The following is a 143,788-nucleotide window of genomic DNA, read 5'->3' on the forward strand; positions in this document are numbered from 1 at the left end:
ACCCCAGATCCAGCACAGCTTTCTTGGGATATTGTGAGCAACTCATTTAGGCCCTGAGACTCCCAAGATTTTCATTACAGCTGGCTGGAAATTTTTAAATGAAGATCTTTGGAACAAAATATGTCCCTTTTCACTAAACTATTTTGTGAGAAAACAATCAGAAGAGGGGTAGCAGTGTGTTTTGAAATTATTTCTCTTGCGTCCATCACCAAGCACATGCATTCATGGGATGCTTCCCCTTCAGCTGTTGTACGCAAGAGCTAAACAACATTTTGCTCTGCTGAACAAGCTGTGAAGACGGGAACACGTGCACTGCTGAGTTGCCCTGGGGTCTTCCAGGCATTACTGCAGCTGGGTGTTACTGCCTTTTTTCCCTTTTTTTCCTTTTTTTTCCTAGTGTCTGGAATCACTTGTCTGAGCCCTGTGCCTAGGAGCAGCACAGCCGGCACCAGCGTTGTGCCGCACACCGGCTTGCACGTCCACAAGTGTGCAGAGGAGAGCTCTTCTGGTTCAAGGAGATCTTCTCCTTCACCCCAGGCTGAAGGACTGCCCAGACAAGGGCTCCCTCACCCCAGAGCACACAAGGAGCTGCTCTCACTGCTAGCAGGGAGGGTGGCCGAGCACAGCTCTCCCTGCACCCACTAGCAGCCATCACGGCTGCTGCGCATCAGCCGGCGTGCGGGGGGAAGGCACCGAACCCATCCCGGCCTCCCCACCGACAGCTGTGCACCCCCAGGCTTTTAAAAATTGCAGTGAGGGCTTACCTGAGCAAACAAAACCAAACTAAACAACCCACCTCTGTGCACATCTGGAGTTTAATGACACATGTGGCTCAGTGAAAATATGCAGGGGCAGGTGAGGGCGAGGGAGGGGAGACACAGAGCACAAACGCATGTGCTGGGGTGCAGGTCTTGCTGCCTCTGAGACCCCACTCCTACACCTGAAATGCTGCAGCACTTTTACTCCAGGATGCCACTGATTCTGCCTTGCTCATGTGTCCACTGTAGGGAAGAAAGCTGCAGTGCTTCTGGGTGGCATCATCTTGCAAATAGTCTAAGCATGCCCTGCTGAGACACTTATTGTGGAGCAAAATCAGAAACTGCGAATGCACTGCTTCCTTAGACAAAAGAAAATGTAACAATGCAGAAAAAATACTATCAATCCATCCCTAGTGCTTCTTCACTGCACTGCCTGTCTGAGTGACCCCATCCAGGGACAGCACTGAGCCTGCTGGGGGTACTTGGCAGTCGCTGGTAAAAAAAAAAAAAAAAAAAGCTGAATATTCTGCACTTGTCCCCAGAGGAGCTGGTGACTTGGCCAAAGGCAGGCAGGGAAGCTGGGGTGGGAGCAGGGAGCTGTGGCTGGCCAGCCTCTCCCCAGCACTGCAGTGGAGCAGAGGCCTGGGGCTTAGAAGGGATTTCTGGTTTTAATTCTATCCACCTCCATGGTGACATTGGCCTTTCTACAACCTGAAACAGAAGATGCTAAATGGCTGCTTTTAAGCTCATAAATCCATCCCTGTCTGAACACCTCACCTTTCCTTCTTTGGGAGCAAGTCCCTTCTAACGCCTGCCAGAAGCTGCTGGTTTGAAATCCCCCATGGCAGCAGAAGCTGTTGCCACCCCTGAAACAGCCCAGGTCCTGCCAAGCAACGAGGTGCTGTGCAAACCAGGTGGGTGCTGTGAGATGGGCACCCACCAGTGCTTCTTGGGCTTTACAGCCCCCTCATCTGCTCAGGATGTCCCGCCTGCCTGGCCAGGACTGCAGCCAGGGCAGCTGGGAAATGAAATCCTTCCTAAAGCCTGAGGAAGATGATTCACCTTGTACCACAGAAACCAGTATCAGCAGTAGCAAAAATCAAAAGAAAACAATGTAGGTAAATGTTACCTGAGGATTTGAATGCTGTCAGCTCTACAGCCTGAAAGAGGGGAGAACATCTGTTAGCAGAAGGTACAGATCTGAGTACTCTGCTGCTGGTAACCCCCCTGGGCTGCTCCCTGGGGCCATGCAGGGCTCCCCCAGCACCCACCTGCCCCTCTGCACTCTCCCCCCTGTGACCCATGGCACAGTGGGGAACCAGAGCCCTCATCCCAATCCCTGAGGAATGGGCACCCGGCAGTGCCCCCAGACACCACTGCACCCCTCACAGTGCCTGTGGGTCACCCTGCTCCCCTCTGAGACCCCCAGGCCTCTGGGGGGTATGGAAGGAGAAGAGAGAACTTTCTCCCCCCAAGCTGTGGTGGAAAGAGCACACACGAACCTGCACCTTGAGCTTAAGTGATGCTCAAAGCTCTGTGAGGTGTGAAATTCCTGCTTTCAGCCCAACAGCAATAAATATTACCAAACAACCTTTTAAAAAGCTGAAACACAAAGAACATCTCATCTGTGTTTGTATCTTTACTCGCTCAGTGTTTTGTCATTTTAAGTGTTTTCAAATGTTTTTAAGTAGCATCTCCTCTTCATCCAAACTATTGAGCAGCTGCCAGCGACATCCTTAATTCAGGGCTCCTCCAGTGAGTGCCATGACTCATTCAGCCAGGGAGCAGGAAAACCAGCACTGACTTATCTAACCAAAGAGCTCAAAGGCAGCACACACCCAGGGGGGGGGGCAACACCCAGCACAGCCACACCGACCACCTCTCTTGAGTGGAAATTCCCCACAGCCAGCTCGGCACTGCAGGGATCAGTCATGGAACCCCAGGAGCTGCACAGTCAAAACACCCACCAGCATGGGCTCCTGCACTGGCAGCAGCCTCACCTTCTGAAGGTGTTACAAAGGAAGCAAACTAATTAAAAATGCAATGTTTAAGCAGCAAAGATACACCAAAATCCTCGGTGACCCTCACATGGAGGAAAGCGCTTTTGGTCTTTGCCTGCTAGGAAACACCATGGCCTTGGCATTTAGGAGATGTGCTGCCTCCTGATGCTTCCTGCCTGGGGAATCTCAGGCCCCTGGGTTAATCCCTTTGGCCCACTCTCTGGTCTGGTGCCAGGAGCTTAGCCCTGGTCCCAGCTTACAGAGCCAGCACCTACCTGGCTGAGAAAAGTATCGCCTGGGAAGAGATCCCCTGGCTGGTGCTCAGCAGGAGGGGGAATGGCATTAACCACAGTATAAATCATGAGAGATGAAAATATGGATTTTATTGAGCGGCTTGAAAATGATATGCCAGCTATAGAAGTATTATCTATTGGATAAATAAGAGCTGTCTATGTGACACAGGTTTTCAAAGGATAAATATTAGAGAGGGAGAGAGATACTTCAGTGAGGGACTCATATTAAAGTAGTGTCGGATTTTATTCTGAGGAAATTACAGCACTTGTGTGTCAAGTGCACAAGGACTGATGATCATTTCAATAGTAGGAGATGGAAGTGTTACCAGAGTAGTAAAATTTAAATTGTTCTCTGCCATAGGCCCTACCTTACTGAGCTCTGCATCATGCTCCTGCAGGCAGCACAACCCAGCCTGTGCTCCCTGGAAGGATGCAGCTTGCTCACCATAGGGATTGTGAGTCCCTGTAGAGAGACATTGTCAACCAGGTGCCTTGAGTTGCCAAAGAGTGGGTGTGAGTCCACCTGTGCCTGATTAGGACAGGCCCCTATTGGGCATGAGCAAGACCAGGGGGCCAATAAAGGTGGGACACACACCCACAAAAGGCACCTCAGCTCACTCTGGTGTGAGGTGTGGAGAGGCCAGCAGCTCGTTGAGCCTCTGGAGCAAGAAAGGCTCTTCCTGCTACACTTCTACCCTGGAAGTGCTGTGTGGTGGCTGGAGTCCTGGAAGAGACCAGCAGCTCGTCGAGCTTCAGGAGCAAGAATGGCTCCTCCTGCTACAAGTCCCTGCTGCTGTTTCCATTTGCTGACCCTGCCTGGCCCCTTACCAACAATCAGCAACTTCTGTTACACCCTGGGACAGAGGGGATCAGTGCTGCCCTCAGTCCGTGCACAACAGGTCCAAGCCAGGCAGCTTCTGGGACTTGATCAAGATGAAGCATTGAAGTTATGCCAGAGCTGGTGACATGACCAGGTATCCCCAAGTTCCAGCCCCTCACTGGAACTGTTCCTACATAACTGCTACGCTGGACACGGATGGAGGTGGAAGAGTATCAGAAGACACTACATACCGGTCTCTCAGGTGACATGATTGATGAAATCCCCATGGGAATTTTGGCTCCAAAACTTCCTAGGGGGAGAAGGACCACAATGAGTTTGGAGACTAGAGAGTAGAAATATTCATGCTTTAGCAAGAACTCTGACCTTTGTGTCCCCTAAATATCTTAAGAGAATGCAATGCTGTGTGACACGGTGATGAGACCCCATGCCTGGCCAGCCTGCAGGCAGGAACCTGCTCCCTCTGAGATCCACATGCAGACCATCCCCACCTCCCCTGGGAGCCCTTCATCCTGTGCTGCACTTGCAGCAGCAGACCTCAAGTACTCACACAGGCCCAGTGTGAAAATGGGTCCAAGGCAGTGCCTGGTGAAAGTGCACTGAAATTCAAGCCTTGGGAATAATGATGCTACTGAGGTTTCATGACACGGCTTGGGCTAGCAGCAAAGACAACCCTCTTTACCTTTGTTGGTGATGTTCTTCACTGGGGGCTCTTTCTGCACAGGGCTCGACAAGGCACTGTCAGCTGCAGAAGGACTCAATTTCCCTGTCTCCCAGGAGGTTGTGTTTCTTGGACTTGATAAGTAGTTGATGGGATGAGAGCAGTTCTGTAATGAGGAGGAGATACAGGACAGTGAAAACCAACGTGTGTCTTTGCTGGATCCAGGTCCACCTTTAAGGATCCATTTCATCTGCACTGCAGCCCCTGGGACTTTGACTCCCATTGCACCCTGATACAACAGGCTGCTGCCTAATCAGGATAGATTATCTTAGGGTCTGCATTGTCCAACAGGTCTGCAAAGAAGGGAGACAAAAAAATAAAGTAAAAAAAGACTTCTTCTCCAACATCATCTCTTCAAAGCAGACCAAATGTACATCTATGGCTCTGCTCCTGTGGGTGCCAGGGTAGCAGGACTTCCTAGCAACTTACTGTGAATGAGAGTGCTTTCTTCTTGTCCTTCATCCTCTGGATGGCATTCCTCACCTGGAGCAGAGCAAAGACATTAGAGAGGGCCACAGCAGCTCTAGCAGAGCAAGAGATCTCCCAGCAAGTCATGGAAGAAAAAAAACTGCTGTCACAGAAAGCACAGTCAGGGTGATACTGTCTGTTGCACCTCCCACTACCCCAGCAGCCCCCTCAGTTGCTCATAAAGAGCAGCTCTGAGGAGTGGCTGAGCCTCAGCCAGGGCCATCTCTTACCTCACTGTTATAGATTGCATAGACCAGGAATATGTAGAGGCCCTGCAGAGGAGAGAGAGCAGGAAGTGTTAGAGTTGTGCAGCTAGAGAGCACCCAGGAAACACCTCCTTCAGATCTCAGAAGCAGAAATCACCAGGAGTAAATTGGGAAGGAAACTGAAAGCTGGGAAGCAGACCTCCCTTCCCATCGAGCACCCACCTGGGGTGGGGGATGTCACCAGTAGACCAGGTGCAGCATGATCTCCCACAGTGACAGACCACAGCCTTAACAGGACCCTGTGGCCCAGGCTGAGTGGGGTGCAGATCCAGAGGCTTTGCTCAGTGCCAGGCTGGTCTCCCTCCTGCCAGCACACTGGGGCTCCAGCAGTACAGTCTCACCCACCCTCTCCCTGCCCACACATCTGGAGCTGTTGGGTGCACACAATGAGGACCTCAGAGCAGTGGCACACTCTGCCACAGCCACTCAGCCACAGCTGCTCACCCAGGGCTGGTGTGGGATGTGCTCTGGGGAAGTGTCCGCAGTAGGGCTGGAGTGAGCATCGCCTGGAGGCCACAGACTGGGGCTAATTACAGCTCCAAACCAAAGATTCTGGTCTTAAGGCAGCCCTATCTGGCCCACCAGATTTATGTTCTATCTGTGGGGTGTTTGTTATCGCAGCTAGATAAATCAGCTGCAGCAAGAAAAGTAATCCATCTTGTCTGCTGGGAGCCTTGCTCTTCATCTGTGGGCTCTTGGCAGGCACGGTGGTAGCAGCACCCTGGCGCCGTGCCATGACCTGTCCTTCAGCCAGCACTGCCGCTCACTCCCCCAGACCAGATTTCTGGTGGGGCTGCCAAGGCAGGTCTTCCTTGAAATAATCATTCTGGATGAGCGTGGGGAGAGGGGGGAGCGGCAGGGTCGGCTGGGAAGGGAGCAAGGAAGGAGAGGAGGCCCAGCTGCAGCAGTGGGTGGGAACAGAGCTGGGGTTCTGGAGGAGCCTGCTCCTGCCTGCACTCCTGCCTGCACTCCTGCCCTCAATACCCTGTCCCCCCCAGCTCCCTGCTCATGGCAGGGCAGGTGCTGGGTGGCCACAGACAAGAACATGGCATGTGGCTGCAGAGCAGGATGGGTGCTACCCCATTGCCATCTCCTGCTCCCTGCCCAAGGCAGAGGCTCAGGGAGCCCCTTGCCCACCTCCAGGACCACCCTTCCACCTCTACCAGCTGAGGTGAAGCCAGCAGGTTTTACCCAAACTGCTTCTAGACAGCAGCAGTCACCTCTGCCCAGCACCAGGAGCTCAGCAGGGTCTTGGTGTTCCAGCCCCACACCATGGGCTGCAGGGATGATGCTGCCTCCTGCTCAGCACCCTGAGACCAGACACTGCTGCCACCTCAGGCACAGCACTGCTCCACGTTGCTTCTCAGTCACTCAGCTGAATTCCTGCACTGCCTGGAGCAGTTCTCATGTTTGGTGTCGACGCACAGAGTAACCTTGAAAACAGGCTGGGGTTTCCGCAGATAAACAGCGAGCACTCAAACAAACAAACATCCACAGCAGCAAAAATTCCCTGCACAGGACTGGCGCATGAAGAAGCCCTCTGGCCTTAAAGGGAATTCCAAGGTGAGACATAACAGTCAGCACGGGGGCTGAGATGGGATGGTTTTATCTCTGCTCCCTCCCATCTCCACAGCAAACATCTCACAGCCCCTCCACTGGCATGAGTGAGGAAGTAAAGGCTGAGTGAGCCTGGAGGATGCCATCCGGGCCCTGACATGGTCCAAGGGGTGTTAGCAGTCACAGAACCAGGGGGCTCATCCTGGGATTTCCCCTTCCAGGATCCTTTTTCCAGCCTTTTCTGGGCTGCAGAAGGAAGAGCAGCCCTGAGTGTTACTGGAGAACAGCCCTTCTGAAGGCATCAAGCCTGAGGTCCTCAGCAGGACCCCTCTGGTGTCATGCGTGTGCTCATGTTTTTACAGAATGAACACTGAAGTGAGACAGAAGCAGACTGACAGGAGTTGGAGAACTCTTTGGATCCCAATGACTTGGAGGGTAGTACTCAGTTGCTCTCTTCACTTGGGTCTCCTGGAGCAAGATTTGTCCCCAAGGACTGGGCAAGGCACTCTGTAAAACCTGCCTGTGAATATCCAGTGCACGGGGAGAGGGGTGACTATGGGGTTTCTGCTGGCACAGTCTGATCTCCAGGGCTTGGAGCCAGTCAGCTCCTGGGCTGGCTGCCTGCAGAGCTCACCTTGGACCATCCCCTCCCGCTCAGCAGGAGCAGGGGGGTTCAGTGCTTCTCTAGCTCCATCTACAGCTGCTTTCCCTTGAGGTTTGGGAAGCTTCTGCCAGCAAGGGGCTGAGGTTTGAATCGCAGGTGGCAAGCACATGTTCTGGGACTTATTGTCACCATGTGTCCCTGAGTTTCAGATATCCTGAGGTCCCAGGAACAGTCCTGGCTCAGAGCAGAACTGCGTACTCCTGGTTCTGTGGATGACACAATGTGCTTTGCTCTTTTAACCACACAGAGGCTGGTTCAAGTTTTAAACACTTTTGATGAAATCAGCATACTTAAAAGCAAATATTAAGCATTACTTTACACACCAGACTAATTTTCTGCCTTACAGAGATCGCTGTTAATAGAAACATTATACACACGAAGCCACTGATACCCACTTGATGTGGATGTGAGAATTGACCTGGAACAGGACTCACCTGGAGGGAGTTCAGCACGATGAAGACATAAGCCCAAATGATGCTGAGGTGGACGAGGACCCCACACACCCAGGTCAGCCCCAGCACAGGTAGCAACACCAGGATGGGCTTGGCTGTGGCCCTGTCAGGAAGAAGAGCTCAGCATTACCTGGGCCCATTTCAGAGTGAAACACTGTGCACCAGCACCCACCTCCCAGCTCCCCATGGGGATATCTGTTGTGCTCCACATCCCTGAGCCCTGACTGTCCTGGCAAAGCTCCCCATCCTGTCCAGTGTCCTTCCTGGCTCTGCAAACCCTGCCCAGGGTCCTGGCACGTGTCTAGGGCACCTGTACTAGGATACACAGCACAGAGGACATTTGCACTGGGAGAGCCCCGGGGGTTTAGGAGCGCCCTGGCCTGTATCTTACAGTTGAGAAGAAAATTTCCTTGTCTCCTTGCTGGAGACATCTCACCTCCCCCAGAAAGTGCCTTTCAGATGATGTGTCCACCAAAAGGCACCCAAGATGGTAGCTATGGAACAAATTCCTTTGCAAACAAAATCAGTTAAGAGGGAAAAAACCCAAACATTTCACCTCCTGGCCTCAAGCGTACCAGCTCTGCTCTTTATTTATCACTGAGAATTAGCAAGAATGGAGCTCTTTGACGTCATTAGCCATGAGAAAACAGCTATTTTGCCCCCAGTTGCTGCTCCAAGGAGGACTTCTGTATTTGTTTTGTTAGCATATGGATGTCACCCTGCCCTCCAGAAATGCCCTATCTTCGTGCCTCTGTAAATTTGGGAAAATTTATTTACGATACAGGGGAACAATGCGTGTCTAGCGGGGGTACCCGGCGCCAGCTAACAACAATAAAGATTCACAGAGGGTGATAAAATAATGACTCAAGCAGCAGTTTTTTGGAGGTCTCTCTATATTGGCTGATTACAGAAGCTCATACTACCAGTGTTATTTTCCATCCACCATGTCTCAAACTCACCAGGTTCACCAGGCTGGGAGTGCTGTCTGGAGAAGGCAGGCTGCCTCACAGTTACCCTGCAGGAGAAAATCCTTCCTGCCCTGCCTCTCCCAGCCTTCACTTTGTCAAGGCAAAGACTCTCGGTTTAACAGTAATCCCATCATTTCATCCCCAGAGCAGGCAGGGCAGGGAACGCCAATCCCTCCCCTGCTCACCAGATCTGTATTCCAAGCTGGTTCTCCAGGCTGCTGTTGGGTGTCAGCATCTTTGATCTCCTGCGAGCACTGGACACAGTCACCATAACCACACGGAGCAGCACGAAGGTGTTCACCTGCCAGAGAAGAGCCCAGTAACCTCCTGTAATCTCAGCTCCAGTGGGGTGAGGCTTTTCTGCTGGGGACTGGCTAACTAAGTGTCAGAACTTGGGGAGAAAGGTGTCACTCCTGAGAAAGCAGTGAATAAAACACTTCATAGAGCTATCCAAGTACATATGAAATCTGGAAAACTTATCTCAAAACCTCTTCTACAGAATGTCTTCCCTGTCAAGTGTCTACTCTGGATCCCTTGAACATTGCACCTTTTTCTGCTACTGTGCTGTTGTACAATGACACTCATGCTACTTCAGAGACATAGATGTTCCCATATTAAAATGAGACCTTTAGTTAAGGCAAAGTCACAGTCAGCCTACACATCAATCTACATTCCTAATTGAACAGCCAACACAAGAACTGGTCAGCAAAATATTCTTAAAGCACTTTTTTTCTATCAAAAAGCTGCTCTGGTTAAAGAGATTTATTTGTGCTGTGAAAGTATATATAAGGTGTAACAAAAAAATTCCTTTAAAAGTAGCAGTCACAGTCCTGTGAGCAAGCACCTTAGCCACAGAAATGCTCACACCCCTGATTCTGGAATGCCTTCCTAAAACCAGACACGAGGGGATCACACCTTCCAGGCAGGTGTTGGCACTTACGGCCAGGATGAAGAGAACAGGACCAACAAAGGCCCAGATGACGTTGGTCTGAATGTTCAGCCAGCAGTGGTTGTCTGCCACATACTTGTTAAAGGAAGTTGCAAGGGTCACCCCCACAATAATGACTGGAAGACCTGAAGAAAAAAAAAAACAAACCACAACAGATTAAACCCCAGGAAAAGCAGAGATGAGCCATGCAGGTCAGCTGTGCTCTAGACAATTGCTTCAAACCCCCCAAGACCAGACACGCTCCAGCATGAGCGCGTTTAGCCTCTGAAACCCCATGAGCAACATCAATTTACTGCAGTGAAATCTGTCCTGGCTCTGCAAGACCAGATTTATATGCTGTCAGCATCACTCTTCTAGGTATAAAGCATTCCAAGTCCTGAGTCCTGATCAAAGCAATTTACTCCTCAGATTGCTTTTTTAACAAAATGGACAATCAAAGACATGAAACAATCAAAAATATTTGAGCCTGTGGCCTAATGGCCAACCAGGTGGGTGTTTTGCAAGGAGCATTGACCTAATGAGACTCCTCTTTGGTGTGAAACTCAGATTATCCAAATGAATCCTATGGCCCTAAAGGGCTCCCTCTGAGGAAAGGGTGCTTAGTCACTAACAGACAGTAGTAATGCCTTCCAAGAACAAGAACTTACTATAAACTTTTTTGAATGGTACAGAACAGAAATGTTTTCTCATTTATAATCTAAAACTGTCAATTTCACACTCAAAGGTAAGAAAGATCCTGGAGAGCAGTGGCACCCTGGTCTCATAGTGAATCAAACCAAATATGTGTGAATCTCTTCTACCGACATTTTTGTGAAACAAAACAATTGACCCATTTTTCTGAGCACCCAATGCAGAGGAGTCTGTAGATACCCCAGCCTGTCACATAGTAGAACTTCATTCTCCTGTCTTCACTCATGTTGACTGCTACCACCTTGCTCCACAGGAGAAGCCCCTCTACCAGCATCCATGAAAAGGCTGCCATGAAGAAGAGATGAAGGGAGGCAGTGACCATGAAACACATCACCTGGAGAGAAGAGAAACCACACACTGTGTCAGGAGACCTCTGGGGGCTTCTGAGTGTGTGTGATCAGGAAGGAGAGAGCAACCTGTAAATTATGCTGCAGAGAGTGCAGGAGTGGTGGATTTAAACATCCACAAGCATGAAAAAGAGTTCTTGAAACTGCAAGACATCAATAGTCTAACTGCTGCAGCTCACACTCATTTCTTCTGTGACCATCTAAAGCCACAGAAGAGGGAACTGACAGCATCTTTTCCTGCAGTTCTTGGACTTACCTTGAAGGCCTCTAACCTCAGAGCTGCTTGATTGAGCCCTGGGATGTGGAAGAGGACACAGAAGAGGACATAACTCTATGTTGCTGCTTTGTAACTACTTAAATTTCCTGAAGCATTTTTTGCTGGAGACAAACTATCAGAAGAAAGAGGTAACTTTTCCTGGCAAATTGCACAATGTATGTATCCTTATCTCCAAACACAGAGACACAATTCTTTCTTAGATCCAAGTCACAGGTAATTAATGAAACATTAATAAAAAGGATTACAGTTTTGCTGTGACAATAAGGCTTGTTTTGCTGCCTGAACAGGACATGTTCTGGTGAGCTTACCTGGCTGGTCTTGGCCAATTCACTGAACATGAGCAGAGCTTCTGCTGCAGCTAATGCAAAGATCAGGTTCTTGTGCACAGTTGTTCGTTCACTCTTGGGGACACTGAGGGAGGAGACAGGAAACCCTCAGCTGCAGTCAAAGGAGAGGGTGTACATGTTCTCACTAGTCCTTGCTGGGTTGCACAGACCTGCCTGGGTGATCTGCTATCTCTGCTACTCCCTGCAAAGCTCCCCAGCCTCTCCCCACACACCTACCTCTCCCCACACTGACCCAAGATACCTTGTTTGCAGACTTGTTCTGAAGGAAAATAGCAAACAAAAACCACAGAGATGGCTACAAGTGTCTGAACTTCTCTTACCCAACTGCAAAGAATAAAATGAGGGTAACAATCAAGGCACAGAAGGAAACTCCACATCCAATAAAAGTCAAGGTCTGCAGTGTGAGCTCCTCCTTGGTGCTCCTCTGCTCCAACCATGAAACAACAGAAGACACAAACACCCCACAAATTAACCACAGTCTGGTAGCAGTTCTGTCATCCACCCCACAGACCATCAGGGAAAGGCTCCTCTCTTACCTGCATGTCATAGACCTGCAGCAGCACAGCAAAATTCGTGGTGTGGTTGCAAAAACAGACAGTGGAGTCTGGGAGAGATGTCACCACAGAGCAGCCATCTGTGGACCACATCCCACCAGCATCTGGGCTAACATGCAGAAAAAAAGAAAAAAAAAAAAAAAAAAAGAAAACCCAAAACCAATGCTAAAAACAGAGAAGAAAATATAGGAATTACCATCCACTTCAACAGAAAGCTAAGGCATTAAGGGAATTTCATTCTTTCAGAAGAAGCAGAGTTGAAATGAAGAAGAGGAAGGTATCAAGAACAGGTTGTCATGTGGAAGGGAAGATCAACTTCAAGGCAGGGCTAGTAGAGGTAGCCTCTACTAGTAGAGAGCAACCAGCTGCCTCCAAAAACACCCTCTTTACACCTTTCCCAAAATAATCCATGCCTGTTGCAAAGCTGGGACTCTAAGGAGGTTTTTTGCACTTGAATGACTTAATTACCAATCCATAATATATCACAGACTCAGTGCTCTCACTGTAGTGACATCCAGCAAAAACACATCTCAGTGCCAAGCAGTATTTATGAGGCATGGGAGTCCTGCAGTCTGTTGGGCTATATATCTTGGCCCAACCTTTCTTTGTTGCAGGCAACAATCATAATTAACTCAGCCTTTCCATTTTAGTTGTATATGCCTCATTAAAGGTCATTTGCTTGTGAGTGACTTTTACAGCAGAAACCTTCCCAGGAGAGTGCTACCACAGCAGACAGAGGATGTCAGTGTGCAAAGCAGGCAAAAAATATAGATCTCTACTTTTATATTTATATTGTTACACTGTGTTTTTCAGTGAAAATAAAAGCTCATAAATCTGGGGACTGGAACTGAAATAAGGCACCTGAGGCTGAAGTTCCAGAAGGCACAGATGGGCCCCACCAGCTGATGGTGCAGGTCCTGCCGGCAGAGAAGGAGAAGAGATGTCACAGTCATGCACTCTCTGGATGCAGGCAGTGTCCTCACCAGGCTGCAACAAGGCAGCACAGGACAAACTCCAGCCCAGGGACACAGAAGCCGAGGTGGGAGAGCTGGGCATGGGACAGCCCTGAGCCCCCAAGCAGGGATGCTTCACGAGGTACCTGGATGTGGTGCTGCAGGCGGTAGCGCACGGAGGTGCTGATCTCCTGGTAGTCACTGAGCAGAGTGGAGGAGATGAGAGCAGTGCCCACCGTGGTGCTCAGGTACCTGTGAAGGGAAGGGGCTACTCAGGGGCACGGGAAAACACAGGGCGTGCTCAGAACACGGGGTCTCACAACATACAAGACATCTGGAAAGATCCAGAGCCACGCGTGGAGTGCTTCAGTGCCAGCAGCAAAGGACTTGGAACCACCTCAGGTCCCCTGGTGAACAGAACCCCTCCGCTGACCCCCTCAGTGCGGGAGGGACCCCGCAGAGCGGGCTCTGGAGCAGGCGGGGGGGCTGGGCTGAGCGGCTGAGCCCAGGGAAGCAGCGGATGTGCGGGGATGTGCGGGTGGCCATCTCCACCTAGTGTCCAGACCTCCCCGGGGACCACGGGGCTGTCCTCCCGCCAGCCCTGCAGCCACCAGCCCTGGGACACTCCCGCTCCTTCCGCCCCGGCAGAGGGGACCCTGTGGCGGCCCCGTCCCCAACCCTGTCGAGCAGGGACCCTGCGGGGAGCCAAAGGCGCCCAGAGGGACAGGGTGTGAGGCAGGGTCCAGGGGCAGCAAAACACTGCTACCCCTTCCCGGAGAAATGAGATGGGATGAAACAGCGTTGAGGGCACCCCAAAATAGGGGCAGCGGGAGGCTGAACGCAGAGCTGAGAATGAGCTCTCTGGTGGTGCTGAGGGGCAGCCCTGGGGTACAGGGGGGGGGTTCTGTTTCACTCACCTCTGCCTTCCGTCAGAGGCAGCCACCTCCTGGGGGACAGTCCCGGACAGGCAGCGCTGCAAGGACCCGTAGCCAAACCACATGTTTTTGACCGTGACTCCACGGAGACCTGAACAGAGAGAGCACCCCGGGAGGCTCCGAGCAGCCCCTGAGCCTCAGCACCCAGCGCTGCCCCAGCATGGGGGTGGGACACCGGGGATCCAGGGCACTCACAGCTCCAAGCTGTGCCTGCAGGGGGGCTGTGGATATTCCCCACAGCCCATCTCCCTTAAAGCGAGGACATCTCCTCCCTACACTCCTGTTTGCGGGGTTAAGAGGTCCTCCTGTTGAAGAGGATGCAGAAGTGCCATGGGGAGACCCCGGGAAGCACAAGTACCATGACCTACCTCTGGCTTTCAGTCTTTGCATTTCTTCTGCAGGCACTTCAATGAGGTCATGCCTGCCTTTCTCATGGCTCTGGACCATGTACACCTCACTGCTTAGCTCCTGCCTGCTCAGCTCCAGCTTCCTGATCTCCATCCCTGAGGAAGGGGTAGAATCAGGTGCTGAACCAGGGTTCAGCCCTCCTCCAGAGCTACTGCTACAGCAAAGTACCACAAGGGCACTGAAACCCCAGCCAAGACTCAGAGAAGCAGCAGAAAGATCCTGTTCAGTGCAATCCATGTGCATCTGGGCTCAAGTTGTCTCGTGTGCCCAAAGGTTTCTTACAATCCTTTTACAACCTGCATTATACCACTTCTGCATGAAGGAAATAGGGAGAATGCTAACCACAGGGTTAGCAAGAGAAGAGGCAGAAGAGGAGAAATGCCAAAAGTGGACTTGGACTGGGAAGCAAATGGGATGACTGAGCTGGGGCCCAGTGAGATGCCCTCCCTGAGCTCTGTCAGTGCCACTCACCAACATTCTCATGCTGGATTGTGATCTTCGTTCTCCCTGCAGTCAGCAGTGGGGCCAAGTGTGACACCATTCTGTCACAGAGCTCAACAACAGCCATAGGCCCTCTGATAATCTGCAAACAGCAAGAGCAATGAAATCAGCATCTGCACTGCCAGCTCATGCTTCCCACAGCAAACATGAGAAACTGGAGACAAGACTGGCCATGAGGCAAACTCGCTGGGTGTTACAAAAAAAAAAAAAAAAGTAAAAAAAAAACCCAAAAACCCAACATTAAACCAGCATGGAAATTAATAACTAAATAAGCTGCTGTAAGGTATTGATTTTTCAAACCCAGCCCCTGAATTTTTCAAAGTTGTAGAACAACCAGCCTCTCTTCCTGGAAGAGTTTTCACCCAGTGGATTTATGCCTCTATTGAGCTGTGAGTAACTGTGGCCAGGGAGACCTGAGCAACTCTAAATGATGAGGGAAACTTGAACTATTCAGCAGCCATTCATCTCTGGTGGTCCCTGGCTTGGTTCCTGGAGCACTGGCCAGGCCAGACGGTGTCACACATTTCCCAGGGACAGGTGGCAAGTGCAGGCCATAGAACAGACACAAAAGACCCACGTGAGGAGGGAAGAAGCCAATGGACAAAATCCTGATGAGGGTGGGATGATGGAAATCCCTCACACAAAGCCAGATGGTTGTTTGAGCAGTGTGGGGGCTGATGGCAGATATCTCCTTGGCAGCCCACCCACGGGAAACACAACAAACCACGAGGGGAAGGGGACTGCCCTGCCAGAGAGGGCAGAGTGTGGGAGCAAGGAATCTACAAAGCACCAGGAATCTGCAGATTGTGTGTAATCCTGTAAATCCAGGCTGACAAAGTAAAGAAGCTTGAAGAGAGCTGTGACAACCCATTGGAGGGGTCTGCAATGAAGACACCACTTGACTGCAGATTTTTTTGCATAAAATCTTGTTTGCATCTTCAACAAATGAGGCAGCAGCAAGGCACCCAAGCCTGACCTGGACTGGACAAAACTGCTCTTGCTTGATGCATTTTCACAAGCTCCATCCTTGGGCCAGAATGGGTTGGTGTGACCATGCAGGTCCTCAGGCTCTGGTCATAGAACAGTCCAAAGAGCTGCACACACAACAGGAGGAGCTGCTGTGACACATGTTACCTGATTGACTGATGACCACGTTTCAATATTCTTGTCTTCCAAGATTAATTCTGTCACTTCCACATAATATTGGCCCAACTGCTCCAACATCTCCAGTTCCTCTCCCTCCTGGACTTCCACATCAGAAATGTGTTTCAGTAACTGAAGCACCACAAGGAGGTCAGATGACTCCAGCACTTGTGTCTCTCCTTCCCTCAGGACAGCTGCCAAGACATCCAGAACTTCAAGAGCGACAGAGAGGTTCATGTCTCGGATGTCAGTTGTGAAGGTGTTCTCAGGAATCTGCCGTGGAAAAGATGTTTTAGTTCAGTGCAGGGCCCTGGTCACCAGCTATGCCTTGGCAATGCCCTGCTGTCCTCACTGCTGTAGGACCCCTGCCTGGCCAGCCTTAGAGGAAGGAGATCTGCCTTGACATTTTGATCTCTTGCTCAGCCTCTCAACTTCAGTGTGAGAAGTCAACCTGAAGGAACACTTTGCTTGTTTGACCACAGCACGAGTTACAGCTGCATTGGTCACACACTGACAGCAGCTCAGAAGAGGCCACAGATGTAGCTGCTGGCAAAGTGGCCTCAAACACCAGCAGGAAAAGGTTCCTGCCTGCTTCTGGTGCCAGATGCCACTGCTGGGCTGCAGGACTCACCACAGTCCTCCCTGCACGTGTGTTCATGTGGCCCACAAGTGAATGGCTGGATTCCATCTGAGCTTTTTTCAGTTGCCAGTATGCATCTGAAGATAAAACAAAAGCATAACCATTGGGGTGGTGTCTAGCAGCATGGTTAACATATGTCTATGATTCTATGATTCTGTGTTGTGTTCAAAGCCTGGGTAATGGTCCTCAGACAGCGGGTAAATTTGTAGGACAGTCAGGACAAGAAGACCTCACAGCTGTATTTTATTTCTAGTAAAAGATGCCATCTGGAGAGACAGCCTAACACTTCTTTCCTGCCTCCCCCTCACGTGCCCCTGGACAATGAGTCTGGAGATGCCTGGACTGGGAAGCACCCTACAGCATCTCCTCCAGGTGCCATGTACAGCCACTGGGGAACAGTGAAATGTCCTGTCCCCAGGGCATGCAGCTGAAACAAAGTCACAGCTACACCATGCTCTGCATGAGAACTCTTCAGAGCAGACATGAGACCTCCCCACCACTGGCCATCACCCCAGCTGGGACCTCCAGGAGTGGATGCTGTGGAAGCAATGAATAAATAAATAACAGATGCTGTACCCTTTCTGTAGCGACAGATAAAAGGCAAAGGCTGCAAACAAGATGTGTAACTGAATCCACTGCTGCCAACTTCAAACACTTGGCATTCCTCAACAGGCCCTGTGGAAACACACAAAGAAAAGGCCCATGCTCCCCAGAGTGCCATCCCCGGGCAGGTATCACATTTCCTGCAAGCAACCCCCAAACCCTGCTGAAGACAAAAGCTGCAAACAGCTCCTCCAGGAGCCCCAGGGCTGAGCCAGAGAAGGGACTGGGACAGAAGCTGCTTCCCATGAGCCTGGTAAATACCCTCCAGGAGGAACTTGGTGTCAGTGCCAGGTCCTGAGTGACTTATGGGTCATGTCATGCCAGGCTGGCTGGGGGACAGCTCCCCTCTCCCAGCAGAGCACTGAAGCATCACTGACAAGTAAGCCCTTTCTCTCAGAAGAGGAGAAAGGCTGCAATGAGCCCAGGACACCTCAGCAGCTGTCTGTGCTGGGGTCACTGCTGGGGTCTTCAGTGACCAAGGGTCTGGTGGTGACTGTGCTGGCCCAGTGCTGCAGGAGGGAGCTGGAGCAGTGAGGGCAATGACATTTACCTGGGCAAAGAAACTGGATGGTCACCTCCTGGACGGTGCTTTCCACCTCCAGAGCATTTGAGCTCCATGCAAACACGAGGTCTTGCTCTACCACCCAGCACGACCGAACATTCTCAATCTGCTCCGCACTGAGGACTTTCTGCCAGATGTGCAAATCAGTGATGTTCCCACTGAAGGACTCCTTCGCCTTGAAGGTGCCCCCCAGAGAATCTTGATCCTGCCCAATTATGAAAGTCCCCTGGCCATAGATGGCCTGGGGGGCAGATGGCCCCGCAGCACACAGACCGCTGGCAGATGCCCTCCTTTTCCCATCAGTGTAGATAGCCCAGGTCCCATTTTCCTGCTGCCAGGTCACACAGAAGTGATGCCACTGTCCATCAGCACGGAACATGGGCAGGTATGGGGAGTGATGCCCATGAACTATGAGAGCAAACCGAACAAAGCCTTCCTCGTCAACAAAGCCCCGGAGCTGGAACTCATTAATAAAAGCTGGCACAGCATAGGAGAAGATGGTAGCAATCTCCTGGGTCCTGGTGTCCCACTGCAGGTGGGCACAGGCTGTGACAGATGGCAGTGCTGGGAAGTCAGAGAGCACCTTCACGTATTTTGTGTCTGTTTTGTCTCTGAATACCAGGACAGGTACAATGTGGTGCCCTAAAAAGAGAAATTTCAGCTAGCATAAAGGCAGAAGCATGGACCAAGGTCTGCTGATCTTCTGCTGAGGTGAAAACATCATTTTCATTTGCCTCCTATTAAGGCCAAGAACTCATGGGCTTTGCAAGCAAGGACATCCTGTAAGGATGCAGCAAGGCTCCACTTCTCCTGTGCCTGAAGGGGATCAGGAAGGCAGGTGAGATGAGATCACATCACTTCATAAATGTAATTTACAGAAACTTAGGTTTCTAGCAAATAGCATTGCAAACAATGAATCTGGAAGGAACAGCATGTTCCCAAGCACCCCATGCTATAGCAACCAAGTTCATAGACAAATAACACCTTTGAGGCAGCTGCCACAGGTGCCTTGCTGCCGGGGAACACTATCCTCCTGGTTCTGTCCCTAACATCATCATTCTGCCAGACCCACAGGTCCCCAGTGGCAAGGCTGAGGAAACCAGACCTGCTTACAGGGAGATGGTGTGGGAGGAGGGAGCAGAGGAGCTCCCTCTGCAAATCCCCTCTGCTGCAATGCCCCAGGAAGTCCTGACAGTGACCTTGCAGCTGACGTGCTGGGATCGCTGTTGCCCAAGCTGCCAGTCCCAGCTTGTGACTGGAGGTCCTGGGTGTTACCACAGTGACAATAAAAAATGAGTGGCAACTTTTCCAGTCAGATTAATTTTTCAGGACTGAAAACGATCCAGCAGTGAACGTGTCTCCCAAGAGTCAGAACACACATATACTCACGTCTCCGTTTTGGTTTGTGCAGGACACCATCCCTTTCATTTAGCCAGATGGAGCCCCTGATGTGGTGGGACTGCAGCATTTTGCTCAAGGAAGCTTCTTCACTATCTTGGGGCTCAAAAAGCAACTGAGCAAAGTGGTGTTCACAGTATCTGTCTGCATGCCACCAGTCCAAAGTAGTAGCCACATATTCGTACACCTCTCTCGAGGTCTCAATCGTGACAGGAGCAAAATCTGAAGAAAGACACATGATGTGGAGGAACCATTCTCCAACCCATTCTCCTGCCACATACACTACAGAGTCAGTCTCTTGCAGCATCCCCAACATTTACAAGGAGTGCCTGGTGCACCCAGGAGGAGCTGAAGGCAGGAGCTCATCTCCACATTCAGCATTTGGGATGTTCAGTGAAGCAGATATGTGAAAGTAAATTTTCTCATTCTATACCCATTTCTCAGCTCCTACCAGCTTCTGCATTTGCAGATGCAATATGCAAGCACAAAATAATCTGTTTTGTTCACAGCTATAGTGCCATGAAGACCAGCAGCTGAGCACTACTTACCTGATTTTAGACAGTAATTTCATTGTTAGTCAAGCAAATATTTAGCTGTGCAAATACCATTTCAGACAAAAAAGGGGCTACTGGAAAAAAATGTTTTTGCGTCTGTTTCTGCCACCTTTTGATGTGTTGTTTCTCTGTGCTGAATATTGTTTGGAAGAACATATGGAACTATTGATAAAAGCACTCACCTTTAGAAGTCTGATTCTTGGCAAGGGCTGCAAAGGCCAAGAGACTCCTGGACAGATTGCCAACCTGTTGGAGAGGATCTCTCTTAACAATCATACAAAGCATTGGCATTACCTCATATACTCAAATTATAAAATTACTGTAAAACTCACCAGAAAGCTGAAGAACCAAAAATCGGGTCTCAGGTCTCTCCTAACCATGCTGACCAGCTGGGAAGCTTTCAGCCTTTGCTAGAATAAACAAAACACTACTGGAGTTGCACTGCAGAGACAGCAAATCAAATACTCGGTTCCCCTGAATTCACTGAGTTCTTCCAAATCCAAAGTCTCAGTTTTACATTTGTTTCCAGGATATAGAATAATCCTAAAGCATATACAGATGTGTGATATTAATAGAGAGGGAAGTTAGCAGAGCGTCTGTATCTGCATTAGCTAAATAAAAAAGCCACCATAAACTGCATCGTCAAATAGTGCCAAGTTACTGGCAGCTTTCCTCATTTCTTTTAGAGCCTGCAGAGTACAGTACCAGGCTGCAGACCCTGCAGACCAGGCAGCCTCCACGCCTCCATGGGCCGTGCCGGAGCACTCAGCTCGGCACCGCCGAACCAGCCCGGAGCACCGGGACTGACGTACAACCCTCCCGCGGCTCCGGGGGAAGGAAACCCGGAGTGTGTGGCTGTATAAAACCCAGTAAAGCCATCGATACGGGTCAGTAAAGAAACAGACACGGAAACTGTTCTCCAGTGCAAACAAGTCCTCAAGCCTCCCCTGCCAGCCCTAAGTAACCTCTGAGCTCTCCCCGGGCTCCGCTGCGTGCACCCGCGGTGGCACTCACGGAGCACTTTGCTGCTAAGGGACTGAGGATCACTGCTGAAGCCCGGACTCCCAACATGTTCACAGTCTTCCAAAGTTCAGCAGTGACACAGCAACCAGCCCCAGCCCTGGGGGAGAGGTGTGCTGGGCTCTGTGCTCATCGCTGGGGGATGCAAGGGGGGCGGCCCCGACGGACGGCGGGATCTCCCCCGCGGCTCCGCTCCGCACCCCGCTCCTCCCGTGGCCGCTTCCCCGCTCCGTGGCTCCTCTGCCCCGGGAGCCCCGGGCTCCGGACCCCCCGCACTGCACCCGCACCCCGCCCTCAGATGCAGCCCGGGACGGCTCCTCCACCCCCGACGCCCCGTTCACATCCCGGCACTCACAATCCTGCTGGCTCCGCACAGGCAATCCTTCTCCCGGGGTCACCCCGGAGCTCTGCAGGTCACCCTCTGGGGATTTCCTGACCGAGGGGCTTCACCGTTCTTGCATTTCCCCAGGCCCGGGCCCGCAGCAGCCCCGGGCAGGCTGGGGGGCTCAGGGTCACCCCCGGGGCCGGCAGCGCTCCCACCTCGCCGGGCAGAGCGTCTCTGCTGATTAATGCCCACTCGCTCTTGCTAGAGCAACAAGCACACAGTTCCCACTCCTCCCCTCCAGTGCATGCTTGAATCACACCATGGATTCACGGGCAACTGGCTTTTGTTCTTCAGGGTCTTCGTCCGGGAATGAAGGCAATTACCGCATCCCTGCGCCTCTGCTCTCTGCAGTAAATCTCTCCCAGAAGAATGGACCTTTGAGGCAGCTGCTCCAGGCTGCTTAGTCACCACTGCCAGTTTGGAGGTGGCCTGGCAGTCCTGACAGTCTGGCACCCAGAGCTGAGGGCTCATAGAGCAGCACGCAGGGAGGGGTCTCTGCAGTTGGCCAAAACTGGATCCTGCTCTTCAGTGATGCAGGGACTGGAGCCTAAGTCCACACCAAAGATATCTAGAGGAAAAGTGCAAATTGTCTTTCAAACTTAGAGCTGGTGTAGGTTTAATGAGAGTTAGGGTTTCCCAGAAGACAGAAGACTATTTTGTTTATGCCCATGTCTTAGAATTCAACCTTTGTAAGCACTAACTGCGGTTTTCTGGTAGCATTAGAAACAGAAACCAGCCCACGGCTTCCAACATCACTCCTGTTGTGTTCTACAGCCATACAAACCAAGCACATGTAGAAAGCTGAAGAAAAGTTTCCTGTGCCCACTGAATCTTGAGTTTCTAACCTCACCTACACAAGTTGTTTGGATTTAAAGTGCAGTACCTTCCAGAATCACATACTGGACTTTCAGACAAGACTTGATGCTTTAGCTGGACAGCTCTACAGACTCTGGCAAGAACACTTCACTGGCGTTTCAAAGGAAAGGTCACAGCCAGCACATAGAAGCTAGTAACAGGCACCTCATTATCCTTTCCCCTAAAATCACACCTAAAAGGTCCCAAAGAGTGCAGGCTCACGGGTTGTTGAGCAAGTCCAGAAAGTGGGGTCCAGCACTTGGCCTGCTGGATGCTTCCTTTAGACCTGTCAGCCCTCCGGAGAGTTTCCTGCAGCCACATGCACACGTGGGCACTGCCATCTGTTTGCTCCTTGCTATGGAAGCAGAGTCATCACCACCAGTGCTGGTAATTTGTTATTGCATTGGCACTAATTCCCACAAAGCTAATTCTCCAGGCAGTCAGCTGTCTCCTTAAGGCAATTGCAGTTCCTGAAGTCAGTCTCCATTTATACATAAAACAAATTAGAAATAACAGAGTTCCTACAGCTAAGAGGTGTTCATCCAGTGCAAGAAGACCTTGGCAAGCAAACACATGGCCTTGGGATGGTTAGATGGTAAAATTCCAATTTACTTTTAATGCCTGAAAATCTCTCAAACAAAGAGCTGAGCAAAGGGCAAGTTTTTTTGAGCAGTTTGGGCGATGTCACTCTGGGTGATCTTGTTTGTAAATAGGTTGTGATTCTGTTTACATGCAATTTAAAGAATCAGCTCAGGTGCATTTTCAATAAGTGTTATCTTTACCACTTAGTAAACCCTGATCTGCCACTGTCAAGGCACATCTTTCACACCACCCTTGGAAGAGCTTCCCAGCACATGGGCTAGCAACATGTTAGTTTTCATAAATCAAATATTTGCCAAGTGGAGTAGAAAGCCATGTGTCTGAGCAAGATGCATTGAAAACTGGAAAAAAGTGCCATGTGTGTCAGAGATCACCAGGTTGTGTTGCCAGCCTGTCCATTGCAGAGTTATCCTTTCAAATAATATTTCCCTAGCCCAGCTGTAGATGTTATTCTACTCCAGCATTTGTTTCTTCGCACTTTTTACTGCACAAAACTGGCCCTCTCTCTGACCTAGGTCCTCCTCAGGGAGTTTATTGCCACACAAAGTTTGAATTAAATGTGGTGCTAAGCAGACACAAGACTGCCACATGTTGACTTCTGGGACATTAGTAGAAGAGATGCAGACTTACCTCTCCCAGTGCTGGGGATGTGAAGGTGTCACATGCCTGCCCCGTCTCAGCCCTGGGACAGACACTTTGGTGCTAAAGCTCCTCTTCTTTCCCTTCCCACACCCCTGGGATTCCCATGGAGAAAAGGGTGATTGCTGTCCCATGAGCTCCTGCTGGCTGACAGGCTGCTGGGTTCTGCTCCTGCACCATCTCCTGCTCAGCTCTCCCACAAGAAGATTCATCAGTTTTCAGGAAGCACTTAACACTGCAGTGATCTGCTCACCACACAACTTCCCACTGTTCAGCTGACTGGGAGACATCAGTCCAGGACATCCCATGTCTGTGACTCCAGGCAAGCTGCTAACACATGCTGCCACTCTCACATGGATCAAGCTATCAGAAGCAGCAGTGCCTGGAAAAATCCGGATAACTCTTCCATCTCTGTACAAAGTCACAGCCCCACCACCAAACCCCTGCAGACATCAGCCAGCAGACTGGTCTGGAGCTGCACAGCAACCATGGACTGGCCAAGCCAGCCAGCAGCAGCCACTGAGAGCACAATTTGCTCTTTGGACTTTGGATCCTGGATGCAGTTTCACATTCACAGCTCTGCAGGAGAGAGACACAGAGGACATGTGTTCAAGATAATTCTTCAGGTTTCCAAACAAGCATCCTTATTCAGCACACTAAAGATCTACACAGATTTGCTTTTATGGCCAAACACCTGCATGTTTGACAATACCATTATTTGCCTAGTTCTCCCATTTTTTTCTCCCCTCTCCTTTCAACTCTGTCACATCTGACACAAATTTCCTGACGCTACAAGCTTCACATCAGGAGTCTGGAACATCAGGGATGTATCCCCCAGGCAGCTGAGGCACTGGGCACAAGAAGCAGCTGAGATGACTCGTGTTGCTGCACTGCTTTCAGGGCCCTTGTAGGGCTAGTAATTTAGGAGAGTTTTAAACATTCAGAGTGTCAAGTATAGAGCATTGCCCAGGGCTGAGAACTTGCATTAGCTGGGTAACAAGTCTGCTGTTTGGATGCTGGTGCTTAGTCCTACTCCTGGCTAAGCACTGCACAGCTCCCACCACAGCTTCTCTGTGCAGAACCCCCCTTGGTGTTCATTTCCTATGATCCACCACTGACAACTACAAGACATCTCAGATGAGAAGAAAGCCTTTCCTCCTCAACCTCAGGCTTATATTTCTAAGGCAAATAATCCTATTTCAGTCTTATTTTTCTTTCTCGACTTGTTTGTAGAGTTAGATTTAATAAGGGTTTTATTTTGTTGTTTTTGTTTCTTAAATGCCCCAAAGTCTCAGTGAGGTTTGTTTCAACAATCTCTTGCAGACATGCCAGCCTTAATCTCACTCTTCCAGGCCCTTCTTATTGTCTGAGATGAAAGCACAGCACAGAGCCTCCCCTGCTAATTGCCAGCTTTCTGTTTCCCAATGACAGGTGTATTGTCTGGAGGAACAGACCCAATTGTGTCCCTGCATCAGTGGGGCATCAGCTGCTGATACTGGAGAGCCTTTCAGGGGAGCCTAGGCATGGCTGCTTATTCAGTGCCATCATTTATAACAAATCTGTGTAGCCTAGAACTTTTAATAGAAAAAAATAGGACCCGCCTTTACTATTTATCTTTATGTTTCTCTCAAGGTACTAACTACTCCTAATCTCCCTTCCTCCTACCAGCAAGACAGAGCACTTGGTTCTGATCCTCTCTGTAGTTTTTTAATGAAGGGGTTTTGCTGGTTTAACCAGGCACCTACCATGCATCTCCTCTGACCTGTAACCACAGCTAGAAAAAAGTCTGCAAATTCTTATTCCTGTGTGGAGCATTCTGGAGCAATGAGTATGGCTGATATGCAGAGGCTCAGGTTCCTAAACATCATGCAGAGGTGGTTTATGTCCTCGGGAGCTCCTGAGGCAGGGAGCTCACTTTAGGGACAGCGACCCTGTGTCTGCTTCACCAGGGAGGAAGAGGGGTCCTGCTGCTCAGGGAGAGTGAGGAAAGGCAGCAGCAAGAGGGCTCCTGAGAGATGAGAGAAGTACAAGAACAATATTGGACCCAGACAGCATCTGTCTTTCCCATTTTTCACATGAAAGGGTGAAGCTTTCCATACGCCACCAGTGCACAGCGGCAGCACTTCGGCACCACGCGACCAGAAACGCAGCAGAACCCTCAACAGATGGACCAGGATTTCACTGCAGGAACCTGGCAAGAGGGAAACCATCTCCTTACTGGATTTAATGACGTCCATCACAAGACAGGCAGGAGGGTCCACAAACAATGGGCATAAGCAGTTCCACACCAGCTTGCAGGAGTGCAGATGTGGGGAAGGGGGATGGACACGCGGTGGTTCCTGCTGTGATCCCAGGGAAGACAAAAGCATTTTGGGTCCCATGCTATGAAATACAGACTCAACTCCAACTGCAGTCTTCTTTGCACTGCATTGCAGTACCCATGTCTGCCCAGCTCCCCATCACCCCAGTTTTTGACGGGGCTCCCTCTGCTCAGTGTTCCCACTGTATTTTGCTTCCCACTTCACTCCCATGTACTGGTATTTCTCAGTGCAAATGGGAGATATTTTTCATGGGATACAGCAGGTTATAGCCACAATGTGCATACAATACCTGCTGCTCCAAATGGGTTCTGCAAATGTGAACACTTACAGCTTACCAACACATATTTTTGGAAGCTTAGGGTGTCCTGATAGTGGCTGTACCTCTGCAGTCACCTCCAGGCAACTCAAATGCACATTCACAGAGCAGACAGAGACTCCCTACTTCACTTCCCTTCTAATGACGTGCAGCAGCATCTCAGAGAGCAGCACACATACCTACACAGACCTCTTCATACCTGAAAGTCTCTTCCTCCTCTTCCAACTTGTGTAGTTTTGCCAGTTTGTTCTGCCAGAACCTAAATAAAGCCAAAAACTTGCTCTAACACTACTAACAGAAGGACTTCTACAATTGTCAACAGAACACCAGAAATTCAGGCACTTCTCCTAAACAGCACTGACAAGCGATAGACAGTAGCATAAGGATTTGAGTATCATAATGCTAGAAAATGGTGTAAGATCAGTACTGGACTTATCTTGAGTTTCTAGCATCACAGCATTCAGCTGAAGCCAAGCAGAGGTCTCCCTGTGTACTTAACTTCTCCCCATTCCTCGGAGAAAGACCATCTATTTCTCACACCTACACTTCTGCCAGCTCCTACTCCCCATTCAGAAACAGATTCTTTCCAAAGCTTTCAGAAACTCTTGGGAACTTGCTCCCAGCTTCAGTGTCTTCTTTCTGTTTTCAAAGTAATAAAAACACCCTCTGGACTCAGGTCAACTCTCTGTTTTCTGTAATGAAGGTGAACACCTTGAATAAACCTCCTGCTTTTGGAAGCTACAGCTGCACAACAAAGATCCCTGAGAGACTGCCTTTTGCCCTAACCCAGGCAGGCACTTACTTGCTGAGCTTTGTTTTAGCCACAGGTCGGCAAAGTTTTAGTCTATCTAGTTCTGATCTTGTCAGAATTGTATTTAAATTCTTCTGACAGGTTCTTGGCTTGCAGTTTGGTAACAGATCGTTGTTGAGGCAAGATGTCTGAAATTGGAGTGTTTTTGCACAGGAGAGACACATGGTGCATTTATTCTCCAGTTCAGTGATTATCTCTCAGCCTGGCTCCACTCCTAGCACAAGTTCACCCTGGGACATTCCAGGAGCTGCTGGCTAGTTTGGGAGTCAGTGAATCTGTTTGTTGGAATATGCACAAGATGCTCCCAGGAGCTGTGCAGAGGCTGAGTGTGAGGGCAGGCAGCCCTCAGCCATCAGGCTTCGTGCTGCAGGTACAAGTGTGGCTGCCCAAAGGACAAGGAAACATTCCTGGGTTTTCTCTAACTGTTATTCCACATGCCTGTGCCAGGGGGGATCTCTCACCTTTCGTTCTGAAATGAGTGCAGGCACCAGTCCCATAGCCACAAGCCAATCTTTAAATAAGGTTGAATAGTTTAAGATGTCATTGGGCACTAATGCACAAAGAAAGCACTGAATGGGAAAACAAACAAACAAACAAACAAACCCAACAAAAAAGCCCAAACAACTGGGAAAGCAGATAGGTATAAATTCAGACACCAAAATACCTGGGAGTTTATGCATTACAGATACACACAGTCTGAATGCCCATTTGCTGAAAAAAACACTAACAGTCCTTGAATCCCAAGTAAGTTTAAAAAAAAAATGTGTCTGGAATACTGTGCAACTTCAGATGTCTGGTAAGATAATAAACAGTTGAGACTTGAAACAGAATTTAGGACTGCTTTAAAAAAGAAAGAGAAGTTTGCATCCTTCAGGCATCAGCACATCTCATCACACCAGGTGGAGGTAAGCTCTGAAAAGCATGCAGGATGCTATTTCAAACAGTGCAAAGATGACTTTCCTCATGCTGGACAGGATCTGTGAACACACCATTTGCTGTCTGTCAGACCTCACAAGCACTCCTCATATATACACCCAGAACCTTAAAAATTCATTCATTTGACATTCTTTTTCCCTATGTGCTTTCTACTAAATGCTCACAAGGCTCTTCAAAACAGGACCACACATTATGTGTCTACCAACCCAGGTGCCCCATGACAGAGGCCACGCCTGGTGACACCACCCAGTGCCCCATCTCCTGCTCAGAGAAACACTGGGCAGGTGTCAGGGTTTGGTGGTCCTGAGGACACCTGTCCTGGAGGGCTCTGAAGGGCTGTAGGAAACATTAAAAAAGCATCTGTGTATAAGTGGAGGGCATCAACCCAGAAGTGTCATGTGTGAAAAAGCCCACAGTAAGATGTTCACAAAAGATCTTATTTCTAAGACACCTACATAAATGGGGCTGGAAATAAGTGTTCTATGAAGCTGAGAGGGAGAAACAAGCCATGAACTGGCAATAGATGGAGCTAGTGGTGCATGAAGGCAGCTCTGAACAAGGGAAGAGATGTACCTGCACATCTGCAAAAGAGCCAACCACATACCTGGGAGGATAGGAAAAGACATTATATTACTAGAACGTAAAACAATAATTGTGGGACATCTGCTTAGTTGTCAGGGACCAAGAGGGAAATAAAGCTGTTGTCCCCTCTAGCTAAAACCTGCTGTTTCTTTTTCCCCAGACTCCCAACCACCAACTGCTCTACAGTTTGTATGCCAATCCAATTTTGATGCCTGTAATTCACCCCAGAGACTGTTTACTTTAACTTTATCAAGTGAAGAGAAAAACAACTGTGATAGAATAAAAAAAAAGTGCATCTGGCAGCAGGATATTCTTTCTCTCAGACATCTTCCCAGTGTGACCAGTGTACAAGAAAATGAGATTTACACAAGGACTGGAAGAAGGGGGAGAAGAGAGCCCAGAGTGCAGGGGACTGATGCAATTTAGCATTTAGTGTTTGGAACGAATAACATTTCACTTTTCTTTCTCCGGTCAACAGCTTATTTAATTTCAGGCAGTCACAGAAAGCAAGTTAGGGATGTGGTGGGTTGGGGGAAAAATCTCACTAAACATCTGCAGTGCTTTAAAACTTCTTGACAATTCCTGTCCCTTCAGAGGCATCGGGGCCACGGCTCTGCACGGGTCATGAGCTGGGAGTTATAGGGAGTGATAGGATGGAACTTACCCAGAAAATGCTAAATCAGTTTTACAGACCCGCAGAGACATTCAGCAGAACTTTCCGGATGTTTTTAAAAGGGAAATTTATCTTTTATTTCTTTTATCATCTTTTATTTTTTCCACCTTCCAACATGAGCAGCTCAGCAATTCAGGGTTTGCATTTTCTGACGCAATGACCGACTCTTTGCAAGATCTCAACATAAAACTTTTGGTTTCCCCTTTTTTGTCTTTCCATTTCTCTCTCGCGGCTTCTTACCAAACCCACTGACCCACCTGCCAGCCGGTACCGCTACCGGTACCAGCAGCAGCGCTGCGGGCTGACACACGGTGCCTGACAAACCCTTCCCGGACACCGCCGGAGGTGACTGACAGGGACCGGCACACAGCGGGACGGAACCGGACCCACCCTCGATCCGAGACGCCTCTCCGCAGAACCGGTACCGCCCCCCGCAGAACCGGTGCCGCCCCTCGCAGAACCGGTGCCGCCCCTCGCAGAACCGGTGCCGCCCCCCGCAGAACCGGTGCCGCCCCCCAGCCCCTGTGCCGCCGCCATTTCAGTGTCTCCGGGGTGCCCCGGAAGCAGTTTCCGGGCGTGTCCCATCGCTTCGCATCCCTAAGATGGCGGCGGTCTCGGTTCTGCAGGCGCCCAGCGGCGGCTTCAGCTTCGACAACTGCGCTCGGTGAGGCGCGGGACGGGGCTGGGAAAGGGAAATGGAAAAGGAAAAGGGAAGGGAAGGGGAAAGGGAATGAGAAGGGTGAAAGGGAATAGGAAAAGGAATATGCACGGGGAGGCCATGCCCGGCACTGCCTCTCTCCCTGTGCTGCAGGAACTCTCTGCTGGAGGCCGAGCTGGTGCAGAAGGGGCAGCGTTTGCCCGCAGCCCGCAAGACGGGCACCACCATCGCCGGAGTCATCTTCAAGGTGAGGCGGGCGCCGGGCGCGTTCCCCCGGTGCTCGGTTCGGGCAGGAGGCCGGACCCGGCCGGGCCGCTCTTCGGTCCCCAGGCCCGGGCGGGGGGGAAGCGGCCTCCCCCTCGCTCCTGTACTGGGCCGGGGGAGGCCTCTCGGCCCCGGGGAGGTTCGGCGGTGCTGAGTCACTCCCGCCAGGCCTGCCCCGGGCACGGAGCTGCCCCGGGGCTGCAGGCGGTGCCAGTGCCGGTGCTGTGAGGGGCTGTGTCTCCCTGTAGGATGGAGTGGTGCTCGGGGCAGACACGAGAGCGACGGAAGGAATGGTTGTTGCTGACAAGAACTGTTCAAAAATACACTTCATTTCGCCTAATATCTAGTAAGTACTAAAACTGTTTCTTGGGTAATGTTATGGGTAATAGCACTGGGGCTTTTTGCTGTGTCCTTTCCTAACATCAATTATTAAGGCCTAATTTAAAATGATACCTCATTAGCAAGGACTAGAGACTCTTGGAATTTTATTTACACTTAACCAGACTGTCTGCTTTCATGCTCTGAAAATACTGCCTGCATGAGATCTTGATCTCCTCAGTTTTACAATGGGAAAATTTCTGCTTTTTTTGCATGAAGCAGATTTGTTTCTCCTGCCCTTCCCACCTTTTTCTAACGTGCTCGTAATATTTTTCAGCTGTTGTGGTGCTGGAACAGCTGCAGACACTGATATGACAACTCAGCTGATTTCTTCCAATCTGGAGCTCCACTCCCTGTCCACAGGGCGCCTCCCAAGGGTTGTTACAGCAAATCGAATGCTGAAGCAGATGCTCTTCAGGTAACTGAATAGCTTCCTTGTTTATTAACAGTGCTGTTAAAACCATAGTTGTTGCTATAGCTGTACTGTGTTGCTAGTGTTTATACAGAAAAAAAAGAAGAATAGTTTAATAAGCTATTGATCACACACACCCAATTAAAGCTGTCATTTATCTTTGTGCTGAAATGTCTGGACCAATAATAATCCTGTAATGTGCAAGCTTAAGAGCTGAGAATTTCATGTGATTTATTATAGACTCATTAATTAAAAATATAATTTATTTTCAAAAGAATAAAGTGAAACCATTTTAAGCCTATAGTTGTTAATATAGAAGTCTGCTGTTGGTATGATGAGATAAATGAGTAAAATGTTTGGAAATGGTACTGCAGTTATTCTAAGATTTCATTTGGTTGATTGATCACAAATAGTGGCAATTGAACTTGTGAACAAGCAGCATGATATAGAACATGCCCTCCAAACCTTTAGTTATTCCAGTACTGTGTAGTACTGTTTTTAGCAGAAGTAAAAAATTCTGTTGAAAGAGAAGGAAAGAATGAAATGAGTGTAATCAATTTTAGATATTGTTCAAGCTATTGGAAGTTTTCAGGAAGGTGAAAAAAAGGCAATGAAAAGAGAATGCCATGTGCAACCAGGTGACTGAGATAAATGACTAATTAAGCTCAGCTGCTGTCTTTCTGGGCAGTTCTCCTTGTTACATAAGGGAGTCACAGAACAATAAACTAAGAAATTAAAGCAGCCAAGAACACTTCATGGGAGAAATGAAGGAATGTGTTTTCTTTGATGTATCTAAATAAAAACTTAATTGTAGAAAGAGGAATTCCATTTAAGGCTAAAAAACCTAACTGAGTTCTCCCCCTGTTAGCACATGTGGGCTGGATGACTCTTGCTTGTCCAGTGCTTGTTTGCCTGGCAACTGAAATGTACCATATTTTAGTAAATTTTTAAAATGTAAGCTCTTGCTGACAGATGGTAAAAGCAGTCACTTTCCAGTGTGGTCCTGGAAAGAATCTGGATGCATACGTTGTGTTAAAAAGAACCACGTTTTCATTGTGGAGTTTGAGATTCACATGGCAGCATTGTTCCTAGGTACCAAGGCTACATTGGTGCTGCCCTGGTGCTGGGAGGAGTGGATGTCACAGGACCCCACCTGTACAGCATATATCCCCACGGGTCAACTGACAAACTGCCTTATGTTACCATGGGTAAGTGGTACTGCCTCAGTAAATAACTGCCTAGGGAAAACTGTCCATATTTCAAATTATTACTTACAGCATTTTTACTTAAATTCCGTTGTTTGGGAGCTGCACAGGCCTCAGGTCTCAAAAATAAAGCTGTACTCATATTGCTGTACCCAGGTGCACTGATCTGTTGCTTTTCTAACACTATATAAAAGTGTTATACTATTTAAATCTAAGTTGCCAAAAACCTGGCATTAGGAATGTTGCTGTGTGCATTGCCTGGTGAAGCAACACCTGGTTTACTGCCACGTACAGTAATTTTTCTCAAATAGTGTATGGAGATTTTCTATAAAGAAGTTGAATTCTGTTTGTGGCTGGGGTCAGCTTGGTATTAGTTGTCTACCATGAGGTTCTGAAGTGGCAGTACCCCAGCTCCCCTGCCTATCACACTTTCTGTAGCAGTCTTTTGGGCTGTAGGTGTGTGCAGCTCTCTGTACATCATTCAGGTTTGAATTAGGGATTGTGATAATAGTGAAAGCTGAAACCACAGATTTATGAGCTGATGGCAGCTTTTATGCTATCTGCAATGGGAAAATACAACTTTAATTTTTAATTTCTGCCTGTGGTTGGCATCTCTACATAAAACACCTACTTGCTTTATTTTTTAAATGTTCAAGGTTTCTCTTTCTCATCTGTGTCTTTGCACTGCTGAAAGCAGTGCAGTTGTTAAACTGGATCTGGGTAACTGAAGGAAGAACTGTGAATGTGCAGCAATCCTGCAGAGGTGGTGTGGGACCAATAGATGGTGCCACCAGCTTGGGAACTGGCAAATAGAATCCATGTAAGAGTCATGTGATGTCATTGTTTAGCCTTTGATATATAAAAAAATAAATGTCTGATTCTTATAGTTCCCTTACTCCCACTATTGTAACAAACTGTGACATTATACTGATAGCTTCTATTGATTGCCTGATAAAAGTCACAGCAGTTTCCATTATGTACAGGGTTACTTTCAGGCTTATGTTTGAAAAGCTTTAAAATGTGGCATTTTTGAAAATTCTGGCCACTCATCATTCCCCCCCAAAAAATAACATAGTATCAGAGTAAGTTTAAACAGTTAGGAAAATAACAATGGATTAAGTTCATTGTAGCTTACATTTTGAATTTGGTGTCAGCTGTACCAGCTCTGTTTGGTGATTTACTTGGGATTTTTGGCTATGCTATCAAACAAAGCTCTTCTCAGCATAGATGTCCTGTACCTTTCTACACTCTGTACACTGGTACTTTCTCCAGTCTCTAGGATGTGTTGTAGTAAGAAGATTAGCTTATGCATAGAAATAAAATGTAGAACTGAGGCAGCAGGAAAATTAAAGGTCCGATCACAGATAGGAGTTGGAATTTTATTTTGATCTTATTTAGATTGAATTTAGATTATTTAGTGTATTGTTTGTTTTTTCCAAATGTTTATTAGATAAGGGTAGGTATTTTTTGCCAGTTAATTTCTGGAAATTCAGTATTCAATAGAAAAGGTGGTCAAGGTGCTGGCTTTTTGTTTGTTTTAATGTGCTGGAGTGTGTTTTTATTTAGTTGGAGTGTGTTTGTGGATAGGCAGAGTGGTGCCCTTCCTTGAAAGGGAGTTTTAAAAGATACTCAGTGCTTACTCAGGAGTGAAAACATCAAATTAAACTGTTTATGCTGACAAAGGACAAAATTGGATTTCAGCAAACGATGCAAGATTGTCTGATTGCTTGGCTTGTCTAGGAAAGCTTCTGGCCAAGACTTATAATGAAATGCATGCATAAAATTAAAGCATTTGAAGTCTGTAGTTCAGCTTTCAGAAACAGTAAGTATGTTCCAGTAGTCTCTGGTGGCTCAGGCTGGTCCCCTGGTAGTGGTGTTGCTTCATATTCATAAATCAGCTCTCCATGCCTTGGCAATGTCATCCTGCAGAGCAAGCACTACCACTGCTGAGACTCAGCCCCTCAGCCAGGAACCAGGGTGAAAAATGATCCAAATCGATGGGGCTGTGGAGATCACTGAATTTTTACCTAGAATGAACAGCAAATTGAATAACAATGAGTGTGTGTGAATAAATGCCCTGTCAGAGAGGCCTGACACTGATGGATTAGGAAGTGCTAAATGTTGCTCTCTCAAGGCTCTGAACATCCTCCAGCATGCCAGGCTGAGGTAGCAAACAGGTCCTTGGGTGATGAAAATGGACAGTGCTTAGCAATAAGAAGTTGTCTTCCGTGTGTGTTCTGCTAAAAAGATTCAGTTCATCCATTTTAGAAAAGTTTCTGCAGTTGAAAAGCAGTGTTTGGCTGTTTTTGTTTTTTTTTTTCTTCTTTTTTTTTTTTCTGTGTATCAATTAATACCTTTCACTTGAAGTTAATACTGAATATCTGAATTTTCTGTGCTTTTATACCTTACTGCAGTAAGAGAACCATATCTCCAGTGGTTCCTAATGCTCACAGGTTTTGTTGCCAGCTCTCCTGTTACAATTTGCAGTTTTCACTCCTTGGCTGAGTCACTTGGAACATTGTGGGCTTGTTTGGGTCATGTAGAATTCGACAAGTAGAGGGAAGTTGGACAATCCAAGTACAGAAACCCTACAGTGGGCAGTGCTGGTGAGCATGGTTGTAAACCCAACTACACCAAGTGGCAGTGTCAGTCCTGCTGTGCCATTAGGGGATGGTGAGGGTTTACTTCATTGTTTTACTGGTGATTATGTGCTCAAGACTAGTATTTTGTAAAGCAGTCCATACTGCAGAGGAACTGTTTTGATGAGGAAAAAAAATCTGTTCGTGTTTCTAAACCCACAGTGTTTACATCTGGTATGAATAAGAGTCAAGAGCTTTCATTGTGCTCGGTAAGATGACAAAAATCTGTTTTTTTCTGAGTGCTTAGCCCTACCTTTTCCCTTTGTCTTCAGAGGTCTGCTGATTTCTTGCCCATAGGTTCTTTTGGGAACTTCTTTTAGAAGGGAGCTAGAGGACTGAATCCAGTCTGAGCCATGTATGAGCATTATGCATGTATTATTGCATTAAGGAATTTTAAGGAATTAAGACCCCTTTTTTTCCTCACCTCTGTAGCTAATGCAGTAATTTCAGTCAGATACTGACCTCTTATGCTTTCATTCTTGCACATTTTTTAGTCTTTACACTTCATGTAAAGAATCCTTATGCAAGGGTAAGATTGTTTTCTAGTTTTGAGGTTTGCCATTCTGCTTATGGTAGGCCTTCACCTGAGTGTTGTAAGAATGGGATCTAAGTTTGAGACTGTATCTCAAGATATTTTTTTCCCCTCATTAGGAATGTTCCTATGTCATTTCACAAGAAGAGTTACTTTATTTATGGCTCAAGTCCTGTATTTGTTTTGGAACAAACCTTATTTTGACCTTGTTTAAAGGATCAGGAAATTTGTGATTTATGGTTTTATTTGTGATTTGTTCTGTGATCCCAGCTGCTTGTATCAGGAGTTCATTTCTGCCATTAGTTGCTTCAGAATCTTCTTTATTCCCAGTTTCAGCATTTAAAAAATGGAGTCGTGTATTGCTCCAAGGTGTAAATGAATAGTCATTGCCTGTAATACAAGTGCACACTTAGAGTGTCCTACTGCTTTTAGATGTGATGTATTTGGTACTGTAAAGGTAATGATCCTCAACCACAGCAATATTCTGTAACAGGAGTATCTGTCACATTCATTGGGATTACCATGTTCATTGATTTGTGTCTGTAAATCTGCTGTTTCTACCCTTTAAATTTGATCTATAATTGGACCTCCTTAAATGGTTCAGATAAGGTAGTCTGTATTTTCTCAACAGTGTCACTGTCAGCTTCTCCTCTTTCATTATACATTCAGCAGACTTGATAAAATCAGCAGGACACCTCATTTGAAACTGTTTAATCGCTGCCTTTTCCTTTCAGTAAACCATTGAGGTGGTCAAGCGATATACACAAATCATTTTAAATGGAAAATATGGCTTTCTCTGTGACCCAGCTAAACAGATAGCAGTATGCAAAACAAGTTAAAAAGTAATAAATGCCAAAAAAATCTTCTAATTGGAGTAAAAAATTGCAGGTAACTTTATTCACTTCCAAAAGTAGCGCTCCTTGACGTATGGTTGGGGCCACAGACAGACAAGATATTTTTCTGAAGACTCACTCTTTCTGAACAAAGCAAGTTTACAGTTGCCAACAGTGTGATTTTGCTTTTTGTATTAATTTATGGAAAGCACAATTCCATCACCTGCAGTTACAGTGCTTTGGGTAGAGGTGGCTCCTGCTCTTTTACTGCCCTTGCGCTGCATTCTTTAAGAGAAGCAATGTTAAACTCATCTCTTAATATCTGTCATTTTGTATATTCAGCTGTTATTGTTCAATGTAAAAATAATGGCACAAAGTGAATGCATTGTGAACTGTTCAGAAATGGGAAATAACCCACTGGCAGCAAGCAGCTACCCCATCCCCATTGCTGCTGTGTTCAGCCCCATGCATAAGGTGACTGTGCCAGGGCAGCTCTCTAGAGCAGTCTGTTCATTCCCAGGGCTCCAGGTTGAAGTGACATGTCTAACGTGGCCAGGCACAGCAGTGGGGCAGGAGAAAGGGAGGTGTAAGAGTTAAAAAAACATGGCATGCAGCTGATGCTCTTTTCTCTTTTTAACATAATTTTCATGTCTTAGTGTTAGAAATAGTAAAAAGGGCTGTCAGAACGGGACCATGACACTAGCTATAAGTTCAGGATTAAATAGGTGTTGGAGATAAAGGGTAGACACTGTAGATGTATACTAAGCTAAGGTAGACTTCAGCCTGGTTTGTGCTGTTGGTATTTATCTTTTTTGAAACAAAACCCCAAAACCTCTCTATAAACACACTGGCTAAGTAAGTGTCCTACCCTTGTTACCACAGGCTCTGGCTCCTTAGCAGCTATGGCAGTATTTGAAGATAAATACAAACTGGACATGGAGGTAAGACATTATTGGTTCTTTTTGTTTTGTTTTTTTTAAACCTCAGTGTTTCTTCCTTCAGTAATCCTTGTATTCCCAAGACCTTAATAGATCCTGAAAAAGTTAAATCTGTTCTGGTTTCCCTGCACTAATGTCACCTTACTGTAAAGATGTGATTTACACTTGAAGACGGTGATTTACTTTAAAAAGGTCTTCAGATGTTCCTCATCTTTGTAATGCAACTGCTCTGGGTTATTTCCTGTGCTTAAAATGCACTAATTTCAGGTGATGGTCCTGTAAAATCTATTAAGTTCATCTCTGATCCATTAAATTTAAAATTTGAGGTGATGTCATACCCTGTTACCTCTCTCACAGAGACATGACATGTCATACCAGTTGATTTTAAAAAACCTAAACCTTGTTTCAGACATTTCTGTTACACTGTGTAAGAGTTAGTAATCAACTTTTCAGTGATTCCTGGACTCTCTCCTTTTCTCTCAGTACGTATGAATTGTTGCAGGTGTGCAAAATTAAGAAAAGGCAGTAAGATCAGGATTCCATGTATGTGAAGATACTGGACTTTTGCCTTCTGGTATATTCATAAGTGCTATCAGAAATAGTGCAGTATTTTTGGTAGGCACCAAGTTCATTCTGTAAGTAGCATTACACTGGGTGACTTGAAAAAGAACCACTAGACAGAGGCAGGCTTTATTTTTTTTTTTTCTCATCCCTCATGCTGCTCTAAGAATGCCAGTCATTTTCCAGCCTCTTGTGTGACTGTGCACTTGGCATATGTGCTCCTTGTGCTGAAAACCTGGACCACAAATCCTTGGAATCAACAGCTCCAGGATAATAGTTCCCTCTCAGATACAGATGTCGAAAATTTTAGATTTAATCTTATTCTCAGCTAGTTTTCAATTCTTTGTAAGAGCAACTAGAAAAGGCACCAAAATTGGTAAATCTCCAGCTTTTCCCATTTAGAAAGGTCATCCTAATTAAATTGTCTTCATACACAACCATAAATGGCAACAGATACTCACTGTTATAACAAGCATGTAGAAATGCACCCTACCATTTAGATCTTTGAGACTTGCATGCACTGTAGCCCTTCCTTTGTTTTTACCAGGTACTCTGTTATAACAATTAATTGTATTAACTGAATGAGCAAAATTTCAGGTGATAAAGTTGAAGAAACACTTCTTCATGTTCTGTTATGGCTGCCAGCTCAAAGTATTTATCTTTGAAGTCATACATAGGTTTTTTTCCAGCAAGGTAACAAAATAATGATATTTCTGTTGAAATTTAAACAACTCTAAAGAAAACTGTGTATTTTAATAAAACTTGAAATGGCAGTGATTATAAACTTAAATTCCTGGAGATTAATTTAGTAAAATGGGTAGAGGATTAATATTTTTCTGTCAAGATCAATGCTGCTTTCTTTTGCACTAATTGTCAGAATATCTTGCTAGGGCTACTGGAGGGTAGTGGTGTGCTTCAAGACCATCACATCACAGAAAAATGATTCAAAGGCAAACTGTCCTGCACCCTCTGGTATCGACTTGCAAATTAGCATCTGGAATGTAATTAAACAAGCTTAATGAAAGTAGCAGCTGAATACTACTGGAAAAGACAATCAGCTTTTTTGCCTCTGATATATATTCTGTACTATTGAAGCTGATCACCAAACACATCGTGTGAGCACAGTTAAAAAAAAATTAGCATTTATTTGAAGAATAGGAACTGTTTTTCATTCTGTTATGCTTTTGGCATGCACTGGTGTCCCAGGAGAGCCATGCCACAGCAGATAGTGCACAATATTTATAAATCCATGACAGGCAATAATAGCAACTTGAAAAATTCTTTTGCTAGAATTTCAAGTTGAGAGCTGCCAAAAGCTGAGAGGATCAAATCTGCAGTGGCAGCTGCTGTGCCCTACAGTTAGAATCATAGACTTTGAAGATGCTCAACTTAAAAAAAATAAAAAAATAAAAAAAAGAAGACTGCAGGCTTAGCCAATTTTTGCAGGTTTCTAGAGCCCTGGCTCTCTGCCTTTTGAAGATGAGTTGCTGAAGCTTCTACCACTGCCTGAGGCATGCTAACACCAGCAGGATGTGTTTTTTTTCCATAGACTTAGTATGTCTTCAGATTTAAGTAGCACATGCTTTATCAATGCCAACTGTGATGGTCCTTTCCCTGGCTGCAGTGCTGGGAGATGATCTTTACCCAACATCCTTCAGAGAAACTGCAAAGATAGATGGGTGGTGTGCAGGAGTGCCACTTCTGTGGTCTGATTTATGGAGGCACGATTCATTATGAAGCAAGTGCTGGCCTCTAGAGGAACCATTATAGATTGCTGAAGATGTGAACACTTTCAGCCCTGAAGGCCTGTAGATGCTTCAGAAATGTAATGCCAAGCACCTAACTACTGTGGAACAATATTAATCTGTCATGTGGGCAGCTGTAGATCTACTTTAAAAAACTTAAGTGGAAGAACAGCACATCTAATGGAGTGTTTTGAGCTTAGATCTTTCATTGCAGCCAATTTTTCTTTCAATAGAGTAGCCACATGGTTTTTAAACCTTACAGTCAGATTGTGCAAATGTATTCATTCCTTCTGGTGTTAAATGATGATGAGGAAGTACTCTGAATCACTGGATATGGAAACCATCATAATCTGGGGAAAAAATGTCTATGGTATTAAATGCTGGAATGCTGGGTTTATCTGTAGTGTGGTTGTTGAATCCCTGGGGAGACCAGGGAGCTATTACATATATTATTCTGATATTTGACTTCTGTTCTTTTAAAAGTAGAAGCTTTTTTGTTGGTAGAAGAATTCCTTGATGTACATTGAGGCTGTGTGACAGCCTTCTGACAAGAGTTCATGTTTAAACAAGGAAATGGGCTACTTGTAACTTTCTTTTCTCTATTTCATAAAAACAACGAGGTTTAGGAAACAGTATCCTAAAGGAAGAGAATCAGTAGAAGCCACAGAAAGCACAGCTGTTGCAGGGAATGGAAAGTAAACCTTTGTGTAATGTTTTTAGGGATATGGAGTGGGGGGGGGGAAAATAGAAGGTGGTAGTCTGGCAGATATTAACCTAAAACAGATCACCCCAAAAATGTGACATTTACAGACATTTATTATACCGCCTTAAGTGTGGCAAGAAATCAAGTGATAATGAAAATAAAAAGACTCTGGAGAGGTAGGAACAGACTGAAAGTAAAAGGAGATTGTACTGACTGTATTCCACTCAGACCTCAGCATGTAACCTCCTGCAGCAGCTCTGCTGCCAGGGAATGTTGTAAGGGTGCTGCAGGGATCCGTTTGTTAACTTGGCAATTTGGGGTAATCCTCTGGGAGTGGAGAAGTGGGGGGCAGCCAGGAGGAGGTGGAGGCAGTAACCAGTCAGCAGCTGCAGCTGTCAGAGGAGGTGGGTTCACAAAGAAGTTACAGGACAGAGGAGGACTGGAAGGTGCAGAACAGGTGAGGTTGGGGCTCTTCTGGCCATGGGGTTGTTTCTGGCTGTGCTGCTGAGTCTTGAGGGACTGCTGAGCAACCTTGTATCCCCAGAGAGAAGCAGCTGGGGGGTGAAGATGCTTTCCTTCCCATACTTAGTGTGCACTGAAGGTCTTTGCTGGTTCAAAGTGAAAAGAAGTCTAAGTTTACTTTTCACTGTTTACCTTTTCTTTCAGTAAAAAATACATTGGGCATAACACAAAATACTACAAAAATACCTCATTTTATTCCATTTTTAAACAACTGACATACAGATCATTCAGGTGCTTCTATGATCATATTTCCTAAATATGGTGGTATTTTTGTTTATTACCTATTGACAACAATACTGAGCTATTTTTGGAAACTGTCAGAACTCTCCAATCTTCAATAGTTGTCTGATCAGTCTTATTTAACCCACATGGGTGTGATTCAGTGCTCCAGGAGTGACAAGCTGCATATGAATTTTGTATTCATTAGTGATGGTGATCAAAATGCCCCTGTCCCTGCCACGGGGCTCAGGTGTGGCAGTCTGCAGGCTAATCCCCCCAGCAGACATGCTGAGGTTTAATGACTCAGTAGGAAGGTGACCACTTGCTGGGAGGTTTGTCAGCTGAACTTGGGCAGCAGACAATAGAGATCAAGCCAGACGATCAGAGTTAAGCTGGAGAGCCTGCCTGAGATACTTGAACCCCTGTTGGTGTCAAACACAAGGATTAAGTAAATGGAAGGGGGGAAAAAAAAATCTGATTCTGTGAACAAAAATAAGTACTCAGTATTTTTATGTGCTCTGTTTATTTCTTTACCCAGTGACAATACCCAAGGCTGCTGTGGATTGTATCTTCATGCTCCTGGCCATGCAGGGTTCATGCTTGCCTTCAGACATGTATTGTGTCCTTCAGAGACCTGGGTTATCATGCTGTTTCTCATTTTTAGATTAGATCAAAATTATTCTGTGGTAACCTGGTTTCTGCTTGAGACATTGGAGAGTTAGTACTGTTCTCACCTTCTGTCACAGGATTGTGCCTTGGATTGATTTCCTTTGCAGAATGAACAGGAAGTAGAAGGCTGATTTAAAAGGTGCTAGCTGGATGTGCTTTGGAGGGGCTGGGGTTACCAGAGAGGTGTTCTGAGGTGAGCTTTCTGAATATAACTGAGCACGATCTCTGGGCAGAAAAATCATGAGGGGAAACTGCCAACAGTATGGGTGGGAGTTACCTGTGATACCTCGTAACATCTCCTCCTGGTTTTCTGTTCACAGACTGTATCAAAGGAAATAAAGTTTACCTTAGTTTAAAGTGGGTCTTCCTGCATGACAAAGAAAGCAATTTCTTCACTGTTACAAAAGTAACACTTAAACTTTGTACCTGGTAATCTGGAGAAGCTGTTCAGGGGCACGGCTCCATGGGAGGAGGTCTTTTCACAGCACAGGGTGGATGTAGGACAGGAGTTGATTTGTGATGTGTTTCTCAGGAGCAGGGGTTCCAGCTTAAATTGTTTCAGTTTGTATATCTCCCCTACCCACAGAACACGGGTAAAACAGACTGGAAAACGTTTCATAAGGCTGAGCACTGCTCCTGCAGCAGGGGCTGTGGCAGCAGAGTGAAGTTCTGATGGGAGTGGGAGAGTCGGTGGGTGGGTGTCAGCTGGGGCTGTTGGGGAGCATTTGGGTGTATTAGGAAGGAAAAGGTACCAGAGCCCCAAGACTGCTTTTCCAAATAAAATGTTGACCTTTGTTCCCTTCCATCCTTTTTTCAGCAGTAAAGTAATAGTCATATGGACAGACTTGCTCTGCTGGATATTATTATTTCTATGCAGTAACAATATATAGTGATTTTAATTATCTTTTGCATGGTTTGCATGTCTGATTACTTCCTGGTGGCTTAGATTCAGTCTGTAACTGTGTAGCTGTGCATCTGTATGGAAAATGGAGTGTATCACAGTTTTGGAACAGACTTTGCAGCCTGGCAGGGTTTGCAGCTCTGTCACTGAGTGAGTGTTTCTTATTTTGAGAATTGGTTCCCTAAAAGAACCATGAACTTCACCCAGACATAAGTGGTTGATGAAATTAATTTTCTTACTCACTTTTAGTTCAAAATATGTGAATAGCATTAGAAGAAATCCTGTAATTGTGAGAGGAGCTGGTAATTTAAATCTGTACCATTGGAAATATGGGTTGTACTAATCCTCATGTAAGGAGTGACAAATAGGAAATAACGTTATTAAATAGTAGTTCCGAATCATATAAGTTTCTTGTTTTGGCAGGTAATTTGGCATAAAATGTTAATGTAAATCCAGGTTAGTGGGGAAGACATTATTTTACTAAAAAAGATAAACTGCTGATTAATTCAGTATAGAACTCAATTACAAATTGAAAGTGTCTCTGCGGGACGCCAGTACCCTAAAGACAGCAGATGTTGAATTGATACTCCAGCATATTTCACACTGGTATGAAATATTAACATGGTTTATTATACTTGTGTGGTGTACAGTCTCAGAAAGGGGGAGGTGATGGTGAGTCTGGGCTTGCAGGCATCTTCCATCAGAACATGAAAAAACTGTAATCACTGAGAATAATAATTAGGGACTAAGGTGTATTTTATTGAAAAGTTCTTTAGAAGAAAATAGTTATAAAAATAAACATTTACTAAGATGATATTCAAAACAAAACTGACTTCAAATGCAGTAGAGAATTACCTGAGCTGTGATCTATCAATGAGTTAATATTGGGATATTGGTGTAAAAACCCCAACTGCTGAGTTTTAATGGGGCTGCTAGGGCAGTGCTCTGCTCTGATCTCTTTTTGCAAAAATTCCTGCCCATGCCATATTTGTGTTGAAGGAAACTTGTCTTCTGTCTTTTTTGAGGGTAATAAGCAGCATATGAACCCTGATGTGTTGATATTTCAGGGATTTGAGCAGGTTGGGTCTTTGTCCTTTAGTGCCCTGTCTTGGTGAGGGTGGCAGGGGAGGGGCTGCAGTCTGGGCATGTGAGAAGGTGCCCGATGATGAATGGCAGTGGCCTGTGCTTTTTTCCTCCTTTCTTTTAAGAGAAGACAACTTAGAGAAGTTACAGTGTAGACAACTGTATTGAAATCACCATTCCAAACAGAAAGTGTGTTCCACAGTGGTTGGGCAGGATGGGTTCTGGAGAGAATATTCTAATAATGTTTAATAGCCTTGGAGTCCTTGACACTGTGTGTTGTGCAAATACTGAGTCATTCACTCTCCTTCCTGCAAGTGAATGAAAGTAATATTTCAGAACTTGGGGCATTTCAGTCTCTTTTAAAATAGGGCTTTGGGAACAGAACTGGAAAATGCCATATACACATTTCTTCAGTTTAAAATAACTTGGTGTTTAACACACAAAGTAATAAAGTTATTATTTCACCTTGCCCCAACTTTTGCTTTAGAAACTAATAAATTTCTGTTTATCTTAGTCTTTAACAGATGTTCAGTAAAACTAAATAAACCTATATAAGGCATTTTTTTTTCTTCAGATATAGGTTTTTTTCTTTAGTGCATACATGATTCCAAAGTGGCATACGATTGAAATTCAGCAGAATGGAGGTGATGCCATATTTATACCTATAGAGGGCATAGTTTTAGTCCTAGATGCCTTAATTTTTCCATCACATGCTGGGAATATTCTGAAAATTTCTACCCAGCCTCCGTTATCCACAAACTGGTGGTTGTTTGCCTTTGTGCTTTACTGATCTGTGTCTCCCAAATGCTGCTCATCTTACATATTCTGATTTTACAACCCCTTGGCCTTTGGTTTGAGCACTGCTTTAATTCTTTCTGCTGCAGCTTCTATCTTGTAAATGTTTCCTTGTGGTGTCATCCCTTGGCAAGTCAGTTTCTGTTTTCTGGGATTTGGAATCCTGGTCTTACATACTCATCATGTGTCTGTTTTAAAAGCTTGCTTTGCGTTGCTTGGACTGTAACATCTCTGCATTCTACCTCTAAATTCTTTTGAGACTTTTACGAGCACAAACAAAAGATGGTGGAGGGAGAGAGCTAGAAAGTCTGGCTATTTTCAAATCTAATTCACCTGCTCAAAGATGAAAGAAAAGCAAATTGGTTTTATTGTAGCATAAGTCTGCTTAAAAAAAAATGAGAAGGTATAAAATAAGGTACATCATTCATTCATCTGCTCGTGCAGGACTTAGATGCACTTTTTTGGTGCAGACTTGTTAACCCTGAGTGGTTCAAATTAGATGTGCCAGCCTCTCTGCAGCTTCAAAAGGTAGCCAGACTAAATTTGTTCTCACTAATGGAGCCTTTCAACCTCCTCTTACAAGAAAAAAAAAACAAAGTACATTGCTTCTCTCTTTGGACACAGCCAGCAGATTTTAGCATTGCTTCCAGGTACATATTGATCTCTACCCCAACCTCTCCCAGCAGGCAGACTTACACATCCTCACACACATCGTAGTCTGCTGATGACTCCTACAAAGTCTCATTAGGCTTCTGTAGGTGCTTATGTCCTTCAAGAGGTATCACTTTCCTAGCCCCAAATTCCCAACACTCCTTCATACATTTATTTTTTTATCGTTATTTTCTTTTGTGAAGCTGCTGATTTTTTTTCCCTCCCCTTATCTTCCCACGAGTCTTGTGTATTCCCACTTTAAGTAGCAGTTAATTTATACATTACATAACCTGAACAAGTTTCATTGTTTTAAAAGGCAGTTGTGATAAGTAATCAATTTTTTTGTATTTACAAAAATTGTTCCAGACTACCCTGTTAATTCTGTACTAATGTTGTGTACTATAGTTCCAATTTTTTGTAAGATTTATTACTGAAGAGCTGTGTTACATCTGTATTGCATATCTTACCAGGATACTGGTGACCTGCAGAAGTTTTTAATTTCACTTTGGTAAGAATTAAAAAATGAATAATCCTTTTTCCAGATTTAAAACCTGTAGAGGACTTGCTGGTGAAGATCCAAGACAGTGGGGAAATAATATTCACAAAACTCTCTACTGCTGGAGGAGCAATGATAAACTTGCTTAAAAACTATTAGTAAAGGTAGAATTAATACAATATAGAAATATCCACATCTTCCATAGCAAAGTTTCTTTATTATTTCAGTAGCATTTGAAATCTGGAAATAGCTGAAGTGTGAAGAGAAACTTGATTCAAGTCATATAGAAGAATAATGTGTAAAAGTTCCTTATTGGTGCTGTTTGGGACTTGCACCGAAGCAGCTGTAGAGAGGTAATCTATCAGTTTTGAGTGTCTACAAAATGCAACTCTCCAGATAGCAGGTTTAAAGTAAAGATTTAATACAGGCTCTATCTACTGTGATGTTGCAGTGACAGTTTAAAACTCATTCTCTAAATCTCAGCAGACTTTATAGCTAGCAGTGGGCCCATATAAAGCTTAATGGCATTACAACACATAAATCATCTTTTAAAGATGCTACCAGTAGCTCCAATATTAAATGCAGACAATTGTCTGTGTTATAAATAATTTATCAAACACCATTTCAGATTAGCCTTCCATGCTGAGTTATTTATTTTAGCCTTTACTGTACTATTCCTAAGACACATTTTGAAAGACCCATTACTGGTCACTTTAATGAAGGTGGGGTCTGCTCTGTCCCCTCGAGCGCTGCGCTGCAGCTGTGGTGACCATTACAGGGCTGAGCTGCACCTCTTTGTGCCTTTTACAAGTGCTGCCCATTTGTCATGGAGTGGTAAATGGAGTTGCACATTGGAGTCCTGGGACACATTGTGTGATGCAGTGATGGAGGCAAACAGATAGCACTATAAAGTGCTGCTTGTCACAACTGACTGGTGTTACACTACATCACTCTTGCTGTAATCTCATTTAAGCAGCAGTGTGGACCCCAGAGAATGATATTCCCAGTTAGCTTTGGTCTTTGCAACCATAAAGTAGGAAGTGCTCCTTTTATATACTCTGAACTTTTAGGGTTTTTTAAGATTAATTATTGCAGTGGCTCATTGGTGCCCCTGTACCTAAGGCTGTGTCAGCACTTCTCATGCTAACCCTTATTTTCTGACTGAAATAGCAGCCCTTGCTAAACTCAGTCTGCAGGATCTTTATACAGGAATGTTGGGTTTGCTTTTCCTGGTGGCTCTCCTGCTCTTCTTTCCAGGTCATGAAAAGAGGCAGAGAAGTGAACAACACCAGAACAGAGGCTTCCAAAACTAACACCTATTTCAGCTTCTGCACTACATCAGAGGGAAGAACTTTTAGACTCAGTGCAGGGGATGCCTTTGTGCTGCTGAGCTCCACTCAGTGGGCTGGATTTATTTTTTTATAACTATTATGATAACATTAGGTTGATGGAGTACTTTCTTAAAAATATAAAATCTAAATCAGTGAGACAAGGCTGCAAGATTTACATTGCTGTCTGAGAAAAAAAAAAACCACACAACCATCTCCTTTAGGTTTTGCAAGCTCACATAAGTGCTTAAACACATTATGGTCTTGCTACCACATAATTTTAAAAGCATATCTACACAAACTTCTTTGGTTTATTTTATTTACTTTCACTATAGTACAAAAATACCTTTAGCATACAACAAATCGCTGCCAATTCTTAGCTTGGTAGAAAGTGAAATTAGGTTGTTTTTTTGGTTTGGTGGGTTTTTTGGGTTTTTTTTTAAGGGCAATCCTAATGAAGCGGGGAGTGAAATAATTTATGGTATTTGTATAGTTTACTGGAAAAAAAAGGTGTCCCCCTTCCTGGTCAACATCTGAACAGCATCCCTGCTCTAACAATTTAATTATCAAGTTATTTTAAAGAGGGCCAGTGGAGAATGCAGAGCATGCACTGGGAGCAGACATGGTGGTGGCTGAGCTAATTTTGGGTTCCTCTTCAGCTGTACTTACAGCTGCTGCCTGCAGCAGCCATCCCAGGAGTGGCAGGACCCTGCCAGAGACACCGAGGCCTTGAAAATGAAGCAAATTTTTCAAGATCTGCATTTTTCCGGATCACTCAACCCCAGGCTCTGGTGTCACACACAGGCAGATGGAGCCACTGAACAGATTGTACCTGATTTTTACAAGGCTTGAATTATACATCAAGAAACTGTTTTGCAACATCTCTAAATGCTCACATCTCTTCAGTTACAGTGCAACCCCAAGGATTTATTTGCCTTATCAGATTATTTCTTAAAGTACTGGAGCTGGGCTGTGATGCTTCATGGAGCTGCCTTTGAAATCCATCCCAGCCCAGAGCTGCAGAGGGACCCAGTGCAGGTCTGGGGCAGAGTTTGTATTTCTGACACCTTCCCATCAATACCATTCACTGATTTTATTGGGGTTAGGTATGATTACAGACCTGTTGTAATGTTTTAATGGCAAGATGAATTTGGAACATTTCCTTATAGAAGACTCATCTTGAGTGTTCCCTCTCTTTCTGTCGGGCAGAACTCCTGAACTCCTCAGCCTGTTCAGTTTCTGAGCAGTCAGTTTCTCAGGAGCTGCTGTTTCAGCAGCTCTGGTTGTGCTTTTAAAAGAAAGTAGAGATACAAAACCTGTGGGAAAGGAAACTACAACTTGTGCAGGATAAGTAGATGGTTGCAGAAGCACTACAGGGAATGAGCTTTATTTCCTGCTTCAGTTTTCTGTTCTAGTTCTGTTGGTAATAGGAGGCTACTGGTTATAGCAAGTAATTTAGAAATAATATTTATATATTTCAAAAATGTGCATTTTAAATGAACAGTATAAAATGCCTACTTTGCTATACCCATGGAACATCTGAAGTGTACAGCAGAAAAGAAACTGTAGCAACTTTCCTGTTTTTTCCTTAAATGGTAAAGAAACTGTTGCAAATTTCCCAGTTTTTGCTTAAACAGTAACTACTTGTCTACAGTAGTTTCAGGTTTCTTTAAATTCTCAGCACTTACTGGAGTTAAAATATTACCAACTACAGCTGAATACAGAGCCTGGCTGCTTCGCAGCAGTTACTGCCCAGATAAGCCAAATTTTGCTAACTAAGCTGTGTTACAAAAAATCAGAGCAATAATTTTGGTACTACTGAGGATGATTAAATAGTCCCTACCTAGGGAAGTCTTGTACCTAAACTTGTGTGAATCTTTAATTTGTATTCACCTGTCACACAGAGGGTAGTGCAGGGAATTTGTAATGTACATGGGCATGGAAGCCTGGAAGATAGAAATAAACTTATTTTATCCCTTCATTAAGGCAGAAATCTTAATTTTGCTTTCTTGACTGTCTTCACTAAGTCAGACCTGTCCTGGGGGGGTGGTGGATCATGATCAGGATAAAAGGTTGTCCCTGCTCAGCAGTGTTAATGCTCTGCAGTGCTGCTGCTGTCTCCTTTATTGTTCCACTGCCACATGGACAAACATTCCTGTGACGTGCCAGCACTTGTGGAGTGACAGCTTTTTTAACTTTTCCAGGAAGAGGAAGCCAAACAGCTTGTGAGAGATGCCATAGCAGCTGGCATATACAATGACCTGGGCTCTGGCAGTAACATTGACATCTGTGTTATAAGCAAGAACAAGTTGGATTTTCTTCGCCCGTATGATGTGGCCAACAGAAAGGGGGAGAGGTGAGTGTGCCTGAAGCTGGACCTTATCCGTGCTCTTTCCAGCAGTATCTGTTTTTCTGTAATACTAGATTTTGTCAGACTAATCCCTAGATCACTGTATTTAATTTCAGCTGAACAAGAACACAAAGTTAGTGGCTGTACCTGCAGTGGACTTCTAGAGGAAGCTTTTAGAGAAAGCTGGCTAGTTCGAAAATTTGCAATGAGCATTCACCTGTGCCTGATGAGTTTGCAGCTTAATTCTCACCTATTTCTTAACAGGCATGGTAGATACAAGTGTGAAAAAGGAACTACTGCTGTTCTCACAGAAAATGTAGCACTCCTGGAACTTGAGGTGTTGGATGAAACTGTACAAACCATGGACACATCCTGAACCATCCTGTGCATCCCTCTGTGTCACTGCAGACCAGCACTGGGTATGAGTAGAAGCCTTCCAGCACCTGATACAGAATAAATTGGGTTCTGACCATTCTCCTTGTCCTTGTGTGGTGCTGATTGCTGCTGCTTTTCCCTTTCTCTGTTGAAATGAGGCCCCTGCAGAACAGAGCTGCAGCATCTCCCCTGCTCCTGCCAGGGCTGTGGCTCTGGGAGTCAAATTTTACCTTGAAGGATCTGAATGAGAGAGGCTCCTGCATCCAGGCCCAGCCTCACTTCACACCAGGCAGAAAAAAAACCCAGCTTAAACCAGGTGTTTGCTACTTGACTCTAGGAACAAAATAGAAGGTTATTACTACTCTGTGTAAGCCAGATTCGATGGGTTTTTACTTGCCATTCTTGATGGATAAAGACCAGATCAAGAAATGGTATGAAAATAATGAGCATCAGTGGTTCTTAACTGCTGAGTTTGACCTCCAGCAGACTGGGAGATAATACTCTTATCATGAGATGTTAATATTTATTCTTCCCTCTTCTTTGTAGATAGAGACAGGATACAGAGTAGATTCAACCTCCACACTGGTACACACACTTCATTTCTAAATCACATGACTAATTGTCTAGTTACTTGCCTGATTTTTTCTACAAACTTCCACCTGGACCTTTTTTTGTCCTAAAACCCTGAGCTTGTACTGTTTGAGGTAAACTGATTTCAAACTGTTTGATACAGTACCACAAAACCCTTATTAAGAAGGAGAGGAAACCCAGGACAAGCCAGCTGAAAATCCACCTGCAAAATTTTTTTCTCATTTCATCAAAAGGGAAGGTGTAGCATCTACAGCAGCTCCAAAAGGTCAGTGGGTACCAGTCCCTCATCATCCTGCAACAGACACCCACAAAAACCATGACTTAAATGGTCACGCATAGCTTTCCATCAGGAGAACTGCTGTTTGTCCATTTTTTGGTGGCTGTAAGGAACAGTTTCACAAATGTTTAGGATTGTTTTCAATGTCTTGGTCTTTTTAAATTTTTTTTCCTTAATACTGGACTTTTTTTTTTTTAAACAAAAGTGTTTATTTTGTAAATCATTTTTTTATTTATCTATAAATGCACAATTGCAAAAAAAAAATTACCTTTTGAAATACATTTACTTATAAGCACTAATAAATTTTACGTAGCAAGAAAGTGACCAGACTTCTCAAGATACTCAAATTTAAGCTGAGCTTCCCTGGAAGCCAAAGATCCTTTTCTGTGTTACACCAAGAGAGGTGCAGCACACCCCTCCCTGGAACGTGTAGCTGCCACTGGGGCTTAAAGGAAACCTGCAGTGGGCAAGTGAGAGCCCCCAGCCTGAACTCTGAGGAAGCTGGGTATGAATTAAACAAGTTAGCCTGGGAATGTTGGAAGCAGTTTGGTGCCTCTGCTACATTCTCATGCTGATTTGAATTTCCTGAATCTCTCATGAGAGCAGCAGGCTCAACTTTCTGCTGAGAAGACTCACTGAAATGGCACCTTGCATTAATGATACCAACATTAATCACAGCAATTAATAGCTTTCCTTTGCTACTCTATATAAATACTTAGAAAGTTGATGGGAAGTAGTTGAAGATGGCACTGCAGTTTTCCTTTAAGTAGAGCAAATTAGGTTAAAAAAAAAAAAAAAAAAAAAGAAACATAACACTAAAAGCATATATATGTATGTAACCCTCTAACCCTAATCTTATTTCCCCCAGATTAAGGATTGTATTCTTTTCTTAAGAAAAACAGAACAAAACAGAAACAAAAGAAGAAAACAAAACAAAACAAAACCCCAAACAGGCACAGGCTGCATTTGAACTGTCAGACACAACTCTACACTTTGGCATTTGCCACCATCCCAGGTGGCTGCAGTGCTGTAACAGTACAGGACCCCCCCCCTGCTGCAGAAGGTTGAGTGCAGCCCTGATCCTCTGGACAGGCAAATGAAATGGAAACACTTGAACGTGAATCCATGGCTGTTCCTAAAGCAGTGACTGTTTGTTTCTCATCAACAGCAACAAAACAAATCATTGATTCAATGAACGGATTTAGTTGGTTGAAAATTTTCATGCAGTTAAAAATGACTCCTTCAGATCAGGTTGAGATTTTTATAAAAATTCACATTCTGTAAATGAGCTTTCACAGTTAAATAGGCAGGGGCTGATCCTTGTGTAGAATTAGATGCACAAAGCATTTTACTTCTTTTTTAAAAAAAAAAAAATTTGCTAAGTGTTTAAAACACTGCTTTGCTTAAGTTTCACCTACAGTACCTACCTGAACGTGTAACAATATCTTCACCAAAATCTCATTGGCTTAGATAAACACTGGTTTTTTTTAAACAAGAATATGTAGTCTAAAAAGAATCATGCCAAATGGGGAAGAAAAGGTTTGGAGAGAAATCAGTTGCAGAAGCAATGCTTGTTTTGGGTTCATTTGGCATGGTTTTTTTGTTGTTGGTTTTTTTCCCCCAGATACAAGCTTAACATCTCGTTGGCTGTAGCCAAGTTAACAGATAAATGCATCAGCAAAATACTCCCAATTTTCAATAAAAAAAAAAGAGAAAAATACTGAAACAAATGTTTCCCACCGCCCAACCCTTCCCGTTTCCTAAGTCTGAAGAGGAGGGAATTAATAAAAACACATAAATGGTTGCTTTAAAATATACAAAGTAAAAACTGAATTTGCTGGTAACCATTTGCAGAAGAGGCAAAGTAGCAGTTATACAAATTACGCAAAGTCTACGGCAATTCTTACATTAGTACAAAGTGATTTCACTGAAGGAATTATTTCAAGAGTTCACATTACAGTTAAGATAGGAGGGGTGTGTCAAATGCTCTGACGCCCTGGTTAATATCAGCTATCCTAGATTACACACAACAGTTTTAAGAAAGGACCCTTAAATGATCTACATCTGTAACATGTTATTGGCCTTAAAAAAAAAAAAAAAAAAAAAATCACTTGCAATACCTCGCAGAATCTTCACTTTAAGCATGACCACCTTGTGAGAGTCCATGTCAAAGAACCTGCAGAAATAATGGAGCATCTTGCTACGAGTGCTCAACCTCTCACTGTGTGACCAGGCACCAGTTGGTTTCATCTGAGAAAAAAATTTCAAGTAAGACTTAAGCTGTGCTGGCTTCTTGAGAGCATCTGCAGAGGGTTCATGTGCTGGAGGTCCAAACATGCATTTGTTTTGCTATTTGGTGCACGTAACCAATGTCAGGTCTTTGATCTGGATCAGGGTATATGCACATGCTGACCAGCTCCCGCAGCTGAAAGACAGGAAAACAGGCACACAAATGTGAGGGAATCTGCCAACTCCTTACTGGAAAAGTACAAAAAGTGGTTTGTACAAACCACTGGAGGCCAGGGCAGGAGCTGGGAACATTTCTTATGCAGCCATTCCTGGGCAGGCTGCAGGCACAAATCTGTCTGTCCTCCCCTCTGTCCCTCCCACCCTACGAAAGGATCATCAAGAACTTGTTTCCACCAGCTCTTCAGCACTAAAGATTTCAATCTACAGACCCCAGCATCATTTACATTTACACATCTGTGGTAGCACAGACACACCCAGGGGCTCCCCACTCAGTGGTTTTGAGCAGCTCCACAGAGAACATCACCACCACCCAGCTCTTACTCCTGACACTGGGAGTTTCAAAGCTTGGTTTGGTTTTCTTGGGGAAAAAAAAAATTCCTGGGGGATTTTTGATTCACTTGAGAGGAGTCAAGTGGAGATGACCACTGTGATCCCATGAGCAGCAGCTTGTGGTCAAGAGGAGCCTGAAGCAGGAGGCAGGGCAGGGGTCTGAGGAGCAGGGCAGGCAGGGGCTGGGGGAGGCATGGTGAAAAGTGAAATCACTGCCAGAAAAGTTGCTGAGCTGAGAGGCAGAGATGGACTTTCCAGTGACAATGGACTGTGAGGGAAGGGGGAAGTAAAAGGAGGGGTTTAAAGACATGTCCTGAGCAGAGCTCTCTTGTACAGCTGCACTTCTGTCCCACACCAGCCCTGGTTCTAAACCAGGTCAAGGTTTTTAACCCAAGAACAGCACTTGGGTATCAAAATACTGGAGCACAGCTGTCAGACACCAGTGTTTCCTAAAAACCTTTGTGAAGAAGAGAGTGGTCATTGATTATGGTTAATAAATAAAATGCAGAAGGGCTGAAGTCTCTTCCCCCCCCCCCCCCCCTCTTTATTGTGCACATGAAAGATTGTAGTTTTTAATTATACAGACACTGAAAGCTGCTCATACCCCTGAGGCACCGGGAGAAACAGCCTTGAGCCTCTGATCTTCTCACATCCTCCCAGTAGCCACAGTGCCAATTATTTTAATGGTAATTAAAAGCATGACCATAGAGCTATCAGGCACCCAGCTTTAGCTGCATCACTTGATGTACCCTGTGAGGGTTTCAGCCCTGGATGGAGCAGGCTCTGTGCCTGAGCCCGTTTCAGGGAGGATTCCTGCAGGGCAGCATGTGGCCCAGCAGCCAGCACAGGCAGGGGGAGGCAGGGGGGGGAAAGGGGCCCATCCTCTCCTACCTGCTACTGTGACTGTTTTATTTTTTCACCTGAGGACAGGGGCTGCTGCCTTTGTTACTGCTGAGACCCCAGAGATTTAATGCATACCTCAGTCCTGAGCACACAGAGCACAGCAGAACACCCACACACATTAAAATGCTTCTCGGGCTCTGACCAGAGCCTACCCAGTACAATTTGTCCAACCAGTGGCTGTGTTCCCATTCATACAGCACTTAAAACACAGCCCAGGAAGTTTTGCTTTCTATTGATGACCAGGACAGTGCAGGTATTGCACCAGCATCTAGAAGGAACTGGCAGACCAAACCTTGGTGAGCACCACCAGCCTCTATGCCCAGGTTACTGTCAAATTTGTTCCTGATACGGGGCCCTAATCCGGGCTGGAATCCCAGCTCCTCCTCCTGCTACCTCTGGTGCAACTTGCTGCTGCCACAGCTGCCTCTGCCTTTTCCTGCCTGCAGGCTTTATCTAGCTTGGGGGCTGCAAGGCACCACACCTTCCCCTTTGGCTGTCAGCCCCAGACGGCATCTGAAAACCCCAAATAAACCCAGTCCTGTCCATGAGGAGTCATGTTCTAACAGTCACGAGATGGAAGCTCTTTACAGCTCCAGCCAGAAGCAGCAGCCAAGGCAGTGAGATGAGCTCCAGCCACAGGCACAGCCCTCCTCAGGCTTCCTCAAGCATTCTGCTAATGGTGTCTGAACACCATCTGGAGCTGAGCTCCCTGGGACCTGGCGCCTTTGAGCTTTAAACCGTCCTTCTCACCCTGGATTGTATCACTGCACTACACACACTCTTTAGCACTGCCAGAGGGAAGCAAACAGACAGTAATTGTAAAGACAGGAAACACATCTGTCAGCTTACACTAATTCTTGCTGCCAGCAGGCATATCCTGCAATGCATGCTACAGCAGCATGGCAAAGGGGACTGCATGGGGCTGGGGCATGCTGCTACAGCGGCTTGGGAGGGGAAAAAAAAAATTAAAATCCACTTTTCCAGAACAGTTCTCAAGTAATCTTGTTGCATGAGTTACTCAGCAAGTACAAAACTAAGTAAAATGTAAGATGTGTGGTGCAGGGTCCCTCTCAGGATGGAGACCAGACCCGTCTGCTCCATTGGCGTGCGGTATTTCCCCTGCATCCTGCCTCTTGCTCCTCAGAACTCTGAGGTAGAATAAAACAAAAGGAAACCCCCAAAGGATATGGTGAACATTTAAAATTACATTAGCCATTTCCTTTCAAATAGAAGGGAACTGAAACTGAATTAGGAGGTGAGGAAAAACAGCTGGTCTGTCTAGGTAAGGAAAAAAAATAATTTAAAAAACCCATCTCAAAAGGCCCTGAATAAAAACAACACATGTGTTTGCAGCTGAAGGGAAACATTGCCAAGCAAACATGCACAGACAATTTTTTTATAAACTCTAGCTACTGCTCTCCATCTCTCACTTTCATATGCACAAAATCCAGACTTGAAAAAGCCCCCATACAGCTGCTGTATAGATGCTTATTGCATAAAACTAGACAGCTTTCCTCCCCTTCTTTTTCTTAAAAAGAATCTTCCCCCTCATCTTCTTATACACTGAAGATTTCATGAACAAAAATGTAAGCACTGTTTTATGGTATCTAATTTTAAAGGAAAGAAAGCAAAGGAGAGGGTTCTCCCCCAGTTCACTGTTGGCTTTTGCCAGTGTAACAGACATTCAGTTTCAAAATACTCCCCCCATTAAGAAATTTCCTTTTCTGTCTTAATTTTGGTTGCTGCTAGTCAGACATCATGACAATAATTTCTTTAGCCAGCCAGGCACCCAGGACACTCCAGCCACCCCCAGCTCTGCCTAGGATGTGGGAGCTTTCCCTCCCACATTCCCTCTCCCCTCTACAAGGAAGAACTTCACAGCACCTCCCCACCACATTGCCCTGCAAAACACTCCCTATTTACCTTTTCAGAATAATGTTCAGCTGGAAGAGGTGGGTAGTCACATTGCTCTATTTTTTGGCAAAGAGAAAACAGGTTCATTTTATCTCCATAAAAAGGACTCTGAAGAGCTGCCATCTGGAGAGAAAAAAAACAAACAAACAAAACCCAAAAAAACAAAAGAGAAAATATTTCAGAAATGCAAAGGATTTATTAGCCCTTAGTATTGCTGATTTGCAGAGCATGTTTTGTTCTTTGACAGTGAGCAGGTGATGATGTGGCTCTCTGAGACTGTCCACAGCCAAAGCTGCTCCCAGATGATGACAGCTCCACACACAGTCACAGGGCTGGGGCCAGGCAGGTCCCAGCACCCCAGGAGTCCCCACAGCAGCAGCAGAGCTCCAGCACCTGCTCTGATAACATCTCACAGCTTCAGCCTCCCTCAGGTGGGACCATATTCTTTCATTTGTTGTTGCTGACAACATGGTTTTTAAGAATAAATGTATTATTTTTGGACATTTCGGTACCTAGAATATGAAGTCTTGTAAGCATGAGCAATTTTCTTCAGCCTTAAAAAAAACAAAACAACAAAACAAACAATACACCAAAAACCAAACCAACCTCAAAACAAACATCTTTTTCTGCTGGAAATCTGTTATTTAGAAAGGAAAATCCCAGACAGATTTGGGAACCAAACTACTGAAACCTCTCCTAATCCATCTGGTCTTTTTCCTCTTTCTGTTCTGCTTTATGACTCCAGTATTTCTCCATCTCCAAAAATATGACAGATGTCTGAGATAAACAGGCTGTTCCCACAGCAAAGAGCACAGCAAAAGGCTCGGGGTGGGGAAGAATTCCTTCCAGGGCAGGCAGAGACTCCTCACAAAAGTATGTTTGTATCATACTTAAAGCTGAGGAAGGAAACCACGTGGGAAGCCATTTACACTGCAAGTTCCCAACTAGGAGGTGTAACCAGCACTTTCAGGTGAGCTTCAGAAAAGGAGCCTCAGGAACCCCAACACTCCTGCCCATATACAGAGTCCCCTCTCTGCCTTTAGCAGCTGTACAGAGCAGGAAGCTGGGGAAGGGGCACTCCTGTACCTCCCTGTGGCTTCCCTGCTATCTCCAGGAGCAATCCTATGCTGTTCCTCACAACCTACAGACCTGAGGCTGAAGAACCACCCAACAAGCTCATGAACAGCCCCACAGGTCAGGCTGGAGCCCTGGGAGCCCCCTCCTCAGGGCCACCTGGAAGCTTTTTGAAGGCAAAAGGTGAAGTGGTATCACTGTCACTTCATTACTGTCCTAACAATAATGGACAAATCAGTGGGGAAGGAGATTACAGACTCCAATTAGAGACTCTAATCTCCAATTAGAGATTGATAGCAAACTGTTCTCAGTCAGTTAAAACTAAACCAGAAAGCCTGGCATGCATGATTGTTCCAAGAAAACCACTAATGGGCACATTAGGGAAGATGCAGAAGGCCATCAAGGTTAAAGAAGGTCTCCAAGCTTTCAATACAAACATCAATAATGCCAATAAGGTTGGAAGGGATTTTTCAATTCCCATTACTTCTCTTTCCAAGTCTAGTTCAGCAGTCATGTGCAAAAAGGGAGGAAGGGAAAGGAAACAGTGGGGTTTGGGGTGGTCAAGGCAGGAATCACAGAGGAAGGAGATGGCACACACACTCCAGTGAGACCAGCAGGTCTGTGGGGTGGGGATGCAGGCACTCCCAACCTGCACTAACAACAGGATCAGATGCTGTGCTGGGGTTTGCTCCTGACATTTTGATTAGAGCAATTACTGCAGGACAGCTAGATCTGCATTTAAAATGACCACCATGCAGTATGACTGGTTAAAAAATGTATATATATAGGAATCACTGCTAGTGTTTAAATTGATCGTCTTGCCAGAACTGCTGAAGTCATTGCTTGTAGCTATATTCTGGGAATTAACAACTTATTTTTATCCCCTCCAAGTTATCTTGCTGACAGATATCTACAGGAAGTGAGGGATGGAGACAGTTACTGCTATATTGATAAGATTGAATAAAAATCACTGGATGATTATCAATGTCAAAGTTAAGTGGTGCTATGTGGCATCACATCCCACAGCCCTCAATGTTCCCTAAGTGGATTCCAGTGGACACGTGTGTCTCTGAAGGCAATTTGTACATTCAATCTCTCTGCAGCTTATCTACACAATCTATCTGGAGAAATATCCAAAGTCACTCATAACCAAACAAACATCCCCTCCTTACTCTTAAGCCAAATGGAAAAACTTTCTCATTACAAGAAATCAGTGAAGATAAAACAGAGCTCCTTCAAAACCACACAGATCTGATTTTTAATATTCCAAATTCTATAAAGTTTAAAAAGCCAAGCAGCTGCTTATCTATGGAACATAAAATTGTTAATTGTCCTCTCCTCCTTGGAATTTGCAAGATCTCACAGCTCCTGTTCAAATTTAAGGCTTTACCCACATAGGAATTCAATTTAAAAACACTTCACATGCCAAATCTTTCGTGTCACTATAGTACTGCTACTCCTACCAGAGAATTATGTTTAGTGTGCAATTAAATCAGCTTCTTGAAATATAAGGAGTACCAAGACTACTGTGCCATAAGGGGACCATATTGCCTGCAACAAAAACATGTCTTAGCACCACGCTAAATATTTCTCTCTGCATAAATCTGGAATCCCAGCTCCAGCAGAGCTCGGCCTCAGAAACCACTCAGAGCAGCCTGGCAGAGGAGCCATATGCTCCAGCAGCAAAGGAGCAGGGGTGGCAACTTGGGTGACTTTGAGAGACTTGGCAACCAGACACCACATCTGGCCCAAGGTCCTGTACTCAGCAAAGCCTCAAACTGAGAACTCCTCTTTAGGACCAACAGAGGAAGAGTACCTGGAACTGTTCAGCAGTATGAATTGCAGGGAGCTCAGATTTCCTTCTCCCTGCTCCCACAGAAGTCTCCAAGTTCCTTTTCAAAGGCCCCCAGAAGAACCCAGGCAGTACAGCTACACTGCACAATTCCTGTTTTCAGGATCTCATGAGAAGAATCACAAGTAAAACCATCCTTTATAAAAAAAATTGGCATCTTAACAATATGTTGCTGCTGCTTTGGGAATCATTAAAAATCTCTTGAATTCTTTCACTAGAGATAACAAGAACTGGAGTGTGGGCACAAAGCCACTCCATTTAGTTCACAATTTTCCAGATATTGTTTATACATAAAGTACCTAACAGGGTGTTTCACAGACTCTCTCTCCCTCCTGTCTCATGGAATTTTAAGAATAAATCAGTGATACAACCACACTGGGCTCCAGTGTCTCCACCAAAGTAGATCTTCCCTTCAGCAGATATAGTGTCTAACTGCTAAGGCCAGTGCTGGCATTTTTGCCAGACACACAGAGAAATCTTTTTCCTTAATGAAACTCTGTGCCATACTAAGTGGTGTCAACCCCACACTGGTGTGACTCAGGGCTGCTCCCCAGGGGCTGCAGGTCACCTCCCTCAGCAGGCACACTGTTCCCTGAGAGCTCTTCCCCAGAATACAGCCACAGCAACAAGTTATGGGAAAATTTACTTTTTTATACAATTGTGTCCTAAAAGGTTTGTTTAAAAAATGAGATGAGGTACATGCTAAACTACAGCAGTTTTCACATCTGATGTGTCATTTGCCATGACCTACTGAATCACTCTGTGCAAGTCCTGTGCTCTATGGCACAATTCTTTTGTTGTTCATATCTAAAAAACAAATGATCAGCACAAGAGGACTTAGTGTTTCACAAGGTTTCTCAACAATTAATCCAAGTTAAGTCTGACCTACTCAATTCCTGTACCACATTGTGTGGGTAAGACAAACCTGGGAAAAAAAAAGTTAAGAGATACTTGCCTCATACAATAAACAGCCCAAAGACCAGATATCAGATTTAAAGTTATAGCCATTTTCATGTATTCTTTCTGGGGACATATAGTATGGAGTTCCCACTGCAAAACAAACAAACAAACAAACAAACAAACAAACAAGGAGTTATTATCTTAAACAGGGACTGTGCAGCTGCATTGTACACAAGTTTCACTAAAGGATTCAGTTTGGCACAGGATAGCTGATTAGAAGAGACTGACACAAAAATTTGGAAACAAATCATGGGTTCAAAGCCATAGGACCAAATATATCATCACATATAGAGCTGGAGGACAGGTGAACATTAGTGGAAGTGTCTTCTATATTTTTTAAACTTGAGGGATATTTTCTCCCTCGTCCAGGTTTCCAAGAGCCTTCAGAGTGTCTCAGAGAGACAGAGCAATAGCAAAGGATCCTCCTCCTCCCCTCTGGTTCACTCAGCATCATGGACACTGCAACTCTGGTGTCAGGGACACTCTCAGCTGGAACAGGAGCTGGTGATGGTGACCCTGCAGTGACCCCATGGGACAGTTCAGGTGACCACTGACTGCAGCAGAGGAAGGGAAGCAACAAGCCCAGCACCAGACAACATTCAGAAACTTTCTGAAAGAACCAAGATAATAATTCTGAACTTTGAAATCTTGCTCCAACTTGCAGTCACATCAGAAGCTGTGAGATTTCTATGTACTTTCACAAGTCTGTATCTTATCAAAAGAAATTTACTCCAGCATTTTGGACAGGAGTTACAGGAAATTATTTATAAAATCCTTACCTCAAAAAGGTTCTTTTTTAAATCCTAAATAAGTTTCAGTTGTGGCTCAGAAAATACAAGACATCCTGGCAGTCTCAACTACATCAAATAATCCTCAGATACATCATTTATTAAAACATCCAAGGACTTTACATGCTCTTTTCTCCTGCTTCCCCTGCTTGCCTATCCCCTGTCAATTTTTTTTTTTTTTTGCTTTTGCCATTCTAGTGTATCCTTCTTTTAATTAAAGATCTTTCCTCACAAGATGGCAAATGTTTAATTTGCCTGTAACATTCAGTTTACAATATTTCCATTTGAAATGCTGACTGCAGACAGGTGGAAAACTAATAAGCAGATGAAGGATGGTGTTAGTGGAAGGGGATGACCAGCCACCACTGTCCCCCAGTGTTCCTAAGAAGGGTTTGCACACTGTAGAAAACAAACGAGTTCTGGGGTAGAAAGCAGCTTCTCAAAAGGCAAAAATCAACACCCACTAAGTGCACAGATGACCCAATACAAAGCTGCTGCTGTCAGTGTGATCCCAAACAAAATCTCTTCAGGGTCCCCTCCAGCTTAGTCCACACCATGGTCCCCCATGACTTTCAGCTGCCCTAGACAATAAATTCAGCTTGTGCTTGCAAGTCATTTAAGTAAGAAATAACTTCACTTGCAAGGTGAAGAGTATCCTAATGGAAAACTTTATTTTTGCAACTTCTACACCAGCTACAACACAAGAAAAATAGCACATGGAGATTATTATTATACTTGCATGCTCAGTAATATCATATCCAGCCTAGGAGAATGCCAAACTAACCTTGTCCTAGATCTGGCTGGTTTTAATAGCCAGTGAAAGACCTGTGTAAGGATGTGACCAGAGTTCTTTAAATAGTTCATAATTTTTAACAAACTGCAGAGTGACTTCACAGAACACCAAAAGCAGACAGGACTCATTCAATGAGCCCAGCAAGGCTTTCCATGGATCTCTCCCACATGCAAGCAAGATGCACACAAGGGACAGCACAGCTCTCCAAGTAATTCCCACACAACTGCCAGATTTCTGTACAAGAACTGACTTGGTTGGAATACCAGTGATTCATTTTCCCTGCTTAAAAACATGCAGCTACAGAAGAAGTGGTGATTCATTATGTGAAGCTCTTGAAGACAGTTTCGGAAGTCCCCAGTGAGCATCAGTGTGCAAGAACTTCCCTACCTTCAACCCGCTGCTTTTCTCAGTTTTGCCAGGAATGTTCCCTGAGCAGATGAAGCAGGAGACCTGCCAGCCCTTCCCTGGCAGCCAGGACAGGAGCTGAGCACAGGCAAACAGCAGCACACAACTGGCAGGAGGGAACATGAAGATCATTCCCGTTCTTGCTCCCTGAAGTCCTCTCGTCTCAGCGAGCTGGTGCCAGGGGCAGCCTCCAGCCATAGCTGTTCTTGCCATCAGTTATTCTGGGTCACTGCGTGACAAGCTCAGAGCAAATAACAATGTGTGGGCTTGTCCTGGTTTGGGCTCTAAAGTTATGGTCCTGCCTTCCACGTTAGCAGGGGTCTGCTTGGCAGCTAAAATTGTCGTTTCAGATAATGCCTTAAAGCGACCTCGGATCAAAGCAGAATGACAGCACTTGTGCTACGGGTGAGCGCATCATGGTCCCACTTTGGTTTTCTGAGCGTTCAGAAAGAGCACAGTCTCTTCCATTTTATTAATAGGTTTGTGGAGCAGCCCATGCCTGAGCTGATTTTATGAAGTCTACTTTGCACATTTACCTATCATTACTGTAGTGTTGTCAGCAAATGCACGAACAAGCAGGTCTCTGCTTTTCAAAACTGATGCATTAATTTTTAAATAACTGTCATGATAAAAGACTGACAAGCCCAATTCTCTTTATGGCCTGTCCAACATCACGTGGGAATCTCCTGTAATGAGCATCTTCTAGAAAACCGCACAAGGCTTCCAGTGCAATCAGTCAGAGCTCACCATTGCATTACATTAGTCAATTTGACAAGAATAGTCTAATCAGAGACTATTAATCAGAAACTTTCTTTGGTTTTTGGCCTGCTAAAACCACTAAATATTGTTCAGATTCAATATTAATCACCAACTGGTAGAGCAGTGCCTTTGAAGTTAAGGTGGCAAAACAGTAGAGAAGATAGTGATAGAAGTAAGCATCTTCTCATTCTATTTCTGAAAGTCAAAACCCTTGAGTGGAGCAGCAGCACACCCCAGCAGCACCGGGTTCCTGACCCACTCCCCAGGCACAGCTGCAGCACCCACATGGGTGGAACCACACTGGGATGGCCACAACACTCAAGCTAGGGAGATGCTCATTGTTCCAGGGTAGATTAGGAGCTGAGTCCCTTGTTTCACCAGGAAAACACACAGGAAAAGGCAGCAAAATTATTCCAGAAATAAAGTTGAAATTCCTTTCTCTCACACATAGCTGGAATTAACCCCCTCCTGTGCAACCACAGGCACCAAGCTCTGTGCTAAGTTCCCACATCTACTTCAGAACCACCTAGGTGAAGACCTGCGTTCCTTCTGAACTCAGCAAGGCTTGCATTGCACAGGGAAGATGATGCTGACTCATTTTATAAATGTTTTGCAGCCTGAATCAGAGGAGTTTGCTGTTTTGAACGTGACAGTGGCCAAGTTATTTGAACAGCCAGACACACCATCGTTATTTTCTATCCAGAGCTGCTCCCTGCACAAGAACAGCTGAGCCAGGGATCAGGAATTCCTGTGAAATCACCCTTCGCTGCACAGAGGCAGAAACAAGAAAAAAATCTGATTCAGACTTTTAGGAGGCTCTATCAGAATCTCCTTCACCGAGTCTGACATACCCCAGAGGAGCCTCCCACAGCAGCAGTCCCAGCACCTTCCAGCAGATTCCCATTACACTGAAATCATTGCTGAGTATTTCCAAACATTTTAATAGGCTCTGTATGGTGGGGTTGTTTTTTAAATGCTATTAAAAATAAGAATCTCTTAATATTAATCAAACCACATAGCCATATTTGGCTGCAAAGTATCAGACCAAGTGATAAGGAAAGCTTTTATTGTTCTGCCTTCACCAGCACCTTCCAGCTAATCTTTAATACTGAGCTGAACACTGTTTCTGAATCTATCACTCCTCTTTCTCACAGCAGGGAATAGAGTTCTGAATATGAAAGAACCTAACAAATTCTGACCTTTATTGTATCTTTACAGAATATTCCCAGTTTCAAACCAAAAGATATCAGAGCTCAACACGGGCCTCAAAGGGCTGATGCTGATTAAAGTGTTCCTTCCTTCTAGAGATGTTCTACTCCTGTCAAAACAAACTTTGCAATGTTTTGAAATACTACTGATTTCTGAAACATGCTCATTACAAATTCAAAAGGTAAAGAACTATGCTCAGAAACCCAAGATGCCAACCCTGAGTAACAAAAATCAGTTTTTAAAGACTCAGTTTTAAAAATAAAAGTATCTCTTGCAGCTTAGCTCCAACATGTACGACTCACCATTGCATATTCCATGAACATACATTTAGTTGAGGAAAATATTTTAGCATGTTTTAATAACATCTGGTGTTACAAAATTAGCAGGGAAGCAAATCTGCTTGAAAATTGAAGTCCTCAATCCTCACCTCTCATCTCTTCAGACATGGTTGTAGGTTACCAAGAAAAGTTGCAGCATTATTTAAAAGGAGTCTAGTTCACAAGCATCTGTTTCTGAACATCTGCATTACTTGGGGTATATTTCCAAGTGCTTCTCTATTTATTACAGCTACTAGTGAAAATCTACCAGCTTACTGTGAAGTTTTCCAGAGTTCATGCAGTTTTTAAATATGCTCTACTATTTGTAATTTTTTTATAACTAGATAGACTTTATAGTGGAGTTAATGACTAACTTTTTAACAAGAATATGAGAATTAGCTTTAACTGACAAGATATTTCCCTGGATGCTCACCTCAGAGATCTACAAAATAATGGACACAAAAAATACTTGTAGCACTATTAAATCTTGAACGAAAGAGAACACCTGGAAACATAGCACACACTGGTCTTACAAAATCAACCCAAACTGCACGGGGTCACAGACCCAAACTCCAGCATCCAGATGCCATGTCATCATTACCATGTGCAAAGCCCTGGATTAAGTACAGTCACTTTCTGTATCAAAATACTGTCTAACAGGTATCTCATGGCTCCTCTGGGGGAAAAAACAACCATATGAATGAAAAAAAGACACACTCAAAAGGAGACTATGAATGCTTGTGTTATAAACTGCAAAAGAAGAGGCAGTAAAGTTTTTCAAGAAAATAGTAAGCTTTCCCTGCCTTGTGGTTGCCTGCTGCCCTGGTGATGCTCCCGCAGCCATGCCAGGCACCCCGCCGTGGCTGGGAGCAAGGCGCTCGCCTGCATCTCACGAGCTGTGTATGGGCAAATCTTTCATTTTTCTTTCATTACCCCGGCATGTACTGTCACTTAATTTTTATGTATGCAATTCTTCCTGACAAATATGATCTGCTGCCTGGTAATTCGTCTGACGTTCATTCTGTTCCTGGCGCTAATTATGGCTCCCATTCCTGACACGGCAGCGGCCGCGCTGCCGCAGCCCGGTGGTACACCTGTCAGATGGGTCGTGGTACTGCCTAATGCCCTTTTATGCCAGTCTGATGCTAGCAAATACAAAGAAAGAAGAAAAAAATTGGATGAATATATTTGCATAAGCCACACGTTCAATTCATGGGTCAGCAGCCAGAGAAATGATGGCTGAGGGCGGTTGCCGGGGCAACGCGGCTCCGGGAAGCGCCCGGCGTGGCAGCCCCGCTTGTACCAGTACCGTGCTCCCGGGTGCTGGGTGCTCATCACTCATGGTTACTTAAACAAATGTCTTAATTAAACCAAAACCAAGACCAGTAGAATTCCTGCTGCTATGAAACCTGTATGGCTGGCAAATTATCAGGAAACACAAAAAAGCTCCAGGTCTGTGTATTTTTTTGATTGGGAAAAATTTCTGTTCACTTGGATACAAGAACTGTTGGAAATGGTGGTGGGTCCATCCCTCCCACACTACAACACAGTCTCCAGCTGTTCCCTTAGTGTCTGGCACCTTATTCACCTCTTTCCAGGGTGCTGTTGGTTTGAGGAAGGGAGAGCTCCCTGCAGAAGAGGCTTAACTCTTCCTACACGAGCTTTCTCAATTAAGAGAGAGCAACCCCTGTAAAGGTCACAAGCTTGGCTTACATGTGCAGCCAGTTTCCAAGCTCCAATTTATTCTTATTAATATAATAAGTGCAGCAGTCAAACTAGATAAGATCATATAATTAGACGTGATCATATTTCTGCCTGTTCAGAAGATGTGATTGTAACTTTCTGTAAAGAGGATTTATTTTACTCCATTAAATATAGTGTGTACATATCCTAGGATATTGCCTTTAATACAAAGGGAAATTTAATATTTTATGATAGTAAACTGTACAAATACCTATTTTTTTTTTAGTCACAGAGAAAACAAGGCTTGTATCTTCCTTCCTTGTGCACTGAGAAGGCTCAGTGCTGTTGATGGTTATCAATTACATTTGTACACATATAAGAAACAACTGAGCCAAACTCACACAGTGTAGGAAATTGCACAAAGACAAAACTTTAAAAAAACCAAGAGTTCAAATACTGCACTAAAAGACAAAGTTCCCTCACTGCTCTAACACAAAAATATCTTTGTTACTTAAAAAACTGAGACCCATCAATAGAACCAGAAAATCAGCCACATTTCAAGGGGCTGCAGACAATATTATGAAATACTTTCTACTATAAGATTTAAAGAATGACCTGTACATGGAGTACACTTCCCCATAGCAGTGTATTAGTGCTTACAGCAAAAGTGAGGGGGGAAGCCAGGTGCTCTAAAATAGTCAGCTGCAATTCCCAGAAAAATGTTAGAGATACCATCATGCTACTTGTAAAATATAGAAAGAACAATAAACAAATAATCCTCATTATGACTGGTCCACAAAGTACAAAGACAAAAGATTTTTTTTTCCCCACAAGGTAAGAGCCTTCAAGAGGGAGAGACACAGAAGCAACATGTATCACAACTGTAATGCTTTTATCAAAGGCTTAGAGAACTTTACTTAAAAACAAACTTCAGGCTGCCTAAATGAACCTACTCAATGGATGCAAACTTGGTCAGAAAAACAGTTCCCTGTCAGAGTAGGTTACTTCAAGTGAAGCCCTGCAAGAAAGCCAATAGCTCTAGTTCTGTTCAACATTGTGGCAACAGTTATGCCTCTATGGGTAACAAATTGGGATGAACTAAAGCAGAGCAAAGTACAAATTCAGAGTGTTCTCTCATAGGACAGTCTGAAAACAGGAAACAATTCAGTAAGAATAAAAGCAACATAGCACACTTGGGCAAGAACCATTAGCTGCACCAATAGAAGAGCAGGAAAACAGCCTTGAGATACCTAGAAGATATTTAGAAAACATGGATCTCCAAGCCTAAGCTCAGTTTTAGGTGACGTCCCTTTTTGGAACACCTGAACTGCCAGAGCTTTGAATGTTTCCCTCACCTCAGACGACAGCCACAACCCCTGTTCAGGGTAAGGCAGCTGACATGCATCTGCCAAAAGTGTGGTGGCATAACACCTAGTTCCAGTAAGCAGATTGCAGGCAAATGTGCCTTTTAGAGTGGAAAAACTGCATTTGGTACATTTGCTATAAATCAGACACTTACCAGGGCAGACATTCCAGGAAAAAAACCCAAACCAAAACCAAACCCCACAACAAAAAATACCTATTAATAAGATATGCATCATAGAAAACGTGCTATCTGCATCAAGCTGCTGTCACAGTAAGAGGACAGACACCATTGCTTTTGAACTCACAGCTGTCAACCATGCAAGTACCATCTTACCTAAGGAATGTGCTGCAGTGGTTTTAGAACTAAAAAACCGGCCTAATCCAAGATCTCCCAGCTTCACCACCCCTGTGGCTGTTATAAACACGTTGGCTGGTTTTATGTCTGCAAGAAGAAAAAGGTAAAAGGTCAAAGCTGCAAAAGGTTATTTGGTTGTAATACTGCAATAGAAACATAGCCTGGAGCACTCTCTGTACAACAGAGGCTCGAGCAGAACCGTGTTTCTTTATAGCTTTGATAGGTTGAATCTTCCAAGACTTCAAGCTCTGCACATACACAAAAATCAGAGTATACTTCCCAGCACACAAGAAATACCAATGAGGGGAAATTGTAGGAAACAGCACAGCAGAATTCAGGACTGAAATCAAAGAAATAAGTCTGATTCTCTTTGGAAATTATTGTTTTCTACAGGAAACTAGTCCCCACCATGGTCCTGTCACACCAAGCACAAATTATTGTCCCACATATACATGAATTCTGGGCTTTGTACAACCCAGTTTATTCATGGGGTGTACAATTATAAGAAACCCATTTTTTCAAGCAGCCACATCAGGACTGAACTAGTGAGGCTATTTCCTCATGTTCAAAATGGGCTCACCATGCAAGGCTCCAAATTTTAGCCACTAAGTACAGACCCAATTCAGTAAAACTGATAAACTGCATCAGGGAGCAAAAATTACATCACATTGCTGGGGAAAAAAAAAAAAAAAAAAAAAAAAAAAAGAAGAATTCACTGCTTCAAAGGAAGCAACAAGAAGCAGAGACTCATATTAGTGCCTTTTGGGATATTTGCATTCCCTGGATCAAGTTCTTCACAAAGCATTTCATTTATGCTAAAAAAAGCAACATAATTTTTTGATAGAGCGTAAAGTTCCAAAAAGTTCTAAGATAAGAGATTAAAAAATAATTGCTGAAATTGGAGAAGAGAGTGTGGGACACACTTCTATTAATATTTCAGAAAAGCTCACAAAACCCCTCCTAAACTCTCTAAGGTCACAACTAATATAACAAAGACAATTTCTCAGAGTTCACTGTGTCCAGGAGTCTCAGCGTTTTACTTCTGACACTTTTCTAATGGCAAGTTTGACACTTCTACTTAATATCAGTGTCTGGAATACAAAGCAGCTCATCTTCCTAATACCACATTCACTTCGGACTGAATCCTTTAACAATGAGGCAAAGAGACAGAAGGAGAAATCCATCTTGCAAGCTCCAGCCTCTCTAAACATGCATTGGCTGAACATCAGCATAATTGTTTTTGAATGTAGGCGCTTACTAATTGGAACATTATATTATTATTCAGTGAAAAGAGACTGAATTAATGTTACCTCTGTGCATCACCCTGCGGGAGTGCATGTGTTCAACTGCACTGCATAACTGCACAAAATATTTCCACACTGTCCTTTCCGGGATTAACCGTTTCTGCTTTTTAAAATACTGTGGGAGGAAATAAATAAAAGATCAGTGAAAAAGCAACATATTTGCCTCATTCCTGGACTCATGTTAGTCAGCTGCAGGTTGCTCATGTCTTCCAGATCTGCAGCAGCGTGATTTTTCTTCTGATTAGCTTTTAACTCCTTCTTTCTGCATGTAAACTTAAATGCAGTTCACTAATTAACAACTATTATGAAAAATATGCTTAAATAGGTTTGACATTTTTGAATGGACACCAATTATAATTAGCATTCATCTCCTTAATTACCTTGCAAAACATATTTAATGCCTCAAAACAACAAATGTCTCAAATATTTTGCCTTAAGTAACAAAAGATCATTAAAAAAATCTTGTAAACATTCATTATCGTACAGTCTCTCAAGAACAATAAGATAGTCTGTTTCCCCTTTTTAAAAGATGGCCAGAGCAGAGCATGGTAAAGTATCCATGTTTCTTCTGTGATCAGGTTGAATAATATATTCTATTTCATGCATAATAGGAATACTAAATTAACTGAACTATCTCTAGTGAGACAGGAAGACACTGCTGATCAAGAGACACACAGATCTGGAAAAAGAACGTTTTGTGTACATTTATGCAGCACCAAGCACAGCAGAGTCTGGATCCTGCAGGACCTCTGGGAGCTAATGGCTCTCAGCTAAAATAATTGTAAGCACAATGCACACCAGACCAAGAAGGACAGCAGGGTGATGGCTCTGCAATACTGAAGTCTTCTTCCAGAGCAACTTCTGATGGGGACAAATAACCAGCTGCATAGTTCAGTGAAGGTTACATATTATATACCTTCAACAACTCTTTTTCCATTTCAGACATGCACAGCAGTGGGTGCACCACACACATAGTGTGACTGCCTCCTCCAAGGCATCCCAAACACAGACCACTTGGGATTATTGGTCCCCGACTTCACATTGCTTCTTCCAATGCTAGATACTGAGCCCATCCTTCATCCAGAGCTTTAACAAAGGACACTTAAAATATGCTTCCAGAGGTTTCAGATTTATCCTCGTACTTTGATAGAGGTGGTGTCATTGGATAGTGATGATCTGAAATGCTCTGAAGCCTTCCAGCACACCCTGGCTGCACTTCTTTCACATCCTACCCTTGAGAATTTCCATCAGCATCACGTAGGAGCAAGAACAACGGGAGGGGATTGATTGTTGCCCCTTTCTGCATCTTGTGCTTTTTCTCTCTCAGTACAGAGATCTGATGTCTGTTGTCACATTTTATATTTTATGTGAAATGCTGTTACTGGTTCATGTTTGACTCAAATAATGGCAAATTTCCTTCTGCAGATCAGCTGTGAAGGGGCATGACCATGCAATTCCCCAGGCAGCAAATCTAGCAGATTGCAACAGTTCCAAACAAAAAACTTGATAGAGAGCACAGAGGAATTAGAGGGTGAAGGATAAAGTGTTATATACACGATAAAATTATTTAATTCTCATTAAAGTATTTAAGAGTGGATATGCAAGACCACAAGTGATAATTTTCTAAATGTCATGTCCAATAAGATTCGCCTGACATTTACAAGAAAGTCCCAACTCTCCAGCGGGTTATCCTGCAGCACTCCCTTACATCAGCTTTACAATTCCTCATAAATAATGCAGGCACCAGGGGCGTGACAAAGACAGTCCCTGTTTTTATCACTCTCACACCTCCAGTGTTGTTACCGCTGTTCTACCACCTCCCTGAAACTGAAAATCCTCACAAGAGCTTCGAATCCCAAGGGTCTGGTGGGGTGTGGGGCTGACAGAGGGATGGGCAGGCAATCCCCAGTTCTGCAGCTGAAGGAGGGGATTTTTATTCCCTCTTGGTGGAAGTTGGTTTTATTTCTCTACTAAAAAAAAAATTAAAAAAAAAAAAAGAAAAAAAAAAAAGAAAAAAGGAATTCCAAGATTTCCAATGGAAAAACATCATTTATATGAGCTTGAAAAATCCCCAGGGCATCTTCTTCATGCCTGCAATAAACAAGTGGTAAAACATGGCTGGGAGCACTGGTAGGAAGGGTGCAAGTCACAGTGCTGCTCAAGTTACCAACCTAGGAATCTACAAATTATGTTTTGGAAAATCTAACTCCTATTTATAATGACATAAAAAGCAGTCTTAAAAACTAAATAACCAACCCTGACAGATAAATGAACGTATTTATCAGTATTCAATGTTTTAAGCTAAGAACTGTAGACAACAAAAAAACCCACACATCTTATGAGGATATCACACCATTACATTGGTAAGACTTTTAATAAGCTAAGGTTAAAAAAAAAAAAAAAAAAAAAGCAAGCAAAACACTTGCACACCCCAGGATGATCAGAGCCCTGGCTTCTGCTCTCACAAGCCTCACTTGTTTTCCATCTTTAACTGCAACTACAAAAAGCCTGAGATAAACTAACTGTAACTTTCCCAGGATCTGCTGGGAAAAGGGGAAAACATAAAAGAAGCCACAAGAACACAATGAAAGATAAAAATACACACAAGCCCTCCCCAGGCTGTAGGACAAGCTCTGTCTCCAAAGCCCTCAGTCACCACAGCTAAGGCCCCAACACCCCTGGCACCATCTCACACGGGCACCTTGGACACCATCAGCTCATCCCTGGGCTTGGGGGCAGATCCCACCATTGCTCTAGCTCCGGAGTAGCTGCATGGGGAGTTGTGGGGCTCTGCCAAATGCCCAGGCCCAGCTCACTTGCCCAGGGGTTCCCTCCTGTGAGCTGGAGCAGATTTTCATGGGTACTGAAGATTTAGCCACTGACTATGGACTAAATGGAGAACTTGTTTGACAGCCTCTGGCCTAGTGCCTCATAGCTCTGCTGGCAAAAAACCCAAATCTGTTAATAAGATATTTTAACTGTGACAACAAGGAGGAGGAGAACTTTCCAAACATTCATTTATGATAATTACAGAATAATGATGGCAAAAAAACAGGTAAAACATGGAGAGAAGGTTGAGAGTGCTAACAAACATGATCTAACACATCTGTTCTCACAAGGGATGTATGTCTAAAGATTAACATGTCAAAGAAAATATAAAAGCAGGTGGTAACAGCTTAACTAAAGCTAGTTTGCAGCAATACAAGTATTCCTAAGAGCAACATAAGAGCAGAGCAAGTACTTGAAACATTTTCTCAAACCCAAATCCCCATTGCAAAGAAAGTCAATACACTTTCTCGGATGTCTTCTGAGTGGCAGACAGGCTATGAGAACAGTGAAAGTAACAACAATTAAATGACCCCATCAGTCACAGACTGGATAAATTAGCCTTGCAAATAACACACGTCACATCAAATGGTACAGAGAGTCACTCTCTTCCAGAGCAGTGACCAGAGGCAGGCAGCATTGCCTGGCCTGGTTAAACCATCAGCAGACACTTTGGCTCAGGCTCTGGATGCAGCCAGTGGGTGTACAACCCCACAAGAGAGCAGAAGAGTTTCTAGCACAGACCTGCTCACCCCCTGCCTGCTGTTTCCACCTAATCCTGACAGTTTGTAGCACCTCTAGAGCTGACAAGTCCTTACCTTGATCATCTGAGAGAGATCACCAGCATCAGCCAGCTCCAGGACAATGTTAAGTTCATTGTCTTCAATAAAAGAATCCAAATACTTTATTATATTTGGGTGGTTCAGTTGCTGCAGAAGGAATGCAAGGAAATTGACAATATTGCAGTAATGACAACCCCAAAACACAACAGCTGCACCAGTTTGTAAACATTACAGAATGAAGTTCACAACCGGTGCAACTACAAACTGGGTTATTACACACAGAAATCTGCAAGAAATATTTATTGCTAGCATAGCATAACAAAAACTGTCTTCAGTAACGAGCAGCATGACCCCAAACCATGCTTTTAAATATTTTGCAAGTTTAGATCAGAAAAGACCATGTCCCAAAAGAAACTTGAAGCAACAATTTGTGTTTTCCCTGTCAAATACAAGCCAACCAACCCAGTTGCTGGTTACAGTTCTCCCCGAGATCTCTTTGTCTCTTAGAATAAGAACAGAATAAATTAAAACTTTGATGGAGGAAAATAATGCACAAATTGCATACATAAGTATTTTTTCTGATCATTTATGCTTGCATCTTCACTAATTACTTTTTTTTATTGCAGTACAGCTTTTTCTTATATAAACAACCAGTATTTTAATTAGTTCGGGGCTTTTTCCTGCATTTCTTTAAAATTTCCATCTTCTCAGATTATTGTGCTTCACTCACAGGACTAAACTAAGAAACAGGCTCAACAAATTAGAATTTCTGCTTTAATATTTTATGTCTGAATTTCTTAAATTAGAAAAATGTAATTCCTTAGAAGATAATGTACTATCTAGATTTCCCTATTCACTCTCTCTTGCTCATTTGACATTAGATTATCTTTCTCTTGTACTCCTAGAAATGCAGGGAGTTTAGAAAACAGTAAAGTGAGCATTTCATCTCCTAAACAGCTGTGACTTAACCTGTCTGTTCTTGGGGTTACATAGCCAAAAGAAACAGTGTTATGATCCATCATGCTAATCACTACTCCCTGCATGCACATTAGGGGACAGATTCTCCTTCTCAATGCCTTGGCACTGGCTGCATCAGCCTTACAGGGAGCCAGGAGCAGGCATCAGGAGGACAAGACCAAGCCTTAAATAAATAAATAACCATCACAGGCCATCATTTCTGTTGGTACTGCTTTTAAATGCCTGCTCTCAGGTACACTGGTCAAAGATCAACTTCCAGGGTGCTCCAGCTCACCCCTATCACCACTGAACACTGCTTTCCCAGAACCCCAGGCAGAGCACTCTGGATAAGCCAAACCTCCACCCTCCACTCTGTCAATCTTATTTTCAAGTAATACATTGACCCCAGGGTTATTTTTGCAACTATTGTATTTGTCCGTGGCACAGAAAAGACTCTCACAAATGTCTCAGAATTGTCAGAAGGAAAGCATATTCCTTCTGACAAATCTTGAAATGCACAGAAGATGACAAACACTTTACCTTGGGTTAATGACATTTCCTGCTTCTTTAATGCATCCTAAAAGTTGGTGGCAGTTAATGCCTGATGTGTATGCACAGCAGCACTGCCAGCCAGGGCCCGTGGAGGGGCAAGACTCCTCTAAATTTCAGCCCACATGCTGATTACAGCCATATTACTGAGCTGCCTTAGCTAAAGCTGTTAGCCAGAATTACACTGGAAGTAATGTACAATTTTGTTTGGCTTCCATTCAATTTTGAATAATTATAATTAATTTAGAAATCACACCACCACCCCCATTTTTTCCATAGTCACACACACTGAAGTGTTTGATCGAAAAAGAAAAAATTCTGATTTTGACAGGGATGGACTGCAGCAAGTCTGTGCAGTTCCCTCACAAATTCCTCAACAGTCTACATTGAAAATAAAACCAGAGAGAAGAGCTCTTATACCAAATTGTTTTAGTAATAGTCTGTAAATATTTCATACTAGACACCAGTTTAAAAGTAGCAAGAAAGTTTTAAAAATATGTATATTCCATATTCCATGGCCAGAGACCAAACCCACTTGCAAGGCAGACACGTGCTTCATATCTACAGTGATGGAGAGAAGTTAAATTGAGCAAGAGTGGAACAGACTCTGAACTACTGCATTGGGTCTTTATACACTTTACACTTTCTAGACACAAGAACAATTGTCTTAATTGGTAAAGGTAGGAAGTGAAAGGTGCCTTATCTTTTAATATAATGACATTTAAAATGCTGAATTTAAAATTATTGAGAATAAGTCATTCATTTGAGAAAACTACACCTGTCCAGCTTTCCTAAAGCTACACACGTTATTCTAAAGGAAACAAAATGTGAAAAGCTCACAACAAAACAAGAAATCCCAGGAAATTCTGTACAAAGCCAGGTTGGTTTTCTGCCAACATTTTTAATTAAGTTAGTGAAAGGAAAAGAAAAAAAAAAAAGCATTAGTTTGTTTAATCACTCAAATATTCTTTGGTTTCACAGCCTTTATCTCAAGTACCATTTTTAGGTATGATGTGCTTTAAGACCAAACTCTCATATCATGTAAGCATTCTAGCCTGCAAAAGAAAGCATGGTGTCTTAGGATCATTGTGTGGGCTATACAAGCTTTATTTGCCAAAAGAGCTAAATGACTGTTGCCAACCTGAAACTGACTTTTTTATATAAAAAAAAACAAAAAAACAGACTGTAAAAATTCTTACCTTCAAGAGATCAATTTCTTTAATGCAGTCCTGCCTAGCCTTGGCATCCATCATTTCAAAAATCTTCAAGGACAAAAAACACAGAACAACAAAAAACAATTCTGTATTTTAACAAGAAATTGGTCTTTCCACTTTCCAATTTGTATATCCTCTACTGTAATGAGTGAATACACAATCCCCAGATCAAAGAAAGATCAAGGTTTTCTTTACTTTGAGACCACTAAAGTGCTAGTGATGGGGGAAAATTAATTTTAGAACTTGTAGGAAGTATTCTAAGCAGCAGAAAACAATGATACTAGTTAGTGAATTTGCTGTTATGATTTTCAAAACAGTTTAGTTACTATTAATTTCATCTGGTAAATGAAAGATGTTTACTTTTTTTCTTTTAATCAGAGATATATCTTCCACCTATTTCTCTGTAATAATTAAAAATACTATTGAGCATTATTATTCATTCTGTAATAACCAGAGAGTAAAGTCAATAGAAACAAGAGTTTAAAGGATGTTGGAGGATTAAAGGCAATTTTCTTCAAACAAAATGCTGTTCTGAACACTGCACATTACTTTTAACCAAATGCTGCCATGAAAGTTTTTCAGAAATTGGTCTACAACTCATCAGCACATACAGACTTTTTGCAGTGGAAACAAACTGCTCAGAATGGAAACAGGGCCAGGATACGTGGGCTACAGGGAGAAGGTGGCCACAGAGGATACAACTGAGATGTTTACCTGAACTTTCTTTAATGCCACAGGTTTTCTGTCCAGAAGACAAGTTGCTTTGTAAACTTCACTGAATTGTCCTCGTCCAATCTTTTTCTCTATCTGAAAATCTGCCAGTGTGCAGCGATATGGATAGGATGTTAAATGTCTCTGTTTGGGTGAAAAGAAATTAAACCAATGAAGTAGAAAAAGTGATACAATAACAAGAATTTGCACTCCCAATCTGTCTTCTTTATGACCATAAACCAGCAGTTTCTACGACTACTCATATTCAGGAGGATTAAATAACCACAATAAGGATTGCCCAGCAATAAAACCAAGGAAATTGGGTGTTGATTTAGTGTACAGTGGATAACAGAGTAAAGATCACCGGATGCACACACCCTCCTGCTCTTGTTTCTGATGGCCAAGAACTTAATCTAGCCTGATAAGAATGTAGTACATTCTGATCATAAATCCATTCATTCCTAGTAAACGTATTAGTAAGATAGGCTGAATGAAATTAAATGACTTTTTTAAAAAGGAAATAAAGTCTTTCCTTCTGTGTAAGTAACTAATTAGTCCCACACTGCTGTCTCCCTGGTTACACACCTTCTCATCAACCCTGGCTGCTTGTGTCACTTGGGAGATGTTGATGGCAGCTCCTGAGCAGGCTCAGGTAAATACCCAGCCAGGCAGGTAGGTAGAGAGTGATGAGGATTATGTACTCCATGGACTTGGAACAGCTCCCGAGAGCCATCCCAGTCTCTTCTGTAATGAACACAACTGCTAACCAATGTTTAAAAAAAGATATTATGAAAATTAATCTCTTAGAGTTGCCATGCACGCAAAACAGAATATTTTCCAGCTTCAGCATCTTGAGCCATTTTTAGAGTTGCTCTCAAAACCCACAAAGAGACAAGTACCCAACAAAAGCTGCTGGGAGGGATGGTGAAAGGGCTTCCAGGGCTGCACCATGGTTTGTACCTGAGCCTTTAGCAGACAGGCCCAGCACAGTGGCCAGGGAGAGCAGGTCAGGGAGCTGGCAGGTTTTCAGGAGATTTCTATTGCTCCCACTGTCATGTCCTAGCCCAGAGGGCTAGGGTTGGAAATTAAATTTAAAATTAAGGTAAAGCTTTGAGCAGTGCGAGGGTCTCTTAGAGTATGTATTTATTTTGACTAGTAAGTATGTTTGGAATTTTTTTGCAACAGAAATAAAGTACTGTTATTCAACAAACAATAAAAAGTATCAATCAGACATTTGAAAAAGCTTTTAGATTTCAAAGTGTCTGTGCAGCTCTGAACTACAATCGCAGTTACTTGGCAGAGGTTTTGTAAACAAAGTTGTAAAATTCAACGTTTTTAAGAAAACTCACGAATAAAGTCCCCTAAATAGTAGTATCTGACCCAAAGCTGCATCAATCAACCAAGACAAGCTATTTTGAAAACTGGCACCTTCACAGCACCTTTGCCACAATAAATAAAGGAGAAATCATCAAAAGCTATTTCACTGCAGGTGCACTCAAGAAAGTGATAAATGCTGATGATACAGAGATGCAAATGTAAATCAAAGAGTGAAAAGACTATCAGGTCTTTTTGCTGCCACTTTCCCTCCCCATCTCTCTGGCACTGAGAAGCTGTCTGTCTCTGGAGCTTGCTCTGCACTTCCACACCACTGCCCCACCTCAGCTGTTGGGAATTTACTGACCAAAGCTCTGCAGTTGTGGAGAGGGGAGGGATGGCTGGTGAACACAAAACCCTGGGTAGTTACAAACTCCAGAGAAGATAAAAATGCAATACCACATGCCCAGCCCAGGCCTGCTGATTCAAGTAGGCATGTACTGGAAATTTAACTCCAGGCCACAATGATCATCAGCTTTCTTAGTATAAATTCCCCTAAAAGAGCAAACTTGCCCCTTTTCAGCTCAAACAACACTCTTAAGTAATTGTTTTTGAAATGCCAAGGCCACAGGTAAGTTTTTCCATCTATCAACATGAGCACTTAATTATTCTCATACTGTGAAAAATGGTTTTAATTTCTCTAGGCAAAAGATGACAAGAATCTGAATTCATGAACAATAACCTAGAGAAATGAGGGCTGCATTAGAATCTGCAGTTACTGGTGGAGACAAGTCACACAAAAAGAGGAAGCTAATTTCATCAAGTATTTCCTTTAAACAGTTCAGGGGGTGCTTCCCTTTCAAGAATCACTTTGCCCTATACTCTGATAGATGCCCAACCAGCAGCTGCAGTCACTGTTCTTGGTAGCAAGCAAAGGGAGGTTACTCTGGATACTTGTGCTAGGCTTGAAATTATTCTATGTTTACAAGCTATAACCCAGCAAAAACATTAAAATGAAGATTCAGGATTTAAGTTTTGCTGGGTATACTATACAATAAAATGGGAGTATCCTTTCATTGAAAAGGAAGAAGGTAGCCTGTGAGCCTGTGAGTATCAGATAAACAGCAGAATGTTAGAATAGCACTGCTTTATTATTTACATACATTCCCCTTTAAGTTACTAAATTATCAAAGTAAGGCAGCACGGGATAAAAACAGACAAGCAAACAGTCAAAGTAATCAACCCCTGCAGCTTTCTCAGTTTAAATTGGTTGCAATCTCTCTTTGCAGGGATTTGATAAATAATAGTACTCATCAATATACATTACAGTAACACTGGAATACTCATCTCGTTGCAGGAAGTACAAATGAAACATTAGTTTACCTGGATTTTTTTGTGTGGCAAAATCACCAGAAGAATTCCTGAACACATGGATTAGTTTGGCTTGACTGGTAATCAACCAGGAACTTCTCCATTTCCCAACTTTGTTACTGGATATTAAGCGAACCAATTGATCTGTGCAGTAAAATCACTTTACCCAGCCAAAACAATGGTGTCAGATTATAAATTATAAAATGGTTTTTCATAAGTAAACATTAGAAAAGAATCAAAGCATTTCCTTACCCATGAACATGTACCTCCTAAGCCAGACTCTTCTTGAGTAATAAGAAAGTCAGAGCCAAAGCTTTTCTGACTTGGAGTTAACATTCATAAGAGAGGCAGAAGTTTAAAAAGATTTCATGAAGCAAATACCACAAAACTTCCTTTTTAAGGAAGAAATCCACGCTTCAATCAAGGATGGTATCCATTTGCCCTTCATAATCATTGTGTGTTTAAACCAAGAGCATTTAAGTGTAAATTAATATTTTAAGAATGTGCCAAGAAATATATAGAAATTTCTTAACTTGAAAATATAAATGCATGTTAGGCAAGTGACAGGGTGTGTGTGTGTGTGTGTCCTAACCACTTTCACGTGGTTAGCACATAAAGTCTGCTTGCCATGCTAGAATTAATGCTGGGTGATGACTGGACACCTTAGCTGATATGTTCTGGCATCCTCCAGGACTACAGCTGCACATTTACATATGCAATGACCTAGATTTGCATTTGCTATCACAACCTATCAGACCTAATTAAAGTAATGGAGCTTCCATACAGGCTAGAAGATGTTTCATTATGGTATAAACCAGAGAGCAGCTTCAGGTTAGACCAAACCACACCAGAAAGCTCCCTACTGATCACAGCAGCCCATTTTTCTATATGTCTGTTTAAAATTAACCTTCTGATGCTTTAATGTACTTAAACATAAGCAGGTAGCTCTTCCAAACACTGTGACAAGGTTGTACTTAGAATGCCTAAGAAATAGCTGTCTCCTCAGAACACCATCCCAATAGCCTGGCCATGCATACATTTCACTCATTTCATTACTTTTGACAAGGGAAATTCCATTTGTTTCCAGTTCTGCATTTAACCACTACAATTTTTCATAGTTGTCAAAGAACCAATGTCTATTCATTCAAGTAACCCATGACCTTTATTTCTGCAAACCTCTAAGTTTTCATACACAGATATAATCTGTGTGTAAAATTAGAAACCACCACCTTTAAAATACAGCTAAAGCCAAGCCATTGTCTCTGCAGAACAGGTTTAAAGGTCAGCGAGGGAGCTTGAATAAAGAAAAAAACAGAGGAAAAACCAACCAAGAAACCCCTCCAGCCTCCTCTACAAATACTATGAAAATTGGGGCTGTTTGCACATTTCTGCTCCCAGGCAGGAGACAGTCTGGGAAGAACTAGTTTTGAGACAAAGGCTGTTCTCTTTATCCACACAATCAAGTCTCATTCTTCTACTACTCCATGAAAAAAAAAAAAACCACTAAATGTTGAAGTCAATTAATTCCTCTTTCATATAAAGGGGCTATTCATTTTTAAGAAGAAATGCAGAGATTATTCCAAGAACAAGCTATTCTGGACAACATCTCTGGCATACATGTTGTCTTTTGGATGTAGTCACTGATGCGAGAACAAAAATTTCGAAGCTGGCAAAAGTATTCAACAAGAGCCCTTGTCACAATAGTTCAGGAGAAGTTTGCCAGAACTTCCAGCCTCAAATTTTGAGGAGTTACGAGATTTTCTGCAGAACAGAAACAGTTTTGTAATATTGAAAAAAAGAAATAATTCCAATGCAATAAAAACTCTGGTTATATTATCTTGTATGCACCAGAACAGATCTACTGCAAGGATCAGAAATTTAAATAATGTTTAATAGGAGTGTCTATATACCAGATTATAAAGCAGCCCAGGCAGATACAGAGGATGACAGAATTAGACAAGTTCCTCACTATATGCTTACTCCTTGTGTGAGGATGCAGTTTCCAGTTCTGCTTCCCCATTTTAGGGGATGCTTTTACAGTGCTACGAGAGGTGCCCAAGCACAGATGACTCTGACAATGCCAGAGTACAAACACATCTAAGTTACAGCTGGAGATGTGATAAAATCCCTTTAAAACCTTCCACACACTGCTATAACCACAAGCAGGTAGGATAGATATGCAACCAGAACACATTTTCTCTACTATTTTTAATTAGTAGACTTTCAATATGCAGAACAATTTATGTTCAGCAAATAAATTTACCTCTTTGTAATCATTTAAGAGCTGGGGAAAAGCTGAAGTCCTGAGAACACTGTCCAAGCAGCCTTTCCTGCAGCCTCTAGCCCAACATTTCAGGCAAAGGAGAGCACTGAGAGACTGAAGACAAAAATATCAGTGAAATACAGACATGCTGCAGAGTTAGTTATGACTCCTTCTCCCAGAGGCAAGGGGAAAAAATAATCCTGAATGAACTGAGAAAAGGGGAACGTTGGCTGCTAATTGCATGATAGATAAGCTCAGAGTGCTAATGTTAATTAACAACAAAGTTGTTTTACAGCTGACTGGCATACAGAAAACCCACGCAGTCAGTCTGCACAAAGGGCTACAGGGTCACAAGATGCTTACATTATTTGCACTCAGCCTAAAAATTGTTAAAGACTGGTTAACCAACAGTTAAAAAGTCAGACACTACAATCCTCAGATGCCAGTAACAGCCTCTTTCCTGTAGAGCCACGAAATGAAATATTCTTCAGAAGAGTAAAAACATACTCGCCCAATTAATTTTCTGAAATCTCATTAAAAAATTTAGCCCGACTAAGTCATACACTTCTGACCTGAATTTTAATTACCTTTATGCTGGATATAAGGTTTTTTCTTGTATTTGCAATGCATCATTAATTTTAAAGGAATGGTTTCCTTGCTTCTAAAGTGCATACTTCATCTGAATGACATTTACCATACACTCATTTCACCTTTAAGAGACATCTGCAGGAGTAGATGGGGAAGCTTCAGCCCCTCCACTTGAACACGTACACAGTATAAGCAATGATTTACTACCAACATCAGTGCTTCAAACCTCTTTATGTCCCAAATTATACACCCATCTCCACTCAATAATGCCTACCTGAAAAGAATTTTGCCTACTTTGAGGTTGAAATCCCAGTGTGAATTTATGAGAAAACATTAGAACAGATTGATTAAAAAAAGAGCTTCTTAGCTCACAGGAGATGAGGAAACTTTTAAAATATGGATTATCCTTCAAACAGGTAGTCAAGTAATTATTGAAGAATACATCAGGTTTTTCAATTTGCAGCTTCAGAACTAGACTACAGTCATCATAAAATATCCTTAACCTGACCTGTTACTTAGACTTTAGTTTTCTGAAGAACTTGCCTAGAATTTCAAAGCTTTAACATCTCTGTCAGCACATATTTGTGCTAGCATATAAGGGAAGAGAAAAAACACCAGCTTGAAAATAGTAGTCCAAAGTGATACTCACAAAGAAATTAATATTAACATAGTAATAATCTAAGTGCTTCAGAAAATTATCAATTGGAGATTCCTTGCTGCTGGATGACCTGTTCAAATCAACCTTCAATTTCCAACCCAAAATGGAACTACCATGAACAGCAGAGTGCTGCTAAGCTGTGTGAGTATATAAAAGACTTGGTTAAAAGTGAGTTAGTGTTTATTCAGCACAAAAACTTGTCAAAAATAATAGCTATTTTTATATCATTGATTTACTCCTAAATAACTTCTACTGCTCACTGCTACAAATACTAAGTAATTCTGAGACTTAAATAATTGTCACTTTCACTCCGGAATGTTACTAGAAAATGTTTTGCCTCTTGCTGACAAACTTCAAAGTAATGCTGGGCAGGTGAGGGAGCCAGAAGCCAAAATTGAGATTTTGTTGGGCCTATTCATATATTAATTTACTCTAGAAAATGTCTAAATCCAAAGCATTACTCATAAATGTCATCTTATTATTAAACTACAGTAGTTAAAAGCAGAAAGAAAAGTCTGATACATTTACTCAGTGGTCTATACAAACCAGTAATAAACCAGAAAAAACAGCTGTCAGGATGAAGAAAAAAGAAAGAAAAAAAAAAAGCATTAGGAAGCAGAGTAATCATAGGAAAAGCTCCCAGGAGAGGAGCAGACTGCTGCTCTGGTCATACCAGGGATGACACAGGAGCTTTGAATGAAAGGGCTGGGAGGAAGAGAGGGCTATTCCATACAGAAACACCTCCTCACTCCAGACTTTAAACTTTTGCTCAAATTCTGTTTAGTTTGTTTCTCTGCTTCTGTTTTTATCCTTGCCATTCATGCCATTTCTTTTAAGAAAAACTTGATCAGTTTTTCCTTCCCAAACCTCTTTCTCTCCCACAGGTTACTGTAGAGCATGTCTGCATTACTTAGATCTTCAGAAGAAAGAAATTATGTGATTTTAGATTCTTCCAGGTAACAGTTACCAGAAAATAGAAGATTATATATATAATTATGTTCCTGTAAAATGGGAAATCAGAAATACATATGTGTATCCTGTTGTCAGTGTAAGATAGTCTGCCCTCTAAATAGTACAATTTTTGTTAATTTCTAAACTGATTTTGCTGAAGAGATGCATTTTTAAAAAATTTATAGTAGACTGAATATTCTTGTTATTCAGCTTTTAAAAAATTTTATTTACACAACAAAAACAAAGCAAGTCTTTCTGCAATCCTGATTCCAAACTAGATAAGTTACTACAGAGACCTCCATTAACACATCTTGGATATTAATGCAGTTGAGGGGAGGTTTCACTGAACAATGACCATACAGCAAAATGAGCCCACTCAGCATCAGTGTAACAGCAGAACATAGATTATTAGCTACTAATTACACTTAACTATGTCATTACAAATTCTAACATGTGCTCTAAGATGCCATGAATGTATCTGCTGCACAGGAACACTTCCTAATCTTGTTCATGAAATAATTACAGGGGCTCTATCCTGCCAAATGAGGCAGTAATTAACCCTAATTGCTCAAAATGCAACTGGCTAATTCTAGGAGATTAATCAAGGGGATTCAATTATTATTAAATGACTTAATATGACAAATTGCTACATTAGGAGAGGGGGGCTTTGCTCCATACAGTGTTACTTCCCCAGCAGTGCTGCAGGAGCCACGCTCCTTGCTGTTCCCTGTGTGTAGGCAGCTCACAGCTTTGCCAAGCAGCTCTCTGCTCCAGCAGCTTCCCAGCAACCACTGCCTGCTCAGGGAACCTGGACCACCACCACTGCACACCTGGAATGACAAACTGACACCCACAGCCCCCTCCCCAGGATAATGTTACACCACAGCTGCCAAGTCTTCTTTCTCACAGCTTTTCCATGATGCTTTTTGTTTACTTGTTCAGACACGTGGAGGTAAAACTCAATTGTTCTGATAAATGGACAGTCTCAAAAAAAACAGCCAGCCAGAACTCACAAAATCCAAGTTTTGTGATTAGAGGGAAGGCACCACCACTGCAGGAGCCTCAGCCCACTGCTGCTAAAAGGCAGGGAAGAAAGGAGGAGATGAGCTGCCATAGTGAAACTTGATAATAGCACAGACAAAACATCTTGTGGGAGAGATTCCAGACACTCACAGGAAATGAAGTCAGAGCCTACAGTTTCATGTAGGATAATTTTTTTTCTTGTGTTTGTTAATTACGTCCTCAGCATTTATTATTGAACTATAAAGGGAAATAAAATACATTTATTCCTTTACACAATCAACTCCTTTTCTTTGGCCTTTTCTTCAAAGAATCAAAGAGATGAGAAAGCCAACACAGTTATCTAAGATAATTTTAAAATACTTGCTTTAAGCAATATTCAGACTATTTCCTTTTTCTCTTATTATCAAAAAACTTGAATCAGGAAATTCTATCTGGCTGACTGGCATAATTCCAAACTGGATATACCCTGAAACTGCTATAACTGCATTATAAACAAAGGAAGAAATAAAAAAAAATTTTAAAGAAAAAAAAAAGGAAAAAAAATTTAAAAAGAGGCTAAATGCTAAAAAAAAAAAATCTCTAGACCTTCTTAAGAAGGGAAGAAAAAATGGAAGAAGATAGATTAAAGGGAGACATGCACTTACCTGAGGATCATGCTGGTATTCCTGCCCTGGCAGCTTGCAAAGAGGGTTGTTCTGGTCCCCTAGATGGTGCGGATGGTTCTGCTGCCCTTCCATGGTATCATACCAAACTCTGCCTCACAGTTCTGCTGGAGTTAGAAGAAGGAGGGGAGAGAGGTCTCATCAGTGTCTGTCCAGCACTGAAAGGAAGAAACTCTTTCTAGGGCTGTGCCTACATGAGTTCTAAGTTGAAATAGCGAGAACCAATTCCTCCCTTTCTTCCCTCGGGCTGAATCCTGCACACACTTCTCAAAGGAAGAAATCACTTCTCCAGGATCCCAGTTGGGCTGACAGACAACAGACACACACAGACACACACAGACACACAACTACTGCCACCTGCAAGCAGAGAGGACACAGCAACAGGTCTGAGCTGCCCTCCCAGCCACCTCCTGCAGCGGTGAACTTCAACTGCAGCGGTGAACTTCAACTGCAGCAAATACTCGGTGGACAATCCCAGAAAGCTGAACACGTTTCTATGTGTAATAGAAAGACAAACATCCCACCAGACAGCCATAGCTTTCTTTGGCTGGAGACAACCCAGAAGTGCAGTTTTACCCACATTCCTTCCACCCCACCCCCAAATTACAAGTTTTCATGCAGGTTGGTAAGCCAGAGGAAGCAGGAGCTAGAAGCAGCATGAGATTTAATGAGATCAAAGAACAAAAACCAGAGAAAATTCCATGGATGAATTTGTTCCTGTTTTACCTGTGACAACCACTAAAAGCACAGATGTCCAGCAGAATTTTCTACAAAAATTACAGAAATATTCAGTGGCCAACACAAGCAGTTTCAGAACCTTGTTTATAGAGTTTTGGCAAGTATTTGCTCTGTGACAGAACAAAACCTGTCCACATTAATGTATTAATAGTGCACGCCTGGCACTTGGGCAATGATAACCCTTGATTTAAAATACAAAGGTATTTTAAATATTTGGAGGAGTGGAAGAGAAAATATGATGCAGAAGAATTTCTGTAGCAAGTTGGGGTTGGTTCTTCTTACAGTTGTCAGTGAAACAAGCCTCTGGCTCTGGCAGACCTTTCCCAAGCAAATGAACTTTCAATTTAACCCTCACTAGAAAAGAGCCAAGAGCTGAGGTACCTGCTGCAAGTCTGCAGGGACTGCTCTTCAGAGTCAGAACTGTGGAACTGCAGTGCGAGAAGGACAATCATGTTATAGCAGGAACAAGTTTGATTTTAAGATTTCTTTAGAACTGGCATCTGTAGGTTTGTCAGTAACCAGATGAATACTTCAAAAATAAAACTGTCTCTTAACATCAACGTCAGCCTGTCCTATGAAATTCTTACCTTACATTACGTTGCCAGAATTACCTTAATTATTTCCTTACAATTTGAAGACCCTTTACTTGCAGGGAGAACATAAAGTACCTCTTTTTTTCTAAGTCCACAGACTGAGGCAGTGCTTTACTAAGCACAGACTGCAGGCTACTGACAGCCTTGCTTCTCACCACTTACCTCCAAAGGAATTCAGAATTTTCACATTTACAGCCTCGAGATAAAAGGCATGTCCAGGCAGTGCCAGGTGAAATACCTTTAGCCTAACAGTTATCAAACATTGTATCTACTACATCCTGCCTTCAGAAGTGACTGAAGCTCAAGAAAATGGAACTATTTCTGAATATGAGAACCTGAATCATCTGACCATACACAAATCTGGGACATTCCTAAGAGAACTAACTTCCCAGGTGCCACAGGGAAACGCAGGGTACCATGACTTGCCTGGAGGGATTAGGCAGTGGGAAGGCAATTCCCAGCTCAGGTCAGCCTGGCTGCCAGCAGCTCAGACGGGAATGTAGGAGGCGGAGTACTGGGGTTTGGTCGCTGTTTGTTTAAAGCAGTACTGCTGGGAGCAAAGGAAGAAGTAAGAACAAAATATCAGCTTTGAAAAGAGATACGGCACAGCTCACATGACACCAGCTCAGCCCGCTGACACCTAAGGGACAGCGTGTCCTACTCCAGGCTGTCAGTTCAGCTATTCTGGGCTGCTGGCAGGCACAGGGCATAGGTAGACTGGAAGGGGCTTCATAGAGGGGCTTCAAAATAGAACCCAACAATACAAAGGCACCCTACTACGTCAAAAAAGGAACACAGACTGCACAGATTTGTAATTCTACAAAATTATCTTTTAAAAAACTACATAGCAAATACTGTAATTATATTTTTAAACATGAAAATGTGGAGCAAAGGCCATGACAGTCCCTTACAGCTGCACGCAATACAACCTTGTCATTAACAGAAGTGTCTGAATGAGATGGAGCATTCCAAAAGCCATATCTCAATTCCTTTGAAAAGGAATGATCTTCCCCAAGTTATTTGAATGACTTGGAATCCCCCACCTCACTCAGGCTGTATGGGTTAGGATGGAAGCAGCTCATGCCAGGAGCAGCTGCTTGTGTATGCAGCATGATGTGAATGTTAACCACACCGCTGAGCTACCTAACACCTCAGCTTAGTTAAAGGAATGCCTCCTTAACTACAGTTAGTTATTAATAGTTAATGAAATACAGTTAATAAAAAAATGAAAAAATTAATTGCTGAAGCGGCAATCTTAAATTCAACACTTAATCCAACAGGATGGACTGGAAGCAGTGGTCACTGTGTCTAAACCAAAGTTCTTTCTCTCCATCTAAATTGGTCTTTGAGCTCTGTGAAAAGTGGGAGAAGATACATCTACCATCTGGTATATTTTAGGTGTAACTCTAGTTAAACAACTGGACCTTCACACACCACTTCTTAGCAGCAACAGTATCATTGACACAATACAGCACCAAAGAAACCAAACGGGGAAAAAAAAAAAAAAAAAAAAAGGTACTCAAGACAAAACCAAGCAGTGACAGTAACACTCCAGATTGGTCTCATTTCCTTACTAGCAAATGGGGGGTGGTGGTGGGGAGCAATTGCAGGCAAATAAAATGAAGATGTTTTTATCTGTTTAGACAGTAAAAAACAATAGTAGGAAATAAGACACAAGTTTTGGAATGAGCTCTCAACACTGGCATGTCTTTATATTGTTTTAGCTCTGCACTTTCATTTCTCAAGTGACAGACTTTTTAATTCCTGCTTCCAAACTTCCTACAAAGCTTTGCAGTGTCAAACGTTTTCAGACTGGGTCTTGACCATGACAGTAAATGAAAACATTTTTAAACTGCATAAAGCATCACATATCTTTCCAGAAAAAAGATAAAAGAATAGGATCATCATCTGTGAAAGGCATCACAAGAACAACCTAACAGCATTCTGGAGTTACTATAAATAACTCAAGTATTTCCTACACATAAGTCCCCAATAACACATATGCTTCAAAAATCCACAAACAGGAAAGGAAGGACTGTATACAGGTCATGCAATCACTTGCAGCATTTTCCAGCTTTAAAAGACAGATTCTTGCTCTATGTTAATCAAAACCGAAACATTTACCTCTACCTCCAGACAAGCAATTATGTGCTCTGGGAACTATATACAGCAAAAGTGTCAGCAGTTCAAGTTACCTTAAAGTACTGGAGTTGATGACCATTCAACATTAGCAAAATCAATTACCTTGTATACGTGCCATCTGTTTTACAACAACAATCACTTCCTTCTGCCCCAACCACAAAAGCACATTTATCATCCCCAAATCAGAGGGAACTCTCATGAATAAGGATCACTAATGTTTCTTGCTATTAAAACATTGGTACTTAGCTCCATGGTATGAATAGAGACATATGTTGACTTGGGAAAGTTTTTAACTTAATACAAGAATTACATCATGACAGCACAGAGCCCCCCACAAAATACAGCAGCTCCCACAGAACTGAACAGTGCAGGATTGTACCTGGATCCTCTGGGGGAGTTTCAAAAAATAAAGGAAGTGAAAGATTTCCAATCAAATCAGGGGCCATCTTAGAGTAAATGAATATTTGAGAAAATATAACTCAGCACAGAGCTGCTTCACTGCTCCCAACAGATCTTGAAGTGTAAGCTGAGGAATTTTGAAAACAATGCACTGAAAATACCCAAGGTACCAAAACCTTCCACCTTATTTTCTTCAGGCTCACATCTCAGTCGTTTTGCAGGCAATTCAGTTACTCTCAAAGAGCTCAGAATAAATTTAACAACATAGTAGGGAATATGACCAAAGCCCATGTGGGATGAGCAGCTTATTCTCTCAAACTACAACCTGATGTAGGTTTGTCTGTCACCTTGGGCCCTTTAACTACTCCATAAGGGAACAGTGCTAAAGGAGAAACACAAAATATATCTTTAACTCCAAAACACCTAAAAAAAGAATAGACCCAATCCATGCAGTAACGTAAGTGACTGGCATCTGCCTTCAAGCATCCTGCCACTTACTGTCACCCTTCTGCACTACAGTGGCTGTATCCACAGCTAACCTGGAACTTTCACAGAGGGAACATAAACCCCCCTCTCATGCAGTCAGCACTCCTACCATGTCCCAAGCTGCAATTTCTCTCTGAGTACCTGTCTTTATACCCCACCCCACTCAGCTTACATCTTAATCTTAAGAAAGCAAAACAGAACACAAACCCTACTGAACCCTGTGGTGCCATGCAGGTACCTGACAGGTGGGATTCCCAGAGCAGAACAGCTCAGGGCACTTGGTAGGAAAGGTCAAGATCATTAGTTCTGAGACACTCATTAGGGAGCAGAACCTCATCAGCATCTTGTCTCACTCACCCTACTGCCCCGGGTGCAGCTCCTCTCTGAACCAGCTTGGAGAAACAGCTGTGGCCAGTCTCATTGGGTACCACCATGTGTCTCTGGTGCCTCAAACATAACTACAGGCCAAATTATTTGCTCCTAGACATATAAATAATGTGATAGGTCCATGCACCTATAATGTAGACAAGCAAAGCAGCAATTCAAGTGTTACAACCATTTTCTATACCAACACTCTTCACCTTCCTGCAAGACACCCCAGCTGCTCCCCTGCTGCCCACAGTGCTGGAGGAACCAGCAAACCCCAGCACTCCAGCCCCTGCTAAACCCTGCCTTGATGGCCAAGGACACAGCAAGAGCAGCTCTTTGAGTAATGCACATTGGAAACTTCCCAGTGAACAGCTCTGCAAATGCAGAACAAGCCACAGCAAATCCAGCTTTCCCTGGTACTGCCACAAAAAGTATTTTGCAGAATAAGATAGGAGGTTTTCCACTTCTGCACCACCTCCTGCTCCAAAAGCACAACTCCATCTGGAGGAGATCCACCATTCTTGGCTGTGAAGTGGCAGCAGCCATGCCCTTGCTGGGAACCTCAGTGGGTTTTGTATCTCTGCCCTTCTCCAATGCCTTCAAGTATCTCATGAGGGCATTGTATACACACACATATCCACACATATATGCACACAGGTTTTCTGCTCAGTTCCTATATCCCTTACATAGTTCCAGAAAGCCATGTGTTGTTTAAACACCCTCATGTACATGACTTAAAGTACTGCACAATTTTCCATCTTTTAACGTACACAAAGAACCCCCCCGCCCCCCCAAGCATGCTGTCGGCTCAGCGCCTGGCTGCAGCCTCCCCAAAGACTGGAGCACTGCAAACTGTTTTACAAAATAAACACAACCACATCAGTAACACTTTCTTCCTCTCTGTTGCCCAGTAATATTCTTCCTCTCGCTTGCTCATAAAATAAATCTGTCAGGATACTATATGAGATTACCTATATATTTAAATGATGGTCTTGGCTGATGATTACATTATCGCTGTGGTTCAGAGGACGTGCTGTGGGGAAGGCACTCCAATCCTAGGAGAGTATTATTTTCAAGTGACTTTTATTGTCCATTATCTTACACCGTTTCTGTCAGAGCTATGATGTCTGGTAGGAATAGTTCACAACAGAAATATCTTTGTCGTTAGTATTCTCATTGCAATTTAGTCAGATCAACCTTTAAATCTCATCCATCATACTGAAGAGCTTTGGCAAAGCAAGCACAGTAATATATGCTTCCATGCAAAACCTAATTACAGGCTAGGTTAAAAAGCCTACCCCATTCCTTCTGCAGTGCAAGGTGACAGGAAATCCTCAGCATCCCTCGCTTTCTCACTCTCCCTTTTTGCTGCTGAAGTGTGTAACCCGTTCATTACAGCAGACTGATTCTGTCTGGCACATGACAAACTTACTTGATCCTAACAATTAAACTTCTGACAGTGTTTCCAAAATCAGAGACTATTTACTGTAAATGCTTGACAATTTTTTTCCTCTCTGCTCTATCTTTCTCAGTCACCTTATGATGACTGGAAATTACCATAAGCAAATAGCAACCTAACATCCAAAACCCCCTTCCTGTTAATGTGAAATGCACACCTGCCAACACTGAAAAATATGAATATGAATGTTAAAGGAAACAACATGAGGCATGCCACCAAAATGCATGAGATGAGAGAGAATGCTGCAAGAGCAGAGTTAAATAATCCAGGTCCTAAAGAAGGGGTAAGGAAGAGCTGGTGCAGAAGGTGGAGCTGGCCAGAGCTCTGCTCAGCTGCCCTGCCACCAGCTCCAGCCTGCAGCTCAGCATTTCCCCAGTAAACAGTTTCACAATTTTGGGCTTAGCAGTAAGAAGAAACTGTATGTACAGACACACAGGGGGATTTAACAAAGCACAGGTTACTTACACCCAAAGCCCAAGAAAGTATAAAACATCTGGAAGCATGAGTAGACTCTTAGAAGCAGTCTCTTAAGATCACTCAGTTACACAACTTTGTTAGACTCAGTAATGCCATCCATGACCAAGGTGCTCATGTATTATCTAGTGTAACTTTACTCATTCTCATTTACGTAAGTGCTAAAGGAGAAACAAAAACTGGCAAAAATTCAACTTTCCTAGACTTTAATATCAGGGAAGCTTTAAAGGGTGGGCCCTGAATCCAATACTAAAAGTAATAAAAGCATCAGTCACCAAACACAGTTTAAGACAACAGTTGTATTCCAAACTACAATTTTTTACTATTTTTCAGTACTAAGGACCCCAGATGTGTTTTAATTCAGCTTTTCTTTAACAGATAGGTATTTTCAAAAACTTTCAGAAGCATAACCCTATTCAATATTAAATAACTCATAACTCAGATTAATTTTTAAATTATTTAAAATTTTACAGGTGGCTGCTGCCCAATGAAAATGGAGAAAACATGTGACAGCCCCCAGAGAAAACTGTACCTGCAAATTATAATCCCCTAAAAAGGACGAGTATGTTTGTAACAGTGTTTTAATCACACCTTCCATTTTACAAGTGTTGGAGTAACCCTGAAAGCAGGTGCAGATGGGCTTGTGTTAAGACTTTGTGCAAACCAGATTTTCAACAGCTAGTAAGGGAGTGCTTGCTTCTCACAGACCCAAATCCACCAAGAACATTTTAGTAAAATGGCTGAAAAGCCCTAGAGCTTTTTCATACTGTGTCAACAACTGATATTCATTAAACAAATGGTGTGACAGATACTGTAATTCAGTGTTCCATACCTAGAAGCAAAATGACATTAAGTCAACTATTTAAAGCTATTTTGGAGCCATCTCACTGTAGATGTCAATAAATAAAAAAAAAGCTTCCTGCCAATAATTAAGTATCTGTGTCAAAATCCCACTCTTTCAGATCACTACCTCCACCCTCCATCTCAGGTCCATATTCCCATTTTAAGCAAGAAAGATTATAATTTCAAATACCCTGTTTGGGGACAAATGCAGTATAGTGACCTGAAAATAGCAAGGTCTGACCCAGTGTTCTCCCCTCCACAACTGTATTACTATGCTGCTGCTGCTGCTACTTTATACAGTACTTCTGACAGAATGTTCTGTGCATCCATTACTTTCATCACTTCTCACAGCTAGCCAGGAAGGTAGTTAGCTTACCTCTAATTTTAGTTTAAAAATACTTAATTTGGGCTAAAGGCTGGGGGGGAGGGACACGGTGTGTGCGTTTGGGGCTTTGGGTTGTTTTTTTCTATGTTGTGATATCAGCTCCCTAGAGCTTGGTCCCAAATCAAGAGATATAATTATTTGTAAAAGTCTCCTGAATGTTTAGATACTATGTAGCTCAATCCACCCATTTCAAGGGATGGTTCCACATGGCTCCTATTAAACAGTCCTAGGATCAGTGCCAAGAGTACTTGGTGGTTTATAGTTATGAGTAAGTAATCGATGGAGTCAGATAAATGTTCCTTTTCACCAGCCTGACTGCACTATCCCAACCTCTTAGTTCACTGCATGCAATTTCCTAGTGCAACACCCCAAGAGTAAATAGTTATGTATGATGGTTGTGTAAGAGGTAGATAAATATCAAATACATATTCACATCCACAACTGAGGATGGAGAGCAGTCTGCAGCATTTAAAGTGACAACAGTTCCTCTGAAGAGAGCAAATCCTGTAAAACACAGTACAGCAAGAGCAGGTTACATTTTTCACCAACAACCTTTCACTTAAACATACCTTAATTTATTTTGAGCCTTCCAAAAGTATTCCATATATTCATTTTTACAACTTTTGAAACATTAGAGAGAGAGACCTCTCAGGCCACTACTTGTCCTAGCAAAACCTGTTAAAAATAAACACATACTAAATCTACCTGGAATTTTACTGTATTGCTTACTAAGCATGCAACAACATGCTCACCTTTTAATTTATAATGCAATAAATCTTTCAAGCCTGAAGCCAAATTATTTAAGAACATTTCTGTTATCCTTCTCAGAATTAATTCATTTCTGGTAAAGAAAAGATTAAATATAGGCTGGAAATATATTCATAACACATACGTTCACAGAAACTGCCAGACATTTTAACACCATTAAATCAGAACTGAAATAAGTACCTTCACATCCAGCCCCAAACCACACACTGTCTGTACCAGTGCTGGCAATTCCTCACCCTCCTGGTGCTGGGGTCACTTATTTGCACACAAGTAAGCAAACTTAAGGTACTATCTGTGAGCTGGCAATCTACATGTGAAGTACAAATAGTTTCCACTCTCGATCAACACCTGAAGAGCCCTTATAAAAACAAGGGTTGAAAATCAAGTAGTAGGGAAGACTGATTGTTCCCAACCTATGGGGAAAACATCCAGTTTAAGTCAATCCCTAAAGTAAGTTTCTATCACTGACAACTAGGAATCCAAACTACTTCCACAGCTTGTTCCTATTGCAACACCTTTAGCAACTACCCAGCTCAAACAAGAGCAGGACATCTTGAGCCAGGAAGACAAAACCAGAAATAACATCCAAATTGCAAACAAATTTTAATTAAACTCAGCTGCTGCAGCCCTGAAACCCAAACGTGGGAACTGTTCATCCTGGTGTGTTCTTAGAAACCAAAAATGTAAAGTTAAATCCTAATAAAGTTTTCTATAAATACATATGTGATTAGAAACCCCACTTCTTAGGGCTGATAAATATATTTTAACAAGCATAGGTCCAAGCAAATGGACAAATACTAAGGAAAGAAATGTCACAAACATGCTTCTGAAATGTTGTTACAATTTCTCAAATGTTTCAGGAAAGCTTAGGTAGAACAAAGTAAAAGAGCAAGCCCGTGTCTGAAAGGCTGAAAACCCAGCAATCCTGCTGAACACTCTGGTCATGGCATTTCTCTCCAGAGCCATTAGTCTGAGCATTCAACAGCCAAAATCTGTCTCAAACACAGGGAAAAGGAACTGAGGGTGATACAGATAAATATAGATATACGTTCACCCAACTTCAAACCATCAGAACAACAGCTTGAAGTATTTACATTTCTCATAATCAGAAGTAAGAGGAAATGATGCAGAGAATTATGCAGCCCAGCCAATCTAAAGATTCATATGATTCAAATCCAAAGGCAACTTCAAAGCCACCTCATAAAACCTTACGCAAAACTTCCAGGCAGCCAGATGCCAGCTGAGCAGGAAGAGCTTTCCCAGCATCCGGATCTTGCATGTAACAGCCAAACAGAAGCAGAAACTCTTCACTGTGTAAAAAGATTTAGCATTTTTTACTTACAAAAATAGCTACATTAGAAATGGGGGGTTTTCTGCTTCAAAATATTCTAAAAAGGACTTTATTATTATATATTGCTGTAAAGTGTCTCATCTATAATAAAAAGAATAATCTGCTTCCCTACATGTTCCTGAGCATCTGGAACTACCAACACCCCTTTCAAAAAATAAAGCAACTCTTCAGTTCCTACCCACATTTCTATAGCACTGTACACAACATCTCCTTTCCCACACAGGCAAAGCTTTTCTCTACCAACAAGACTAATTCACCAGTGCCTTGCAGATCAAGGCTACAGGGTAAGACAAAAAAGATCTGTTCTTTATAAGTCTGCATAGCTACTTTTATTACTTATTTTGAAGACAGACAGGGTTAATGAAGTTCTTGCACATAACTCTCCCTTTCCTGGGCTAAATGCCCAAATTCTTTCAGGATTCACAAGACTTGTCTATTTAAATTGGGTCCAATTTTTTTCCCCTACAGAAAGGCCTGCACAGAATGTTCTGAAGAGAAGCTGGGAATTAACCTTTCAAGAAAATTATAACTAAATGTGCAAGCTCTCTGTAAGAGAGAAATCACACTTCACACTATATTCTGCCCTCTATGTAACAATTTTCTATTATTCTAATAACCTTCAGTGCTGAAGCATAAACTCAGTAGTATCAGATTATTAAAAACCATAAGCTTACTCATGCAAACAAAAATCTTCCATCCTGCTCACCCTGCATTTTTTCCCAACCTCTCCTGACTGTCTAGATACCACACTGATCTTGGATGAATATACTGTTAAAATGGAAATTCACCTATTTGAGGGAGCTAGAAAAATTACTTCACTTACTAAGCCAGCAGCTCCACCCTTTCAGTTCCAGTTCCCTGTCTGAAAAATCCCTGCTCTACAGCACAAGGTACACTGCATTTTAGACAGTCCCAGCTCTACTGTGATCTCCTGAGCAGACTGAGCAATTTCTCACCATACAGGTACCAGGAAAGAGCAGAGTGGAGAAGACTTGCCCTGCCCCAGTCTTTCCTTCCCCCTAAAACTGAGGCCCATCTCACACTTGCTTTGCAGGTATTACACAGTCCTTCAGCTAACAGTAAGAGTTTAAAAAGCACTTGAATCAGAGAGCACAAAAGCAAAGAATAAGCAGATGTTTGCAAAGGGCTGTACGTAATGCTTTTAAAATGCAGCATCTGTTCTGTCTACCACCAGACACCTACCTATTGGCCACAGCACAAGGAGAAGTATTTAGGGTTAAAGTGCTAATGCAACTAAAAATAAACCAAAAAAGTCCAGCTGAGGCACGTAATGCAATTTAGCTTTTAGTAATCCAAGTTCTAAGTAAAAAAGCCATTTCAAATTACCAGTTTCTAAGAGTAATTATGCAGAACACAGCTGAAAGTATCTACTATGGATGAGTTCATCAGCATCCCAAGCCACCTGTTTCCCACCAGATACTTAAACAAAGGTTTGTTTCAGAAAGGAAACTCAAGTATTTACTATATTCCAAAACAAGCTACAATATGGTTTATTGAGCTCAATGCAAATGATGTTGACACCTTATTATTACCTATGAATAACACAGTACTGCTCAATAGAAATAATTTTTCAAGTCCAGCAAACATCATGTGCAACAATCTCTGACCAGTGAAGAAACAAGAAACGTGGCAGAACAACTGAAAAATTCAAAACCCCAAAATTAAAGACCAGTGACACCAACTTCTCATATTCCAGCCAGAGGAAAGGCACTGCCAGCTTTTCCTGCCAGCCCCACAAGCTCTAAAGTGAAGCTGATGAGGCAGGAAAGGACACTCCAAAACCCATGCCCCAGCCATACTATCCAGAACAGAAGACACCAGCACAAAGCTCCCATACGTAGCTACCTTTGAGAAAATGTAAAGCCAAATGCTCCAAAAGATGGGAATAGGTGTGGCTAGGAAAGGATGGTCCAGCCAGTGATGAAATACTGTTTTTCTTTGCCTTGTTATCCATTGGATATGGAATACTGAGCCATTTGACCTTCCATTCTGAAAATAAAGTTTTTGTTTTCTTCATTACCCCTTTGACTCTCTTCTAACCCATAAGTAAACAGAATATTGAAGGGTTTATGGAAAAAAACAAAGAACCAAACAAACCCAGGAACACCAATGTTATGTGCTTCCAAAACAACAAACTCCAAATAAACCCCGACTGAATCTTTGAAAACAATATACACTGTACTGAGAGTGACAATTGACAGTGTGCTACCCCAAAGATGCTGCAATGCAGATTTTCACTTCAACAGGGACAGCTCCAGTGAGAACATAAGATCGAGGCAGCCATCCCACTCTACTACTGAATCAAACCCTCCCCTAGCAGGTTGTGTGCTCAAAACACCACAAAATGTTTAACTTAATCAGTTTGATCAGTAGACAATCAAAAATATTGAAGCACTGTTTGCAGCCATCTTGACTTAAGTAGCTGCAACTTGATTAACAGTCTCTTCTTCAAAGAGAACTGCTCTAAGTTTTCCCTTTCACTGTACTAGTAATGAAGCACAAAAGCTAGAATAAGTCATCAGAGTCACTTTGAAGTACAAACAAGGGAGACTAAAAGAAATACCAATGAATAAGTCACAGAGTAACTTATTGCATACCTTAATATACAAAGAACTAAGAGCAAACACAGGTAAGGAACCATACCCAACACTGTTTACCCTTGGATGGTAAAACTCTTTCAACTGACATAATGTTATAAATTGAGTAATTGACCTGCAAGGAAGTAAGGAGCTCAAGAGAGTTAAAAATTACCCTATAAATACCATAAAGATTAACAGATTTGTAATACCCACCCAAGAAGCACTTACTCTAAGTAGAACGATTATGAAAACACAGCAAGAATATTTACTGCATAGCAGTGAGTTCAGTATATACAGACTGCCACAAAAGGCAGCACTGGTTCTTAATATAGTGACAGCTCAAAGTCACCACTTAGATTTCCCAACTGATTAAAGGGTAGCACACAGACACACAGTTGTGTGACTTAGTTGCCTCTTTGGAATACATTCATATACTTTTAAAAGCCTTTTCAAGCTTGTTTGTGTGTTTTTTGTTCTAGTTTAACAATTCTGATATGCACGTTGTGCACAGTTCTGACAGAAGGACTAATGGGATATTGACAGCAAGGAAGAGTGAAAGCAGCACTTCATGAATGGAAGAGGAGGGAATTTTTATGTCCATGTTTATTGATATCTATTCTGTTCTGAATCTCTACTCTTAGATGAAAAGAACCTTAAAGCTTTTTGCTCAGTCTCTTAACTGTAATGATGTATTGAGAACCAGATCCCCTACAAGCTCTCCAAGACAGTCCTGACACTGAGAGTGTCTCTATGCAAGAAACAAAATGTTCTGACAGGAGAAAACCCACTTCTTTTCAGCACAGCAGAGACAAGGTTAAGAGCAGGATTGAGACTTAAAGTTAAATTCCTGAAAGAAATCATATTGATTGTACTGTGAAGCTGCAATCTATCCTGTAGGTCAACATTCCCCAATTATTGCACCATCTGCAGCGACTGTGATTCAACTCCACAGTTTAAAAACCACTCAGTTAAGAAAAGTTACTCTCCCACGTAACAGAGGACAGCTGGCTCTAAGGAAAGAAATAAAATCTAAGTCTATATTATCCTGTGCCACTTGAGCCAGGAGACAGCAGCTCCCTCAGAAACTGGTACCACCAAGCAGTGAGTAGAGCTGAACCAGCTCAAGCTGTGCCACCTCCCAGCACATGGGCTCTCAGAGGGAGCAATTCCAACTATCCAGCAGCCCTTGCTCCTGTCAGCATGGGCTTAGGGCTCTGCTTCATGCACACCACGAGTTTTCAACAGGCTGGTGGACACTTCCCACCTTGTAGCAAGTGGGCGTCTCAAAAGTATGACAGAAGTAACTGAAGAACAAGTGTCTGCCACTGAGCTCTGCAAAATGAAAGCTTTGAAAACCCTCCCCAGGGTGTGGAGCAACACCTGCTCTGTCAGCAGGACACAGGGTCACAGACAGCCCTTACAGCTTGGGTTTTGACCCCTGAAGTACAAACACAGGAGATGAGGTGACTGTGAGTCACTTGGAGACAGCTCATGGAGGAGCGGGATGGGAAAAGCATTCCCCAGACAGACAGCATAACCACTCCTGAGGAATCCCACCCAGAGCAGATACCAAAGGATGTTTCAGGCCCACAAGGTGGGATGTTGCACTGAAAGGAGACACTGAGACCCCTTCAGGAAGGCTCCTCAGCTGTCTCCTGGCAATGCTGAAACACATATCTGGGGATGCACAAGCCAGGCTGTTGACAGCCATTCATTTTGTAAATAGCTGTGGCAGGGCAAGACATTATCATCCCCCTCCCCAAGGGGGAATCTTTGCCTTTCTCCCCAGCATTGCCACACTGGGGTTTACTACCCCTGATTCCTCAGTTCTGTTGGTTTACAGAAGGTCTAAGCTCACCCAACTAGCTTTGCCTGACAGATCCAGGGAGCACTCCCACACCTCATTCTGCCACCAGCAACAGATCAGGAGATATCCCTTTCCCTAACCAGAAGGCTCATTTCCAAAAGGGGTTTCTGGAACAGCATCAGCAGCATCTGCACACTTGGAAAAACAATATTTCAGCACAATTTCCAGCTGATGTTGCACAAACAATCCATCCACTGAATTAAAAAACATTTTTAAAAGCCAAACAAAACAAAAAACCCAACAAAAAACAACAAAAAAATCCCAACCAACAATAGCTTCAGAATGGGGACTGCTTGAAATTATGACAAATCCAGTCAAAACTTTAACAAAATTGCAAAATAAACTGCCTTCCTGGGAAGCAAATGCGTTGATCTGTCAGAGTTGGTGCACAAGGTTCTGTCCAAAGGCAGGAGATGTCAGGAGATGGCAGCTACCTGGATTCATCACATGAAGCAAGCGTTGAGATTAGAGTCCAGGAGACCCAAGCTACCCAAAGCAAATAAACACAACTTTAACACCAGCAGCAGCAACTTCTTAATTTAAAAAGAACAATCTTTTGCATTCTGTGATTAGACATGCTGCAACTATTTAATAACTTCTAATATTTAATCAGTTTTATAATTGCCACAGTATAATAGTTCATAGAACAATAGAACTGCATATCCAAATAACAATCTAAAACTAAGCTCATGTAGGTCTGTACACAAACTCCATTTCTGCCATCTTGAGATCTTAGCAGAAAACAGAACTCTAAAAAAGCCATGAGACTTTTTATACAAGCTCTTTTTCAGACCATTGCACTAGAATTAGACTATAGACTATAAAACATACAGGTTAGCTACGTGCTTCCTTGACAGTCTCTCATCTACCTGATTTTGTTGTGTAAAACACATTTAAATAACAGGGCAGACAATACAATCTCTTACAGAAACACAGCAGACTCTAAAGAAGAAATCCATAAGGAAAGAAAAAAAAAAAAAAAAGAAAAGAAGACTTGCCAGTAGTTTTTTAGTGGGGTTTTTTGGTTTGTTTTGGTTTGGGTGTTTTTTTTTTTGCGAGGTAATAAATAATGCATTCTGACTGCTAAATAGTCATTTGTGAGGATTCAAGAATGCTTTGGAGTATGAAATTCCTGGAGTCTCATTCACTTACACCATTTGGTTTCTGATAGCCTGCTGTCAATTAACTTAAATGTATAACAGGGAACCCAAATTTGCCTAAAAGGTTGTATTCCATTTCTACTGGTTTTGCATGGAAACCTTTTTAGAAGAAAGAAGCTAAGGGGAATTTTTTTTTTTTTCCTCTCCCATCTGCGACAGACAGCTGCTCACTGCCTGGAATCTATGATAGCAGACACTTAAAGCTAAAGAAACACTTTAGAAATTTCATTTTTTTAGTTGTACTGACACTGTAAAACTATTTGCAATTTATTGCATTGTGTCATGTGGTAAGCCACATCATATGACTAAACACAGGAAGTTAAATATACTGTTTTAAGTGAACTAAAAAAAAAATCTTTCTGAAATGTTTTTAAATGTTAAAGACAATCCAAGAAACTTCTCTCACATGTACAGCAGTGGCACTTAGAACAAGCCCAGATGTTCAGCTACTTAGCACAGGTTAGAACTTGAAGTAAACTTGATCCAATCCAATATGCATAGAAAAAAATAGACCAAGACAGAAAAGCTATCTACCCATAAATGATCTGACAGCTTTACAGACTCCTGCATTTGAACCACCTTTAAAAATAACTCCCTGTGGTTTTCTGTTTTAAAACAAAACTTAACTCAGAAGCTCTAGAAATGCCCACACTGACACAGAACCTTGGTTCTCCCTCTCCCACATTCCAGACAAATAAAGACAGCAGCTCCCAATCTGGCTTTAGAAACACACACGTCCCCTCAGACACACCCCCAAAATCTGTAAGAAGTTTTAAGACAAGTATTTTATATAGATTAATTTTTTTTGTAATTTAGATATTCTGTAGCACTTTCAGTCTGCTGGAAATAACCCACCAGGATTCTGAAGTCAGTTTTTAAGCCGCATGCAAATCTTTTGGCTTCTCTCTCTTTTTTTTGGTTTGTTTTTTGTTTAAAAAGAACAACACTGTCTGGGCCAACATTAGCTCTCAGTCTGAGCACATTCTTTCTCTATCTTCTAGATAGGTTTTGTTTTGTTTTTTCCTCCTTTTACCTTTAGAGACACAGCTCTACAGTGAAATATGGAATGCACAAGTGGAAGAGACTTATGAGAACACATCAGGTCCAAGGTGCTCCACAGCTTTCAGCCTCCTACACCCCTCAGAGCCTGAGGCCAGGAGGGTCCAGCTTGCTGCTCCCAGAGCACATCCTGGTCCCTCCTGAGGACAAAGGCAGGGAAAACAAAAATCACCCTTTCAGCAGCCACAAAGAGTAAATCGGTTCAAGTCCCTCATTTCATCAATCTTTTCCTCTCCACTTCTCCTCCCTCTTTGATCCCTTAGTTTTACACCAACTCACCCAGTTTATCCCCATCACCACCCAGGAGGCCAACACAAGCACAAGAGAAACCACCCTGTTTGTTAGCACTGAGCTGCCTGATGGGAGCTCAGCCACCCAGGGACTCTGTGTGACACAGACAGACCAAACCTCTCTGATTCTGATTTCCTCAGCTTTCAGATAAACAGTACTTATCTTTTAGGGCACTTAGAGATTTACTGATGAAAAGCACAAGGAACTTGCTGAGCACTTGCATGTGCTTGTACTAAAAGCTTTACAAAGGGAAGGGCAAGTATAATAAACACAGTGTTAACAGGACTTAGAGAAGAAACTATTTTCCTCTGCCTTTAAAAGGACAAAGTCTTAATTCTGTCCATTTTACACAACCTTCAGCTTTCACATGATTTTATACTTACTAAGGCCATCTTGCCCTGGCCACAGAGCATGGCACAGACACACATGAGCCTCCTCTGCCACCAGGCCTGCAGCCAGCAGCACCATGGCTCACCATTTTCTTGCCAAAAGCCACATTTTCCAGGGGTGAGTGGTATCAAGGCAAACATGAACTATATTTCAACTGGGTTAATATTTAGTGTTTGCCTTCCATACTGCAAGAATTCCTCTCTTGCATTTGTACTGGATACAAAGAAATATACCACAATTTCATACAAGCAACCCAGCCAAGCACCCGTGGAATTGCACACTGGCTTGGTCACCATCATCCCCATGAAAGGTAAAGCAGGATGGCTAAGAGTCTGCAGGGCAAACACAGCCATATGTGTCACAGGCAAATGGCCACTTGTGACTTTCTTAATCATAAATTCTATACCCAAGCCACACAGAGCATCACAGCCACTGTCCAACTAGATGAGTATTGAATTGTAGTAATACTGAGGATGTTGCAACTCCAACAGGTTCACATAAGGAGAAGCCCAGCTTCTGAAGTGAGGCTCCATATAATTATTTTCCTCATTAGCTAGAGATCACCCTGACCAACCTCTTTACAAACAAGGGCATCTAGGAAAAGCAAATTGGAATGATGAAAGCTAAAACAGAAGTTGGGCTATTAAACCAGTGTTGTGTAAGGACTGTAGCCCAACTGTGCTTTAATTTAGGACACAGCAGAAGTCAAGCCCTAGAAGCTACACTGATCCCCATTTTTGTACTTTCAATTTTGAAATTTTCTTCCAGTACTTCTGCTGCTCCAACAACACATGGTCAGTTCTTATGCTTTAAACTCCAAATGGATACATTTGATTTCTACCACCTGCTGCAGTCCACACAGCCCAGTCTGAGCTGCCATCTTGTTTGTTGTGTATATTCTTCATAGCCTTGAGGTTAAATACATTTGGCACTACATAAAGTAGGAAAAGACATTAAAGCACATCCACTAATTAAGTCTTCTACACATCTAGAAAGAGTGCTCTGACACTCACAGGAGGTGGGCTAAATTTTTATAAATACCCCCATTTTACAGCTCAGTGAGCACAGGTAAAGCAAGAGAAAAACTCACACAGGTATTTCCCGCTCCTATTCTCATACAAAAAAACCAAACAAACCCAAAAACAAACTACTAAAACAAACAAAACTTGCTTTACTGAGTAAACAATCATTGATAGAGTAAACAATCATTCAGTACACAGCAAACTCTTTAAAGCCACTAAAAGAGACCTTCAGACCAACAGGTAGGTCTGAATAAAGCCACACAGCATGCTGTAAGACACATCTCAGAACCTCCCACTTCTTTCTCTAGCACAGCCTGGATTATTACAAGAAATTATAACAGCCAGTGCAGGCTCAGTATTTTCAGTGTACACTGAAGCATCACATATTGACATAAAACTTTTTGGGTAGTACCACAGAAGACAAGTACTACAAAAACTGTTTCCCAGTGTGGGCTTGGAGTCCAAGTTGATCTTCACTTGCTTTTCTCCAAACAAAATGAACACTAAAGAATCTAAGAATCTGAAAAGGTGTATAAAACCTCATGCAAACTTTGAACCTGCAAATTACGTGTCCATCCTTTCCCATAAAACATGTATTTGTCAAGAAACACAGTTACAGAGGAAGGAGGGAAAACAAAACAAGCTGAAGGTCTCAGGTGTTAAGAAACCAGAAGGCTGATTCTGTTCTGACAAGTTTCTTTGGGGTGACAGCAGTCACTCACAGTCACTCACACTTACTCCAGAAATCTCACTTCCTACAGAAGATGCTCTTTTCTGCCATAATGAAAGTTTCCCCCTGTGCCTGCCCACTTTTCTTTTTTTTTCTTTTTTACATCTCTAGGGAAGGGGGCCATAGGAAACAGGGCAGCAACACTTATCTAAAAGAAGTTCCCTTCTTTTTTTCCTGTTGGTGCCTAAAAAGAATATGACTATCAGAAAGAATGTCGATGGGAAAAAAATAACAGTGGAAAGAGTTTGACTCAATGTCAAGAGATGTCTCAAGATGTAAAAACTGTCGAAATGCTGCAGAAGTTACACGGTTGCTTACAATTATTCACAAAAAATGAACTTTTTAAGGGGAGACACAGGAATGACAGCAAGACAGTCCCAATGTGTCAGGAACTTGCATCACCGGACTTGTAATTGCTACAGTGTTTCCTATCACTCCACTTACACTGCAATAACGCCACAGGCAACCACCATTGGCAGGAGCACTCCGTGTGCGAACAGACAGACAAACATATGGAGCTCAGAAATCCACCATTATTCTCGACAAGCATAAATTACACTTTGGAGGGAATAACGTGTAGGGGGTGGGGAAAAAGAAGGTATTTCATAGCTCAGCTCTAACATGTGCTCTCTCAAAAGCGCTGTGGCCATCCCTAAAGCGTTGGTTTTACCTCAGTTCCTACTTTTGAGATCAGGGAGAGAGCCCCCGAGGAGGGCAGGAGCTGTGGGGCAGCGGGAGAAGCCTCCGGGAGGGTCTTGGGCCGGGCCCAGGGGCTCCCCCAGCCCCCGGGGGTCCCTCCCCGAGCCCCTGGAGCTCCCGGACAAGAAACAAACTGAGGAAAAGCCCACGGCGGGCTCAGGGGCGCTGCTGCGGGAAGTGCTCCGGGGCCTGCGTGCCAAGCAGCGGGGCGGCTGCACCGCAGCCCTTCCCGACAGCCTCCGCAGCGGCCCCGCACCGCACCGCACCCCGCACTCCCATTTTCGCAACAGCTTTAAACTTCGCTCAGATCTCCCCGCAGCCGCCGCTGCCGTCCCGCCGGCCCTCCCGCTGCCGGTGCCCCCAGCTCCCGCCCGGGCACGTGCTGGGCCCCCCAGGCCACGCGGCGCCGCGGCCCGGACCCCGGTCCAGGAGTGAGGTCCGGGAGTGCGGTCCGCCCCTCAGCGGCCCCTCAGTCCCTCAGTCCCCCACCCCCCGCTCCACGGCCAGAGGAGCCAGCGGCGGGCACACCCCCGGCCCGGCTGGGCACAACGCGGCCCGTCCGCGGCCCTCGGCGGTGGCGAGGCCCCGTGGTGCTCACCTGCGGCCGGGGAGGCGGCGGAGAAGGGCGGGCGGCGGTCCCGGAGGGGAGAGGGGGGAACCGAGGCGACCGCTGCCCCCTCAGCGAGCGAGCGGCGCCGCGTCCCGCACACAACTTCGCCGCGCGCCCTCGTCGCACGCGCGCAGGCACGCACGCGCCGCCCGCCGCCGCTCGGGCGCGCGCCCCGCCGGCTGCCACGCAGTCCGGGAGCACCGGGAGCGCGCGCGGGAGGGGGCGGTGCCGCGCGGCGCTCGTCCCACCTGCAGCACAGCCCCGCCCACACGTACCTGGACCGGACCGGACCGGACCAGACCGGGGAGTCCCGCGAGGCGGGAGGGGGGATGGGGGGGATCTTCCGCGTCCCGAAGTGCCTCAGCTCCAGAGCCCGGCGGGACAGAGCGTGAGCGGAGCGCGGAACCCGCCCCCCACCGCCCCGGCCCGTCCGCCCCCGGAAAAGGACGGGTTTCCCGGGGGTCGGAAGAAATGCCCGCGGCTCCCCCCGCCCTGAAAACCGACCCGGCGCCTGCTGCCGCAGTACCCCGTTTATAGCCGCACTTCGGCGGACCCGGGGTTTGCTCCTTCCGCCGTCGGGCCCGGGGCGGGGCAGATGCGCCACGGCGGAGCCGCCGCCGTCTCGGCACCGAGGGGGCACAAACTCGGTTGGGAGCCCGGTTCCCGCACCGCCGGTAGAGCCCGTGCGTTTCACTGCGTGCCCCGAGTGAGGCACATGGGTGCTGTGGGGAACCCGCCCGGCTCTGAAATAAACTCAGCCCGCAACTCACACGTCGTGGTTTGCGTGCAGGCAAAGTGTAAGTTCTGAGTACGCTGAAGTTGAATTTCAACTTGAAATTCAACAGGAATTTTTTCAAGTGAACTTCACAAGAAATAAAACCGGAACCAGCAGGTCCCGTCTCCTGGCCTGAACCGGGATGCCTGGCAGCGGCAGAGCTGCTGAGAAAGGGATGGCTCAGGTTCGGTCAAGTTCCGAGCTCAGAGGCCTGGCTCCATCACAAGGTGTTTGCTGGTTTGACTGGGAAACTCCCAGTGCTCTCAGAGCAAGAAGTACAAACACCAGCACGACCCAGAACAGCAACTGGAACAAACACCTTCTGCCAGCACAGCTTCGTTCCGATGCAGCCCATGGGCAGTTAAAAGTAATAGTTTTAAAAAGCCCTGAGCAGGGCGGGTGGAGCAGCTGTGAACAGCCCGGGTGGGATGGGTGGGCACGGGGAGCACTCAACAGCCACCCAGGATCAGCCCCACTCCCTGGGACACAACCAGCAGGACCAACCCATCTGTCCTGTCCCCAGATCCTTTCAGGTGTCCTGCTGCCACACATGGATGTCCAGAGAGAACCTGAGACCCAAGACACTGAGGCCCAAAGAAGTCACTTTGCCCAACAGGCTCCACTCACACAGTGAAAGCTCCACAGCAAGTCAGAACCTGAGCAACCATGGCAGGTCTTGGCTCAAACGGCATCATGTGGCCATCAGAACTCCTACTTTTAGGACAATGTTCTTGCTAAAGCAGTGCCACCTCTGGCATCCACGGAGACAAGAAACTGCAGCAAATATTTGTAGGAAATGCAGGTGGTTTTGTAAAATCTGAACTCTTCCTTCTGGAAATGTCACAAAGCTTTGGTTTTGTTGTAAAGTTGTTTACACAAAGCTAATATAAATTCAGTGCATTCAGTTTGGGTGAATATAAATATGATCCTTCCAGGGGCTCAAGTTTCTGATATGTCTCACGTTTAAGATACTGTAAAACTAGATTCTTTCTCCTGAGCATTTCTGATATTGTAAAGAGTTTTCTCTCAGGGGTACAGATGCCTGCACAGCTATGCAATGCTTCTCACTAGAGACACAGCAATAGACACAACAGATGGAAACTAAGAGGCCACCTGGTTTTAAAGCAAATCATATCATCAATCTATCAGTACAAAATCTGAAACATGGGAAAGTGCTTAGAGAAACAAAATTAATTCAATTTTCTTCCTCCAAACTCAATTTTCCCAAGCTCTGTTGATGTACCATTTGCAAAAATGCATTTCTCTCCCTAAAAAGAGTGTCAGTGGATTGAGGTATAAGAACTTAAGTGTTGTACATCAAAACAAGGACAGAAAAAAAAATTATCTTTTGTTCCGATGCCATAAGTTACTGTCTTTCTATTCAGAAAAGCTGTTTTTAAAAATCTGCTACATTCTTGCACACAGCTTCAAGATCCAGATTTTTCACTGCTAAATTAGGCAGACCAGACAGAATTACTTTAGATTATCAACAGCAATTCAGTTAGGAAAGAAAATGAAATTTCCTCAATTAAGTCTTGCCAGAAATAGACTTTCTTTCATAGTCTGTGCTAGGGTTCTGTGTGAAATTCTCCTTTGAACAACCCCCAAAGCAAGAGCTTTCAGATCTGCACTTTACTTCTCCCTGGTTTCCCCCCAGTAAGACCAAACCAGCCACACACACTGAGCCTGCACCCACCACATCCCCAGCAGCACAGCCAGGGCAGGCTTTGTGTCTCCTCAAGAGTCAAGGTGTATTTCTACTCAGCCATCTAGCACCATTCACCCCTCTCAGCTGACCTTTTTCATTTCATCAGTTTAATTATTTCATATAGCTCGAGGATGGGTTGATAGACATTTCCATCCATGGTGTTTAAAACCCCAGTGATACAACTGTCAAAAGGAACTCTCAGTAACTTGACTAAGCCTGAAGATCATCCTATAAGGAATGGAGAACTACACAGATAAAAGTATTTTAAATAACTTAATTTTTTAGCTAAAATACAATGAGTAGTCTTTTATGCTTCTAAAGGCTTTATGGCTAATACTCAGGTAGCTGTAGAGGATCCACCAACTCTTCATTATTTACAGCCCAAATGTCTCAGTACTGACCCATGGTGAGTGAGGCCACTTTATTTTAACTGCTCAAACAGAACCAAGCACAGCAAGTAAGCACAGGGCAGCAGTGGAGGCTGAGAAAATGAAACAGGAAAATTTCTGTATTATTTGTGGGTATGAAGATTCAAAATAACAAGTCTGGGGAAAACTACAATGATCTTGACCCGAATCTTTAAGGATTTAAAATCAACATGCAGCCAATTTGATCGATTTACTTTATTCTGAATGCTAAATGCAGCTGTCACTGTATCCTTCATCCTCAGCCCATTATTGATAAAATCCTGGCCTTACTGACTTAATGTATGCCTATTGACTGATTGGTGATTTGCCACTGCACACACTGAGGAGGCTCCTGCAAGAAGTTAGTTTCAGAAAATAAAACAAAAGAAGAGCCTTCTTCCTCTAATGAAAATGACCAAGTTTAAAGAGATTCCATTTTCCAGCAGTTGCTAGGCAAGAGGGGCTGTGAATTTCCCTTTCCCCAGGCAGAGCTGCTGCATGTCTTCCCCACACACACCCCACGGGCAGGCTGCCTCTCGCCAGCACGCTGCCTTCTCAGATTTCTGTAAGGTTCGAGTCCCAGAGGAAGCATTAATGCTAAAGGAATGCATACCAGTGTGGAACTCCTCTAAAAGTCAGCACAAAATCTCTCCAACAGATTGCTCAGAGAAAACACCTCCTTCTTTTCTGTATTCAAGATCTGTAGATTGATCTCATGAGCATTTGTGCAGCAGTTTAGTATCAAACTGATAAGAGCGCTGCAAAAAGAGAGAAACTGAATCAAAGGAGATTAAAAAATGTTGGTCTTTGGGAAGATAAGGTGACCCAGAGCTGCCACGTGATCCAGTGACTGCTCCAGCTCAGCTGCCTGTGGATCTCATCAGGGAACCAGATGTGACCAGTGGCAGAATATCCTTCACAGTGTGAGATCTGGAGTATGTGATTGCCATCCAGGAAAGGGGAGATGGGAAAGTATGATGGAGAAAATGTCCTTTTTTATAGAGTTTAATTGCTTAGAAGACAGACACGTTTTCCTTTAAAGAAGATGAAGGGATGCGAGAAAGCAGGCTCAGGAAGGTGTCTGGAGGAAGGAGCAGAAGGATTTCTCACATGGACAGAAAACTTAACATTGCTTCCTCTTTTCTGGTGCTGCTTTATTTGCAATGATGAGGTGGCAGCGACAGTTCTCATTCCTGCCTTTGGTCATTTGCAAACAGGGAGGGGTGGCAGGGACAAAGCAGAAGCAGCCTTGCTGTCCCTGCCAGGCAGGGCAGGAAATGCTGAGCTTTCCTTCAGGAGTCTGCACATTCTCCTGTGAGCACAGGACAGGCAGGAGAGGTGCTTCACCCCAGCAGAGCCTCTCCACACAGCTAAGGGGCAGAGGGGACACAGTGGTGGTGACCATGGCTCTTCTCATGCCACCCGGGCTGGCTGTGGGGCCCTCCCTGTCCAACCCCCTCCCAAACTGCAGCAGGAGCTCAGCCCACAGGGATTGAGTGTCTCACACACAGCTTTCACTCCTGGGCTTTTTAGAGAGAAGGAGTTGTGGATGCCTTGTCTCAGCCCCTGGCAAAGGATGTGGAGAGGAAGCCTGAGCCCTTGCATTTGTATTCAAACAAAGAGTGGAGGAGAAGCAGTGCAGGGAGCAGAGGTGGGGTGAGCCCCCCAGCAGCCTGTGTTGCCAAGCAGATGGGCTGCCGTGTTCTCAATCAGCTGCAGTTTTTAAGGTCATGCCTAGATAATGAGCATCACAGCACTCAAGCCTACAGATCATGAATATATGGATGAATATTGACTCATGCATTTTCCTTTCTGAAGCTCTGTCCCTGTAACTTCTCCTCTGCTCCATAGGCAGCACATCCTCCCTTCTGGGTCTCAGCAGGCTCTGTCTGCACCATCCTTTGCCTTTCTGGCACCTCAGCTCTTGACAGCTTGTGGTCACTGGGATCTCCCCTGCACTCAGCATCTCCCATGGTCCTCTCCTGGGAACTTTGTAATATGGAAGCAGACAGGACAAATAATGCCAAGCAGTAGAAGGTTTTTTCGAGTTAGGGAGAGAGGCACATTGCTTCAGTCTTGTCTCAGCCACATCCCCTTGTGTGCTACCTGTTGCACTAGTTTTCTTCTCTTAGCCATCTTGTTGGCAAAAGTGTTTGTCCAAAGAGAGAAAAAGGAAAGAAAGAAAGAAAGGGAAAGAGAATAGCAAAAAAAAAAAAAAAAAAAGAGAAAAAAAGGAGAAAAGCAATTGAAGCCAGATTGAGCAGCTCTGGCTTTAACAGTCCTAGGCCCTTCCCCTATTTTCCCTGACATTCCTCCTAGTGACCCCTTCCAAGTGTTCTGGGCGAGTTTCTCAGGAATGCACAGCTCTGCTCAGGCTCCGTGAGCTGGGCTGTTACTCCCAGGAGCTGGCAGAGCTCTCCAGCTTTCACAGCCAGATGTTACGAGTGTGACCCTGCCAGAAGCTGCATGTGTGCAGCACCTTCCTGCTCTCAGCCCCCTTGCATGGGGGACAGTTTCTGTAGAATCTGAGCAGCACTTTTCTTTTGTGATTTGTTCTCTTCTTCATTTCTAAGATCTGTTCTTAGCTCCACTGTGATACAATTTCACAGCTCAAGAAAGTGGGATAAATTCCATCATAAACTTCAATAGGAGCAGGACAGATTAGTAACACTGTAGGATTTGGGGATCCCACTCATGAGTCAGGACCCAAACTGTGCTTGATGTTGTGCAAAAAACACAGGACAACAGAAGATTCCTGCTCAGAAAAACCCTGCAGGTAATTTCTATGTTTCAGGCTAACCATATGGGTACACAGAGACAGAAGAATTGGTTAGCACAGCACACAGGGACCATACAGTATCATAAGCTCTTTTTCCATCTTTTCTCCACCTTTCCCACATATCCCCCCAGCTTATTAACTGCTGTGATGATAGGTGCACTGAGATGGGCAGCCAGGATCCAATTCTGTAGAAGTGCAGCAATCTGTGACTGCACACTGACAGCACTGCAGTTTCATGGTTATAACTTCATGTCCCACATGATGTACACTTACAGGAAATCTAAACAGTCACAACTGGTCTTATCCAACCTCCTCCTTCCTCTTCTACTGCTTATCTTAGTTTTGAACTAGACTATAAATTCTTTGGGACAAAAAAATGCATTCTTTTTAGCAGTGCATGGGATTCCCAACCACTGTTACACTCTGAGAGCTCACGCTACAAATACTTTATGTATGTCTTAAAACTAATTACTTATCACTTCTTTTAATTTATCAAGATGTAGAATGGAGATTTTACTTTACTTCAAAAGTAGAAAAGGTGGAAATCATGAAGTCAAAGCTTAATGCCATTTTATGATCCCAGGAAACACATGACAAATTTGACCTTTAAAATAATATTTTGAAAGGAAGTTAAAATAATTGCACAACGTAGTCCTTAAAGTGCTTTCTGTCCCTCCAGTGAAAGGTGCTGCAGAAATGCAGAGCATTATGTTTATTTATTAATAATCCCACAAAGAAATTTTCATTACCGCCACTAGGGACTATCTGACAGGTGACACAGGCGACCTCCTGCCAGGAGTGACATCTCTCCCCTACAATTTACATTCTCTAAATGATTTGCTATCAAATTACTTACAGCACAGACTAGCTTCTCTCCTGGCTATTCACTCTCACAGCACCATAGCCAACTGTTTCATAGGGCCGTAAAAATAATAATAATATTGAAAGTCAGTGCCTCTGTTTCCAGGGTGCTCCATCATGGGAATGGTGTGGCCAGGAGATTGATTCCTGCACTCATTTTCTCAGGCACTGGGATCTGCATCTGGGGGAGATGCAGGTCACTGGCTTGAAAGGAGCATTCTGAGTTCACATCTTGATTGCACAACCAGATAAACAAACAAAGCATCCCAATTAGTGGGAAGAAAATAATCAGCTTGCAGCGTGATGGTACAGGAAGAGAGATGACTAAGGAACAAACAGACTTGGAACAGTCAAAGGACAAATCCCAGGATGTTAGGGAGTCTGTAACCATCAGTGGGATGGAAATGGTTAAGAGAATATATTGAAGGTGCAAAGGGTCTCCCGACCTCTGCCACTGTCAGTTCTGTCAATGGCTCTACAGACACCAGTGGAATAATTATGGCCTATATTTAGATTATGGATGCATCGGGCAGGGTGAAGGTTGAACATGGGGAACATGGTTGTTTGCAGTTCATTAGTGATGGGAGCAGCCGAGGGTGGGAGGAGGGCACTGAACTGGATTCATCCCACCTGCAGTGCCTGTGCTGAGCTGCATAATGTCAGGGAAAGAGATCTGATTATATGTGGAAGCAAAAGCAATAAACAACTGTGTTCAGACTGTCACACCCAGAGAGCTGAAGAGAGGAAGGAAGGAAAGAGAGGAGAAAGCAAGACCAAAGCAGGACCAAAGCAGAACAAAAGCAGGACCAAAGCAAGCCCAAAGCAAGCCCAGCCAGTGCCTCTCAGCCACACCACATCTGTACCAAGCAGTGCAGTGGCTGGTGGGGAGCTGCTGGGTGGACAGTGCAGAGGGGCTGGGGGGGGCTTGGTGTTCTGATTGCACACATGTGTGTAAGACAAGAATCTGTCTGAATAAAGTTGTCTCCAGCTGTACCCTGTGCTCCTGGAACAAACTGTGAGCCTGTCAATGACTGAGTGAAGCTAGGAGAGCTAATTGCACAAATACAGCCCAGATTAGAAGATAATTAATTTTTCTTTTGCTGACTACTGGATCTCAAGGCCAGAAGAAAGATGAGCCCCAACTGAATTAAAGCCCAGAGCACCTACTGGAGAGCCCAGTTGATCATTTAGGGAAGGGGAACCTGTGTTCTCTGTGGTCTGCATTTCCCCTCTGTTCTTGCAGTTCCTTTTTGACTTGGAATGGAATCCTTAAAACCTTTCTAAAAGAGCCAGCAAACAAGACCAGGGGATGTGGTGTTGCAAATCAAAAAACCACAGCTCAAATCTACAGCATGTTCTCTTTAGAGGAAGAGAAGAGAGAAGGAATGAAATTGAAATGGTTTTGTGGTGCATACCACCACTGCATATGACCATGCCAACACTGGAAGTCCTCAGGGGTGCTGCTGTGCAGGTCTTCAGCTACTGCTCCATTGACATAGATATTCATGAAAAGCAAGTCAGTAAAGAAGAGGATGTCAAGAATTTAAAATGGAAACTAGATGCCACAGCATCACATTATTTCTTCAATGCAGACTAAAAATGACTGACAGTTTCCCATCATGCTGACTATACAGGGCCCCAGTCAAATGGTTGGCAAAGTTTCTTTACTCCAAGACACCACAGATAATGAATTCAGAAGTTTCTGAACAGCTGCTTTTCATGGATCATTTAGAATTTGTGATGCAAATATAGCAAATCCATGTTAAATGCCCTCAACTAATTGAGTACAGTGAATACAAAGAAATAGATTGCTGACCTTGGTAAAAACAGCACAAAGGCCTTAATCTGCCCAGAGAGACCAAGAAGGTAACTGAGGAGCAGATGAGTGCAGAAGCCTGTATACTCTCACTCAGGGCCCTAATTCTGCTTGCCAAGAAATAAATACAAGACTTTCCTTCAGGGACTATGCAACAGCTCCAACCTTCCTTCCTTACAAACCACAGCAATGGAGAAAGAAGTGGGTGGGAGCTGGGATCCTGCCAAATGGCCAGTGTCAAACTTGGCAACTCAAGGCAGAATTTGGCACTAGGGGAAAAAATACAACAGCTATGGGTATCTTTTAGGAAAGTGGGGAGATGTTTTTCCATAGCTTAGAAGACACCAACTGAAAGGAGAAGAAAGGCAGGGATGAGTGGAAGTGGGGCTGGTGGGAAGCAGGACTGCTTGGGCCACTGGAATGGCAACACTGATGCTCACATGCAGGTGAAAAATGGGAGATGCAAGGCTGGCAAAACTGAAGCCAATGGATAACTGAGGCTTTCCAGGCTGACATGGCAGAGCTGTTCACCTTAGACAAACAAGGAGTTCATGTTGCAAATCCCTAACATTTTTCCTTAGCAAGGTGTATGCTTCAAAGGTATTAATTGTTACCCACCAGCTGCCTGGACAAGGGGCTGTTATTGCTGAGTAGGCTGCACAGATAGGACATTGCTCTCCCAAGACTCCCTGTATGGAAAACAGCAGCAAGGTCCAGGGAGTGAGCAAGCCTTCCCAGTTGTAGTTTTCTAAAATTGGAACGTCACGTCCGCTGGGCTGCACATACCAGCTCTGCTCCTGTCAGCTGTTCCTCACTTTATCATCATGTGCCTTTGAGGGAGACCTGATAACTGCTCTTCTGTTGCTACAGGCACCACCACACCTTCCCCAGGTTGTGCCTGTGAGGAGCAGCAAAATAGAAACACTGGAAACAGCAGCAGCCAATCTATTATTTACACCCAGCTACTCCCTTTGGGCCTGAACAAGGAAAAAGCTCTCTTTATAGGCTTATAATTCTTGGTCAGATTCCAAGAGAGACAAAGGGATGTTGTAAAAACAGTTTCATATGAGGTTGGTAAAACCCTCTCCTAGGGAAGAGGCAGAAGGTTTCCTTTGTGTGGGTAGGCAGGGGATGATTTTGGTTACATTTACATTTACAATCAAGGATTTTTTCTACATTTGTTCCAGTCCAATTTACACTTCCTTGAGCATCTCTCAGGGCTGGCAGGGTTGTGGTGCCACTTCTGAAGCAGCAGCCCTTCCTCATGCCCTGCTCAGTCTGTATCACTCCGGAAGTTTAAAGTGCTGACTCAGCTCTCCTGAGAGGCTGCCAAGCATCTCTGTCCTCACTGCAGCTCTGCTGTGAAGAACCACAACACAAAAGTGTTGCAGTGGCCTTGGTTCAACCACTGGGCAGATGTGGGGCTTTCTTTTAAACAGGAAGGAAACAGGGAGGTACCTCAGAGGTGCCACTGTTGTCAGAAATAAGACTAAAGACAATTGAAGCATAGGGAGGAACGAGGGATCGCAGCCAGGTGCTGTGCTCCAGGGGAGGAAAACACTTGAATGGTGCTTTTGCTTGGCCTTTCAGCCAAGTTTCAAAGAACCCAGAAAAAAATCTGGCAGGTTGCCAAGACAACAGCGTTTTGCAAACCACAGCATTCAGGTTTGGGTGGGGATGAGGAACGTGTTCAAGTTGTTCTACAGTCTCTGGAGTCAAAAGCCAGCAAGAGAGCACCCGCAGTCGGTAATGCCCAGCAGGAACTGACACAGCCCTCACAAAGTTCTATTCTTCCTTTTACTCAGCACAAACCACATGTTCTTCATTAAGTCCAAATTGTGAAAGAAAATGTATACATATTAAACAAAAATACTGGAGCTGTGTGAACGTGTGCCTGGCAGTCTGCAGTCAGGTTACAAATGCTCATGCTGTGTGCTTCAGGAAAAAGCTGCTTTACAAGGTTGGGATCCACAGCCCAATAACACGAGACATGCCCTGGTCTCAGACATGGTTTGGACCCACACGTCCTCAAAAAGCAAATCAACAAAACCAAGTAAATTAAATCACCCTGCACTTCAACAGCGTGTTTGGCTTAGGTAAGTTAATGCCTGGGAACCAAGGGGTTTAGGGATCAGAGACCTCTTTGGTTTTCTGAAGGTTTAAAGCCTGTTTTCCCAAGGACATGAGGCTTCTGCACTCATGCTGTCCTTCTGCCATCTCTCCCCACCTATCGTTTTAACTCACAGGCCAATTTGAAATAATTTTATATAATTTGGCAGGCAGGAAGGAGCCTCCCATCTCAGACTTCAGTTTGACAAAGTCTGTGAAAAAGCCCTGGACTAGAAAGTGATGAAATGAGCCCAACAGCTGCCCCTGCCCCTCCTGCTGCCCCTCCAGCCAGGGCACACAGTGCTCTCCAGCAGGGACTGTGTCACACACACGTCAGTGCCCTTGTCACCAGAACTGCCCCTCACACCATGGGGGTTTGGAGGTAAAATTCTGCCTCTCTTCTCCAGAAACGTCACTGAGTCGCTGACGGGCACAGCCCTGGGCTTCTCTGGTGAGAAACCAGTGAGAACAAGCAGTAAGTGTTCATCAGCAGTGTAAGTCAGGGTAGTGTTTACACCATAAAAGTATTCTGTGCTGGGGAAACATGTATGGAAGGAAGCAGTATCTGAGAAGGGATTGTTTTACGAGGGCCTGACTTTAAAATGACTCATTTAGCACAGAGCAGCAATTGTGACTTTATTAAAAATCACCATGCTCTGCAGTGAACTCCTTGGCTCGCCTACATGTCCTGCCAACTTTGACTTCATCAGAAAATAGGTCTTGCTGAATTCCCATGGAAAAGTTCTGGAGTGGGTCCCAACTCCCTCTCCCTCCCAGGGGACGCCGCTGGCATCCCAGCTGTGCCTCATTTCCTGCGTGCGTGGCGGGGCCAGAGCCTGATCCCCCCGTGGTGCAGATCACATCTTCTGCAGCTTTTGCAACAACTTCCTGCTCTTATTTTTGTTCCACCACATTCATTAAGTACATTTTGTGCAAACCGTTGGTATTAAATTAAGCAAAAATGCTCACCTGAGATAAAATCAGACTTTTTACCCAAGATCTGCGAACGGCAGCAGGCTCTGCCAGCAGAACAGGTACCAGCACTGCTCCACATTCAGGGGCTGGGTGTTCAGTAGAAAGAGCACATAACCAGAGAACAGCAAGGGTGGGAAAACCAGGAATTCTTGTATTTAAGTTTCCACAGCCTTTAAGAGGATCCAGCAGATTCAGATATAAAACAGATTGCTTCATATTTTAGCTTTTAGCTGTATGGACTTTACATGGCCAATTTAAAACTCTGCATCAAACTGCTTTTTTTTCTCTCCCTTCCCCCCAAAACAGGTTTTGGGGATGGAAATACTGATCTAAACTAAATCCCAGGAGCCTGACAATCCCTCTGCAGAACTTCCCTGAGACCCTGGGATGTTGCCAGCTGTAAGAGATGGAAAGGAAGAGTGCCAGGTCACAGGGCATGCCACAGATGGGATTTGACTTCTAAGCAGTCATTTAATTTAGGCCTGGAACAAGATTTATGGGAATCTATCTAAAACCATAGAGAAATAAAAAGACATAAGGCTGGGTGGATGAGGCAGGTAGATGCGAATTCAGATGAAACAAACCCCATCTGAAGGGTGTAGAATATTCCTGTGAGGCTCCTAGTTTCCATCTCTGTTTTGCAGATGGGGAAACATTCCTTTAGTAGAAAAATCCATTCTAGCAGAGTGAATAACAGAGAGAAAACCAAGGATGTATGAATCCTGCTGTCCAGCTTTATGGTCCAGCCCTCCTCCTTCTCCTCTGCAGGGAGGATGGGGTGCAAAGGTACAAATTTTGTTATTTTCTGCTTGTACCAACAAGGCACATCCTCAGCTGGAGATCTAAAGTGGGGTTGGTCTTGCAGACACGTTAGGCAGTACAATCCTCTCCTGTATGGGGTCCCAAGGCACATGAGGCCTCAGGACAGCAAGACACAAATATTTCAGTACTGTTCCCTGGAACAGTTTCACCAGCAACCTCTTGGGCATTTTTTGTTGCTCCTACTGTGCAGCACATGGCCCAGAACCACGCTGGTCCTCTTGAGTGCTTGTCATTTTCTCTCTTTTCTCTCCTCCCCTCTTACACCAAAATAAAAAAAAAAAACCCAAACTCACAACCCAAAACCAACAAAACAAACAAACAACCAAAAAAACCCCAAACTTGTTTCCCCACAGGCTGCAGACATAAGTGAGATGCAGGTACAGGCTGCACAGAGTTAATGAGTTCAAATCCCAGCTCCCCACACCCATCATGCAAGATGCCCATCCCCCTGAAGACCACAAATGAAAAGAGAAGCAGCACAAGGTGTGCACCTGTGGGAGGCAGGGGCTGCTCCCTCCTCTGGCAGGGGGGCAGGGGGACAGGACCTGCTCCTGGATGCCACCACCAAGTAATGCCTTTTCCTGAGAGCTGAAAAGCATGATGTAAACATCAGCTGTCAGAGTGCTGCAGCCCAGCTGCTCATCACAATCCCTTTCTTATAAATGTATAAAGCTGGGTGCTGGGTAGCACAGGAAACTTGTTTGTCCAGGTGGCTGTGCCCACCCCACCCTGCCAGCCCCTTCCCCATCACCAGGTTTCAAAGCTCAGCCAAGGAACTCAATTCCCTCCTTGTGCCTGTGGCAGTGATTTGCCACCATGGCATGTTTAACATAGAGGGAAGAAATGAAAACCCCTCTTTTCCATTTTGGAACAGCAGGAGCCAGGTGAGACTCCAAACCCTGCAGGTGTAGCATTGTGCCTCCCCTGGCACTGCAAAACTCCCCAGGGCTTCCCAAACCAGGGCTCACAAACCCCCCTGCAAAAGGAGCTTACTCCACCCAGCTGTGGAGAGAGACAGGTACCAAGGGCTCCTCTTCTATCTTACTTCAAACCATTGTGAAGTCCTGTACCTCACCCTGTCCCACAGGAAAACCACCTAATAGCAGCTTTCCTGAGGAGTCCTGGCAGTGCTATGTGTCTTAATCACTGCAAACATTTGAAAGTCAGTGGGAGGAGAAACGTGTTCCTACAGCTTTAGTTGGTGCTTTCCAGAATAGTGCCTCATTTTTCTGCTGGCAGCTGAGGTTCCTGCTATTATTTTGCCTCTTTGCTACATATGGAGAGAAAGGGAAGCTGCCTCCTTCTCCTGCCCTCCAGCAGCCCAGCTGCTGCCAGGCCCTTGCTGCTGTGCAGGCTCCCTCAGCATTACCCCTCCTGCACTGCCCTGCACATCACTGCACTAACCAGAAAAACGAGAGAGGCTTCAGCCCTGCCCTTGCAGAGACCCAGTCCCATGTCCATGGCATTCCAGTGTCCTTCCTGCCCTCCCCAGGGTCCATCTCTCCTTCTGCCTCTGCCCAGCATCCCCTCTGCAGGGAGGGAGTGGAGAGAAACGTGCTGGAAACAGGGGCTGTGCTGTGGCAGGGGGCAGCAGGGTGGGATCACTTGGAAGAGCCCCAAATCCTGTCCAGTTCCCCAGAAACACAGCTCTAGCAGACCTGAGGCTTGGAAGATCCAGTTATCCACTGGAGAGATTCCCCTCGGCTGGTCTGCCCAGACCCTGCTCCTTGCTGCTATCTGGGAGCAGCTGGGGGTGGTGACCCTTCTCACCTGCACCCCAGGGCAGGGGGTCCCCAGGATGGAGGTCTCTGCAGTCTGGGGCATCCCCTGCTGTGTCTCAGCCAAGTGGCTTCTCCTCAGTGTTCCTGCCTGAGCAGCTTTCCCCACCTTGTCTGATTTGCCCTTTACTCACCAGGAGCTGTTTCAGCTTTGCAGAGGGCTGCAAACCACTTTCTGCCTCTGGCTGTGACCTCCCCGGGCAGGGCTGGGGGGGCTGGCAGGGAGCAGGGCAGCAGCCAGGGTGTGCTTGGCCCAGTCCGGGTGGTCCCGGGTGCACCCAGCCCTGGTGTCACAGCTGGTGACAAGGAGCTGAACCCATCCCAATGCACACATGTGACTCCCAGCCCAGCCCTTTGCCCCCAGAAACCCAGGGCTGAGCTGCACCCTGGGGGTGACAGGAGGCAGACTCTGAGCCCAGACCCCTGCCTGTTCCCTTGGGAGCTGAGCCAGAGCTGTGGCCAATCTGCCTGATTTCCCTCTCATTTATTTGAGACTTCCAGCAGGACATTTCCACAGCTACTCCAGATTTACCCCAGTGGGAATAAGTGATGGTCCAGGCCCCACCTCCTAGGAGCCTGGCTGTGGTTCCTCAGATTTCTTCCTTGCATAAAGCACTGAGAGACCATTTTTTCCCTGTTAAATCATCTGATTTTTTTGGCTCCCTTTTCAATAGGAATTCTTTCTTTCTTTTTGCATTAATTTTGCCCAGTTCCAGCACTGACCCATGTTTATGAAAGGGACTTATGAGCTGTAATGTTAACTAGCCTCAGTTTGCTGATTCAGCAGCAGAATAAATAGGTAATTACACCCTGCCATATGTGTCTCTAATTCCAAATAGATGGTGTCCAAGAGGCACTGTGCATTACCAGCGGATGACTGGAGTTGGGACTGTAAAAATGAGTAAATTGGTCCCCAAGGCCAGAAAAAGCTCTGTCAAATCCCACTGTTTATATCATACTGAGTGGCTGACTTGTGGTTATTTTGTAATTTAATACTGCTAAATGTCAACGGGAAATCCTTTCAACTACAGTTTGATACCTAGTGACAGAAAATCATTCAAGACTTAGACAAAGCAGCTAACTCAGAGAGGTGCATTTTTTTTTCCTTTTAATCTTTGCATAAAGAGTGATCTTGCAGCAGCTGCCCTGCCCTGGAGTGGGGAGGGCAAACACACTGCCTGTGTCTTCTTCCCCCCAAAACACACCCTTCCTGGGGCTGCCAGGAACTGGGGCTGCCTGTACCTGTCCTTCCTAGAGCAGGGCTCTGTGATCCCTGTGCCTCCCCAGCCCAGCTTGACAACTTTCTTTACTCCTTGTCCTTCACAGCCCCGTGTATGAGACCACATTTTTTTTGCCCACGCTTGTTTATAAGAAAACAGAAATCCCAGAACAGCCACATTCTCCAAATGCTTCCTGTAAACAAATCCAAATACTGATGCCCAGGCAAAGGCTGCAAGAGCTAAACTGGGGAATGAGCTGCAGAAAAGAGACTGCAAACCAGTTGTGATGGGACTCTTCCAAATGATGCACTGAATCTCAAACACTATGTTAAACAAATAAAACCCTAAGCCCACCCAAGCAGCCTGCAGCACTGCACCCAAGGTGCTGCCCTGCCCACCCAAAGGGCCCCTTGTGCTGGGAAGGCACTGGGATGGCAAACAGGAGGCATCTGTTTTGGTGCTCCCAGCTGCTGCTCACACCTCAGGCAGGGACAGGCATTCCCTTTGCTCAGAGCATCACCGTGGGGTGTGTGGCAAGCAGGGAGCCCCTCAGCTCAGGGGGGCTCTGCAGAGCACACAGCACTGTCCAGCAGCTCTGCAGGAACCTCTGCCTGACACTTGTCATGGGAGGGCACCAGCCTGTGACACACACAGCCAGGGGGACACTGACCACTGCCCAGCCCTGCCATCCAAGGGAAAGTTTATTTTGTGTTCAACCCCAGAGCTCTGCTCGGTACAGGTTCAGGCTGTGTTCCCACAGCTCTTTGTGCTGGGCAGCAGCAGCCATGTTTTGCAGGGCCCATCACACCTGAGCCCCTCTGCTCGGCCTGTCTCCAGCAGAGCTTTCATCTCTGGGAGCAGAACCAAATAATTAGAGGTCTGAGAGCTGGACAAAGCCTGTCTGGTGGATGGGGCAATTTACAAATGCTCAGACCGTTCACACTCCTAAGGCAAAGAGGAAGCTTAATGAGAGGCACAGGAGAAATTCTTCTGGGAGAAACTCAGGGCAGAGAGGAGCCCCAGCCCAGCAGAACAGCCCCAGGGCAGCCAGGGAGCAGGAGCTCTGCCAGGGCACAACGGGCAAGTGTCAGCCCTGTGCCCAAGAGCAGCAAAGGTACAGTAAAGGTACAGTAAAGGTACAATTGTCCACTCACTGCCCCTTTGCTCCCCGCCGCTTTGGGAAGCTCTGGCAAGATGTGCCACATCTCCCCAGGGCATGGGAAATCCGAGGGCTCTGGGGGAAGCTGCCCCACACTCCACTGCTGGCACACACTGCAAAGGGGCAGCTGCACAAACTGCACACATCCCGCAGCATCCTGCCTACTGCTTTCCAGGGATCTCTTAGGATCCAGCCTGCTTCCTCAGGTTTAGGCCAGCAGCTTCTAGAAAACGACGCCTGAACAGCTCAAGCCTCTCCCTGCCAGGCTGGGGGAAGAACTGAGTGGCACAGCAGGAGCTGCCTGGAGCATCAAGGCAATGGGCACCAATAGGAATTCAGACCAGGCAAGAGACTGTCACAGCCCCAGGAGTGTGTCACAGCTTCTGGGGCTCTGCCAATACTTACAAGAAACTACTTCAAAGGTTTGTTCCTTACAAACTCTCCAAAAATCTGGAGGAGCCCTGTGGGTCAGGGGGGCTTCTCTCAGTGTCTCCTCCCCCAGGCAGGGGGATGGAGCAATTTTGTGGCAAAAGTAGCCAAAGGCTGAGGTACAGACTCCTAGATCTGCTCCAGTGATTTGCTCTGAGGCTTTAAGCAAATCTTTTTTGGCTCAGCTTCTCGGAGACACCTGACAAGAGAAAGGAGCCAGTGTCTAAATGCATTCCTTCTCTCAGAGTCTCAGACTTTCCCCATTTGTAAGCCTGATTAGTGCTATCTCCTGGTTAGTGCTATCTCCCCACTCCCCAGGACAGTTAGTCTTCATGAGTACATTTGAAGCATGCTGAGATCTGCAGATGAAAGAAATACCAAAATGCAATGATGCTGCTCCTGGACTTGGAGACTCAGCTCTCACCCTGTACCCAGACTTGGCAGCTCCTGGCATCCGCAGTTAAGCTCTGCTGCAGCAGTGAGGGGAAAGTCACCAACACCCAGAGCAGGGCTGGGGAGAGGTGAGCAGCTGCCATCATTGACAGCCCCAGAACAACTGTAAATATTTCCATTTCTACAGGAATGTCAAATCCTAATTCCTACTACATGATGTAAAGGCACTGAATTCACAAATTCTGCAGCATAGTTTGATAAGAGGAAAATGCCCATCACCCAGGAATCACTGTCATCCCAGGAGCTCCCAGGGCTGGCATTGCCACAGCCTGGATGGAGCTCAGGTCAGGACTGGCTCCAGCGTAACCCATCACCAGCTTCTGCTGCTTCTACCTGTAGCCAGAGAGGCACAGGAGAAGCGTGGGATGCCTTTAGCAACCAGGAATTATTGTTCATCTGATCTTCCTTTCCCCATGGCCTCATTTGGCCCCAACCCCAAATTCCAGAGTACCCACACTGCTGCACCCTCACGCTCTGCTCTGCCCAAGGCCGCAGGCACAGAGCCCTCTGTGAGAGGAGACAGGGCTGGGGGAGCTGGGATGGGATTGGAGGGGATCTCCTGGCTCATATCAATATCTCAGATTTCTTCTCTTGAGAACACAGAAGGGAAAGTTGTTTGCACAACAGTCCCTGTGAAGCAAAGCAGCAGCTCCTGAACACAGAACCAGCTCCATGCTGATGCTCCCAAAGCCAATTTAACTGCTGACCCCCTTCCCTCTGGAGCACCCTCCAGCAGGATCCAGCCCTCTGGGGTGCACCTATGAGGCTGGGGTGTGTGGGTCCCTGTCAGACATGACATGGCTGTGCCTTGGCAGCCAAGGTCTGCCCTGTCACCCCAGCCTGAGGTGACACCTGCCAAGCCCTTCCTCTCCGGCAGGGAGAGATTAAAGGATGGAGGGGCTGGTGGCTAAGGTTCAGCTCATTAGAAGGAGTCCTGTTAATTGGGTATTAACTGGCCTCTGCTGGGGATCAGGGACACATGGGCTGGGAATAGGGGAGCTGCAGTGTGATGCTTGTCAGACATTTGAACTTTGGCAGGCTGGTGTAGCTGGCATGGGGAGGGCAGCCCAGCCCTCAGCTGGCATGTCAGCCCATGCCCCTTGGAGAGTCACGGCTGCCATTGTCTTGGCCAGACTAATCCCTCTTACTGGGATGCTGGGCTGGTTTTTCCTCCCCATCCCAGATTGTGTATCACACCTCTTGGGCTTTGCTGAGTTTAAAAATACATGTTTAGGGCTTAATCTGTGCTGCTCTAGGGCACAAAGACCAGGCTGGCCCTGAGATCACCTGACATGAAGTCCTGAAACAAAGCCCTTAGGGCAGAGTCCTCACACTCTGGCACTAAAGTCTCAACTCCTGTCGCCTGGAAACATAACAGGATTGTCTCCCTTAGCAGGATTATGTCTGAAAAAGCCTTCTGTTACTGCCACTCTCTGCTCCAGGGTTGACAGCTGAATCAAACCAGATGGGAGTCCCACGGTCAGAGTGAGGAAATGGTGGAGGGCTCCTGCCTCCAACATGGGCTGACCTTGGGACAAGTCACTCCATTGCCCTGCACTTGGCCTCTCCTCCCTGGGGCAGAGGGAAGGAAGAGGCATTCAGAGATCAAATGCCTTTTACCCTGGACATGCCAGGCTTGAGTAGGGCAAGGGCTTCTTGTCACTTCTTGTCACTTGTGTGACCTGAGAAGCAAGCCTCACATGTATGGCAGGAACAGCATCCCACAGTGGGTGCTGCTGGGGGACAAGTGTGGGACTTCTGGCAACCCAGCAGGTCATGGCCACAGAGGGCTATGGAAACATGGGGAGCACAGAGATTAAATGGGAAACATGAGGCTTCCCAGAAACAATTCCTGTCTCCCTGTTGGACCAAACCCCAGCAGTGTCTCCTCTCAGCAGCACCCCTGCTGTACACACAGGCCTCAGCTTTCTTGGGGCCGGAGGCAGGAACCTGCCCAGCTCAGAGCTCCAGCAGGCAGGGAGCTGGAGAGGAGGATGCTGGAGGTGCCTCCCAAGGCAGAGCTGCAACCAGGCAGCTCCCCTGCCGCTTGCAAAGCTGCAGTGATGACAGAAGCCTCTCTACCTTTAAGGCATGAGGTATGCTGTACACAGCAAGAAGGTTTGCCTAATTAACTCCGATTGTATATGACACTGTCATGTTGATTTACTAAATATACGGGGGAAATCTCTTTATTTCACCAGCTGATTGGTGACATAATCGGGGTCTGTAAGGAGCAGCCTTGACACCAATTCCCTCTGGTTATGTTACCTGTCTTTTCCACCTGCAATCGCATCAATGAAGCCCACAAGGAACTTCAATAACTAATTTATTCATTTTGCTTCTGATTTATAGTAAAAAGGAAAGGATGTCAGGATACACTTGTCTGGAATGACAATCAAGCCCAGAACCCTTCCAAGCTCACCTCTTCTCAAGAAGCAGAAGGCTTCACCTTAGCAGCATGTACCTTGTGCAGATCTCAATTATCAACCCCTTCTGTGTTCCTGCAGACTCACCCCAGCTGGGAGAAAGTTTCCAGATAACACAACTCTGGAAAAGTCAATTACCTTGCTCCCTTATCTGCTATAGATACGGGCATCCCTGACTGATGCATGACATGTTCAATCCTGCTTCTCATGTCCCCACATGCCCCAGAATAATTCCTTCATGTCTAGCAGGCTGTGCTGAGGTCTGTGCTTTTGTACTGTACTTACAGTGCTGAAAAGGGCACCACAGCCCCTTGGGATCACTGTATGAGCAGTGGGAACAGGATGAAGACTCAAGTTGATGCAAAGGAATCCACTACTCTCTGTGGATGAGTCTGAAGAAAACCTGCAGCATGGCTCAAGAACTTCCCCATTACCCAGCCTTACTTACACCCAAGTACAGATTTTCAAACCTGCACTTGGTATCTAAAGAAAATGGGCTCCAAGACAGCTCCAGAATTCACATACTAAAACTCCTTCCCTCTTGTGTGACATGGGAAATTTTCAAAAGTTTGGTTTGGCAACAAATGTTTTTCAGTATCCACCCATGTGCCAGAAGGCCAAGGCTCCCCTCCTGGGATGGAGAGCAGAGGAATGATCCCTGACCTCCTCTGCAGAGGCTGCAGTGAAGTCCCTTCCAAAGCCAATGCAGTCCTGTGGCAGTGGTTGGAAAGCAGCTGGTGGTGATCTGTGCCTCTGGAGCTGCAGCCTGGCCCCTGCACAGCTCTGCAGTGATGGGGTTGCAGCTCTGCAGAACCTCACCTGCATTTTTCAGGGCTGAGAGGAACCTGGAGCCACATTCCCTGCTCTCAGCAAGGAGATGGAAGGAGCATTGCTCTGCACCACTCCTCCTGTTCCAGATCAACACCCCACCATCCCAGCCCACCACAAAGGCATTTCCCAGTGACCACAACTCTGTTTGACAACGTTTCCTAAACTTGGAGCTTGTTTTAAGGCCCAGCCCACCATTGAAGTGGCCGTTCCCAGGGCTGGCAGTGTAAGTGGCTTCATCCTGGCAGAGGCACCCTGGGAGACCAAGAATGCCTCCTTCAGCAGTTCTCCGAGCTGCTCCAATTTTTGCCTGGAACAACTAAAGTCACAAACCAAACCCACTTCCTGCTGCACAGAGACTGTCCTCTTCAATGCAGCACTCCTCATCGCAGTGAAACAAGAGCCTCATTTGGCAGAGCAATCAGGGGAGCTGGATGAGCTCCTCACAGGGATGTGCAGATACTCTGTGTCAGGCGTGGAGCTTGGCTCAGCAGCCCAGAGAGCAGAGGACAGGGAAACAGGCAACTCCATTGGATGAGAGCCTAGTTAAGATCTGTCTGTGTCAGCCCAAAGCTTAATCTGGATTGATGCAAACTGCAGAAAGTATCATTAGAGACTGTCTGGGGAAGTCACAGAGCTTCTCTGCTCCCTTCTTGTCTTCCCCAATAATAGAGATATTTCTGTTTACAAAGGTGGACTTGATCCTCAGAATTTCCTCTGTAGATCTCCAGTATTTGCATGTGTCACCCTGTTTTCCCTGGCTCATTAATCACTCACTGTGCTTGTCAAACTGGAGCAATGCCTGCTGTGCTCCCACAACCTGCTCTGGGGGCCCCGGGCTGAGTGGTTCTGCTGCTACTGTGGAGGTGGTGGGAGTGCAGCCCCCCCCTCACTGCTGCAGCTCCCCCAGGGGCACATGGCTGCCCTCTTTGCTATAGAAGAAAAAGTTTTCCTTAAACTCCAAATAAAACATCTTCCATCATGCCTGGGGTCAGCACACCCCCCCCAAGCCTGTCCTTTGCTGTGTCTCCAGCCCAGCACCCAGTGAGCTGAGGTCCCTGTGCCTGGGACAGAAGAGCCTCGGGCCAGGTCCTGTTTTGCACAGCACATGGGACCAGTGCTCTCCTGCTCCACACTTCTGACCTCTCTCTCTTCCATTACATTCTAACTCTTTGGTATATTTTCTTCTGTTCAGCAAACAAGAGAAAAAAGGAGAAAATGCACCTGCACAGGGCCTCATGTCCACCTCTCTAGGGGCTGCTGAGGCTGAGATGCCCCCCATGTCCTCCCTCCACACCTCACCAGAACACCTCTCCAGTGTTCCTGCTCCTCTCCAGCAGCCCTGGCTTCTCCTGGCACAGCCCTGTCTGTGGGAGGAGGTGTAAGCTTCACTCACCAGGCATTCCCAGGAGTGGGAGAACTGTGGGGACAGAAGGAGAATATGGCACCAGCATGTCAGGAGAGATCCTGAGCAAAGCCCTGTGTCCCCAGAGCCAGGCCCTGTGTCCCCAGAGCCAGGCCCAGTTTCCCCAAGGTGACCTGGAGCCAGGCTGCAGCTCAGCTCTGTCTCAAGCCCAGTGGGCTTTGGCTCTGCAGCCTGCAATGCTGATTAGGAGCAAAGCCCATCTCCTCCTTCCTGCCTTCCCCGTGTCAGCTGGAGCACACAGCTCACTTTTTTCTTCTCTCCCTCTTTTAATGACCGGTCCCTGTGATTGGCATGAGGAGCTGAGCTCTGGTAGGGCTTGGGAAATTCAATATTGCTAAAGCCAGGACAGGAAACAGCAGTGTTCCTGCAGTCACAACTCCACATTAAGTAATTTGTGTATTAAACTGAAGATGACACAATGAAATGCTGGAATTATCTTGGTCTATCCTGGCTTACAGGGCAAAATGAACTTGAGGGTTCAATTTGGTATTTCTAAGACATCTATCACCTTGTTGTCAAGATTTGAGGCATCTATTTAGGCACTTTTCAAAAGTGGGGGCAAGACCAAGGGAAGCTCAGTCACAGAGCCTTGAGCAGAGTGAGGCAAATACCCATGCAGGGCTGGGAAACCAAATGGGACTCCTGTTCCACCTCCCCGTTTCAACTTTTCAAAGTCAGAGTTTGAAGGAAAGTAAAGCCTAATATAAAGTTACTTCTGAATACTTACTTGAATGTTAAAATAAAACCCTGTAAACCTCTAGCTAAATCTCACTAATAGCTATAGCATTTCCCAAAAGAGTCAATAACAACTTATTGATGAATTTGCCCAGCAGCTGAGCAATGAAAAGGAAAAACAAAAACCACAGGAAGCTGGGAGAGTAATGCCAGAATCACACTTTGACACAAACAGTCCCTGGGAAATGTATCACAAGGGTTTCCATATGATAATTCAAAAGAAGGAATACAAAAATCTGTTGCCTTTAAACATGAAGCTGAACTCCTGTTACCCTGGATTGTTCCAGGTAGAATGCCTGCCACTTATGCAGTGTTGTGATTTCCAACTGTTCATTAAGAAATTGCAAAAAGAACCTTGAAAACACATACTCCTACATGTCTGTGAAGTGAGGAGTAGGCCAGGTCCTCAGCAGCCCCTTCCTCACTAACTCACTTAGCAATGTGCTCAAGATAAGCTGCTGCTCAGTCACACAAACCCTCACGTTCCCATTCATATTTCACTCATTCCAAACTAAATATTTCTATTACAGATCTCCAAATGCAGAAAGGCAAGACATAGCCCCAGAATTGAATGGCAATTAAGCAATTCAGTTCTCTCTAAAACTCGTCTACTGTAATCTTCATCAAGAAAATCAAGCCAACCCAAAGCAAATTAATATAGATATGCCTGCTCAAAATAAATAATTGTTAGAGCAATCTCTCTACTGAGGAGGGTTTAATTCTCTTCTTTTTTTACTGTTTACAGAGTCACTGGCAAAAAAAGGACATGTTTCATTTTCTTCACTTCAATGGGGTGATCTAATGGACTGGAGTGGCCTCACTAAACCTCCAGAGCATGGTATAAATGGGTAGCAGCCTTTAGACAATGCAGGAATAAGACAAATCAGCCCTTTTTAGCTTCAGGTCCTCTGTATAGCCCATGGGATTGAGCTAATGCAAGAATTAACCAAATAGAAAACCAAGCATTCAGTCCCTTAATGACAGGAGCTGCCTTCCCTCAGGGACAGAATGCTTCCCTGAAAGCAAGATAGAGGGACACTGGGAGGAGATGTGGTGGCAGAGAGCCATGCTCAGGGGGGCTTTGTGGTGAAGGTGGCAGGGGAAGGAGATTTTCCACTTTGCATCTTATAGGAAAGAAGTTTGAGGAGTCTGTGGTCCTGTTTCCCTGGCCCAGATGCTGGGGATGGACAGGGCCACACGTTCAGCTGAGGCTGCAGCTGTCCTGCTCCCTGCTAGAGGTGCCTGGGGTGGGAGACAACCCCCACAGCCCAGCCCCAGGTTGCTCTGTGCTGTCCTCCACAATACCTTCACAAGTTAGAGCAGCCCAAATTCCCTTTGAGTCATCCCTGTGGGGCAGCTGTGCACTTCTTCCACTGACTTCTGGGAGCATTCCCTGGCAAAAGTGATCAGGAGAAGGAATTTCAAAGTCACCTGAGCCAGCATCATTCAGGACCCTGACCTGTGTACTGCACCCCCACAGGCACTGAGAGCAGAACTGCTTACAGGATCAGTCTGTGTCTGATCTCTCCACTCACCCCAAAAGAGCAGAGCCCCTATCTGGAATATCTGTGATCAATATATAGAATCAGAGAGTCTGAAACAGTTACTGCAGAACAGAACTGGAAGTTCAGGACCCCACCGTGCTGCTGGGAAAGGCAGAGAAGCAAAATGAGCTGCAGAGCTCTGACCTCGTGCTCTGGCCACATGGAGTCCCAGGGCTCAGCCAATGCCACTTCCTGTGAAAAATGATTCACAAGTCTAATGCAAGCCCCACTTCCCAGCCCAAATTGGTGTCTCCTGCTTTCTCTCTACTTCTGCCATAATTCCAATGCTCTGTCCCTTTGAAATCCTGTGCAGTCTCTGTCCTGACTTGCCAGAGTTCATGCTTTTCTCCCACATCTCTTTCCACCACCTTGTTTGCTTTCTCTGCCCCTGCTGTGAAAATGACCACACTGACCTTCCTGCAATGTAAATGAAGAGGAGTTGCTCCACTAAGTATGTGAGAAAAAACACTATCAGATGAAGATACAGGGAGAAGGCAATCCAGCAGCACATCCAGCACATCCAGAACTCCCACATCCTTGGAGGATGAGCACGAGGGCCTGCAGTGCATGTGCTGCTGTTGTACATCTGCCTGTGCCTGTGTGTGCTGATGTGCAGACAGGAGAAGGAAGATTCCCTTTTCCCACTGTTTGCTCCATTTTGGCTGAACTCCATGAGTGGACTCAGATCCACCCTGGATGCACACCTCCTGCCTGCCTCTCTTCAGCTGAGTCCTGAAGCAGCACTGGGAGCAGCTTTCTAAAGCAAGCACACCTCAGTGTCACCCTCTGGAAGGCATTTACAGCTAATGGGGGGAGGCAGAAAGAGAATAAACACACATTTTTCAAAAGCCAGGATAAAAATGGTGTAGAATTAAGCTAGCAGAACAGAAACTACATCTGGAGCCCATGATCCAGGCTGAATAACTGAACAGCTGGAGGCCTTGTCCTTGAGGTGCCGGGGGGTGGTTTGTTCTTCAGATAGCTATTTACCACTAACACATTTTCAGAACTATTGGAAAGTCTTGTTACATTTCCAACACAACGGTTCCCTTTCCTTACTCCAAAATAAAAGTTTTTTAAAAAGGCTAGTAAAATACAGAGTAGCCTCACAGGCAATTGGAGGTATGGCAGCTCCTACCCACTGGGTATAATTTTTAACAACCCAAACCAGCTCCAGAATAAAAGCAGAGAAAATGTCAGCCCTTTGTATGAAAGGCCTTTTGAAAAAGCCAAGCTGACTCCAATTTGCCGCAGGCATGAAGACAGCATATGTCAGAGTGCCTGGGAGCTGGGAGGCTGAGAGCTGGCTCCAACCTGCTGGGTAATGGAGTCCAGAGAGCTCCGGCTGCCACCCTGCTCCCAGGAGCAGCTTCCAGCATGCTGGCACTGGGTGAGGCCACCTGCAAGCCAGATCTGCTCTCTTGGAGGAAACTGGGACCTACTTTAGTTGCCCAGCTGCAGCTCAGCTCATTTGCAAGAGGCAGCCTGCCACATCTCAACTCCTTTAGGAGGCACCAGGAGGCAAAGCAATCTGCTGCCTCCCAAAACAAGATGGGTAGGAGGGTACCTCTGCCCCGGCTTGGATGGGGAGCAGAGGAGACTGCTGTGGGAGGCAGGAGATGGCAGGGGCTCTGTGCTCACCAAACACCCTCTGCTTTGCCTCAGGGAAGAGCTCTGCCATCCCCTGGCTTAGACACAACTCCAGGGCAACTGAAGTTTGTGCCAACATCTCCTGAAGGCTGCTAGGGCCTGGCACATCAAATGTGGGGAGAGGCCGTGCAGGGCAGGGAGATCCTCCCAGCAACTACCCCCTGCCCCAGGCCACCCCCCACTCACTGCAACCCCCCCAGATACTTGACCAGGGAGGAGCTGCTGCTGGAGAGGCCAGGCAGACAATCCCATTTTGGGGGCAGCTATGAACATCTTTCACCCCATGGCATTGACAAAGGATCCCAATGCTCTCCAGAGTCAGTGAGCAGCTGAGCAGAGAGGGAGGAGGGTCAGGACAGGACCCTGCAGACCTCGTGAAAGAGGAGAGGTGAAGAGTCTGCCCTGGGTATTAACCTTGGGGTCTGGTGTGTGATGGAGCCAGATCCCTGAGTTGTGCCAGGCTTCCAGAGAGGGCTGCAGAGTCTCTGTCTCCTCTCACTGCCAGGAGGGACTGTCCCCAGACTGCTCCCTGCCATGGGGCTCCCCTGGGAGACCACAGCACCTGAGGCACTGCAGAGTAGCACTGGCTCTGGGGCTGCTCCCACTCCTGCAGCAGTTTCCTTCCCAACAGATCTGAGTGAGCACACAGCACCGCAGGGAAGCTGTGCCATGGCACTGGTGGTGATGTGTGCCCAGGGAGCATGGAAAGAGCTAAGCCAGAACAGAATAATGAAATATTGCCATCTCTTCCCAAGCCTGGCCTTTGATCAGATCCAGCTTCTTTCTCTCTGGTCATACATTCCTGTTCTCCTGCCAAAAAGCAGCCTCAGACCTAAGAGCAGAGCTGACTGGAATGCCTGTGCTCAGCCTCTGTCCTCCTCCTTGCTCCAGCTGGAAGGAATCTGCTCCACTACCTGAGGAGAAACAGTAAAATTGCCCCTCCCCAGCCAAGTGCCAGCCAGGAGAGCAGCACTATGCCTGGCTCTTTGTGTTACAATAAAAGGAGTGGAAATACAACCACAGGAAAGAACAAGAGACCCACATCCTCTTGAGAGAAAAGTTGGTCACTCTCACATATCTTGCCTTGTTTTCTTACCAGAAACGTGGCCAGGTGGAATGGGTGGGAATGTGCCAGGCACAGGACCCCTCATAAAGTGAGCTGGAAATCAGAAGTATTGTCCATGCAAAATGTGCTTATCAGAGGGCTGGAATAAAAATGTTCCTTTTCTTAAGGAATGTTTATAGTGGAAACGCTCCTAGGATTTTTTTTTTAAATTTTTTTTTTTAGGAAAAGGGCCTAATGCCTCACATTTTTCACTTTTGTATTTTTTCATTATAGAGAAAGGTGATTAAACCATGCAGAGGCTGGGATTTGTGGGATAAAATGTTCCCTTGACATTACCCTGCAGGGAACATCCCAGGAATGCCAGTTTGTTTACTGGCAGGACTTACACAAACCAGCATAACCTGAACCACCCCGGAGGAGTTCTCCATAAAGGGCATTACAGGTTTATAAAGCAGCTTTTGCACCTGATGCCATGAGCTGCACTCACCTGGTTTGGGGAGGGAAATGCCCCCAGGGGCACTGTCTGTCAAACCAGAGCAATGCAGACTCCAGGTGTCCAGGCTGCCAGTTCCCTGTCACAAACAAACTGCAGACCAAGAACTCCTCATTACTGCCTCAGTCATTTCAAAGCATAAATGTAATTATCATGATCTGATCAGGGACAACAGAGAAAAAGCATAATTTGCTGACAACAGTGTTTGCAATAATTAATCTCCCAGATCTTGCCTTGAAGGGTCATGGATGTCTTGAAATGGGAATGTTTGAGTCATTTGTGTCCCTTTAATCATCTGCATCAGGGGTGACTCAGGGCCTCCTGCCCAGGGCCTGGCAGGGCTCAGGCATCCCAGACACCTGAGTCCCCTTCCCTTCCAGGGACCAGACCTCAGCACATCAGGAGGAAAAGCCTTGCTGTCAGTGAATGGAAGGGGCTGGAAAGCCTTTGCAGACAGCAGTTCAAGCAGCAGTTATCAACATGGGAGCAGTTCAGCCTGGAGATTGGAGCCCTAACCCAAAATGCCATCAAGCTGAGCCCACGAGCTCTGGGGTTTACCAGGGGGAAGAGTGGGGAAGTTTCAGCTATCCTGATGAATAAAGACACCTGGATAAAAGGAGTGGAAAGTCAGTGCCCAGGCAGCATGTCTGAGGTGCTTGCAGCCTGGCAGGACAGAAGAGCAGTCAGGGCATGGAGAGGCTTCAGAGAAGCCAGGTCAGGCATTAACCTTGCCCTGCAAGGTGCCAGGAGAGGCAGGGAAGCTCAGCAGCCAAAGCCTCCCTGGCCCTTGGGCTGCTGCAAGCAGTGTCAGTGGGACAGCTCTGCTGTGCTGCAGACACCTCCACCACCTCACAGAAATCAGGGATGTGACCCACATCCTCCCTGTGCTCCGTGTCAGGCACCCAGCTGGCCTCAGGAGGAAAGGACAAGTGTGTCCCCAGGTCTGCCCAGGTGCTGCTTGGCAGCCTGAGATGGGCTTTGGCTGCTCCTGTAGCATCCATACACTATAAAACTGAGCTCCAGAGCCTATTTCTTTCATGGGGATAAAAAAATTCTGCTTACTTGAAAGGCAGCTGAAGCAGCTATTAGAAAAGGGTACCCAAAATAAGTAACCAGAGCCAGGGGACAAGGTGCTTGTGGAGTCACTGTTGAGCTCCTGGGCTGGGGTTGGCTGACTTGGCTGCCTGGAATGAGGCCTGTCAAAACTCCCCTACCTTTGATCACCTTTTCCAGGAAAATGAGGTACACATTAGATGCTCATTAACATTTATGTAAGTCATCTGCTGCAGTAGCAGCTTACTGTGTCTCCTATTTGGCTGTGGGAAAAAACTCAAAAAATGCCTGCACAGAAGAGCCCCCAGACCACAGCTCTGCAGAGATGTTGGTGAAAAGTCCACCTGAGCCCCCAGTCCCTCCTCACACCCACAGGAATTCCCACAGAAGCAGAAGCAGCTCAGGAGCTTCCCAGCTAAACTCTTCTGTTCCTATTCCAGGTTAAGTGGTTAACTGGATGCACTCAGCTTTTAGAAAATGGTTCACTGAGCACAGCTGTCACCAAACAAAGGCATAGCAGAGACTGAACAAATGCGTGCAGGGGAAATCAGATAATAGAGGTGGGAAGTGTCCTGTGATCCATTTAACTGTGTCTGCTCCCAGGAGAACACCACAGAGACTCCTGGATCTGGTGAACCAGCAGACAGAGCAGGAGATGCTCACACACAACAAGCCTGGGCAGGGCAGGGCAGGGCAGGAGGTGTGACCCTGCCAGCAGGGACAACAGTGACAGCAGTGACAGTCTGTGTGAGGCAGTCTGGCGGGAGGGATGGGCACTGTGCTCTGGTCAGGACTAACACTGGGGAGCTTGTTGCTCCACAGAGCCTGCTCAGCAGATGAAATCTCATCAAAGCATTTTTGTGGTGTTCACACTGAGCCAGGTGAGACTTGCAGCCTCTCCTGCTCACCTGGCTCAGACAGACTCAGACCACTCTACCCACTGTTGGCTTAATCATTAAGAATATGTTCTTGCCAGGTTAAGGACACATCTTTCTTTACAGAGCAGCCAGTTCTGTTTACCCCTAATTGCACTCTAGATAAGAGGTTAAGAGGAGGATGGATCTTACTGTCTGGCTAAGCTGAAAAAAAAATCCCCAACCAGCAGAGCAAGCACAGCTGCTCCTGTTTCTCCAAGGAGAGGACTCTGTCTCTGGAACCTCCCCAGAGCCTCATCCCTACCCCAGAGAATTAATTAACTGCTCCTTGTGCCTGGGCAGAGAGCAGAGGGAGATGATTCCTTTGTGTTACGAGAGGAATTGTGAGACAGATGAATTAGGTCTTGCTCAGTGTTCAGAGTCCATTACAGCCCAGGCTGGAACAGCTCAGGCCATAGCTGGGGTGCAGTGTGTCCACACCCCCAGAGCTGTGCTCAGGCAAGGAAGGATTTCTCCTGCCAGGGCCTGAGACTGTCCAGACAAATCCTATGGATCAGCTGAGGTCTACAGAATAAAACCCTCACGACATCAGCCACGTTCTGCAGTCCAGGGGACCAGCAATGGGACTTCCAATGGCCAAAGTGCCAGGTGCCAGGGCACCCAGCTGAGATTCCAGTGGGACTCAGTAAGTCAGAACTGAATGAAAGATGCACAGAGGGCTTCACAGAAACCATCAGGACAATTCACCCACTTGGCAGAAGGAGGTTTTAAGTACAGAGTATCACAAAAAGCAGGTTTAAGAATGCTGAATTTCTGCATCTGTATTTAATCTGAAATGCAGAGCACAAGACACCCATCTCTCAGTAGGAATTTCTCCCATAGGGACAAGGAGCCCATTTGGGAGGGCACGTGGCCTGGGTTCATCTCCATGCAGATATACTCTGCATTTCCCATGCAACCTGGAAAACATGCCTGTCTTTCCCAGGTAGGGATGCTTCTTCAGAGAGCTCAGAGATGCTGGAATCCACTCTGTGTGAAGCACAGTGACTTCCCAGCTGGAATTCCTCCCCGATCTCTGAGCACACCAGTCAGTGCTGAAGCAATTTCTCCTTCCCTGTTAACAGTGTAAAGCTTTGGCAGATTACCCAACTTAAAAAGTAATTTAAACTGCACTTATAAAATATTTCATGAAACATTTCTAAAAACATTGCCACTTTCACTCCCCAGCCATGACAGTAGCAGCTGAAAGGATAGTGCAGTGAGAGCTCCCTCTTAAACTCAGATCTCTTGAAATTTCTGCTGCTTCAACCTGCTATTTCTATTCTGTATTGACTTAAAAGGTGTGGAAAATAGGCATATTCAATATCAGATTTTGCTGTTTTAAAACTTGTGGAAGTAAATACTTTGATCTAATCACATGTAAATTATGTGTCACTGTTAAAATATGGGACTGCATGTAAATCTCAGATACAAAAGAAGTCATCACCGTCTCCATGTAGAATAAAAAGAAATGTAGAATATTAAAATCAGGAGGTTCAACTTTATTAGCATAACAGTTTCAGTTTATATTCATGTGCACCAAAAATGCATTCACAGCAAAATAACTCAGAAAGAAGAAAAACCCTGATTCAGCACATAATTTAACTCATATTTAGCTTTAAGCATCTGCTTAAGTCCACATGGGCCTAAGTCCAGATGAAGAAAAGTCCTCTGATACTTAAGACAAAGCCAATAAATGTTGAATGATTGCAGGCTGACCAAAAATCCAGAATAGTTTTTATCTGAGTTCAGCCTTTTTTTCAGTTCAAGAGTGTTCTGTTGTTACAAATCTCTTTATCAGGGCCTCGACCAAGTCCTCTGAGGCCAAGAAACTTATCATAAATAATATCTTTGAAGGAGGGAGGACAAAAGCTCCCAGACTGTGTCAATCTTTCATTGGCAGCAAGAGAGAGAAATGGAGCAGCTGCAGGTAAGCCCAGCAGAAACCAAGTGGAACCCAGAGGTGTGTGGGGAGAGCTGGAGAGGACACTGCTCTTCCTCTGATCTGTGTGGGAAAATGCAAGGGGCCAGGAGGTGCCACCTGCTCCCTTTCCCTTCTGAGCTCCATGCCCTCAGATTCCCTCCCCATCCTCCTGCCTGGGGGGTTGCTGTCATTGCTGGGAGACGTGGAGGAAGGTCTCCAGCTCTCCCACCCACGGGTTGCCTGGTGTCAGGGCTAGAGAAAGGACTTACCCAATGCTTTCCTCCCTCGTGTGCCACAGGGAAGTGCTCACTTGGCAGGAGGTGACTTTCAGTGACAGACACTGGTGCAGAGGTGGCCGTGGCCACCACGTGCAGAGATCCCTGACCTGGCAGAGTGCTGGGACTCCCTGAGCATCAGCTGTGCCTGCTCAGGCTGCTCTCAGATTTCCCAGCTCACTGATCAGTGACAGTGCTGTTCCAGACCATCGTGGCAGTGACACCAGGGCTCAGCCCTGGATGGGGACAAAGGAGGGATGGCTCCTGGCTCTGCTCATCCATCAGCCCAGGGGCTGAGAACACCTCCAGACCAGCAGGCATCAGCCCAGGAAAACACAGAAGAGTCTTGTGACTTGTTTTGGTGAAAGCATCACCTGTTAGCCACAGCAAAGAATTCAAGGCAGTGCTGCCAGGGGTGGGGAAGACATGAGTATGTTAAAAGCAGAATAAGGCAAAAATAATAGGGAATGGTTTTCTCTGTGGTTAGGGGAAGGAAACCCGTGCTGCCCTTCAAATAACAGCAGCTGGCACCCAAGCAGAAAGGAGAGGAGTCTCAGCTCACACACGTGTAAGAGCCTAACAGGTATCCACTGATGCTAACAGACTCTGGGACTTCCTTGAGAGGCAGTTCTGGGGTTGCTGGGCTGCAGTGGCCAGTAATGGGAGAGGAGAGAACACCAATGCAGTTCCTCAGTGGTGACACCAGACTGACCCTCTGCTGAGAATAAGCAGAACTGCTCCTTAAGGCCATGTTTTTTCAGGGCAAATTCATACTCAATACGTATAGAACACCTAGAGAAGGAAAAGCACATCGTCAGTGAAGCCAGACATGTTAGCAGAAAAACTGCAATGAAAAAGAATTGTTCTAAATCAAGGAAGAAACACACCTGAATAATCTGGAGCATGGGCTGTGCCTCCTGTGAGTACAGGTGTCAGCAGCAGGGTAAAACGTTTTGTTGTGTTACAAAAGGCTTGATGCCCTAAAAGCTCTAAACCCCCCAAAAAAACTCTCTGGTGACATGAATTCAACCATTTCCCAACAACCTTATTCTTTTCCAGAGCAACAGTGAGACACCCTCTTTCAAGGCAAGGCAAAGCGTCCCTGGCCCCATGCACACAGGAGGAGATCACTGCTTTCTCTCTCTGCACATTAGGTGACTTCACTCTGTTTGCTGTGAGCTTTTGCAAAAGGTTCCTTTCATCAGCTGCCTTTGAGGTTCTTTGAAAAATGGAAATAATTAGGCACGTGTATTTTCATTGGCACAGAGAGGCTGAAGCCTGATCTGAAAGGCTTTGCCTTTGCAAGAAAATAATAGGTCCAATTAAATGTACTTTATTCTCTGAAGTTCAAACGCCGTAGCTTTGGGGGCAAGAATTACGTGCAGAACAGGGATATAGGTATATATAGGACTGAGGTTAAAGATAATCTGCTTGGGTTTACAAAACAACAACACTGATGATTAATAGAGAAGCATAGGGTTGAAAGTGTGAGACTCCTGTCCAGAGGGACAAGGAAAAAGCCCTGGGTCCACTGGCATTCAGTCCACTGAGAACCGAGGGACTCTGTTTGCATGTGTAATCACAGCCCCTGCCAAAGCCAAGGATGTGGCTGTGATTAAAACACACTGGCCCTGAAGGGAGCTGCATCAGATCCTAATTATCACTCATGGTTCCTTGTTCCTTTAATACTTGCAAGAAGTTTCTAAAGTTTCAAAGGAATATAAATCTTATCAAAGTATTTCTAATTGCATGTAAATGACAGGTACAGCAGCATCATTTAGCTTGTGCTGCAGGGAAGGGGCAGCAGAGTTCTCCAGAACCAATGCAAAGGTCTAGTACTGCATTCAGAACTCACAGAGAAACCAGACCCTCATAGAAATGTTAACTGGAAACAAAATTGCAGTAAAAAAACAGAGAGAATGCTCTAAAAATAATGAAAAGCATGTGAGACAAATCAACATGCTCCTCTGCTCAGGGGCTGGGCTCTCTGGGGGCTCACGCCCCTCTCTGCTGCCTGCAGTGGCTTTCTCTCTGTGTGCCTGGACAAAAGACACTTTATTACAGTAATTTATCACCCCATAAAAGAGGCTTTCTTGTACTGCTGAATAATTTTGAAAGAAATATGTTTTAAAAATTAAAAATGCAGTCAGTGTATGCACACTCAGGTCTGCTGGGAGACATTTCTGCAACTACTGTAACTGCCTGGGTAGTTTTAATACCCCTACCTTCTATTATTTAAAGTATGATGATATTTTTTCCTTCTCTGAGCTTTGTCAGCTATAAATAAGAGATAAGGGTTGAATCACACAGGGTATCTGTAAGCACTTCCATTATTGATACTTAATGTTACTTGGAGGGGATGGTGAGACCATGGTGCTTCTCCTTTGCACCTAAACATTGAAGCTCAACTGAGAAGAGCAGAAGGCACATGTTTGGGAGGTCATTTTCTCTGTGTATGCTTCCATTTTTTGTCCTCCATGTAGCACCTTCCAGTGAAAGCTATACACAGATATTTAATGAAACATTAAGCAAAGATGCTTGGGGAACCTAAGAAAACTGCTTGATGGAAAGGCTTCCTGGGATATTCTCAGGACTCAGAAGATGCTCAGACAAAGTCTAGACCTGGGTCTGTGACCCTGAAGCAACAAAAATTCATTTTGCACTTTATTCTCCTAGAGCTGGAGGGTCCTTTGTGTGCTGGTCTGGAGCTGCTATCTCCCCAGCTCTGGGGAGATCCTTGGCACTTTTGCCATTTCAGGTGTTGCCCTTGATTTCAGCTTACACCAGTCACTGGTTCCTCAAATGCAGTCAGTTGCAGAATGACACATGGAAAAACCCACACTGAGGTGGGGTTGGTAGCAGACACTCATCAGAGCAGCCCAGAAGCAGAAGGATTCAGTCTAAAGGAAAAGGAAGGTGTTAGTAGGGCAGACCTCTGAGTTGGTTTTACAGGTTCCACTGTTATTGCTCTTCACTCTGCTGGCTCCACTTGTCCCAGCTTGGTGTCCTCAGGCAATGGACGGAAGGGGAGATGTGTCCCAAGGTGAGTGTCCCTGAAAATCTTTTCTTTATTGCTGACTCATGACCTTGTTCCTCAGCAAAGTGGCATCAAAGCAAACCTCTCTTTTTTTGGCTACTAAGTCAAGAAAATTTTTGCTGTTAAACCAGCCAGAATCTTCAATAGGGCAAGGACTGCTCACCCCACAGGAATCCTCATCCCTGCAACCCTTTGGATTTGCAAAGCAGCAGGAACTGGGCTTGGAACAAATATGAAAGTGCTCCTAAGGGATGAATTGGCATGAATTATGCCCTCTGTGTAACTTCTTCAGTGCTTCTGAAGATCAGCTGGCAAATTCCAGCCCATGCAGCCAGGTGAAGGAATGCCCTGCCAAAGTTGGAGAGTTATTGGGTAAGTGGGTCACAGTCAGACCCAAGCCACCCGTGTACCACAGCCTCATCCAGGGGAAGGAACCACTCAGAACAACAGTTCCCTGGGAGTTTCTGGAAGTTAATGACCACCTTTGGTTTTACTACATCCCAGCTAGATCACAGAGTAACCAGATTGCCTGATGAATCAATAAGCATATGAGCTGAGTTCCCCTTCATATTCAGTTTTTTCCATATTGCTTCAGAACTGGTAATGACTGTGTCTGATACCCTTTGCCAGCCCTACACTAATTACAGATCTGCGACCACTCCTGATGCTTCTTCAAACCACAAGATGATAAAATCAGATCATTACCCACATCACCCTCTTTGCAGGCAATTATCAGAGGGATGCAAGAGTTTCTCCCCATTTCATTTTCTTAGAAGTGACTTCAAGACCCAGAGATACTGTGAGTCATGCTCAGAGGTTTCTTCACCAGTTTCAGCTGAGGTTAACCATGAGAAAAGCTGCTCTCTGTGCAGGGAGGTACCTAAAAACTGAACACACACGATAGCACTGCAAGAACTGCCACACAAACCTCAGGCTGTGCTTAAATCCAAATCACTGATCTACATTTTAAAACCAAAGGGGCTGCCAGGCAAACCATAGGCAGCACTGCAAGCAGAAGGGTGGGAGCTCTCCTCCAACCAGAGCAGAAGGGAGCATCCCCACGTTATCTCACTGACAGATGGACCCCTTCTGTATCACACAGCCTTCAACTGCCACTTCACTTGGAAATGCACAGCAGGCAGCCACACAGGCACTGGGCAGGGCCCACAGAGGATCAGTGCTGTAGAAATGCCTCAACCCACACACTTGTGGGGGAGTCAGCAAGTGCTGGTACAGGTACAGAGCTCTAGTGAATCAGAGCAGAGGTTCATCTGGCCACTGTCCTGACTCCAGCAATGGCCAAAGGCAGATGCCTCAGGCAGAATTTAAAGTCAGACCAGTCTGTTGGGGCAGACCCAGTTTAGTTGTTTGTTTATGAAGTCATGGGGGAAAGACACACGGGGTTGAGCTGGGCACTTCCCACACAAGCATGGCAGCATTCCCAGTTTCCTAAAGTGCTGTAAAACCCACAGTCCCAGTACCCCCACTCCTCTTACAGTCAGCTGTGTGAGTTCCTGCTAAGCACTGACATTTCCAGCCATTCCCACAACCTCACAGATACTTTGCAGACCTGCCCTGATCGTGTTTCATGTTACGGTACCAGTTTTATGCAGCTTAAAAGGCATTAATAAATAATGAATTGATGTTGTTGGCCTGTTATATATATAAGCAGCATGTGTCCAAAATGGTTACCAGCACATCAGTGGAACCTACCATAGATAATTATAAGCTACAATTAAAAGCAATCTATTGCTCTGCTGGACTGTGTAACAGTATGTAATAAAAGATTAATCGCTTATTAAACCAGCTACAAGTATTTCATTAACCTTGCTGCATTCTCTCTGATGGTGCTTGTCTGCACTGCAGCCACTGCAGTGAGGGAGAGCAGCACCAGGCAGGCTCCCAGCAGCCCTTTTCTGGCACTGCCTGCACTGCAGCTGCTGGGAGTGCTCAGCCCCAGGGTTTCCCCTGCTCTGTGCTGGTTCTGGCCCTTGATGAGCTCTGTTGCAGCACTCCAGTCAGCACAACACAAAGAACAGGATTAAAGAGAACACATCCGGACCCCATTGGAGCCCTGGGTGACACATCTCAGGCCACTCCCTGGGAAGTGCTGATTCCCAGTGCTGGCATCCCAGCCTGAATCTCCCTGGCTGCCTTCCTGCAGACATTTTGCCTCCACACAGTGGCCATTCCCTCTCACTCTCCATTGACAGCTCGACTCTTCCTGTGGGAAAGCAATCTGCGGAGGCTTAAGGATTCCATGTACGCATCAATATGATTGCAGGAAAATCGTTTATTAGCAACTTGCACTCACTTTATATAGAGGAGCCTTGTTTACATCATCTTATCATGCAGGTGGCCTTATACTCCAACAACACATACCATTCTCATGGGACCTTCTTCCCACATAACTATTTTCCTCCTCTGTTGCCGATTAAGTTATCTCTTTCCCAGTAGCTCATTCTCAGAAAGCCTCTAACTAGGCCTCAATAACCATTAACCCAATGTAGCCTAAATTGAAGTAAGTCAGGATTGCTCACAACCTGTATATTTCTGAACTGTTTCCCCAACATCTTCCCACCCTCTTCCCTCCCATAGCAGAAACAGTTGGGTCTGTTTTCTGGCAAGGAGCTCTCCAAAGAGCCCTGGGTATCTGTGCTCACCCAGGAATCCCCAGACTGCATTGGCACCTGGGGATGGCACCTTCCATTTAGTGTCTTCATCTCCTGGTATCAGCTGGCTCCAGGTTTACACAGACATATGGAAACTCAGGCAAAACCTTTCCTCTGAGCACGAGCTATCAGCTCTGCTGATTGCTCCCAGCAGTACTTACCACTGGATAAGAGAGGCTTTCAGAACTAAAGTACTTTAAGGACTGTGTTTCCTTCACAGAGATGCTCTGCTTCCCCAGCACTGGGCTACTTGAAGCTTTCTCTACCCATGGCAGCCTAAGCCTGCAGAAACTAAATTGACTCAAAAATTACATACAACTGAAAAGTGGTTTTCAGGAATGCTTTTTTTAAGCATGTAAAATAACTCCATAGCTTGTTAAAAGCCATCAAGAAGTATGTTTGAGGACTAATGTTTGGCAACAGCAGAAAAGAGCTCTTCATTCCAAAGAATGGCAAAATGTTATCCTTTAATGTGGCTGCTCTTATAGTTCTAAAGGACACACCTTGCCCATCAGATAGAAGTACTATCTCTTTTCTGTGCTCCTTACCATGATTTCTCTGAGCAGGAGAGTCTGAATTCCTCTCTAACCTCTCAGACTCTGCAGCATTTGAGCTCTGAAGCAGTGAGGTTTATCTGTCCAGTCCAGAAGACTGTGGTGTTTAGGAACTCATTATTACATGTGTGTAATGAGACAATCCAGAGAAGAGAGGTCCAATGCCTTTTTTTGTCCTAGGTTTTTGACTCAGACAATAATTTTTCAGAATTCAAAGCACAATTTGTATCAAAAAGACTTTATGTTTTTGCTAATCTTAAAATCCCTGCTTTGCAGTACATGGTCTCTCTTGTCAGAGTAGTGGGAATTGCCCCAGTGCTGAAGTGGTGACAGGTTAATGAAGATGTGTCGGGTAGCAGTGACTCCATAAAGCTTTTCCTTGGCATATATCTCCTTTGGCACTGAAAAAGGGATTCTCTACTCTGGACATTATATACTGGGTGTGGAGCACAAGGAAATTTATGAACTGTTTTCTGGAGAGCAAATGCCTTTCAGTTATGGCATGTACAAATTTATGTCTTATGCTCAATTTGACAAGAAAGCAGAGTTTCACTGAACTGTCCTTGCATTTGCTCCATCCCACTCGCTGCTTTCAAATGCAGAGAGCATTCTTCTCCCTTTCAAAGACCCACAGAAGACAGGTTTCCCAAGAGAGCATTCCTGCCCAGGGTTGATCCAGAGCTCTGCCCTTGACTCAGTTAATAATGGGTGTCCCTGAACTCGCTGTTTACAGGATGAATGAAATATTTTTCACCCTTTGTTTGCCTCAATTCTTAGCACCTCTGAAAAGTGAAGAGCTGAAAAACCTGGAGCTTGCCAAGAACTGTTAATATGAAAACTTTTCTCTCTGGTCTGCCAGTCACACATGTCCAACCACATCTCACCTCTGATCTTGGGCTGCACCTCAGCTTTTTTATACAAAATGGTGCAGAGCTGGGGCTCCACATGAGTGTTGTACAGGTCTCCTTTCATCTATTGTAATGTCAGGAGCAGCCAGGCACTGCAGT

The 143,788-nt window shown here is 44.9% G+C and overlaps 3 protein-coding genes across 9 annotated transcripts; 1 reads left to right on the top strand and 2 right to left on the bottom strand.

Annotated features, from left to right (window-relative positions):
* Positions 1-959: 959 nt before the first annotated feature.
* Positions 960-21,285, bottom strand: ADGRD2 (adhesion G protein-coupled receptor D2). The gene is given in 26 exon segments (XM_030461502.1): positions 960-1,075; positions 1,888-1,918; positions 4,123-4,181; positions 4,572-4,716; positions 5,040-5,093; positions 5,309-5,350; positions 8,000-8,120; positions 9,171-9,286; positions 9,926-10,059; positions 10,805-10,958; positions 11,557-11,659; positions 11,916-12,019; positions 12,132-12,258; positions 13,011-13,066; positions 13,249-13,354; positions 14,020-14,128; positions 14,406-14,540; positions 14,917-15,028; positions 16,081-16,362; positions 16,721-16,806; positions 17,306-17,404; positions 17,883-18,536; positions 19,284-19,514; positions 20,029-20,092; positions 20,179-20,256; positions 21,222-21,285. Coding segments are annotated over 25 exon segments (3,288 nt in total). The 5' UTR covers positions 20,227-20,256; positions 21,222-21,285.
* Positions 21,286-29,507: 8,222 nt separating this feature from the next.
* Positions 29,508-49,345, top strand: PSMB7 (proteasome subunit beta 7). 2 transcript variants are annotated; one of them, XM_030460980.1, is made up of 8 exons: positions 29,512-29,648; positions 29,796-29,889; positions 30,155-30,252; positions 30,562-30,702; positions 31,789-31,904; positions 36,788-36,846; positions 48,721-48,872; positions 49,131-49,345. In XM_030460980.1, the coding sequence occupies exons 1-8, from the start codon at positions 29,587-29,589 to the stop codon at positions 49,240-49,242; spliced, it is 834 nt and encodes a 277-aa protein (XP_030316840.1). In that variant the 5' UTR covers positions 29,512-29,586; the 3' UTR covers positions 49,243-49,345. The 2 variants fall into 2 exon arrangements, with proteins under 2 accessions (XP_030316841.1, XP_030316840.1); XM_030460981.1 differs by lacking the exons at positions 48,721-48,872; positions 49,131-49,345 and adding an exon at positions 47,423-47,668 and having other exon boundaries at positions 29,508-29,648.
* A 2,129-nt stretch (positions 49,346-51,474) lies between these two features.
* Positions 51,475-105,532, bottom strand: NEK6 (NIMA related kinase 6). 6 transcript variants are annotated; one of them, XM_030460979.1, is made up of 10 exons: positions 105,420-105,532; positions 84,441-84,562; positions 75,632-75,772; positions 74,903-74,965; positions 72,234-72,344; positions 68,596-68,704; positions 67,265-67,372; positions 59,607-59,701; positions 55,735-55,848; positions 51,475-52,534 (listed from the first exon to the last, which is right to left on the bottom strand). In XM_030460979.1, exons 2-10 carry the CDS (start codon positions 84,531-84,533, stop codon positions 52,424-52,426), a joined length of 945 nt encoding a protein of 314 aa, XP_030316839.1. In that variant the 5' UTR covers positions 84,534-84,562; positions 105,420-105,532; the 3' UTR covers positions 51,475-52,423. The 6 variants fall into 6 exon arrangements, with proteins under 6 accessions (XP_030316839.1, XP_030316837.1, XP_030316836.1 ...); XM_030460977.1 differs by lacking the exon at positions 105,420-105,532 and adding an exon at positions 105,169-105,311; XM_030460976.1 differs by lacking the exon at positions 105,420-105,532 and adding an exon at positions 105,169-105,311 and having other exon boundaries at positions 84,441-84,565.
* Positions 105,533-143,788: the final 38,256 nt, after the last annotated feature.

Source organism: Calypte anna, chromosome 17 (genome assembly GCF_003957555.1).
Source record: "Calypte anna isolate BGI_N300 chromosome 17, bCalAnn1_v1.p, whole genome shotgun sequence".
NCBI lineage: Eukaryota > Metazoa > Chordata > Aves > Apodiformes > Trochilidae > Calypte > Calypte anna.

What these genes read in the sequence shown, in the direction of transcription:
- PSMB7 (XM_030460980.1), top strand. Translation starts at nt 29,587, where the DNA reads ATGGCGGCGGTCTCGGTTCTGCAGGCGCCCAGCGGCGGCTTCAGCTTC. An exon ending in AATACAAACTGGACATGGAG is followed by an intron (nt 36,847 to 48,720) that starts GTAAGACATTAT and finishes TAACTTTTCCAG; the next exon opens with GAAGAGGAAGCCAAACAGCT. An exon ending in GCCAACAGAAAGGGGGAGAG is followed by an intron (nt 48,873 to 49,130) that starts GTGAGTGTGCCT and finishes ATTTCTTAACAG; the next exon opens with GCATGGTAGATACAAGTGTG.
- NEK6 (XM_030460979.1), bottom strand. Translation starts at nt 84,533, where the DNA reads ATGGAAGGGCAGCAGAACCATCCGCACCATCTAGGGGACCAGAACAAC. An exon ending in TGGCATTAAAGAAAGTTCAG is followed by an intron (nt 74,966 to 75,631) that starts GTAAACATCTCA and finishes TTGTCCTTGAAG; the next exon opens with ATTTTTGAAATGATGGATGC. An exon ending in CACTGCAGCACATTCCTTAG is followed by an intron (nt 59,702 to 67,264) that starts GTAAGATGGTAC and finishes TTTGTTTTGCAG; the next exon opens with TGGGAACTCCATACTATATG.